This window comes from Aquarana catesbeiana, linkage group LG04, assembly GCF_042186555.1.
Source record: "Aquarana catesbeiana isolate 2022-GZ linkage group LG04, ASM4218655v1, whole genome shotgun sequence".
In the NCBI taxonomy this organism is placed as follows: domain Eukaryota; kingdom Metazoa; phylum Chordata; class Amphibia; order Anura; family Ranidae; genus Aquarana; species Aquarana catesbeiana.
In genome coordinates this window covers 74,367,839-74,512,017 of record NC_133327.1, presented here as the reverse complement: position 1 = coordinate 74,512,017, position 144,179 = coordinate 74,367,839, and the positions used below count along the sequence as shown (strand labels likewise).

At 41.4% G+C, this 144,179-nt stretch overlaps 1 protein-coding gene across 1 annotated transcript; it reads right to left on the bottom strand.

Moving 5' to 3' along the window:
- Positions 1-40,924: 40,924 nt before the first annotated feature.
- On the bottom strand, positions 40,925-92,669 carry APOB (apolipoprotein B). Its single transcript, XM_073625331.1, has 29 exons — positions 92,514-92,669; positions 86,975-87,013; positions 82,078-82,193; positions 81,837-81,982; positions 80,269-80,413; positions 79,784-79,933; positions 78,152-78,276; positions 76,052-76,134; positions 75,527-75,743; positions 73,298-73,525; positions 72,246-72,363; positions 71,971-72,114; positions 71,652-71,860; positions 69,318-69,564; positions 67,543-67,719; positions 66,124-66,315; positions 65,644-65,805; positions 63,129-63,340; positions 62,400-62,582; positions 61,355-61,476; positions 61,024-61,234; positions 57,597-57,772; positions 56,850-57,037; positions 55,910-56,049; positions 54,724-55,094; positions 46,239-53,675; positions 45,868-45,982; positions 43,448-43,631; positions 40,925-42,911 (listed from the first exon to the last, which is right to left on the bottom strand). Exons 1-29 carry the CDS (start codon positions 92,569-92,571, stop codon positions 41,097-41,099), a joined length of 13,710 nt encoding a protein of 4,569 aa, XP_073481432.1. The 5' UTR covers positions 92,572-92,669; the 3' UTR covers positions 40,925-41,096.
- Positions 92,670-144,179: the final 51,510 nt, after the last annotated feature.

The window sequence follows — 144,179 nt, the reverse complement described above, 5'->3', positions numbered from 1 at the left end:
GGCAAACATGCTGGAGGTGATTGGACAGAGCACACTGGAGGGGCGGGACTCGGGAGAAGTGTGTAGCTGATGTGTCATCATGATCCCAGAGCGGACAGGGGGATTGCTGGACACACATCAGAGCGGAGAGCTCCCTGCTGGGGGGGTGGGGAGGCTGGGTGGTTGCTGGACACATGATGTCAGATCGGAGAGCGGAGAGCTGCACGGGGGGGCAGGGCGCTGCTGCACACATGTCAGAGCGCTGCCTGGTGGATACTTGCAACTTGCAAGCTCTTTGAACAGTGCGGGAGTAGAAAAAACAGCGGGCAGGCGCCCTAGGCAGCAGTGCGCCCTAGGCGGTTGCCTAGTCCGCCTAGTGGTAGCACCGACCCTGCATATTGTTATATCACCCTTGTAAGAGATATTTTGTTCATCCAATGTATTTACCCCCTTTGGCTGCCTTAGTCATTGAGGAGTATTGTATTGTATGTTATGTCATTGTTACATCTACATTGCAAAAATTCAATAAAAATATTGAACCAGAAAAAAAGAAAAATATTATTCTGGAGATCGCTAGAAAAAATATAATAATAATTAAGTTTGTCAGAACTGGTGAATATCACCAGCAAAGCAGCTTCATTATTATACCATTATAAAGTAGAAGAGGATGCGCTGCATTGAGAGATTTCATAATGTGCCGCGTCACGAATGTGATATCTCCATTACGAACGCTAGTTTTACAAGACAGAGCACTTCCGGCTCGTCCTTGCTTCCGAGCATGCGTGTTTGTACTTTGGACTTTTGTCCGACGGACTTGTGTAAACATGATCGAAAAATCCAACAACACACATTTGTTGGCGGAAAATTTGAAGACATGCTAGCCAAAATTTGATGGCGGAAAGTCCAACAACAATTGTCCGATGGAGCATACACACGATTGAATTTTCCACCAACAGCCTGACATCCAACATTTGCCATCGGAAAATCCGATCGTGTGTACAGGGCTTATGTTGTGCACTCCACAAATCTGGCCTTTATGGAAGAGTGGCAAGAAGAAAGCCATTGTTGAAAGAAAACCAAAAGAAGTCCAATTTGCAGTTTGTGAGAAGCCATGTGGGGGACACAGGAAGGAGGTTCACCATCCAGCAGGACAACGAACCTAAATATACAGCTAGAGCTACAATGGAATGGTTTAGATTAAAGCATATTCATGTGTTAGAATGGCCATGTCAAAGTCCAGACCTAAATCCAAATGAGAAGACTTAAAAATTGTTGTTCACAGACGCTCTCCATCCAATCTGACTTGAGCAATTTTGCAAAGAAGAATGGGCAAAAATGTCACTCTCTAGATGTGCAGAGCTGGTAGAGACATCCCCAAAAAGACTTGCAGCTGTAATTGCAGTGAAAGGTGGTGCTACAAAGTATTAACTCGGGGGGCTGAATACAAATGCACGTCACACTTTTCAGATATTTATTTGTATAAAATTTTGAAAACCATTTATCATTTTCCTTCCACTTTACAATTATGTGCCACTTTTTGTTGGTCTATCACATAAAATCCCCATAAAATACATTTACGTTTTTGGTTGTAACATGAGAAAATGTGGAAAATTTCAAGAGGTATGACAAATTTTTCAAGGCACCGTATATGTGAACCGGGGCTTATAGACTTCTCAGTGAGTCCCCCTCACCCTCCCTGTGTTTAAAACATTACTAAGTCCGGGCACTGCCCATATATACACCTCACACAGATCCTATACACTTATGAGCCAGTTTTACCAGTGAAACCAGTCAGGCGGTCCCCCATCACCATCCAGGGTTTCTGCAAAATAACAAGAGCACAGAAGTGTAGAGGAGCCGTATTTCAGCCCCCATGATTGTGCAGCTCTTGGAAGGAGCAGCCAGGCCTGAAATTAAACATGTGTAGGACAAACAAATGTGTTTTATTTTGTTTTGTTTATTTTTGATTCGTTATTTAAATAAATTTGTTTCTTAAATTCATTACATTCATTTCATTCATTTTCGGAATACGTTTTGTATTCGAATTTGAAAAACTCAACCGAATTCAAAAAATTTGACCGCATTTGAAAAAAATCGGAAAAAAAATATCTAATTGGTTTTCGAATTCGAAAACGCATTCGAATTAGATTTTTTTTTCCATTTTAAATGCAGCTGCTGCATTAGGCTATTGATACTGACTGTCTGACAATTCGAAAATTAGAACAAAATAGAATAAAATAGAAAAAATTGAGAAACAGAATGAATATGAATTTGAATAGAAAAGATTAGAATAGAATAGAAAATAATAGAAAAGAATAGAATAGAAAATAAAAGAATACAATAGAATATAAAACAATAGAATAGAAAAACAATAGAAAAGAATAGAATAAAATAGAAAGAATATAATATATAACCATCTACCGAAATTTCAATTTCGAATAGAATGAATTTGAATTCAAATACAAAAGAATAGAATAGAAAATAATAAAAAATATTAGAATAGAAAAAAAATAGAATAGAAAAGAATAGACTAGAAAAACAATTGAACAGAATAGAATAAAGCAGAAAGAATATATAACCATCTTCCAAAATTAGAATTTTGAATAGAATGAATTTGAATTGAAAAGATTGGAATAGAATGGAAAAGAATAGAAAATAATTTGAAAGGAATAGAATAGAAATTAAGAGAATAGAATAAAATAAAATAGAAAGCATATAACGGTTATATTGTTCCTTTTTTTGCTATTCTATATTAATTGTTTTTCTATTATTTTCTATTCTATTTTCTTATTTTCTATTCTATTATTTTCTATTATTTCCTATTCTAATCTTTTCTATTCAAATTCATTTTATTCAAAATTTGAATTTCTAAAGATGGTTAGGTTATATTCTTTCTATTTTATTCTATTCTATTGCTTTTATATTATATTATTTTCTATTCTCTTATTTTCTATTTAATTATTTTGGATTCCATTGTTTTGGATTATATTCTGCATTGTGACAGATGTAGATGGGGCACTGGTACACTGTGACAGATGTTTATGAGACACTGGTGCACTGTGACAGATGTGCATAGGACACTGGTGGTTCCCTGTGACAGATGTTGATGGGACAATGGTACACTGCGACAGGTGTTGATGGGGCACCGGTGCACTGTGACAGATGTGCATGGGGCACAGGTGGTACCCTGTGACAGATGTCGATGGGACAATGTGACTGTAAACTGTGGGCCTAACTGTTATATTCCTTCTATTTTTTCTATTGCTTTTCAATTCTATTCTTTTGAATTATTTTCTATTATATTCTTTTATTTTCAATTCTATTCTAATCGTTTCTATTCAAATTAATTCTATTCAAAATTCGAATTTCGGAAGATAGTTATATATACTATAACTACATATAACCATCTTAAGAAATTCAAATTTTGAATACAATGAATTTGAATTTGCATAGAAGAGATTATAATAGAAAATGATAAAAAACAATAGATTAGAATAGAAAATAGAATAGAAAAACAATAAAATAGAAAAACATAGAATTGAATAGATATAATATATTATATATCCATCTACCAAAATTTGAAAAGAATGAATTTGAATAGAAAAGATTAGAATAGAAAATAATAGAATAGAAAATAATAGAATAGAATAGACTAGAAAAGAATATGAATAGAAAAACAATAGAACAGAATAAAATGGAAAATAAGATAATAGAATAGAAAATCAACTGAATAGAAAAGTATAGAATAGAAAATAAGAGAATACAATAGAAAATCAATAGTATAGAATAAAATAAAATATAAAGAACATAACGGTTATATTCTCTCTATTTTAGTCCATTCTATATGAATTGTTTTTCTATTCTTTTCTATTCTCTTATTGTCTATTCTATTATTTTCTATTCTAATCTTTTCTATTCAAGTTCATTCTATTCAAAATTCGAATTTCTGAAGATGGTTATATTCTTTCTATTTTATTCTATTCTATTGTTATTCTATTCTATTCTCTTATTTTCTATACTATTACTTTCTATTATTTTGGATTCCATTGTTTTGGATTCGATTCCAATTTATTCTATTCGAATTTCGGAAGGCGGTAATATTCTATTTTATATTTTATTTTATTGTATTCTTTTTTTGAAAATCGATTTCTAATTTTTTCAAATTCGATTTAAATTTGTTTTCGAATTTGAATCGAATTTCGTCCGAATTTCGGTTCATTATATTGGATTTATTTACATTTGTTACTATTGTAATTCAGTAATTCGGATACATCCGAATATCCAAATAACGTAAAATTTGTCCGAATTTAGATTTGGAACGAAGTGAACCACACATGTCTAGTTAGAACCCTTTTAGGTTTTTACTGCAATCTGGGGCTTCGTTAGAAAGATTCAACTTTATTTCTGGTTCTGCTGAAAATGTTTTACCAGACAGAAAGTTAGGGAAACTCTCCAACCTCAACACAGGTAGAAATAACGGAAAATTTATATCAAATACTTACCGTAATTTTCCTTTCCTGATAGGCTCCATGGCAGCATACGTGTGGGTAGGCTCCGCCTCCATAACTACCCAATAGGACCCCTCTCCCATAAATCTTTGCTCTAGGCTGCTATCCATGTTCCGTAACTAGCCTACTCCAGAAATTTGGGAGGGACTCCTGCTGCCATGGAGCCTATCAGGAAAGGAAAATTATGGTAAGTATTTGATATAAATTTTCCGTTTTCCTGACAGACTCCATGGCAGCATACGTGTGGGAAATAACTCGCCCAAAATACACACGGGTGGGCAAAAATGTTTGAGCAAAGAAACCAAATTTATTTTACATTGTCAACTGACAATACTTGTAAACCAAAATTAATGGATGACAGAGCAGCAGGCTCAACACAGTAGTGAGAAACAAATGTGTTAATAGAAGACCAGGAAGCCGCTTTACAAATGATTTCAGGCGCGACATGCCAAGAAGCTGCCCACGAGGTCGAGATACTCCTGGTCGAATGAGCTGTCACTGCCTCTGGAGGAGCCAAGCCCTTTGCCTTGTATGCCCTCTGAATGGTCTGCACAATCCAAGAAGAAATTGATCTGACCGAAGCTCGCATTCCCTTGTTTTTACCATGGAGAAGAATGAAAAGGAATTCCGTTTGTCTGAATGGAGCCGTGACCTCCAGATATTGTTTTAGAGTGTGGCCTACGTCAAGTGGATGAACATCCTGATTATCCGTTGTTCTGAAAGTAGGAAGTACAATTTCTTGGTTTTCATGAAAAACTGAGGTCACTTAAGGGTTTGACCCAAGCATGGGAATCAACATTACACTGTCTAGAAAGAAGGTCAGGAAAGGTTCTTCTGAGCCTAGATTTCTTGATCTCTGACACTCTTTTAGCCGATGTCACGGCTACTAGGAAGGTGGTCTTGAGCGTGAGGTCTCTCATGGAAAGAGGTTTGTCAGGATCTGATCCGAGATTGGAGAGAAAATTTAAGACAATAGGAAGGTCCCATTTGGGAAACCTAGGTCTTCTTTGAGGTTTAAGCCTGATAGCTCCTTTAAAGAATTGACGGACTAATGTGTGATTTGCCCAAGATATTCCTGTGAAGGCCGAGATGGCTGAGACTTGAACTCTTAGTGAGCTGACTGCTAAGGATAGGTCCAGCCCTGATTGGAGAAAACTCAGTATGTCCTGTACTGCTGGAGAGTTACAAGGATTCGACCTGGAAGACATATGATCAGTGAATCTAGACCATATCCGCTCGTATACCCTATTAGTACTTCCCCTCCTGGCACTGAGAAGAGTTGTAATAGCTTCTTCAGGACAGCCTAGAGATTCAAGCCTTTCCCTCTCAAGAACCACACCCTAAGGTGTAGGCAAGATGGGCACGGGTGTAACGTCGTGCCTTGAGACAGTAGATCCGGCCTGAGAGGAAGGGGATCTGGGTCTTGATAACTCAGGAGCGATAACAGAGGAAACCACGGCCTGTTGGGCCAGAAAGGAATCACTGCAATGATCTCCACCTTCTCTGTTCTGAGCCTCCGGAGAAATTGAAGAATCACTGGTACCGGAGGGAAGGCATAAGCCTTCTGAAACTTCCATTGATCTGAGAGAGCATCTATTCCATATGCCTGAGGGTCTCTGAACCTTGAATAATATCTGGGCATTTTGTGATTGCATGGGAAAGCACACAGATCGACCTCTGGAAGTACTCCCAGGGTCAGAAGCCACTCGAACACCTCTCTGTGGAGAGACCACTCGTTGTTGTCCATTTGAACCCGCGAGAGGAAGTCCGCCTGTACATTCTGAATCCCCGGAATGTAAACTGCTGAGATGTTGGACAAATATTTCTGAGCCCAGCTCATTATTGGCTCCACTTCCTGTAACAGAGACCAGCTGCGAGTTCCACCTTGCTTCTTTATGTAAGCCTCCGCGGTTGTATTGTCCAACCTTAGCATTACTGGTGACCCTTCTATTAGATGGCGAAAGGACCGAAGCGCCTGAAAGGCAGCTCTCAGCTCCAGAATGTTGGAGACAATCCCTCGAGCAGGGAAAATCCATCGGCCTTGAGCCACATCTGAAAGGCAGTGAGCGCCCCAACCCCGATTGCTGACATCTGATGTTAATGTGACCCATGAGATGGGAATGATTGAATGGTGATTGCGCAGATTTTTCCCTTGAAGCCACCAAAGGAGAGACGTTCTCATGGATGGAGTAAGTTTTATGCGCTGGACTTGGCTGGAAGAATCCCATTGTTGAAGGAATCCTTTCTGGAAGGGTCGTGTATGCCATTGGGCCCACTTCCCCATAGGAATGGTGGCTGTCATCGTGCCAATGACTTTCAAGCATTGGAAAGCGGAGAGATGAGATGACGCAAGGGCTGCGTGTATTCTGTCTCGAATCACTCCAATCTTCTCCTCTGGAAGGGAGATGGTTCCTTCCAATGTGTTGAAGTGAGCCCCTAGAAACACCAGAGATTGTGTTGGCTCTAGATGGCTCTTTTCTAGATTCAGAAGCCACCCGAACTCCTGCAGGGTGGAGATGACTACATTCTTCTGCTCTAAAAGTTGATCTTACTGAGCTAGGAGAAGTAGGTTGTCTAAATAGTGGTGAAGACAAGCCCCATTGATCCGAAGTAGAGCCACAACAGACAACAGGACCTTGAAGAAGATCCGAGGTGACGTTGTTAGGCCGAAGGGTAGACATGTGAACTGCAGATGCTGATTGCCTACCGCAAAGCGGAGGAATTGTTGAAACTCTGATGCCACTGGCACGTGAAAGTATGCATCTTTTAGATCGATTGAAATCATCCAGTCTCCAAGATGTACTGATTGTTGGATCGTAAGTAAAGACTCCATTTTGAACTTTTCCTTTCGGATAAAGGAATTGAGATATGTTAAATCTATTACTGGCCTCCATGTACCGTTTTTCTTCTGTATCATGAACAGAGGAGAATACATGCCTTTGCCTCGTTCGTTCTCTGGAACGGGGACGGCTGCGCCTTGATCCAATAAACAACTCACGTAGGTTAATAGGACCTGCTTTTTCTCTTCTGAACCTGGAAGAGATGTGGGAACAAATCTGAGTCTTGGAGTATTGTTGAAGACCCACTTGTGACCGGAGGAGACCGTCTTGATGGTCCAGTAATCTCGCCCAGACATGCCCGAAGTGACGAAGACGAGCCCCCACCTGGCATGCCTGAGCGGGCCCAATCTCAAAAGGACTTCGTGGAGTCCTGGTTGCCAGAGGAACCCCCTTTTGCGGGTTTCTTAAAAGAGGACTGCCTGGATTTCCAGGATCTTGAGAACTCCCGACCAGGTCTGTAGCTGCGCGCATCCCTAGCGCGATCAGAGTTTTGTCTTCTAGGAAAACTGCGTTTCTGATTTTGTAGACGTCTGTCTTGAGGGAGGAAACCAGACTTCCCACCTGTGGCCCGGGATATGGCACTATCAAGCTTATTGCCGAACAAAGAAGAACCTTCAAACGGAATTCGGCACCAAGCTTGCTTGGAAGCTGGATCCGCCAACCACGGACGGAGCCATAAGGCACGACGAGCTGAAACAGCCGCCAACATAACCCGGGACATCAGGCGGATGACATCAATAGATGCCTCCCCAAGAAAAGCTGATGCCAGCCTGATCTCCTGGATAGGAGAATCTTTCGCTGTTTCGGTAGAGATACCTCTTAGGAATTCATCCACATTATCAGACCAAGATTCCAAAGCTTTGGAGACTGTAGTACTGGCTTACATGCCATTCCTGACGTCAGGTAGATCCTTTTTAAATCTGAATCAATTCGCCTCTCCAAAGGATCTTTAAAAGATACAGTATCTTCTAAGGGAAGTGTTACATATCATGCTAGTCTCATCAGTGCTGCATCCACTAAAGGAGCTGATTCAAGGTGCTTTACTTCCTCTTCCTTAAAAGGATATAGTTTCAAGACCTTTGACTGCATGGAACTTTTCTTGTCCATCTTGCTCCATTCCTCAGAAATGACATTGCCCAGCTCAGAGAGAAAAGGAAAATACTGTCGCTCCTTATTGAGCTGCTTGAAAAACTTTCTCTGTTTTGGGGGGGAAGTAACCAGATCTTCCCACTTCAGGGCCTCTTTACTGCCTTCACCAAAGAAGGAACTAGAGCATACTCAAACCCCACGCCAGGATCTTCCAGATCCGATTCGCTATCTGAAACAGGAGCAGAAGGGTGACTTGGCTGGGAAGACTCCCATGTCTCATGCACAGAACCTTCTCCCACTGGAGGGCATAATGGGTCTGATGGGGAATCACGGGGCTGATGAGCCTCTCTTTCCTGTAGAGATTCTTTCACAACCCGCCTCACCATAGATTCCAAACGCTGGTCTGCACCATCCCTCTCATCTGCAGCTTTAGAGAAGCAGTGATCACAGAGAGATTTGTCTGTTGGAACAGGCATCCTGCATTCCCAGCATGATTTTCCTGATCTCTCTCTAGAGTGAGATGAAGGGGGGGTGAGAAGGATTTTTATTGCGCTGTTCAGATCTAGAAGGAGATCTATGATGGCTAGACCTGGAGGAAGATTGCCGGTGGTGTGATTTTGATGATCCACTTCCTTTATGGGAACTACGGTGTGGATCAGACCTAGGAAGGCTGTGAGGAAAGAAACACAGAGAAGATAGAGAAAGAAATCAGCTAGTGTCCTAAAATCCTACTCTCAATCCTTGTACAGGCAGAAAAGCATAACTGCAAACATACCTGCTACAAGCGGGCTGGCCACTAGGGGGTAGTGAGGAGTCCATGGTGTCAACCCAATAGGAAGCTGCAGAGACAGATTCACACAATCAGCTGGCAGACAACAGACCTCCATCCCCAGACAATAGAGATTGTCTTACCTTGAATCGCCAAGATAGTTGCCCCGGGAAGTCGCAGTATCCCCCACGATCATTCCCGGGGCTCTGTAAGCTTTCTTAAGCTTTTAAAAGTGGCACCCGTGACGTCATCGCCGACATCAGACGCGAGACGCTCGCGCGCATGCGCGAACCAAGCCTCAACTTCGTATCGGGTCCGCGCATGCGCAAAGCGCACGCCGGTACCCGAAAGTAACAGAGAGAGCGGCTGCTGGAACGCATGGAGCGACAGTGCCGATTAGGACACCAGTAAGCAGGGGAACAAACAGAGGTAAACAACACATAAACACTGCTGCCATAAGCAAATGAATAAGAACTTACCCCTCCACCTACGATCACCTGGGCCGAGGGACCGTCATCCATCCACACACACACACCGGACTTGGCAGCAGATAATGGTCGCCTGAAACATTAGGCAAACAGACCGTGCGCACATAGATGGACCGATCCAATCTTCAGCGCTACTCTGCTATACACTCCATACCCTGCTTAACAGTCAGGGCCTATCGGAGGAATCTTTGGCACTCGGCTTGAATCGATCGTAGGGAGGATTATCTTCAGGTAGGAGAACCAACACCTGGTCCTACGGAGGAGGACAAAAAAGGAACATGGATAGCAGCCTAGAGCAAAGATTTATGGGAGAGGGGTCCTATTGGGTAGTTATGGAGGCGGAGCCTACCCACACGTATGCTGCCATGGAGCCTGTCAGGAAATATATATTTTTTTGTACAGTAGGGGGAAACTGGAACCACATTTAAAATATTATTTTCTTAGTGCTGCTAATCTCCTGTAGTCTCTTTGCAGGCACTCCCTGTGTACATGCATATACTCCAGCAATGATGACAAATGTGGATAATGGCTGCATAGTGAGTATATAAATGGCCATTTTCAGGTCCCCATTGGAAGCTCAAGCATCAGGGTGAAAATGCAAGAGAACAAATGGGAGACAGGGACAGTGCATTGTCACCATATAGCAGGAAGGACCTGAAGAAGGATCTTTGTTGAAGGATCATCAGGTAATATTTCACTGAAAGCTGCAGATTTAAAAAATATTAATATATAATATAAAAATCTAATATAACATTTTACAAAACATTTTAGTGATTGGGATCAGATCTACTTTTAAGTGTTATGTTACCCCAACATTTCATATTCCTGATATGTGTATGAGTCGCTGTGTACTTGTATTAAAAACTATCTTGTTCCCTTTGTGTGAAATACCTAGTGCTCCTGCCAGTCCACCAGCACACCTATTTCAAATTGACCAGGCCAAGGCATGGAAGCACACCCATCCCAGGGTGATCAGTTTTCTTCTTGACATTCTGCTTTGGAGCACAGCCTGTCTGAAATCCAATGGTCAGATTCCTGCTGACCCCCCCTTTCCCCTGCATGGCTCCTTACTGGGAAAATCTGTGTATTGCCGTTTCTCTACCTCCTGCTGACACCCCCACCCCCACACACACAGCTAATCACAGGGATGATCAGTGCATTGTTGTTTCTCTGCCTCCTGCTGACAATCCCCCCCATCCCATTACAGCTACAGTAATTACTGGGAAGATCAGTGCATTGCTGTTTCTCTACCTCCTCCTCACACTCCCCCACACACAAACACACTGCTAATTACAGGGAACATCAGTGTATAGTTGTTTCTCTGCCTTCTGCTGGCAACCCCCTCCCCCTATCCCAGCACAGATAATTACTAAGAAGATCAGTGGACTGCTGTTTCTGTGCCTCTTGCTGCCAACCCCCTCCCCCCACACCCCTTCTCAGCAAATTACTGGGAAGATCCATGTACTGTTGTTTCTCTGCCTTTTGCTGACCACGCCCCTGCATCCCTGCACAGTTTTTTTACTGGGAAGATCAGTGTACTGCTGTTTCCTCGCCTCCTGCTGACGCTCCTCCCTGCAGGCTCCACCCTCACCTCTCTAAGTCTATTATGCAGCTGAGCACAATATAAAACAAGAAAAAATGTATTTATAATGTTTTCTCATACATATACACATATGTTTACCTTGCATTTCTATATTACACTGAATGGGTAAGGGAATGGGTAAGGGTTTACTTATACTTTAACTTATAATGTTGAAAGTCTGATGTCAAATAATGTGCTAAAATTTTGCCATTCCAGTGTCCCTAAATTTAGCTCCCAGTGCAGACCAAAGCAGAGCTGCGTGCAGCTTGATGCCGTCCCACCAGCTGCTCGCTCTCACCAGATGGGCCCTCGGTGCGGACAGCATTAGCCTAGATCAGCCCAGGACTTCTGCAATCCACAGATGTAACTGCGTCACATGAGACTTAAATTAACAGATCTATGGCTCAGGGAAAACATCTGTACTGGGCTGGGAGGGAAGGAGAACATACAGTAATATGTTTTAATTTAGACATTTCATGTTAAATAAGTTATAACAGACATCACTGGATCTAGTGTTCAGACCGTGTTATGTCGACTTTTGCACTGACTGCCTTTAAAAAGAAATGGTGATTTTCTTCTAGGTTTTTAGATGCATACAGTGTGTAACTGGGAGACATAAATTATATGAATAATAAAAAAAGCATTAATGTTTAAACCCAAATTTTAGGCAGATATACGAAACACAAATACAGCTCCGTGATCATTAATATATCATTATAATTATGCAAGAAGAGTTATGCCCCGTACACACGGTCGGACATTGATCGGACATTCCGACAACAAAATCCTAGGATTCTTTCCGACGGATGATGGCTCAAACTTGTCTTGCATACACACGGTCACACAAATAATAGGTTAAAAGTCCGCGCTCAGGAGATGGAGGGTTGCGGCCTCCCCCTAATTAGTTCCCACTGGGAGCTATTGACGTGTATAAAGAAAAAATGGGGAAATTGGCGCTACCCTGTCATACAGTGTTTAAATTACAATAGAAGAATCAAAAAAACAAAAAAAACAAAAAATGGACCTGATAAAGATATAAATAGTGCAACTCCAGTGCAGTTGACAAATATTAAGATAAGTACCATATACATGCATAGAAGTGAATTAAGCATACAGTATACACACTTATTATAAAAAACCATACATTTGTAACAGTGTATCACCCCTAAGGGGCAGACAACAGTGATAAAAAATTAAAGTGTATCATCAGTGTGTATATTAAATCCAATATTTACTGTTTCTAATGAGATGAGCAATGAATTCCGGAAAAAACGTAAATATGTGTAATCATATAATTGGGCCCCACTATGACTCATGTGATGTATAGACAAGATATGTATATAAAAAATCCAGACCAAATGTGTATACGGTGAAGTGATTATTAGTAACCTCTTATAAGCTGTATGTGACAAAGTAAATGTGAAAAAACAAAAGTCTCTGTGAAAAACAAACAAACAACCAGAGCCTCTGTGAAAAAAAGTTTTCTGTAAAAAGCCGGAACCGGGATCTCACCATATGCAATCCAAAAGACAATAAAGATAAAAAACGGTGACTTCTGTGCTCGTACAGACTGGTGACTCCAAGTGCTCCCCCAATGTTCCCCCACTCACCAGAAGCAGTCACCCCTGCAGGGGTAATGGGCATAGAGTGGGTGTCTTGGGATGGATGTCTCTGTAGATGTCTCGCTTGTGCTCCGCTCCTCCGTAGGTTTGCACCAGCAATCTGATTCAAGATTCCCGACAGACGTTCCAGAGCTGGGCTCCTCCGTAACTCAGCACCACCAGGCTGTCTTTTCCTCCACATATAAAGAAAGAGACAGGGGGCTTCCGTAGTGAAGTATGTCCAGTTTATTTAAAAAATATAGATTCCATAAAACAATAAACAGCATGGAGTCAACGCTTCACGCTCCACACTTAATATAGGCCTGCGGACTCCATGGGACCTCCCCTAATTGCATTGACTAGGGGGGTTATGGAAATGAAAGCGCCGCTAGCCTATATGTAAAAGTAAAAGCAGGATGTGGATCCTTGATACATAATATCCTTTATGCATTGTACAGTTTACATTTACCCATCATACTTCTCCTTTCATGTAATCTTTTCATGAGAATGAGAACACCATATTACTATTCTACTGCACCTCACTGTAGATGGTCTCATGCTAGATCTTAACAGAAAACAAAAACAAAAACAAAAACAAAAAGCAAAAAAGGTCTTAATTCAGCTTCCATTAGGTGTGGGTATGTGGGTGTGTTACATGTTAATTCTTAATTCCACATTCTCGTCCTAAACAACCTACTTGTTTTTGTTTTTGTTTTCTGTTAAGATCTAGCATGAGACCATCTACAGTGAGGTGCAGTAGAATAGTCCATCTATGGCCCCTTTTTTTCAGTCTTGGGACTAAGGTGCATAGATCTGGATTGAACACCATCCCTTTGGGGGATAGGAACACTCCACCTTAACTACCACAGGGCCTACGATAATAGGCCCTCACTTAATTAGACCTGTCCTCATTCAAAAATAGTAGGGCTATATCAAAAAGCCAATTTTTTTGATTAAATACACCATATTTATGGACCTTATTTGATCCTGTCAGTCAAAGTGACAGCCAGTTTACACTTAGTCTGCCTGTATGCAGGTGTGCAGGTGTGCATACAGGGGTAGGCAGGATACCAGACATATTGCGATACAGGATTTTTGTCAGGGTGAACTCTGGCATTATATGGCACCTTGTATATTATTATTATTATTTTTATTTGTATTATGATTTCTATCCCATATTTCTATCATATATTACATATTGGGGAATCCATAGGCCCCTATGCAGGCTTAATATGTAGCCTTTTGCCTCTATGGGGTATCAAGTGTTGCATGTATTCATACCTATACCCTTCGTGCTAGACTATAATTTTGGTCTCCGCTATTTCATAGGTTAGATATTTATATAACATAATTTTAATGGGGTATGGCCTATTTGTATGATAGGTATTACTAATCCTATTTAAATACCTCCTCGTATGTTTGCAGTCCCAATTCCTATCATCACTATTTTTATCTCATTTATTATAATATTTTATTCTTTATAAACTTACAAAGATTGTTTAAGAATATAATTTTTTATTTACTACTAAATCTACTTATTATTCCCCCTTTTTTACTATCCCCCTTTTTTGTCATCCCCTTTTTATTTTTATTTTTATTTTTATCTTTACTTTTATTTTTATTTTTATTTTATTTTTATTTTTATTTTTATTTTATTTTTAATTTAATTTTTATTTTCCCTTTTTCTATCGTTTTCTATGGGATACCCATCATAATAACTCTATTAATTCTGTTTCTACTTATGCTGTTTACAAGTGGAAATATAGTGCATCGGTTAATGTACATTAGTAGTATGGTGTTATCATTCTCATGAAAAGATTACATGAAAGGAGTAGTATGATGGGTAAATGTAAACTGTACAATGCATAAAGTATATAATGTATCAAGGATCCACATCCTGCTTTTACTTTTACATATAGACTAGCGGCTCTGTCATTTCCATAACCCCCCTAGCGGCGTCAATGCAATTAGGGGAGGTCCCATGGAGTCCGCAAGCCTATATTAAGTGTGGAGCGTGAAGCGTCGACACCGTCTTTGAAAACGTCCTATGACAAAACGCGTAAGGCGGAGTCATGCTCACACGTCATACCCGGAAGCTCCGGCTGGAACGCAAGCTGGGACACATGTTAGGACTAGCTTCCTGGTCTCATCCTTGTCTATAGCCGTGCTGTTACTGGGTTTATTGTTTTATGGAATCTATATTTTTTAAATAAACTGGACATACTTCACTATGGAAGCCCCCTGTCTCTTTCTTTATATGTGGAGGAAAAGACAGCCTGGTGGTGCTGAGTTACGGAGGAGCCCAGCTCTGGAACGTCTGTCGGGAATCTTGAATCAGATTGCTGGTGCAAACCTACGGAGGAGCGGAGCACAAGCGAGACATCTACAGAGACATCCATCCCAAGACACCCACTCTATGCCCATTACCCCTGCAGGGGTGACTGCTTCTGGTGAGTGGGGGAACATTGGGGGAGCACTTGGAGTCACCAGTCTGTACGAGCACAGAAGTCACCGTTTTTTATCTTTATTATCTTTTGGATTGCATATGGTGGGATCCCGGTTCCGGCTTTTTACAGAAAACTTTTTTTCACAGAGACTCTGGTTGTTTGTTTTTCACAGAGACTTTTGTTTTTTCACATTTACTTTGTCACATACAGCTTATAAGAGGTTACTAATAATCACTTCACCGTATACACATTTGGTCTGGATTTTTTATATACAGATCTTGTCTATACATCACATGAGTCATAGTGGGGCCCAATTATATGATTACACATATTTACAATTTTTCCGGAATTCATTCATAACAGTAAATATTGGATTTAATATATACACTGATGATACACTTTAATTTTTTATCACTGTTGTCTGCCCCTTAGGGGTGATACACTGTTACAAATGTATGTTTTTTTTATAATTAGTGTATATACTGTATGCTTAATTCACTTCTATGCATGTATATGGTACTTATCTTAATATTTGTCAACTGCACTGGAGTTGCACTATTTATATCTTTATCAGGTCCATTTTTTTTTTCTATTGTAATTTAAACACTGTGTTATAACAGGGTAGTGCCAATTTCCCCATTTTTTCTTTATACACGGTCACACAAAGTTGTCGGAAATTCCGATCATTCTGAACGCGGTGACATAAAACATGTATGTTGGGAATATAAATGGGGCAGTAGCCAATAGCTTTCATTTCTTTATTTATTCTGAGCATGCGTGGCACTTTGTGCGTCGGATTTGTGTACACATGATCAGAAATTCCGACAACGGATTTTGTTGTCGGAAAATTTTATAGCCTGCTCTCAAACTTTGTGTGTCGGAAAATCCGATGGAAAATGTGTGATGGAGCCTACACACAGTCGGAATTTCCGACAACAAGGTCCTATCACATATTTTCCGTCGGAAAATCCGACCGCGTGTAAAGGGGCATAAGTACCTAAATTTTCCCTTGTATCAGTCCCTGTATAACAGAGTTGGGAGGGAGTAGCAGCACCAGGAGCCAATCAGTTTGTCTACTGAGAAGAAGCATGCTGATCGTAGGTGACAGAGAGATGAGCTCATCACTATGCTGCTTCTTCTCTCACCATCCAATCACAGTCTGGGAAGTGGGACAATGAGGGCTTAGAGGAAGTGGGTTGGATAATGGTAGTCATCAGACCAAGGGCATCTAGTGGCAGAAAAAAAATACTACAGGGGAAATCTCTGGATTGAAGGTGAATATTACAGTAAAAGCTGATTTTGTTATTTTATCTTGCTGGGCTATTTGATTTATTTTGTTATTGCTAGCTGAAGTACTGCTTAAAAAAACCTATATGGCAATCAGGTTTCCACTGCTTTCACTGGTCCCCTATGTCACTATAGGACACAGTAGAGATGTAGGGATTGGCAGGAGGAATCCCTGAAAAAAATGAGGAATCACCACTCCCAGAAATGTTGGTTTGTGTAGGAATTTTAGCTGAGCATGTTACTTTAATGAAGTGGTGTTCAGCTGTACAGGTTGCAGAAGAGGTATGTACAGTTGTGCTCAAAAATTTGCATACTATGGTAGCAATTGTGACATTTTGGCATTCGTATTGAAAATATGACCATCATGCAAACAAAACTCTCTTTTGTTTAACCGGTTCAATACAGGGCATTTTCACCCCCTTCCTTCCCAGGCCAATTTTTAGTTTTCAGTGCTGTCGCATTTTAAACGTCAATTGCGCGGTCGTGCGACGTTGTACCCAAAAAAAATTGCCGTCCTTTTTTCACCACAAATAGAGCTTTCTTTTGGTGGTATTTGATCACCTCTGCGGTTTTTATTTTTTGCGCTATAAACAAAAGAAGAGCGACAATTTTGAAAAAAACACAATATTTTTTACTTTTTGCTATAATAAATATCCCAATTTAAAAAAAAAAAACAAATTTTTTCCTCAGTTTCGGCCGATACGTATTCTTCTACATATTTTTGGTAAAAAAAAATGGTTTGCGCAAAAGTTATAGCGTCTACAAAATACGGGATAGATTTATGGCATTTTTTAAAAAAAAATATTTATTTATTTTTTTAGCGCCGATCGCAATTTTTTTCGTGACTGCGACATTATTGCGGACACATCGGACACTTTTGACACATTTTTAGACCATTCACATTTATACAGCGATCAATGCTATAAAATTGCATTGATTACTGTGTAAATGTGACAGGCAGTGAAGGGGTTAACCACTAGGGGGCGGGGAGGGGTTAAGTATGTTTCCTAGGGAATGATTCTAACTGAAGAGTGGGGGGGACGCACAAGGGGAGGAGACCGATCAGTGTTCCTCCATTCTGGGAACACAGATCGCTCTCCTCAGAGCTGACAGGCTGTGGATCTGTGTTTTTACACATGCAGATCCACATGCCGGCCCGGTTAACAGGCAATCGTGGGTGCCCGGCGGACATCGCGGCCGCCGGGCACACGCACCGGGTCCGAGCAACGCGGCGGGCGTGCGCGCGCGCTCCCGGTGGCGCGCGCGCGCGCCCCCTAGACGGCCAGGAGATCCCATCTGTGGACGTCATATGACTATAGGCGGGTATTGAAGTGGTTAAGGATAGTGATCAAATGCAGCCATCTACTATCACATAGTTGTTTGGTTCTTTTGTTAAATCATATTGGTAACAGAAATCACCCAAATGGCCCTGATCAAAAATTGACATAATCCAGAATGTTTGGCCTTGGTACAGTCACACAAGGTGACACACACAGGTTAAAATGGCAATTGAAAATGTATTTCCCACATCTGTGTCTTTTTAAATTGCAATTAGTGTCTTTGTATAAATTGTCAATGAGTTTGTTAGCTCTCATATGAATGCACTGAGCAGACTAGATACTGAGTCATGGGGAGCAGAAAAAGAACTGTCAAAAGACCTGCATAACAAAGTAATGGAACTTTATAAAGAATAGGATATAAAAATATATCCAATGCCTTAAATTTGCCAGTAAGCGCTGTTCAATCACTTATTAAAGCGGAGTTCTACCTATTTAAATGTCAGCAGCTACAAAAAATGTAGCTGCTGACTTTAAATAAACAGACACTCACCTGTCCCACGGTCCACCGATGCGGCCGCCCAAAGCCTCGCTTCTCTCCCCTTCCTCTCTGCAGTGCCGACATTCCAACGTTTTTTTCAATGATTTTTATCTATATTGCCGGGATCCAGCAATACATTACAACCGCAAGCAGTTTTAAATGAAATTTTTTCCTTTAGAAATGTAATTTTGCTGTGGCACAGTAAAGCACATCAGAAAGATGTGCTACTTTACAGGCAGACTAAGGGGACCCCCAGGCACGATATTTTAAGGAATATTTTATTTTTATTGTTTCACTTTAGGCATTATTAAAATCACTGCTCCTGAAAAAAAAATAGTTTTTAAAAGTTTTTTTTTGCATTGATACATGTCCCCTGGGGCAGTACCCGGGTCCCCATACACTTTTTGTGGCAATAGCTTGCATATAAGCCTTTAAAATTAGCACTTTTGATTTTTCATGTTCGTGCCCTATAGAGTTTAACAGTGTACGCGTGTTTGCACAAATTTTTTTCCTGTCACTGTACTAACGACACAAGGGTTAAATGTGTCCCTAGGGAGTGCTTCCTATCTATGTGGTGGGTGCTTGTACTGTGGGAAGGCAGAGATTGGTGTTTCTGCTTAGCAGAAACACAGGATCACTGACTTCCCTTGTCACAGAATGGCGATCTGCCTTGCTTACATAGGCAGATCGCCATTCTGCCTGTGCCTCAAATGATCAACGGGTCTCGGCGGACATTGCGTCCAGCAGACCCACTGATTAGAGCGGCGCACGTGTGTGTCCCAGACCCAGAAGTGCAGAATCACGTACCTGTGATGTGATTCTGTTCAGAGGAGCTGCCGCCACGCAGTAAATGTACGTGGGGCGGTCAGCAAGAGGTTAAGGCGCACAATACAACGATGATTGAACAAAAATGATCTGCATGGTCTAGTTGCCAGAGAGAAGCATGTACTGCACCAATGCCACAGGTATTGTTGTATTGTGCTCCTTAAAAACAACCATGCCATCTTTTTCCAGAGCAGCCTGTATTTCTCCTGAGGTTACCTGTGGGTTTTTCTTTGTATCCTGAACAATTCCTGTGGCAGTTGTGGCTACAATCTTTCTTGGTCTACCTGACCTTGGCTTGGTATCAAGAGATCCTCAAATTTTCCACTTCGTAATAAATGATTAAACAGTACTTACTGGCAAACTTAAGGCTTTGCATATCTTTTTATATCCTTTTCCATCTTTATAAAGTTCCATTTTCTTGTTACGCAGGTCTTTTTACAGTTCTTTCCTGCTCCCCATGGCTCAGTATCCAGCCTGCTCAGTGCATCCATGTGAGCATTAAGGTGGCCATATACTCGATGAAAAATCATTAAAAAATTGGTCATGTAGACAGTTTGTTTGTTGATCGTCCAGTTAATGGGCACAAATCAAAAATCGGTTGTGACGTTTTTGAGCTGAAAAATCTAAGGTAAAGTTTGGAAAACTTTGTCCGTATGGACGATGAATTGAAAGGTTAATGTGTTTCTCGCCTGAACAGTTTGCACTAGGCATATGTGACAACACAAACAAAAAACAAAATTTTGGCCACCCCTGTCCCACCGCTCTCCCGCGCCCTCCGTCTACGGTTGCCTCATCATCCATTTAATCCAGGACACATATTAATTACACAGGTTCTGAGGCTGATTTAATGCAGATAAGGCACCAAGTGAGTTTAACCCTTTCATGACTAAGCCTATTTTTGAAATTTGGTGTTTACAAGTTAAAATCCGTATTTTTTGCTAGAAAATTACTTAGAACCCCCAAACATTATATATATTTTTTTAGCAGAGAATCTAGAGAATAAAATGGAGATTGTTGCAATATTTTATATCACACGGTATTTGTGCAGCGGTGTTTTAAACGCAAATTTTTGGAAAAGGGACACTTTCATGAATTTTAAAAAATCCAAACAGTAAAGTTATCCCAAATTTTTTGTATAATGTGAAAGATGATGTTACGCCGAGTAAATAGATACCAAACATGTCACGCTTTATAATTGCACGCACTCGTGGAATGGCGACAAACTACGGTACCTATGAATTTCCATAGGTGACGCTTTAAATTTTTTTTACAGTTACCAGGTTAGAGTTACAGAGGAGGTGTGGGGCTAGAATTATTGCTCTCACTCTGACGATCACGGCGATACCTCACATGTGTGATTTGAACACTGTTTACATATGCGGGCGCGACTTCCGTATGCGTTTTCTTCACTGCGCGAGCTCGCAGGGATGGGGGCGCTTTAAAAAAAAAAAAATTTAATTTATTTTATTTATTTATATATATATATATATATATATATATATATATATATATATATATATATATATATATATATATATATATATATATATATATATATATATATATATATATATATATATATATATATATATATTTTTATATTATAAAAAATTTGACTTTTATTGCTGTCGCAAGGAATGTAAACATCCCTTGTGACAGTAATAGGTGGTGACAGGTACTCTTTATGGAGGGATCCTTTGCACTTCACAGTATTCAGATCACCGAAAACAGCGATTCTGAATACTTTGTATTTCTTTAAAACCGGCGCCATTGGCAGCCGAGTAAACGGGAAGTGACGTCATGATGCGTTTACAATAAGAAGGCTGGAACGAAGCCGCCCACAGCTTTTTTCCAGCCCGCCCCCAGCCGCCGAAGGCAGCCGATTGGACACCGGGCCTCCCAATTGCACGGGAGGCCCGGTAAGAGTGGCGGGAAGCGGCGGGAGGGGGGGCGTCCCCTCCCGCTCCTCCGGTATAACAGCCAAGCGGCTTTTAGCCGCATCGGTTGTTATACTCGGATAGCCGATCGCCGGCTCTAAACATTGGTACCGGGATGATGCCTGCAACTGCGGGCATCATCCCGGTATAACCCTGGAAAGCCAAGTACGCACATCTGCGTATGGTCGGCGGGAAGGGGTTAATTACCACCTTAAACAGCCACAGAACCTGTGCAATTAGTGTGTGTCCTGGATTAAAGGGATGATGTGGCAACCCTACCTCTGCCGCTTACCGGAGCCGTTGGCAGCGGCGGAGGAGATCGGGACCTGTCCTTGGCTGGGTATGGAGACGAGTGAGGGGAAGATGGCCCCCACCCGTCTCCATACTATAGCAGGGCGGAAGCGATGTCAAAATGTCACTTCCGCCCATACGTCTTAAAGGGCCATTTTTCTGTTGTCATTTTTTCAAATGACAATTTTTTTTTTTTTAATTGCATTTAAGTCCAAATATGAGATCTGAGGTCTTTTTGACCCCAGATCTCATATTTAAGAGGAACTGTCATGCTTTTTTTCTTTTACAAGGGATGTTTACATTCCTTGTAATAGGAATAAAAGTGACCCATTTTTTTTTTTTTAAAACAGTGAAAAAATAAATAAAATCAAGTAAAATACATAGGAAAAAATTTTTTTTTAAAGCGACTCGTCCCGACGAGCTTGCGCGCAGAAACGCATACGTGAGTTGCGCCCACATTTGAAAACAATGGTCAAACGACACATGTGAGGTGTCGCCACAATTGTTATGCCCCGTACACACGGTCGGATTTTCCGACGGAAAATGTGTGATAAGACCTTGTTGTCGGAAATTCCAACCGTGTGTAGGCTCCATCACACATTTTCCATCGGATTTTCCGACACACAAGGTTTGAGAGCAGGCTATAAAATTTTCCGACAACAAAATCCGTTGTCGGAATTTCCGATCGTGTGTACACAAATCCGAAGCACAAAGTGCCACACATGCTCAGAATAAAAAAAGAGATGAAAGCTATTGGCTCTTCCCCCGTTTATAGTCCCGACGTACGTGTTTTACGTCACCGCGTTCAGAATGATCGGAATTTCCGACAACTTTGTGTGACCGTGTGTATGCAAGACAAGTTTGAGCCAACATCCGTCGGAAAAAATCCTAGGATTAGAGTGAGAGCAATAATTCTAGCCCTAGACCTCCTCTGTAACTCAAAACATACAACCTGTAGAATTTTTTAAACGTTGCTCATGGAAATTTTTAAGGGTAAAAGTTTCAAGCCATTTCACGAGCAGGCGCAATTTTGAAGTGTGACATGTTGGGTATCAATTTACTCGGCGTAACATTATCTTTCACAATATAAAAAAAATTAGGCTAACTTTACTGTTGTCTTATTTTTTTTATTCATAAAAGTGAATTTTTTCCCAAAAAAAGTGCGCTTGTAAGACCGCTGAGCAAATACGGTGTTACAAAAAGTATTGCAATGACCGCCATTTTATTCTCTAGGGTGTTAGAAAAAAAATGTATAATGTTTGGGGGTTCTAAGTAATTTTCTAGCAAAAAAACCTTGTTTTTAACTTGTAAACACCGAGTCTGAAAAAGAGGCCTGGTCTTTAAGTGGTTAAAGGGACCAAATTTATTAAAACTTTAAAGTCACTTTAAAGTAAACTTGTATATACAGTGTGATACAGATAATAAATAATACTGAAGTGTATCTACTCTCCCCCTTTTCCGAAATGAATATATTGTTAGCCTTTGGAAGTAGTGGTTGCATTAAGTTTCCTTTTTCATTTTTTTTTCTACCTGTCCTAGGATGGTAATGCTAATTCACATCACTGTATCTATGGTGAAGCGATGCTATCATCCTGTGAAAAGGCTACAGAACATCTCCTACTCTCTTCATCTCCATTATATAGAGGGGTTTTGTTTAATTGTTCACAAAAGATAGCCGGGCAAGCTGATTACATTGTTTGAGAATTCATCTACAAAAATTTAAAAGATTTACACAAGATCAACTGTTTTTTTTTCTGTACTTTTGTGTTCTTAGCCTGAAAAAAAAAGAGTGCAGCCATCACATCTAGGGACTGGTGATCTGCAGTTATTACAGTTTTGTTATTGGGTTTTGATATCAAAAGTGAGATATGGAGTATGTCATCGCTGACCTTTTGAAAGTCGTCTGGCTGTTGACAGATTTTATTTTTAAATCCGATTTTTTTATTATTATGTTACTTCTATGAACTATTAAAAATTTTGTAGAATAATGCAGTTTCATTCTTTTGAAAACATGTTCCATGAATTTTTTTTTCAGCATTCCTTATGTGTGTTTGGATATCACAGCATTTAACCTGTTGCTGTCCATGTATCATACATGCGCAGCAACAAAATGGTGCAACACATATGTGTCACTAGGCGGCTGATGTTTGTGTGCTGGGAGTGCGCTCAGTGCAGGCTTCCAGCACAAGGGCCAAGTTGACAACTCTAGGCCCCCACTAATGATCGTTAGTGGTTAAAACCAGCTCCCGATCATGTGACCACTGTGACAGCCAATCACAGTGAATGTGCATATTTCTAATTGCATTTTGATCTATTTATTTTAACTTTTCAACACATGAAATTATCTTGTTTATTATTAATGATGAAATTGATTAAATATAATATCTGGATAGTTAACTTGCTAAGGGTTTTGGAATCCTGTGCTATGATCTAGCCAACATTGACAGGCTTTATAAGTAGGTCTGTGACTTCCTTGCAGACTGCGTTGCATTTCAGGAATATAGAATGCTTCATAGCACGTATTATTTCATCAACCCAAAATTATGTTACCCAAGCACACACATCTTAGAAGGCTTTGCTTTGCAGTATACCAAGGGCTTGAGTCAGCTAATAAAAAAAAAACACATTTATAGTTTGTATACAGTTGTTTCTACATTGCTAAGTAACCTGCAAACACATTTTATTTGTCTAGGAACATAGCAGCCTGATGGAACATTGCAGCATATGCCACAGTTTTAGTGAATAATAGCTTGTTTTTCGGGGTTGAACGATGATTTCACCAACCAAAGAATACTATTTAACATCTAAAGATACGGAGACCTCATTGTTAATACAAGTATATTTGTGAATACATTTTGGTTGATTTTTCTCTTTATGAAATAGAGTTTTAATGTCTGCCCAAGTTCATATTTAAAGTTTATCTCCAAGTTCATCATATTTTCCCCATTGTGCCAAAAATGCAACTTAATTTTTTTTTTAAAGCTAGGACATTCATAAAAATTAAGAACACAATATCCTCTGTTATGTTGTTCTCTCAGGCTTCCGGTGACCTTATTGCTGAGGCTGTCTTCCATTGTGGTGGTCTCATGTATCGTAAAAAGTGACATTAACAGATGATTAAGCACAACTGTTTTGCGATAGAATCGCTGCTCTATATAAACAGGAAGAAAAGTCAACGTGACAACTTAATCTGCAATGAAATTATACTTTGATCTCTAGGTATTAAACACCTGTTGGTAGAATAAGGCAGAATTTTGGAGTTTCTATAGGATATCTCTATACTGATCAGCTGGCAGATGGAAATGTGTTGTAAAGTCTATGTCTTAATGGAAACTTCAATGTTCATTCCGTTTTATTTCTCCTATAAACTATTATGAGATTTGGGGGTTTAGACAGAATCAGTCCACTCTGCAGAGCCTGTTTTAGGGCTATTGTCCACCTTAAGTTACCCACAGTTACTTAACCACTTGCTTACTGCGCGCTTAAACCCCCCTCCTGCCCAGACCAATTTTCAGCTTTTAGAGCTGTCACTCTTTGAACAACAACTGCTCGGTCATACAACACTGTACCCAAATGAAATTTTTATCATTTTTTTCCCCACAAATAGAGCTTTCTTTTGGTGGTATTTGATTACCTCTGGGTTTTTTATTTTTTGTTAAAAGATATTAAAAAAGACAGAATTAAAAAAATAATACAAAACTGTTTTATATTTTGTTATTAAATTTTGTAAAAAGGTAATTTTTCTCCTTCATTGATGTACGCTGATGAGGCTGCACTGATGGGCACTGATAGGCTGCACTGATGGGCACCGATAGGCTGCATTTATGGGCACTGATAAGGCAGCACTGGTAGGCACTGATGAGATGGCACTGGTGGGCACTGATAGGTGGCACTGATGGGTGGCACAGATGGGTGGCACTGAAGGACATTGATAGGTGGCACTGAAGGACACTAATAGGTGGCACTGATAGCTAGCACTGATGGGCACTGATAGGTGGCAGTGATGGGCACTGATGGATGGCAGTGATGGGCACTGATCGTCACTGGTAGGTGACAGTGATAGGCAGCACTGCTAGGTGGCACTGGTGAGGCACTGATTGGCACCACTGGTGGTCATTGATAGGTGGCACTTGTAGGCATTGATAGGTGGCACTGATTGCTGGCACTGTTATGCACTGGTGGGCACTGAATCGTGGCACTGGGGGCACTGGTAGGTGGCACTGATAGGCGGCACTGGTGGGCACAGATGAGATGGCTGTGCATCTTCCTCTTCGGGACTGATGTCCCTTCCACAGAAGCCAGTTATCGGCTTTATTTCTCCTCACGCTATCAGCGTGAGGAGAAAAAAATGATTACTAATATTCTGTTTACATCATGTGATCAGCTGTCATTGGCTGACAGCTGATCACGTGGTAAGGGGCCGCAGGGGAGTGTGCAGGGAGCGTGTAAAGGGGAGGACGTCTATTGATGGCTTCCCGGGAAAGTAGGTCCCCACTGTAGCCGTCATTCAGCTATTGCGTGGATCTGAAGGGGTTAACAAAAGTGTTACCCTTAAAAGCATGTTTTCAGCATCACATGGATGCAAATTATATTCAACCACCTGGCTCTTGGGTCTGCTTAGATCCAAGACCCTTACACACGCAGTGGTGCTGCAGCAATCTGTTTCCTGAAGAGGAGCACTGGCTAGCTGGAGCTACTCCCTTTGGAGGGCAACACCAACCTTACATCCGTACAACTGTGAAATAATTCTTTCTCATAGATCACAACAGAGACTGTGAAGTCCAGTTCTAGTCAATTTCTAACAGTGTACAAACACCTGCTGTATGTTTACAGTAGAGGTCCGGCAGGGTGCCAAGATTCTACATTCATAGAAAAAGGAAAGGATCTGAGATTTCAGTGCCTCTGTATTGAGATTTGAAGATTCATTTCTCCAAATTGCCTACTACTACATAGGTGAGTAAGTGCTTGCTTTAAAGTGACTTTACTGCCTGTTCAGAATATGTAAATACTATGTTATGCATTGTATACCCTGATCTGTGAGGCTGAACTATATACCCTGATATGTGAGGCTGAGCTATATACCCTGATCTGTAATGCTGAGATATATATTCTGATCTGTAATGCTGAGCTGTATACCCTGATCTGTGAGGTTGAGATATATACCCTGATCTGTAATGCTGAGCTATATACCCTGATCTGTATTGCTGAGCTATATACCTTGCTCTGTAATGCTGAGCTATATACCCTGATCTGTATTGCTGAGCTATATACCCTGATCTGTAATGCTGAGCTATATACCCTGATCTGTAATGCTGAGCTATATACCCTGATCTGTGAGGCTGAGCTATATACCCTGATCTGTGAGGCTGAGCTATATACTCTGATCTGTGGAGCTGAGCTATATACCCTGATCTGTAATGCTGAGCTATATACCCTGATCTGTGAGGCTGAGCTGTATATCCTGATCTGTGAGGCTGAGCTATATACCCTGATCTGTGAGGCTGAGCTGTATACCCTAATCTGTGAGGCTGAGCTATATACCCTGATCTGTGAGGCTGAGCTATATACTCTGTCCTGTGATGCTGAGCTGTGTACTCTGTCCTGTGATTCTGGGCCTGTATACTCTGTCCTGTGATGCTGAGCTGTATACTTCTGACACCATAGGTGGAAGCAAGTGGAATAAAGGGGACGGAGTGGGTGGATTCTATAAGGGGTGGGCCTATGAGAAGTGGGAGGGGTCAAAAAGGAAGTGGGGGTCTGGCAACCCTCCATCTTAAAACTTCCCCAGCCGCCACTGTTATGCATAATCTGTGCACAAGTTCACTTTAGCTAGTAATGTCTTTGCCCAATAAAGATCTCTTTTAAAACTACTGGGTGTTTGTTGTTCTTACTTTATTTGGTCAGCAGTGCGGGTTGTATTTGCCTGTCAGTCATAATGCTGCATAAACTTGCAGCGAGGCAGAGAATTTTTATTAATGTAGACCATCTCCAAAAGTTTTTTGTTTTGGACAGAGTGAGTAATAACTGGAACCCCTTTCAGATTTTTATTTGATATACCCTGATCTGTGAGGCTGAACGATATACCCTGATCTGTGAGGCTGAGCTTTATACTCTGATCTGTGAGGCTGAGCTATATACTCTGATCTGTAATGCTGAGCTATGTACCCTGATCTGTGAGGCTGAGCTGTATACCCTGATCTGTGAGACTGAGCTATATACCCTGATCTGTGAGGCTGAGCTGTATACCCTGATCTGTGAGGCTGAGCTATATACCCTGATCTGTGAGGCTGAGCTATCTACTCTGTCCTGTGATGCTGAGCTGTGCACTCTGTCCTGTGATTCTGGGGCTGTATATTCTGTCCTGTGATGCTGAGCTGTATACTCCTGACACCACAGGTGGAAGGAAGCAAGTGGAATACAGGGGACGATGTGGGTGGATTCTATAAGGGGTGGGCCTATGAGAAGTGGGAGGGGTCAAAAAGGAAGGGGGGGGTCTGGCAACACCCCATCCTAAAACTTCACCAGCCGCCACTGTTATGCATAATCTGTACACAGGTTCACTTTAACTAGTAATGTCTATGCCCAATAAAGATCTCTTTTAAAACTACTAGGTATTTGTTGTTCTTACTTTATTTGGTCAGCAGTGCGGGTTGTATTTGCCTGTCAGTCATAATGCTGCATAAACTTGCAGCGAGGCAGAGAATTTTTATTAATGTAGACCATCTCCAAAAGTTTTTTGTTTTGGACAGAGTGAGTAATAACTGGAACCCCTTTCAGATTTTTATTTGATATACCCTGATCTGTGAGGCTGAGCGATATACCCTGATCTGTGAGGCTGAGCTTTATACTCTGATCTGTGAGGCTGAGCTATATACTCTGATCTGTAATGCTGAGCTATGTACCCTGATCTGTGAGGCTGAGCTGTATACCCTGATCTGTGAGACTGAGCTATATTCCCTGATCTGTGAGGCTGAGCTGTATACCCTGATCTGTGAGGCTGAGCTATATACCCTGATCTGTGAGGCTGAGCTATCTACTCTGTCCTGTGATGCTGAGCTGTGTACTCTGTCCTGTGATTCTGGGGCTGTATATTCTGTCCTGTGATGCTGAGCTGTATACTCCTGACACCATAGGTGGAAGCAAGTGGAATACAGGGGACGATGTGGGTGGATTCTATAAGGGGTGGGCCTATGAGAAGTGGGAGGGGTCAAAAAGGAAGGGGGGGGGGTCTGGCAACACCCCATCCTAAAACTTCACCAGCCGCCACTGTTATGCATAATCTGTACAGAGGTTCACTTTAACTAGTAATGTCTATGCCCAATAAAGATCTCTTTTAAAACTACTAGGTATTTGTTGTTCTTACTTTATTTGGTCAGCAGTGCATGTTTTATTTGCCTTTCAGTCATAATGCTGCATAAACTTGCAGCGAGGCAGAGAATTTTTAATAATGTAGACCATCTCCAAAAGTTTTTTTGTTTTGGACAGACTGAGTAATAACTGCAACCCCTTTCAGATTTTTATTTGATATACCCTGATCTGTGAGGCTGAACTATATACCCTGATCTGTGAGGCTGAGCTATATACTCTGATCTGTGAGGCTGAGCTATATACCCTGATCTGTAATGCTGAGCTTTATACCCTGATCTGTGAGGCTGAGCTGTATACCTGTCAGGGCTGGGCTCAGCCCTTCCTTCTCTAGGCTGGCTGCTCAGCTGCCGGCTAATTGCCAGCTCCTATCTCTCCACAGTTACTCAGCTGTTGATGATATCCTGCTCGTCAGTTCTGCCTACTTAAGCCATCCAGTCCTGAGGTTCTCTGCCTTCGCCTTGGTCAACATCACAGAAACATTCTCCTGCGATCTTGTTCAAGACTTGCTTTTCTGACATCCCTTCTGTCTCAACGTCCTACCTCTGAGAGTGCTATGCATCCTTGTGGCTACTTTTCCAAGAAATTGTCACCTGCGGAGTGCAATTATGAGATTGGTGACAGATAGCTCTGAAAGAATGGAGACATCTCCTCCAAGGTACCACTGTGCCGGTTCTCATTCTTACTGACCATAAGAATCTCACATTCCTGTCTGAGGCTAAATGCCTGTCTCCCAGAAGGGCTTGATGGGCTCTTTCCTTGTCAAGTTTCACTTACATTGTCTCATTCTTACCCGGTACTAAGAATGTAAGGGCTGATGCCTTGTCATAACAATTTTCCTCCACTTCCAAGTTGGAGTTGGTTCTGGTTCCTGCGATTAATCCTGATTGTATTCTGGCTACGGTTCGCACCAGTCTCACTTCTCCTTTGGGTGACAAAAATCTTGCTGCTCAGGTCCATACTCCCCCTAAGAAACCTTGTGACCACTGCTTTGTCCCAGAGAGTCTCTGTACTGCCGTGCTCCAGATTTACCATTCTCCCAAGGCTGATGGCCACCTTGGGAGGAATCAACTCTTTTGGGCCACTTCCCAACAATTCTGGTGGCCTAGTCTACGTGCTGATGTAACTGCCTTCGTAGCTACCTGTTCCGTGTGTGCTCAGAGTAAGACTCCACGACACCTTCCAGTGGGCCTCCTACAACCCATACCCAATGGAGAGAGGCCCTGGACCCACCTGTCTATGGATTTTATTGTGGAGTTACCCAACTCCTGGGGCAACATAGTTATCCTTATGGTGGTTGACCGGTTCTCAAAGATGTGTCATTGTATTCCACTTAAGAAGTTGCCCACTTCACTTCTAAGGAACTGGCTTCCATTTTTGCTGAGAGATCTTTCACTTACATGGGCTACCCAAGGTGATTGTCTCGGATAGGGGTAGTCAGTTTGTGTCCCGTTTCTGGCGAGCCTTTTGTGCACAGTTGGGAATCCAGCTTGCTTTCTCCTCTGCATATTACCCTCATTTTAATGGGGCCACAGAACAAGACAATCAGTCCTTGGAGCAATTCTTACGTTTCTATATTTCTGACCATCATAACAACTGGTCAGACCTATTACCGTGGGCAGAGTTTGCTCACAACAGTGCCTTAAATTCTGCTTCCTAATTGTCCCTGTTTATGGCGAATTATGGTTTCCAACCTTTCATGTGGCCTGAGTGGTTTGTTCCGCAGGGTATTCCTGCATTAGAGGAGCATCTCAGTGTTCTTCGTTCCACTTGGGCACAAGATCAGGAGGCTTTGCGAAATGCTAATTAATGATAGGTACAGACTCCATGCTGACCACAGACGCCTTCCTGCGCCTTCCTATCAGGTTGGGGACAGGGTCTGGCTGTCAACTCGCAACCTCCAACTTCGTGTTTCTTCACTGAAGTTCGCAACTCAGTTTATTGGGCCTTTCCGTATTCTTCGCAGGATTAACCCAGTGGCTTATGCATCAGCCCTTCCTTCTAATATGCATATTTCAAATGTATTTCATGTCTCCTTATTAAAGCCTTTGGTCTGCAACCGCTTTACCACCTTGGTGCCACATCCTCACCCTGTACAGGTTAAGAACCATGAGGAGTATGAAGTACCTGGTGCATTGAAAAGGGTATGGTCAGGAGGACGCTCTTGGGTCTCATACTCAGATGTACATTCCCCTAGCCTCCTCTGTGATTTCCATAGACATTTTCCCCTCAAGCCTGGTAGTCCTCTGAGAGGGAGGGGTCATTGAGGAGGGGGTACCATCAGGGCTGGGACCAGCCCCTCCTTCTCTGAGCTGGCCGCTCAGCTGTCGGCTAATTGCCAGCTCCTATCTCTCCACAGTTACTCAGCTTTTGATGATATCCTGCTCGTCAGTCCTGCCTACGTAAGCCGTCCAGTCCAGAGGTTCTCTGCCTTCGCCTTGATCAACATCACAGAAACATTCTCCTGTGATCCTGTTCAAGGCTTGCTTTGCTGACATCCCTTCTGGCTCCAGATCCTGTTTGCTGTTCCACTACATTGATCCCTGACTTCTGGATTGGCTGACTATCCGTTCTAGTTACTGAACTTTGGCTATGTTTTGACTATGTTTCTTCTTTTTACTTTTGTTATTAAACAAGTGTGATTTAACTGTACTTCTGTCTCAGCCTGATTTCATGGTTTCTGACAATACCCAGTTCTGTAATGCTGAGCTATATACCCTGATCTGTGAGGCTGAGCTGTATACCCCGATCTGTAATGCTGAGCTGTATACCATGATCTTTGAGGCTGAGCTGTATACCCTGATCTGTAATGCTGAGCTATATACCCTGATCTGTGAGGCTGAGCTATATACCTTGATCTTTGAGGCTGAGCTATAACCCTGATCTATGAGGCTAAGCTATATACCCTGATCTGTGAGGCTGAGCTATATACCCTGATATGTAATGCTGAGCTATATAACCTAATCTGTAATGCTGGGCTATATACCCCAATCTGTGAGGCTAAGCTATATACCCTGATCTGCGAGGCTGAGCTATAAACCCTGATCTGTGAGGCTGAGCTATAAACCCTCATCTGTGAGGCTGAGCTACATACCCTGATCTGTGATGCTGAGCTATATATCCTGATCTGTGATGCTAAGATATATACCCTGATCTGTAATGCTGAGCTATATACCCTGATCTGTGATGCTGAGCTGTATACCCTGATCTGTGAGGCTGAGCTACATACCCTGATCTGTAATGCTGAGCTATATGCCCTGATCTGTGAGTCTGAGCTATATATCCTGATCTGTGAGGCTGAGCTATATACTCTGTCCTGTGATTCTGGGGCTGCGTACTCTGTTATGTGATGCTGAGCTGTATACTGCTGACACCATGGGTGGAAGCAAGTGGAATACAGGGGACAGAGTGGGTGGATTATATAAGGGGTGGGGCTTATGATAAGTGGGAGGGGTCAAAAAGGAAGGACGGGGTCTGCCACCCCCATTCTAAAACTTCACCAGCCTCCACTGTTGTGCATAGTCTGGGCACAGGTTCACTTTAACTAGTAATGTCTATGCCCAATGACTATCTGTTTTAAAACGACAGGGTATTTGTTCTTCTTACTTTATTTGGTCAGCAGTGCAGGTTTTATTTTATTTAGCGCCTATGCAGCCATAATGCTGCATAAACTTTCAGCGAGGCATACTTCCCCTTACTTTCTGTCAGCACAGAACACTTTTATTAAAAAAGGAAGGATTAGAACCTCCGTCAGGCTATGATTACTGCATGTGTCTTCTTCTCCTGGTGGCAACTGAATGAATAAATTACTTGTATAGCGCTGCAAATGCGAACTGAATCGACTCAAGGCGCTTGGTCCCTCCTGTGGGTGCAGCTTGTTAGAAGAGGTAGGTCTTGAGTTTCTTCCTGAAGGCCTGATGGTTTTCTTCCATACGGATGTTGATCGGTAGAGTGTTCCATAGCCGTGGTCCTTGGACTGCGAATCATCATTCTCCCTTTGATTTGTAGCGGGATTTGGGAACATGGAGGAGGTTTTGGTGGGTTGATCGAAGACTGCGATTAGGTACGTAGCGTTTTATATTCTCGCATAGGTATTGAGGCACGTTTCCATGTAGGCATTTGTGGGTGAGGCAGAGGGTCTTGAATGTCATCTGATCCTTTATGGTTAGCCAATGTAGGCTCCTCAGACTCCTCAGACTGTTATCAGTCTTGCTGCAGTGTTTTGGATGAGTTGTAGGCGTGCAATCTGGTATTTAGATAGTCGGGAGTTTGCGTAATCGAGTCGGGAGTTAATGATGGTTCCAGCTACTGCCGCTTTGTCCTCTTTAGGAAAGAAGGGGATGAGTCTGCGTAGCAGGCGAAAAAGGTGGTAAGATCCGGTGACTACTGATCCAATTTGTGCATCCATTGACATTTCTGAGTCAAAAAATGACTCCAAGACTTTGATGCTTGGGGCGATGTTCTGTCCAAAGACGGTGGGCGGAGTCCAAGGGTTCTTGTTTTTTGAGTTTTGGTTTGCATGTAGTAGGAGAAGCTCTGTTTTGGATCCGTTGAGTTTGAGGTAGCTAGTGGTCAACCAGTTGTCTATCAATGTGAGGCATTCTTATAGTTGTTGATAGTGGTCTTTTTGTCCGGTGATCCAAAAGTAGCGTGTCGTCAGCGTACGAGTGGTAGCGGAGGTCCGAATTTCTGATGATTTGGAGGAGCGGACGGATATAGATTTTGAAGAGGACTGGTGATAAAAGTGACCCTTGAGGGACTCTATACGATATTGCCCGGGTTTCAGAGGTGAAGGCTCCTAGTTTCACTGTCTGAGAGCGATTTTCCAGGAACGATGTGAACCATTGTAGCTCTGAATCTGTGAGTAGGGTGTTGTGGTCCACTGTATCGAATGCTGCACTGAGGTCCAGCAGTACCAGGAGACTTGATTCTCTGTCATCTGCAGCTTCAAGGGCGTCGTCCCATACTTTGAGGAGTGCCGTTTCTGTGCCGTGGCCTCGGCGGAAGCCTGATTGCAGGGGGTCCAAGAGACTGTGTGTGGTCCAGGTGGAGTTGTAGCTGTTGTACGACTGCTTTCTCCATGACCTTGGAGATGGTGTTGAGACTTGTTATCGGTCTGCGGTAGTTAGGGTCTTTAGGGTAGAGGTTGGGATTCTTTAGAAGAGGTTTGATGATGCCTTGCTTGAGGGCAATCGGGACAGTCCCTTCTTTGAATGACTGATTTATGAGATGTGTTATAGTGGGAGCGAGGATGTCGGAACATTCTTTCAGAAGTTTTGTGGGTATAATGTCGTTTGGTGAAGTGCTGTTTCTGAGGCTTCTGATGATGTTTTTGGTGCTGTCAGTGGTGCTTGGGATTAGTGAGAATTTCGGTCCTTGTGTGATGTTTGTATCGATTTCCTCTTTTTGCTTTCGTTGACTGAGGTTGGTAGTTTTTTTCTGTTGAATTGTTTTCCAGATGTTATCGATTTTGTCGATGAAGAAGTCCGATAGCTTATTGCAAAATTCTTGAGTTTTATTTGCTGGGGGCTCTAGGCAGGTTGGGTTCATAGTCTGGGCGACTATTTTGAACAGTTCCCGAAGGCGGTTTAAGGCTCTTGAGATGGTGTTCGAGAAATGTTCTTTTTTTGCTTTGAAGATTGCTTTGTGATATTTCTCGGTGAGAGCTTTGTGGTTTGAGTGGTTTTCCTTAGTAGAGTTTCTTCTCCAGGCTCTTTCAGCTCTTATGCGTTCGCGCTTCAGTAGAGTAAGGGTGCCAGTAAACCATCCCGAGTTTTTTGCTCTACTTAAGTTCTTCTATCCAGTCTTTCCAAAAGAGACAAAAAGGTTATGGATGGAGTTGGGATTTAATAAAAGGACAGTTCTGTTCCTTCATCCTGGCTGTGTTGTTCTAATGGCCCATTGCTTAAACTTAATATAACTGGATACTAACATTTATAGTTAAAGTTCATCCAGGGAATATCTGATTGCCTCTCGGAGGATCAGGAAGGATTTTTTTTCCCCTGCTGGAGCAAATTGGATCATGCTTTGCTGGGGTTTTTGACTTCCTCTGGATCAACTGAGGGTATAGGATTGTGTATATGGGATTGTTAATTTTTCCCCCCTTTTTATAGGTTTAATTAGATGGACTTGTGTCTTTTTTTAACCTGACTAACTATGTAACTATGTAACTTAATCAGTGACTAGGATAAATCCATTATCTGTACTAAATGACTAATGCTAGCCATACACGCACAAAATTTTGTCCGAAAATTGGTAGTTTTCGGAAAGATCATTCAACAATCGTGCCGTTAGTGGACCCAACTTGGGGCCTGGCTAATGTCGATGGATCTGAAATGAAAACTTTTACCATTTCAACTAAAGTGTGTATGTGTATGTTGTATGTTGTAATCGAAATGATAAGAATATTCTGTCTTGTATAATTTATATATGTTTTTATTGTTATCCAACAGTCTCTACGATCATGGAAACGATCATGTAAATGGGTTTATTCTGTCAGTTAGTGGCCAATTCGCTTTCGACCGACGAATAATCATTTAGTCTCCAAACGGCCAAAATTCTGTGCGTGTATGGCCAGCATAATGTTCAGGTTTTTCAGTGTCAGCTTTCTGATACTACAGAACAATCAAAACCTTCAATTTCTTCTGGGATTTGGCATTGACATTTTCGGGAAAGATGATTGTGGTAGTGTGGGTGGGGGGTTATTTTATTATGGAGTATGGTAATTCAAAGAATGGTATTCAAAGAACCTGAGTAACACATACGTTTTGTATATGGATAATGTAATGAAGAATATATTTTACATTAAAGTGTATGTCAGCCTTTACAATTAACTTTTTTTTTGTTCTTCAAAGCATTTTATTATATTTGTTCAATAAGTGAAAAAAAAAACTGTTGATCATGTCAGCAATTCAGAACTGTCCTGTGTCCTAACACACTTCCAGAGTTATCGCAAGGGGTCTGATTAACTCATCAAGTTCTTATCTGGGACTACAGAACAATTCCATTCTATGTTGTGAAAATTAGGATTGGGGTGGTTTAGTCATTTAGCAAAATACAACAGGGCAGGGCTCAAACCATTTAATGTAAATCCAAGTCCACAAAATGTTTCATGTTTTCAGCCCACAACCTCAAATTAGGAGTGCATTTCTGGTGGGTCAACAAATTTTTCACATTTTGTCATGTTACAACCAAAAATGTACATGTATTTTATTGGGATTTTATGTGATAGACCAGTGTTTCTCAACTCCAATCCTCAAGGCACCCCAACAGGTCATGTTTTCGGGATTTCCCTCAGATGAAACGGCTGTGGTAATCACTAAGGCGGTGAAACTGATTAAATCACCTGTGCAAAATAATAGAAATCCTGAAAACATGACTGTTGGGGCGGTTTGAGGACCTCTGTGATAGATCAACACAAAGTGGCACATAATTGTGAAGTGGAAAATGGTTTTCAAAATTTTTCATAAATAAATATCTGAAAAGTGTGGCGTGCATTTGTATTTAGCCCCCTGAGCCAATATTTTGTAGAACCACCTTCCACTGCAATTACAGCTGCAAGGCTTTTTGGGGATGTCTCTACCCGATTTGCACATCTAGAAAGTGACATTTTTGCCCATTCTTCTTTGCAAAATAACTCAAGCTTTGTCAGATTGGATGAACAGCGTCTGTGAACAGCAATTTTCAAGTCTTGCCACAGATTCTCAATCGGATTTAGATCTGGACTTTGACTGGGCCATTCTAACACATAAATATTCTTTGATCTAAACCATTCCATTGCAGCTCTGGCTGTATGTTTAGGGTTGTTGTCCTGCTGGAAGGTGAACCTCTACCCCAGTCTCAAGTCTTTTGCAGACTCTAATGCCGCATACACACGGTCGGACTTTCTAGAAAGCTAGGTCCGACGTACTTGCCGCCAGACTTCCGGCGGACTACCGCCGGACTTTCTGAACGGCCGGACTTGCCTACACACGGCCGGACTTTCCGGAATCCGGTCTTCCCGCCGGACTTTCAGAATGAACGGACTTTCCCACACACGGACAAGTCCGTTCATTTTGAACGTGACTTGGGTACGACGGGACTAGAAAATGAATTCAATCTCGCTGCTTTTTTTGGCGAGATTGAAACCTTGCGAGCCCCGTCGCAGGCCCTTAGGTCTGGTATGGAACTTTAAGGGGAACCCCCTACGCCGAAAAACCGGCGTGGGGGTCCCCCCAAAATCCATACCAGACCCCGATCCAAGCACGCAGCCCGGCCGGTCAGGAAAGGGGGTGGGGACGAACGAGCCCCCCCCCCTCCTGAACCGTACCAGGCCGCATGCCCTCAACATGGGGGGGTACTTTGGGGGAGGGGGCGCCTTGCGGTGCCCCCCCACCACAAAGCACCTTGTCCCCATGTTGATGAGGACAAGGGCCTCTTCCCGACAACCCTGGCCGTTGGTTGTCGGGGTCTGCGGGCGGGGGGCTTATCGGAATCCGGGAGCCCCCTATAATAAGAGGGCCCCCAGATCCCGGCCCCCCCCACCCTATGTGAATGAGTATGGGGTACATGGTACCCCTACCCATTCACCTAGGTAAAAAGTGTCAATAATAAAACACAACACAGGTTTTTAAAATAATTTATTAAATAGCTCCGGGGGGGTCTTCTTCCGTCTTCGGGGGTCCCTCTGGTTCATCTTCTCCCGGCGTCCGGTTGGTTCTTCTCCGCTCTCCGGCCTCTTCTCCCGGTGTCCCAGGTCTTCGGCCGGCCCCTCCGCTGTCTTCAGGTAGCTCTATTGCCAGCGGAGGTCCGGACTTCTTGGCTTCTTGGCTTCTTGTGTTCTCTTCTCTTCTCTTCCCCCAGATGTTGACACGACGCTCTCTCCGGCTGGACTGGTCTCTGAGGGCTGCGTTGTGACTTATATAGGCGGAGACCCCGCCCCCATATGATGTCACAGTCCCTGGGCATGCTGGGACTGTGACGTTTTAGGGGGCGTGGTCGACCACGCCCCCTAAAACGTCACAGTCCCAGCATGCCCAGGGACTGTGACATCATATGGGGGCGGGGTCTCCGCCTATATAAGTCACAACGCAGCCCTCAGAGACCAGTCCAGCCGGAGAGAGCGTCGTGTCAACATCTGGGGGAAGAGAAGAGAAGAGAACACAAGAAGCCAAGAAGCCAAGAAGTCCGGACCTCCGCTGGCAATAGAGCTACCTGAAGACAGCGGAGGGGCCGGCCGAAGACCTGGGACACCGGGAGAAGAGGCCGGAGAGCGGAGAAGAACCAACCGGACGCCGGGAGAAGATGAACCAGAGGGACCCCCGAAGACGGAAGAAGACCCCCCCCGGAGCTGTTTAATAAATTATTTTAAAAACCTGTGTTGTGTTTTATTATTGACACTTTTTACCTAGGTGAATAGGTAGGGGTACCATGTACCCCATACTCATTCACATAGGGTGGGGGGGCCGGGATCTGGGGGCCCTCTTATTATAGGGGGCTCCCGGATTCCGATAAGCCCCCCGCCCGCAGACCCCGACAACCAACGGCCAGGGTTGTCGGGAAGAGGCCCTTGTCCTCATCAACATGGGGACAAGGTGCTTTGTGGTGGGGGGGCACCGCAAGGCGCCCCCTCCCCCAAAGCACCCCCCCATGTTGAGGGCATGTGGCCTGGTACGGTTCAGGAGGGGGGGGGCGCTCGTTCCTCCCCACCCCCTTTCCTGACCGGCCGGGCTGCGTGCTCGGATCGGGGTCTGGTATGGATTTTGGGGGGACCCCCACGCCAGTTTTTCGGCGTAGGGGGTTCCCCTTAAAGTTCCATACCAGACCTAAGGGCCTGGGATGCCCCCCGCGCTCGCCGCAATGGGAAAATTAGTTTTTCCTATTGCAGCGAGCGCGAGATGCAGTAACCTGCTCCTCCGTCGTATCTGGTCCTTCGTACTAGCATACAGACGAACGGGCTTTCCGTCAGGAACTGAGTCCGGCGGAGGTACGACGTAAAGATTTGAAGCAGGCTTCAAATCTAAAGTACGTCGGATTTCCGGCCGAAACGGTCCGTCGGAAGTCCGATGGAGACCACACATGGTCGGATTGTCCGCCGGACTCGGTCCGGCGGCGTCCGTCGGACTTTTGCAGGTGAAAAGTCCGACCGTGTGTACGCGGCATAACAGGTTTCTTTCTAAGATTGCCCTGTATTTGGCTCCATCCATCTTCCCATCAACTCTGACCAGCTTCCCTGTCCCTGGTGAAGAAAAGCATTCCCACAGCATGATGCTGCCACCACAATGTTTCACAGTGGGGATGGTGTGTTCAGGGTGATGTACAGTGTTAGTTTTCCATCACACATAATATTTTGCTTTCAGGCCAAAAAGTTCAATTTTGGTCTCATCTGACCAGAGCACCTTCTTCCCCATGTTTGCTGTGTCCCCCACATGGCTTTCTTTCAACAACGGCTTTCTTCTTGCCACTCTTCCATAAAGGCCAAATTTGTGGAGTGCATGACTAATAGTTGTCCTGTGGACAGATTCCCCCACCTGAGCTGTGGATCTCTGCAGCTCCTCCAGAGTTACCATGGGCCTCTTGGCTGCTTCTCTGTTTAATGCTCTCCTTGCCTGGTCTGTCAGCTTAAGTGGATGGCCATGTATTAGTAGCTTTGCAGTTGTGCCATACTTTTCCATTTTCGGATGATGGACTGAACAGTGCTCCGTGAAATGTTCAACGTTTCGGATATTTTTTATAACCTAACCCTGCGTTAAACTTCTCCAAAACTTTATCCCTGACCTGTCTGGTGTGTTCCCTGGCTTTCAGGATGCTGTTTGTTCACTGAGGTTCTGTAACAAACCTCTGAGGGCTTCACAGAACAGCTGTATTTATACTGAGATTAAATTACACACAGGTGGACTCTATTTACTAATTAGGTGACTTCTAAAGGCAATAGGTTCCACTCCATTTTAGTTAGGGGTATCAGAGAAAAGGGGGCTGAATACAAATGCACGCCACACAGATATTTATTTGTAAAAAAAAATGAAAACCATTTATCATTTTCCTTCCATTTGACAATTATGTACCATGTACCACACAATTATGTGTTGGTCTATCACATAAAATCCCAATAAAATACATTTACCTATTTGGATGTACAGTAACATGACAAAATGTGGAAAATTGCAAGGGGTATGAATACTTTTTCAAGGCACCGTATATGTGTTCTTTAATTTTGTCCTGACATACACTGTAATAATAAGATCTGCTATAAAATTATTGGTATACCAATATTGCTCGTTGCTTTCTTTCTTCATGACTCTAAATAATAACCTTTTTTTGGCAAATTTCATGTTCCAGGCCTTCCTAATGTAAGTTGTAAAACATATTCTACACCACTTTCTAAACCAGCATGATTACTGTATACAGAATCGGAGTTGCTATTAGGCAAATTAGGCCCATGGACAGCAAAGCTTTTCACTGTTTTGGTCACGGGGGAATTTCTTTGAGCTCCAAAAGGTTGTATACCCGTAGGCTCCATTAAGGAAAATCTGTCCCTGGCTGCATATCAATAAATTGTTAAAGTGTATCTAAATCAAAAGACAAAAATGTAAGAGATGCAGTGGCTTCATTTCTTTTCTTTTTTTGTCAGGCTTTTTCTTTCCTTTATTTTCACCTGGTAATCCTTCAAATAACATATTTCATGTCCCTAGGTGCCCATGCTTATTTCTTCATTGTATCTATGGAGAGAGCCATGATTGTCATATAGGCTGGACTTCAAAAATGGCTGGTTATCACTATTATAGAACTAGTTATAGAACACTATTATAGAACTAGTAGTTTACACATTAAAGGTAATGTTTATGATTTCAGCTCAGCTCACAGCCACATCCAAGGACTGGTAAGATGCAATAAATTACATTTTTGTTTTTAGGTTTAGATATGTGTTAACAGAAATTACTTAAAGTGATATAAAGATAGCAGTATTATACTACTTCTCTTGAAATCTGTCAACAAAAATCACAACTGTTTCACTTTAAAGAAAAGTCATTGAAGGCAAATGTTAGGATGCATTTTAATGTTGATTATATATAATGTAAAGAGAGAGAGAGAGAGAGAGAGAAAATAGTTAAAATGCCAGCTTATAACAAAGGTAGTTTATTAGTTCAACTTTTAGAAATAACAACAATTTATTTTTTATTTTTTTCAATAAAAGAAACAACAATAGCTTTAAAATGTAATATAAACTGACTGTTGTTATTGTTTTCACAATAAAAACCTTAATGTTCAGCTACTACAGTACATAATATCTGTTCAGTTTTTCTTCCAGTTAGAAATATTTTCAATAATCTGCTGTGCACTGAGTTTTCCATCTTCAAGTTGTTTTTTGATAAAGAGTTGTACTTCTTCCCATTTCTTTGAGCTTTTGTCAATGCCTTCAAGGACCATTGAACGTGCAATTTCCATCCTCTTAGCTATGATGTCATTTCTCACCTGAGGAACTTCATCAAATGATTTCCAGTCAAAGGGATGGGGTACATCCACTTTAATTTCTCCTTTACGTGTGGAAAAGTATGTTTTCATTCCCTCACTGGCTGAATTCTGCAAATTTTGCAACATCTGTGTGATGAACTCTATAAAGTCATTGTACTTTTGGATGACTTGATCAATAAGTTTATTGGCTTCAGTGAGGAATTTTTCGTAAGAACTCAAAAATTGATTGTATGCTTCCTTGAGTTTGGCATTGAGGAGTTGTGAATGTTCCACAGCGGCTTTTCTGGCGGTGTTTGACCACTCACTAATTTTCTCCTCTGCCTTTAATGCAAATTCCCTGACCTGCCTCTGCCCTTTGTTTTCTGCATTGGTTGCTAGTATCATGGCTTGCTCATAGTATTCCTTCAAAAATTCTTTCATTTTGTCTGCATATTCTGAGACATCCACTCCATATTTTGATGGAAGTTCTTTCAGTGAATCCATGATGAATTTAAAGAACTGAACGACTTTCTCTTCCAGCTCATAATATTTCACTGACCACCCCACAATATTTGGATCTAAATACTCTTCTCGCAAGGCCCTGGCATAGATTAGAAGCTGCTTCGTTTTCTCTGAAAGTTCTTCATATAGATCCTGGCAAACTTTTACCAAATGACTGGTGCTCTTTATGATTCTATCAGCAAGGTCACTAGCATACTGTGCATAGTTGGAGTTCACTGCATCATTGTACATCTGTTGAGTTTGGTGTTTCATATCTTGGTAGTTTCTAGACCTAAGGGCTTCAATTAGTTTTTCAGATTTTTGTGACATCTCTTGAATCAAATGTTTAAGATGCTGCAGATATTTCTCAAGGCTGACGTTTTGGAGATCAATGAAAATCTTTTTAGTAATCTGCTGGAGTTCTTTCAGAAAGTCTTTTACAGCAATGACGACTTGTCTGCCCTCAATAACTGTGTCTGTGCCAGGGATTTTGAAGTTAGTGTTATTAATTGATTGAATTAGGTTATCAAGAAGCTGCTGGATCTTCTCAATGCATGCTTCAATCGTTGAAGTTGCCCATTTCATCCCCATAGAGAACTGCTCTTCCCCAGAGTATTTTTGGGTCTGGCCTGGTAACTGAAATCTGGTGCTCTTTAAAAACTCAACAGAAGCATCAATTATATCTCTCACTGTAGTTTGGTAACTTCTTATCACGGTAATTGATTTATCATAAAGCTGAGCTCCCAGCTCACCATCACTCATGAGGTATGACATGTCTGGTGGCTGCTGGTACAACCGTTGTGCTTTGTACACAACATCTGCATATTTACCGCTAGCATCTCTGGCAGCTGACCGAAGCTGATATTCCATCTTGTCAATTTGATTGGCTGCAGATTGGTATGTTGCGGAAACCTTGGACTGAAGATGTTCCTTCATAAGTAGGCTAGCATCTTTCATGTCCATTCCCAAGTGTTCCTTGTGGTATTTGTTGATGCATCTGTAGACAGCATCAGACATCTTGGGCAGTCTCTCCTTCAGACCATTGAGAACATCTTGAGCAGCTTCTTCTCTCCAATTCAGTTTGTTCTGAATCCTATCTGGGTTTTTTAGGGATATCTCATTTTTCAGAATTAAGGTGTCCTTTCCAGAAGATGCCTGTAGGACATGAAAAGCATTAACAATAAGCCGTGCAGAACTTGTAAGATCAAATGTACCATAATAATCAACACTTTTGTTATAGTGTGTACTAAGCTGTTAGCCTAATTTTCCCAAGCATTATGTTGTACATAGAGTTAAACTTTAAATAAAGGCAATTTTCTTTTTAGCTTTGCATAGAGTGGAGAGGGATTAGAATACATGACAGGTTTTTTATTGCTGTCTGTGCCCCTGTTAGGGAGACTCAACCTCTCTTTTTATCCTGTTTACCATGATCACTGACAGTAAAAGAAAATGCCAAATTTTAGGTTAGCACCAGACCAGGAACAGAAGTTGAATCTCCCAATGAAGCCGCTAGTTCTAGTGACCCTGATAACAGCCAGGCTCTCTAGCAAAGCCCCAGATAGCAGTAAAAACCTGGCAGATGATCAAACTTTTCCACACCACAAAAGTAAAAAAAAAAAGTTTAGGCCGGACCTACATATGTTGTATATACTACATTTTCTTTTAGAAGGACTAACAGCAAAGATACTTACCAAAGAACGGCTGTAGAGCCTAATTTTGATAGTCTTTGAGTCCCTTTCCAGTTGAAGCCCCAGAGTTCCACAAGATGGAGAATATATGGATGAGGAAACGCCATTTTCATCATGTAGGCATTTTATTTGTACATTGGTGAATGTCGGGCTAGTTATGTCTATTTGAAGATTGTGGCCTTGCATCCTAAATAGAAATGTAAAATAGGAAATTACAAAAAAAACTTGTGCTGTTGACTATCAATGCATGATAAAAACAATATAGACTCTATGCAAAAGCAGAACATTTACAGGGTGATTTTTGTAGCAAGCAGAACCTTCCCAGGAGTCATTTCCTGTGACCAAATGAGGGGAAAACTGAAAGACCCCGAGCTGTGATAATATCTTCTAGTTTGGTTTTGAACTGCCGAATAAGAGGTATAGATTTTAGGGCTTGATTGGTCAACCTAATGGACTATTTTCCTAACCAACTCTACAAAAAGACAATGAGGGTTATTTACTAAAGGCAAATCCACTTTGCACTACAAGTGCACTCCAAGTGCACTTGAAAGTGCACTAAAAGTACAGTTGGAAGTGCAGTCGCTGTAGATCTGAGGGGAAGATCTGAAATTAGGGGAAGCTCTGCTGATTTTATCATCCAATCATGTGCAAACTAAAATGCTGTTTTTTATGTTCCTTGCATGTCCCCCTCAGATCTACAGTGACTGCACTTCCAAGTGCACTTTCAGTACACTTTCAAGTGCACTTGTAGTGCATAGTGGATTTGCCTTTAGTAAATAACCCCCAATATATACAGTATCTTACAAAAGTGAGTACACCCCTCACATTTTTGTAAATATTTTATTATATCTTTTTTATGTGACAACACTGAAAAAAATTACACTTTGCTACAATGTAAAGTAATCAGTGTACAGCTTGTATTACAGTGTAAATTTGCTGTCCCCTCAAAATAACTCAACACAGCCATTAATGTCTAAACCGCTGACAACAAAAGTGAGGAGACCCCTAAGTGAAAATGTCCAAATTGGGCACAATTATCCATTTTCTCTCCCCGGTGTCATGTAACTTGTTAGTGTTACAAGGTCTCAGGTCTGAATGGTGAGCAGGTGTGTTAAATTTGGTGTTATCGCTCTCACTCTATCATACTGGTCACTGGAAGTTCAACATGGCACCTCATGGCAAAGAACTCTCTGAGGATCTGAATTGTTGCTCTACATAAAGATGGCCTAGGCTATAAGAAGATTGCCAAGACACTTAAACTGAGCTGCAGCATGGTGGCCAAGACCATACAGTGGTTTAACAGGACAGGGTCCACTCAGAACAGTGCACATGCTCAGCGTCAAATACAAAAGTTGTCTTTGGGAAATTGAAGTATGAGTGCTGCCAGCATTGCTGCAGAGGTTGAAGGGGTGGGGGGGCAGCCTGCCAGTGCTCAGACCATACGTCGCACACTGCATCAAATTGGTCTGTATGGCTGTCGTTCCAGAAGGAAGCCTCTTCTAAAGATGATGCACAAGAAAGCCTGCAAACAGTTTGCTGAAGACAAGCAGACTAAGGACATGAATTACTGGAACTGTGTCCTGTGGTCTGATGAGACCAAGATAAACTTATTTGGTTCAGATGGTGTCAAGCATGTGTGGCGGTAACCAGGTGAGGAGTACAAAGACAAGTGTGTCTTGCCTACAGTCAAGCATGGTGGTGGGAGTGTCATCGTCTGGGGCTGCATGTGTGCTACCAGCACTGGGGAGCTACAGTTCATTGAGGGAACCATGAATGCCATGTACTGTGACATACTAAAGCAGAGCATGATCCCCTCCCTTCGGAGACTGGGCCGCTGGGCAGTATTCCAACATGATAACGACTCCAATCACAACTCCAAAATGACCACTGCCTTGCTAAAGAAGCTGAGGGTGAAGGTGTTGGACTGGCCAAGTATGTCTCCAGACCTAAATCCTATTGAGCATCTGTGGAGCATCCTCAAATGGAAGGTGGAGGAGCGCAAGGTCTCTAACATCCACCAGCTCCGTGATGTCATCATGGAGGAGTGGAAGAGGACTCCAGTGGCAACCTGTGAAGCTCTGGTGAACTCCATGCCCAAGAGGGCTAAGGCAGTGCTGGAAAATAATGCTGGCCACACAAAATATTGACACTTTGGGCGCAATATAGAAATTTTCACTTAGGTGTGTACTCACTTTTGTTGCCAGTGGTTTAGACATTAATGGCTGTGTGTTGAGTTATTTTGAGGGGACAGCAAATTTACACTGTTATACAAGCTGTACACTCACTACATTGTAGCAAAGTGTCATTTCTTCAGTGTTGTCACATGAAAAGATATAATAAAATATTTACAAAAATGTGAGAGGTGTATTCACTTTTGTGAGATACTGTATGAATGTATGAACAAGTGAAGAGGTTTTGGTTACCTTAATCCATTGAAAGATGTTTGCTCCTTCCAAACAGCACTCAGGTCCACGTGTGCAAGACTTCCCTGTCCAATGATATTCAGAGATCTTCCATTTAAAGAACTAGCCAATGAAGCTAAAAGGAGGTAATGAATAAATTAAATTCTTAGTCCACAGTTTCTAATTACAATAACAACTGTCACAAGATCTGGTAATTGACCTTTTTTGCATTATGGAATAGCATAGTGAACATTGAGCTATTTTACTTGACCTTACCTGTTTTATGGTAAAGCATGCACATTGTGCTCACTTGCATTTTATCATTCATACTAATTTTCTTCCACTTCATATAACCATTTGAGGATTTTATACTGAGGTATAAAGAAACTTACCATCTAGGTCAAACTCCAGGAATCTTAGTGTTGAACTGCTGGTAGCATCAATGGAACCAACAAGACCTTCTGGGTTGTTTTCCACTTTGTTTGTCCAAGTGAGATTGTATATCGGGGTCGTAAACTGGATGGATCCAGACAAGGCTCCAAAAGCTGGGATGTAAATTCCAGCGGGCATTCTCATACTTGCTGGTGGGATCACAACTTTCTGCTCTGGGATTTCAATTGTTGGTAGGTCAATGTCTGCTATCTTGTTGAACAAACTGTTGAAATCTAAGTTGTAGAAAGTTTTGGGAAGGGTATATTTGGGCAGAGTTACTTGATATTGTGGTACAGAAAGCTCAACAAAAGATATTTTAGAATCTTCTCCTGCAGTGTATAGCACATTTATGGGGACTTTAGGGAACTGGACTTCTGGAAGTGAGGAAGGAAGATGGGCATCTTTTGGGAAACTAAATCCTGGGAATGTCATTGTATAGCCATCGCCTAGCTTCTCAGATGAAAGAGGGTAGAAAAATCCATTCTTGCTTTTTGTGTAAACTAGTGATGTAGAAGCATTTAAGTACTGTTTCTTGTCAGGGCTTGTTGTAATATCAAGCCTTAGGACATCCCACAAACTTCTATCATACACTGGAAGTATGATTAACTTTAGGAAATCTACATAACCTTGCAAGGATCCACCAACCATAATCCTAGCTTCTGACTGGTCATTGGATAGCTTCAGGTCATGAGCAGCAATAAGGTTCTCTATAATGCCATGACCTTTCACACTAAATTCTTGCTTCTCTGTATTAAGGGTTAATGAAATTCCTTGGTTTAATGATGCAGCTTCAATGAATGAGTTGGGTTGGTTAATCTGGAATTGAAGGTCTGCCAGCAAACTCCAAAGAGCCAACTCTAGTGTTGCCTTGCTGCTTTGCTGTCCCTTTGATGTAAAAAGTGGAGTGATCCTGAAATAGTTTTCTCCTTTATGTTCCCAAAGGGCAAATACACGGCTGATAGATGCTTCAACAGCCAGACTCTCTTCCAATTCCATGTTTCCAATGCTGTCTGCTTTAGATCTGGACACAAGACTCACAGATGACCTGAGGCCATTGGAATTCAGGTAGGCATTTGCATCAGTGCTAAACCATCCATTAAACATCTGTTTAGACAAAAGTGTTCCACTTATATCTGCCCTTACATGAGTTTCCCCTGAAAAGTAAGATGTAAGACCTTCAAGATTTAAAGTGTGAATAAGATTTCCTTTAGCTGTGTTTCCAAATAATGCATCATTAAGGTCATACATGAGGGACATTTTAGATACAACAGTAGGCTTTGTCTTTGTGTTGCCATTAAGTTCTTGTTTGAAGGTGCTCTTTATCAGACTTGTGTCCATTTGTGCATTTGTGATGACAGATGCTTCCATGTTTTTCTTTCCAAATGATATAGAACTTTCATGTTTTCCCTCAGCAAAGACTGATTTCAGAGCTAGCCCTGTCGCCAGTTTTAGCCCTCTCTTCCTGGTAAGAGAAGTAGTTGCATCTATATTAAATTGAAGGCTGTCAATAACAGAGGTAGAGGCTATGCTTACCCGGGCAGAGATGTCAGACTGATTATATATCCCAGCACTTGTGGTTAGTGAAATCACATTGGATTTAAAGAAGAAATCATAAGTGAGGTTACCCAAAGCTGGAATTAAAATACTGTTCTGTCCAGGTGGTAACTTTAGTTTGGGAAGGGACAGTCTGCGTAAGGAATTTGGAACATGAAGAACAGGCAGTTCAAGTGAGGGTAGAACTAATTTGTAGGTTGGGATGGAAAATCCAATCACTGGAACTACAAAGCTTGGGGTGCTTATTTCTTTAGGGACTACATATCCAAAAGCTGGAAGCTCAGCAGAGAAAGAGGAAACCTCAATGTTGACTAATGGGATGGTGTAGCCTGGAATCCTAAAGGTTCTTGGAATTCTGCTGACCTGATTGTCTACTTTATATTTGTCAAATTTTGTCTTAGCCTGGTTATAGGAATCCACCAAAAAATTCAATGTTTTGTCTCGCCCAATTTCAAATTTTTTGCTAAGGGTCTTCATGTTTGTATTTATAGAATCAAAAAGTGTGTCTAATGGCAGAGGAATTGCATGTGTGTCTTTATTCTTTTGGTATTGAAGCTTTATATTCAGATCAATGTTCTGTCTGGTTGATGTCAACAAATTTTTCAGTCCAGTTCTTTCCCACAAAGAAAATTCTCGGACTGGTGTTGTTTTAAGTGATGTATATGGGATGGTAATTTCTGGAATAGAGACTGGAATTGTCAGAAAGTCAAGAACAGCTTCCCCGTTCATTTCCAAAACAGCTGCAATATTTTCTTCATTATTTCCTAGTGAAATCGTGTGAGCAATCTTATATTGGTTGAACCTTCCATTAGCCTGCCATGACACTTGCTGAATGTTAGGATTCAGTGTAAACTCATAGTTGTTCATGAAGTCAATCTTGCCAGTGAGCTTAAGGGGGAAACTGACTTTGAGATTTCCATTGTTAGCAGTAGACAGTTTTATTTCAAATGCCTTTGCCAAAAAGGCAAAATTGTTGTTTATTGTGCCAGTTGCTCGTCCTGCTAACTCTGAGTTATGATTTGCCTCTAGTTCTATTTTCATCTCACTAACTTGTGCCCTTCCTTTAGCTGTCACAATGCTGTTTCCGATGTTAGGTGCATCTGCCTTTGACATCATTTCAAGTGTCACATAATTTAAGAACACTGAGTCAAACTTGAGGTTTTGATCTAATTTTAGATATTTGTCATTGATCTTGTTGGTTCCCAAAATTTCAATGTTGCCACCTTTCAGGTTGAACTTTAGGTCTGCTTGATGGGTACCTTCATCTGAGAAATACGGGCAAGCCCATTTCCAGCCTCCTTTACCAGAAGATATAAGAGTTATGCGTCCAATGTCCACAGTTGTGTCAATATCATTTTGAAGGTCGAGCTGGCTGGTGAAGTCCAGTTGTGGAATATTGAGTCTGTGGGAATATTTTGTTGTAACATCTGCTGTTATTCTCTTTTGTATTTTCACAATAATTGAATTCTGCAACTCAGCTGAATTCTTCTCAGTTCTTAGATTAGCATTGGTTTGGATCTGTGTCTGAATGTGACTTGACAAGAAAGTGATCTCACTAAAGTGATCCAATTTCACATTGCGGTGAGCCAATGACACAGTTTCTTTGAAGATTAACTGTTCCAGCAAGGGAGCAGAAATGCGAGCGTCAGCACCAAAAGTAAAAGCCAATGCCTCGATCATAGATGTGGCTTCTGTTGTGAGGGATGCAACGATTTCCGGTGACTTCTCAGATACAGTAGTATTCTTGACCTCAGCTAAAGTTGCCATATTGAAAAATGGTGAGCTCACTTTGAATGAGCCAGAAAGCTTGCCAAACGTTGGAATAGAGACAGTGTGTGGAATCTTTGGAAGTTGGAATTCAGGAATCTGTATTTCAGGAAATTTGAAATTTTCTAGATTTAATTTAGGGATTTTGTATTCAGGAAGTTGCATATTAGGAATATAGATTTCTGGAATAGAAAATTCAGGAAGCCCCATGTCACTCATTTTTAGATCTCTCAATAAAACATCTGGAGGTGGCCACTTATAGTCACTTGAAATGATCTGGTCAATTACTCGTACAATTTTCAGTTTAATTTCATTCAGATCAATAACATATGATGGTACTTTATAGGTATTCAAAATAGTGAACTCTGGAGTAACATATCTTGTTGGAATTTCCATATCTTTTAGCTTTCTAAAATTAATCTCCATAGACTGGATTTCCAGATCAGTGAATGGCACAGTAAAGAATGGTGTTCTGAATGTCGCCTCCCTAAGAGCCCGGAGGCTAACTTCAAATGCAGGAATGTGGATAAATCCTATATTAATTTGTGGTACAACAAATCCTTCCTCTACAAAAACTTTAACTTTGTCAGACCATTCTTTAATATTGTTCTCTTCTGCAAAACTTGTAATCTTGATAGCTGCAAGGTTCCACTGCTCTGTTACAAACATCAAGAAGCGCCTGTAAGCCTGGCTCAATTGTTGAAGATATTTCTTACATTCTTCTTGTATGTTCATTGAAGAAATTTGGTCTCTGTAATCTTCAAGATGGTCAATTACCCTGGTCTTCCACTCATTTAGTACTGTGGAGGTCATGATATCGTCATACCACTGCATGATGGCAGCAAGTCTGGTGTCTCTTACTTGTTGAAGATATTCTGTTACCACTGCTCTTACATTACTTAAATACTGTCTTAAGGCTTCAACCTTCTGAGGCAGTTCCAAGGCTTTCATTTTATCATTTAGCTTTTCGGTTGTGTCCTTTATCCACATGTTGATATTATCCACAAACTTGTCATAATCAAAAGACCGCATCTTCTTAATTACAATATCAAGGTAGTAATTGATGTGCTCAATGAGCTTCTTAAAGTCATAGTCTCTCAGTTGCTTGACTGTGGAATCAACAAAAGTGAGAACTTTTTTATAATATTGTCTGATATCAATGTTATTGAGCATATCTGCTATTTTTTTCACGGTCTCCTTGACTTTCTGTTGGTTGAGGAACTCAACAAACTTTTCTAGAATAACTTCCACTTTTTTATCAAGTTCATAGTCGGCCACAAAGTCTTGTAGTTTGTCAACAACAACATTTATTTTCTCACCAATTTCAAATTCCTCCATCTGTGTGGTGATAAAATTTTTTATGTGTTCTATAACAACACTGAGCTTCTCAACTGGCAAAGAGTTTCTTATCTTTTCTACATATTGGGATATATCAATGCTTTGCAGTGCTGCTTTTATGCTTTGTGATATTTGGTCAAGATCAACTCTGTGAACATACACTTGAATTTGTTGTAAGAGTCTTTGCAGCCCAGCTTTTATTTGATATTGATCATCTACATTCTGAATCCAGGCAGCCACGCTTTGTCCTAAATCATTGATATTAAATTCTTCCAGCTGCACACGTATGTTCTGAACCAATTCAAAGATCTTCTCCCGAACTCTGTATTCAGAATCTAAAGCCTTCAGTTTGTCAACACATCTTTGTATAAACATCTCAACAGCCCTCTTAAGCTGCTCAAAGTCATAATTATCTCTTATGTATCTGTCCATTTCATTCACATAGACCTGTAGACGGTACTGAACTGCTGCAAAGTACTCCTCAACTACAGACTGCAGTTCCCCTGCAGTAACTTTATATTCTTTGGCTAATGTGTATATTTTATCCTTTGCTGCTCTAACTTTTTCGTCTACATTCAAATTTTCCACATAGTCTATTACTTTCTGCACAGCGGGGTCCACTGCCCTTCTGTATCTCTGTACATATTGATCAATATTCACTTCATTCAATGAATTCTGCAGTGCTTGTAGGGCATTAATCAATACAGTTCTTATTTTCTCAAAATACAAGGATATGTTCTCGATAAAAGGCAAACTGATGACATGCATGTCTTTATTCTTGTCATACTTTATGTGTCCAAAAATGCTGAACTCTTGGGGACTGTTTACAGTGTCTCTTAAGTTTAATGCATCAATTGGATTGAACCGAGCAAATGGTAGATGGATCTCTTTGTCCAAGATTAAGAGGTCTGCCAAGGCCTGGCTATTAATCTCAACTCCAATACCATCAGCGTTGTTGTATGCACTAAAGTCTTGGTTGTATGTGTTTTGGTCCAGGCTGCTCTTCAGCTTCAAAGAACTTAGCTGCTCTGCTGGTGTGAACAACAGGTTGATTTTGTAGTCTAGAAGGGTCTCGTGTGTATTGCCTGTACCTAATGAATGTCTGGTGGATCCTCGGTAATTATGGACTAAGTTGAAAGAAAGGGGCTCAGCTTTTAGGATGAATTTACTGTAAAGCTGTCCTGATTGTTCCCCAAAGATCAGCAGTCTCCCATCTCCATTGGTCTGAGAGTCAATGGTAATGGTGAATGGTTCCACAACAGAACGGATCATGTTGCTGAAGCGCATATATTTTGATTCACAGTTTGTGTTGCTGCTAAGTGAGGCTGAGAGGCCAGCAATATCAAGGGTAAATCTATGTGTGTGGACTGTTCCTTGTATATTCGCAACAGTGTCTGTGTTCAGATTTGCAGCCAGGTTTCCAACTGAGAATCCATAGGAATGCTTTATTTCATCTTTGTTAAATGCACCTCTGATATTGCCATTGATATTTAACTTGAATAATTCAAGTTGAAGCTGGCCTCTGTTGGTTAATTCCAAAGAACCATATTGTAGTTCGTTATTCAGCAAAGATGTCATAGTGTAAGGTTGCATCTGGAATTCAAATCTGTGCTTGTGGAACTTGTCAGAGCTTAAGGAATTTTCAAATTTAGAGGTAAACTGTAATGTCGTTCCCACAATGCTTAAATCATTGCTGTTTTCAAGTTTCACTTGATCATATGAGCCCATTAGGTTGTTTGAGAATTTAAGTCCTTCTCGGCTAATCCTGAAGTTGAACAGATTCTTACTGTCTAAACCAAGAATTGTAGCTTGATAGACACTACCCAAAGACAGTTCCATCATGGCAACTTTTCCGTCAACAGAAATCTTGGCACTGTGCTCTCGGTATCGTCCATTTGCCATCATTTTCATCACTGCTCCCGAACTTCCAATTCCAGCATTAAACTCATTTTCTAGCATTAAGGGATTAAAGTTGACACTGGTTGTTGCACTGCTAGACAGGCCATCTTGGCTAAGCTTTAAAGTAGCTTTGTGAGCAGCTCGACTTTGCTGATTATTGAGGGTCAGGTCAGCATTTAGTTCTAGACCAAGAGAATTCAGGGAGCCAGTTAGGAGAGTGTAGAATCTGTTACGCTTGTAGTTTGCCTGGCATTCAGAGCGTACAGCAGCCATCTGTTTTGAAATGGTGAACTCAAGCTTGTTTAACCCAACCAGATTGTAGTAATTTCCATTTGTATCTGACTTCAGGGTGAGCTGTTTATTCCTGTAATCTAAAGACATAGTGTTAACAAGAGCTCCATCAAGCAGTTCAGTGGTTGAAGACATTGTCACAGCTTCTGTCAAGAACATTCCAGACATCTTGTTGGTGGCTTTCAAGAAAGAGGAATCAAACTGAAAGTTGGAATCAGCTTTAGCCTGGAAATTTTCAGTGTTGAATGTGGTGACAAGCCTAAAGTCACTGTTGGCAAACAATGATGCTAAAGCGAAACGCTCATTAGTCTCAACCTCTGTTGTCAGTATGTTATTTGCTATTGATGACTTGGATGAAAGTGCTCCAGTGGTATCTAATCCCAGAACACTTCTGGCCTGATATGCATATGATCCTTTAAAGATCTGGTTACTCCTGAAGTTGTACTGCTCACTGAATCTCATGCTTGATTCAAGTAAGGTATGGCTTAAAGATCCCTCATAGGACAGGCTTAATGCTTTCATTGGATCATATGTTGCCACCCCGGAACCTGCAAAATAAAAAATAAAATAAAATAAATGTATGCACAATATTCCCTTCCAAATAACAAAATTATTTTGTGTGCATTTACAGAATTTGTCAGTGTTTTGCCTGTAACCATATTTGATAAAAACTCTAGATCACAAGTGAAATTAGTTAGTGAAGAAATAATTCTAGCCAGGAAACACTGCGTGTCAGAAAGCATACATTTCCTAATTTGTATTCTATGTAATCCACTGAAGCATGTCAAAAATCCCTGGTTGATGAAACTGCTTCCTATATCTGCAGGGTGTAACTTTCTGCCCCTCTGCTTGATGTATTACTAATAAGATTCAAATGTTTCATTGGAAGCTAAAAAAAGTGTTGTCCAGCTATATAGACAAATCTTTTATAAAAGATTTCCAAATTAGGAAAACAACTATTTGACTACTTATAACCTTCCCTACCATGCTCTTATCAGAGGAGTCCTAGCTTCACAAATAGCATGGTGATACCAGGAGCTGCAACCTTTCACTTGATAGTGAATTAGCTATCATAGAACAGTCATAAATATTAAATGGTATACAACAAGAGCTACTGTTAATCTTCAGTCTAGTAAGCATTGTACAAAACACCACGAAGAGTCTTGCTTATATATTGACCATAAATTATACTATACATACAGTATGTTAAAATTAAAATCTCTGCAGCCCAAAACTATTTTAGCTTGAGTATTCAAACCAATTATCCCAGATGTGTTTTTAGCCGAGTGCAAGAAATACAGCACACTCAATTATCAATCTGTGCCAGCCCTTGGGATCATACACTATCCATATTATACTGCTGACTTCAGGGAATTCCACTTCTCTGTTGTAGCACAATCTCAAATGGCTTTATCAGGAAAGTGCTGGAGTTCTCAAGTTAGGGTTATGGGAATTTACTATAAGAAGTTGTTTTCACATGTTTATATTGGGTTCTTCTTCAGGACAGTTTTGTATAGAAACATGTATACATAGTGGAACTGTGAACACACAAATACCTAAGCAAAAAGCTGCAAGTTCCTTAGAAAAAGGACCTACCATCAATGGAATATGACAAAACTTCCAAAATAGCATCTGCCTTCATTTGGTATCTAGAAGTGAACCGATAGATGTCACTAGTAGCATTGCCTCCAGAATAGGATGCTGACCAGTTGTAGTAGTTGCTATTTAAGTTAGATGAGACATCCAGAAGGCCAATTAGGGGCACTCTAAGTTGGTAATACTCAGGGATAGTGAAAGCTGGAACCCTGAACTCTTGAGATGGGACACTTATTCCCGCTGACTTCAGCTCCAGGGCTGGGGACCTTACTGCCCATGGCACCACTTGGTGGGATGGCTTTCCACCATAGGGCAACGGGATATTGATGGTAATACTATCCTTGTTAAAACGATAGGCAATTCTTCCATCACTGCAAAAAAAAAAAAAAAAAGTTGATAAGCAAATAATTTCTAAACAAGATATGTTCAAGCATAGAACCAAGATGTGGGTTGTACTCCTCCAAAGAAAAAAGTCTTCAAGCTGTTAGAATGGCTAGTGCATTAGCCCTGGTTCACATTGGTGCGTTTTGACATGCGATTTGACATGTCAAATCGGCGGCAATTGCCGGCAATAGCACCGTCCTCACTGCATTTGTGGCGCCACACCAATTTCAAAAAGTATTTCTGTACTACTTTTTGCGATTTCAGGGGTGTGATTTGCATTGACATATGTGCAGAGACCAGCACAGATGTCTGTGAAATTGCTGCCGAAATCGGGACTGACGTGCGATTTCAGTGTGAACCTGGGCTGAGCTGAACTGTTTCCATGCAGGCAGTCTTGGATTCAGTAAGTTTCTTCATGCTATTCTTCTGATATATACTGAAGACAACTTTCTGATACTGAAATTACTTTTCTGCAAAGTCTCAGACCTAACTCCTAATCATCCTTCAACTTTGCTTAAATACTCCCCACCCAACACCAGTGCAGAAATCATCATCCTGTCATAGCTGCATATCAATAGACATTCCCACTATCACCCTGACCTTAAATTCCACCAGGTGTGTGTACAGGGTGCTGTGAATTTAAATTAAAGAAGGATTTATGGCTACTACACTTAACACAGTTTGAAAATCGCACATAACGGTGAATACATGCATGAGCTCAAGGGACATATGCATGAAGTTCTTCTTTTTGTATTCGTATAACTCTATTCACTTATAGAAACAACTCCAGGTCATTCCTTACCTTTTCAAAAATAGATCATCTGGGAACGGTGGAATGCCCAGTTGTTGCAGATCCATTTCTTTCAATGCAGTCAATTTATTGGCAAGTGTTTGTGCATACGGACTTTCCTTTGATGCCTTCTGCAACCAATTGTCAGCTGCCTAAAAATACAAAAGCAACACAAAGGATATTCCTTATTCTTTTCACACATCAGTTACAGATGCGTAATTTATGAGATCCTTCATGTCAGGTTTTTTATTTGTTTAAAAAGAAGGTAATTCAGATTTAGATGGGTATTCTGATTTGGTGCAACAACTTATTTCTCAAAGACACCCTCCAGGGTTGGACAGACTCCAACAGGCTTTCTAAAGAAAAGTGGCAGGGTTGGTAGAACAGAGAATGCCAAATGTATAGCCAACAGTACAGAAAAAGTGTATTAGTTGCAGTATGCGGGATTTGCTGAAAAATCACTTTACAAAGAGTACACAATCATGTGCAAGGCAAATAATAATAATAAAAAAAAACAATATTTTAGATATATTTTAGTAAAAGTCCCATACAAATTCCCTTGCATAGTCTATTTGCCTTCAGTATTGCTTCTGGACTGTTGACTATGTTTTGACTTTCTCTCTCTTCTTTTTACTTTTTTTTTTTTTTTTAAGCCTGTGTCTAATTTCAGAATTAAAATTCAGTTTAAGTACTGTAAACTGAAGCAACTGCTCTACCCTTTTTAGTAAATTAATGCATCACTCATACCTTGCTTGTAGTATCACATACTAACTAAATTGCTGGACATTGCAAGTACTATCAACCTGGGGAATGTGAGAACTGAGCGTCATGTTATCTCAAAATTGCATTTCAAGCAGTTCACAGTTTAGATACCTCCTTTTGCAATATTAAGCCCAGGGTATCATCCATATTCTTATATTTGATATGTTATGGATAGTTGACTATAACTTACCACCAGTGACTGTGACACAATATGGCGGAGGGTCATGTCGGTCTGAGCAACCTTCTGGTCCAGCACATCATTGGCATAAGTCTTTATAGTCTCTGGGTAAGAGAATTTAAATTCTGGTAGTTTGGAAAGGATCTTCTTAACGTTGGTGTTACTGCCAGTGTTCCACTGTAGCTCAATCTTCTCATTGTCTGAAGAAGAGAACAGGTAGAATTTAAAGTGATTGTCAAGTCAAAACCTTTTTTTTTAATAAAGTGGGGAAGGGTTAGACCTTCTGTCAAGTTCTTATTGCTGTCTATGTCCCCACTGGGGAAATTTGGCCCTCTATCTGTACTGTTGATCACTGCTAAAGAGAAAGAAAATTATGGGAAATCCAAATGTTTAGAGTTGTCCCCAAAACAAGAGATAAAGGGAAATTGCCCAATGGGACACCTATTCCGGGGGCAACTAAAATGGTATTTGCCCCTCACTTTAAGACATTTTCCTCTAACATCCTGTTGCGTCATCAGGACAGGAAGTTAAAGGAAATTTTCAAATCCAGTTAGTTAGAAAACTTGTTTCCAAGTCAAATTACGCAGTTACAAGATTTGGTTATAATTGAAGAATTTAACCCCTCTGTTACTGTATTTTTCTAAAGACTTTGTAATTTATCAGGCATATTCAGAAAAGGCAAATTGTCAATAATTTATCAGAATTCCCATTTTCAAATTTGTAATTGTTTATACTTTCACTCGTTTAGAATAGACGCACCATATGTGAACACAAGGTCCTGAGATCCGGTCAATGCACAGATCTTAGCAGAGGACTGTATCTGAAGCTTGTGGTTTCCAGAAACACTCATAACATTGGCATCTGTCCTGGCTTCCATGTGCAATTTGGGGATGCTAAGGGTCCCACTCACTGCAGCTTGTGACCTGTAATCATGGCTGTGAAACAGAAAGAAAAATTGCTTTAAATTACACACCTAAAGTTTTTTGCAGCTCTGGAAACGATTGCTCACCCATGAATCTAGCTAAAGTATATGTTAGCAATAGGAAATCCAATGTCATAATCATCTAAAATGTGTATTGTTCGCATAACCAAAAAGATGCACAAATCAACCTACCCAAAGTTTATTTCGGTTTTTGGTAGAACCAGGCTTGTTAAGTCATTTTTTTTATATTTACACTGGATTTTGATTTAAAGGCTTGTGTTGCTTAATTCTCAGCCACTTATGGGAATCATTTCTTGAGGAGAAGATCATACATGTAGGAGGTTTATCCTCCTTATTCACAATCAAAGTAATATGAGTTCTAGGTGGACTGGCACATTAGGCTGTCATTGAAGATTTGCTGTCAAAATGTCCTGGCTGTTATAGAAAGGGTACACTGAGGTAATTTGCAAATGCTGGTAAGGGGTCATAAGGAAATCTAATACAAAGAGTCCAACAATGGAAGTTTTTTTTTGTTCATTTGACCATTACTTGTGTTATAATGTTTTGTTTAAAGCGTAACTTCACTTTTGTTGAGAAAAAAACATTCCCCTCTGGGTGATCTATGTACATTGCAAGGGTTGTAACAACCTTTGTTGAAGATTGCTATTTTTTGTTATTCTGAAGAAATCCCTGTATGTTCCTCTGTGTCTCTGTGCTGAGTAGGTCTAATGGGAGTGGTTTCATAATTATCTATCAGCTGTGCACCTGCACAGCACTAATGAGGAAATCTGCTGGGCCTGCATCCCTTTAGACGTGTTCCTACAGGGAGTATCTCACCAAAAATGATATTTTTGTTGCAGGGGATGTCTGAAACTTGACTTGTATCTTAGGCAGACTTCTGGGAAAATTGGTAAGCCAATCACACAAGCATGAAATTATGTTTCTGGGGAGTGGTCAGTACACATTCTGTGTACAGATCAATTCCAGTTAGCCATATTGCATTGCATTTACGGAAAATTACAGTGGCTGCAGATTGAAAAGGAGAAGTAATTTTTAATAACATTCAATTACAATATGACGATACTTGCCAACAGTCCAGATTTTCCCGGGATAATCCCAATTTTAGGACCCTCGTCCCAATCGGAGCTCGCCCTGATAAAATTCCCAGGATTTTGTCTTTGTACCGGAAAAGTGGGAATGTTTTTGGCAAAAACGGATGGCGGGCTACAAAAAAGATGGCCGCCACCTCCGCCTGGAGGACTATTTCCCCTGTGTTCAGTGGAGAGGGGAGGGGCAGCCAATCGGCTTCTCTCTCCAGTGTACAAGTGGACCATTCTCTTGTACACTGAAGCCGATTGGTTGCACGGTTCGGAGGCCCCTCACCTCTCCACTGAACACACGGAGAAACCTGGGAACTGTAGCTGCCGCCAGCCCTCCGTCCCGAGGGGACAGACACATATACAGAGGGCTCCGCTGATAGGGACAGATATGTAAGGAGGGCTTCGCTGATGGGGACAGACATGTAAGGAGGGCTCCGCTGATGGGGACAGACACATGTAAGGAAGACTCCACTGATGGGGATAGACACATGTAAGGAGGGCTCCGCTGATGGTGACAGACATGGAGGACACTGATGTAAGGAGGGCTTCGCTGATGGGGACACTCATGTAGGGAGGGCTCCGCTGATGGGGACACTGATGTAGGAAGGGACTCCGCCGATGGGGACACTGATGTAAGGAGGGCTCCGCTGATGGGGACACTGATGTAAGGAGGGCTCCACTGATGGGGACGCTGATGTAAGGAGGGCTCCACTGATGGGGACACTGATGTAAGGAGGGCTCCACTGATGGGGACACTGATGTAAGGAGGGATATGCTCATGGGAGCACTGATGTAAGGAGGGACTCTGCTGGGGGCACCTGATATAGGGGAGGGACTCTGCTGGGGCACCTGATGTAAGGACAGACTCTGCTGGGGGCACCTGATGTAAGGACGGACTCTGCTGGGGGCACCTGATGTAAGGACAGACTCTGCTGAGGGCACCTGATGTAAGGATGGACTCTGCTGGGGGCACCTGATGAAAGGAGGGACTCCGCTGGGGGCACCTGATGGCATCTGGTGGCAGGCGACGTGGCAGGTGACACGCTCAGGGCACCCACTGATGGGGGCACCTAATGTAAGGACGGCCTCGGCTGAGGGCACCTGATGTAAGGACGGACTCTGCTGGGGGCACCTGATGTAAGGATGGACTCTGCTGGGGGCACCTGATGAAAAGAGGGACTGCGCTGGGGGCACCTGATGGCATCTGGTGGCAGGCGACGTGGCCAGTGACACGCTCAGGGCTCCCACTGATTCTGCATTATGGTGAGTTGAATGGTTTAATTTTATATTATAATGTAATAATAGATATAATGAACTTCAATCATCCTGACACCATAACAACCATGGTGTCGGGATGATTGAAGTGCTAACACCAAGTGTTTGGAGTATCTTTATCTGCTGATTGTTTACTTTCAGGAATATACATGTTCCTATTGTGGTGTAGGATCTGGGCCTGCTGTCCCTCCATCCCTCTTTCTTTCCTTCCTTTCTCTCTCCTTCCCTCCCTCCCTATCTTTCTTTCTCTCCCTCTCTCCCTCCCTCTTTCTCCCTCCATCCCTTGTTCATCTCAGACTCTAATCACACCCCATTTAAGCCACGCCCAATATTCCACTTAAACCACGCCCATTTTTTGTGTGGCACATTCCCCCCCGCTATGCCACGCCTACAAATGAATGCCCCTCCCCCTAATTATAAAACGACTCTGCCTACAGGCAAAAACGTGTCCCTATAATTTTTTTTACAAGGTTGGCAACTATGTATGACTTGTGTAGCAAGTGTATACGCTATATTATTTTTTCTTTATTTGCTAATTTTTTTCCCCACGAAAATGGAGTTACCCTTTAACTATTTTCTTATCTGTTTTTTTTTTTTTTCTTTCTGGGGAAGAAAAGAAGCTAAAATGAAGAGGTTAATTAGCAGATCATACTTGACATAAAAATAGGCCCATGGAAGGTAAAAAGAGCTTTCAAAACTCTTCAGGAACCATTTAAAGCCCATTGCACCCTTAGAAACCAGCTTCATTTTACCTTCTTATTGACTCCAACGCATTTAATCAAAATGGCGACATTTTGAAAACAGATTTTCACTAAAATTTCATTGCAATGAATACTCAATTTTGCTCATCCCTATTTACAAACAGTTAAAAATATGTCAGAATGCTTACTTTAGCCTGCCAGTCAGAGTAACTTCTGAGATCTGTTGATTGACAAGTTCAGCAGTAAGTGTGTATGAATTCATGTTAGGATTAGAGTCATCACTTAATTTCAGTCTGGTGCCAAGATTAATATTGGCGCTGGGAATCTCCAAATCACTAGTCCAGAGCATTTTGGCACGGTTGTATTTAAAGGTCAGCAGCGCCTCAGATGACTTAACCCCTGTAAAACAGATATTTTTACAGATCTAACAAGATTTAGAAATTAAAAAAAAGATCAAAGCAGATGTTGCAATGAGAATTACAATGCAGAATTAGGAACAAGAAGTTCAAAATAACACACCTTCAGCTTGAGCCGACACTTCCAGGAAGTTCACCAAGTCTGTTCCTTCTTTGTTAGACCCATAAAGTGTTGCCAAAGAATATTCCTGCACCTCTCCTGTTGGCTGGATCTCCACCTCAAATCTTACAAAAATGGTTAAGATATGTTATTTAAATGTAAACATTTGGAATGTGACAATGAATTTTAGATTAATTTTTTTCCTAAACCGAGCTGCAAAATTCTCCTACTCTAAGCTACGTGTTGAGAAGAATTCAAATCTTTTCATTACAACTGTTTCCATAGTTCAGCTGACTGAGAGTTTTTGTCCCCTAACTGTTTTTGATTAGCTGCCTTGGTTAACAGACAGTTTAGGAGCCCAGCTGCAAGAGAAATTCTTTCCTCTGTGCCACTAAAGCAGTTTATATGTTTCCAGAAACAACTTTAATAGAAACGAATTAAACTTGCATCTCAGAAAGCTGTATTTTTATGCTTAAGACAAGGGATATCATTAGCCATCACTCATCTCCATTTTGAAGCACAATTAGCAAACCTCTGTCCCTTTATCTTTCTTTATTTTGCAATTTGATGGAAATATGTAACAGTGGGGTTGATTTACTAATACTGGAGAGTGAAAAATCTGGTGCAGCTCTGTATAGAAACCAACCAGCAAAGCTTATTTCAACAAGCTGAAGTTAGAAGCTGATTGGCTACCATTCACAGCTGCACTAGATTTTGCCCTCTCCAGTTTTAGTAAATCAACCCCAATGTCACCAGAACTAGACAAAAGTATATCTGCCAATACATTTTACAGATGATTTCAATGTAAATGGCATCATTGTATACACAGCAATATACAACATTCACTTGCTTTGTTATATTGGCATCCATATTACAAGACTTGTTGCCAGTCCAGATGACTTAAAAACTTAACCAGTCGTTCACTATTTCAACTTAAAACTTGCACCATACATTTATGCTATAATGAATTGCAGAAAGACAAGCATATGTACATATATAAATGTAAAGAAGCCCATTTCAGTGTCACTAGTTTGAAAAGCATACACACCTGGTTTCTCCAGTAAGTGGGAAGTAGGGGGCTCCATCTATTGAGCTGGCATTGGAATACCCAATGCTGGTACAGTATAACAGCCCTGTAATCAGAGGCTTGCAAGATGACTGCTCCTCGCGGTTTTGGACAATGGAGGTCATGACTTCAGTCTTTGATGCAAAGACCAAGTTAACCTTGTTGCTGATTAAAGGCAAAAAAAATGTTATTATAGTTCAGTAGAACCGATCTATCAATCAATCAATCTGTAACTATCATGTGTTATTCTGTATTATTTCAGGTTTCTCTCTATTTGCATTCTATCTATCTATCTATCTATCTATCTATCTATCTATCTATCTATCTATCTATCTATCTATCTATCTATCTACCTCTCTATCTATCTACCTCTCAATTTATTTCTTTATAACTAGATCGGACAAGGGGATATCTGCGATGGTTAGGTGGAGTCTACAGAAAAATGGTTATATTGGGAGAACAATCTATAATAACTATATGTAGGAATTTACTCTCTGTCAAAGGTGTTGATTCGATAGATAGATAGATAGATAGATAGATAGATAGATAGATAGATAGATAGATAGATAGATAGATAGATAGACAGACAGACATACTATATATATATATATATATATATATATATATATATATATATATATATATTGACATTGACTAGATAATTAGATACCTAGGCAGGCAATGAGATCTGCTTTCTTGTCTGTTACTCACTTAATACTGAAGAGTTTTACTGGAGTGGTGGGTGCCGGGACTGAGAATTTGAACTGTCCATTATTCACAGATACGCGAGCCTGAATTCCGGATTCATGGTAGATGTTGGTGTTCATTAAGACCGCATGTTTGGAAAATTCGGGAATCTGGACTCCTAACTGAGTAACAAATTCCACAGCCACTGCTGGTTTCAGAGTCAGTTCAGCCTTTTTCTGCAAAGGGCAAAATCACATAATAATATCCAGTATACAAATTCAGATGATTGAAAATGAATAGGCTACTGCCATTTTACTGATTTCATTGTGGAAGAACGTTTCCATATTTCATCCTTTTAAATGTTCGTAGCCATTTTTAGCTGAGAATAGGTGACTAAAGTTTTTGACAGTAAGACTACGGGCAGGAATATAAGGGTGATTTAAAAGCAATCTGATGCTTTTCTATAACAATATCAGCTTACATTGGATTAAATTGCTGAAATTTTTTTTTTTCAAACCACTTTTCATTTTAATAAAATACCTTGTGAACCTGTCACTTTCATCTACTGCCTTGCTGGGCATGGCAACACTCTGCCTATTTAGCTCTCCAGCATTGTTGGCCCTGCAACTCATACTATTTTCCATTGTAATAAAGGCATGTCTTCATACTAAATATAACAAATAATTCCGCGCTGCCCAAAAAGGATAAGCAGCTAACACGGCCAGTAGGACATGTGCATGAAAAGAAAACCAAAAAAAGTGTAGCGCTAATATGAACCGTGAAATGGCCACATGATATGTACAATGAAGACCATTACATCATAACATTGGCAAACAATACCAAAAAACTGAAAATAACATCAAAAGTGAAAAAATATAGTCCTCTATAAGTATACTCGTGAAATCTTGAAATAAGAAGAATTCCACCACCAACAATAGGGAGGCTTACCGGAACGTTTGAACCCAAAGAAACGTACGTTCAGTTGGGTCAAACAAGCTCGTGTGATAAACAGCCGATAGTGTTCTGTAGAAGTTAAGACACTTTTTTTGGTTTTCTTTGCATGTCTTCATACTGTTTGCACTTCCTATCCTCTATGGAGCACTTTTGGTCACAGGGTGCATAGCAAATGCAAGGAAAGGTTAATGGCAAATGACTGACAGCAGCTCCAGACCCATTTCAAGTCTCTCCCCACCTTCAAACAGCTGATAGTAATCACATTAGTATTAATGAACCTTATAAAAAAAGTATTTTTCGGCATATTGCCAGTTGAAAAAAAGTGTTGATAAGGTGCCGATAATAGAGCATGCACAGTAGCGGTGGCTGCCCATTGCAGGGTGTCATCCTGGCGGCTCAAGGTCTTTTCCTCCCCTCTCCTCCTCCCCTCTCTCCTCCTCTCCTCCCTCCTCCTCACTTCTCCTCTCCTTGCAGAGCGGCGATCTCCCTGTGTCAGGGAGCTGAATTTTCTGGACGGCCATAGTAACAATGTCCCGTCTCATGTGATAGAAGGCACACTGAGCAAATGCCGGGACATTGGATCAGTGTGACCTGATCACAGGGGGCGGGACATTGTTACTGCAGCCTGGGCAATTAAAATCCAGCTCCGTGACACAGCGGGAGATCGCCGCTCTGATCCGGGCACAGGTAGGCTGCATCCACAGGCACTGGTGATGCTGCATCTTATGGGCACAGGCAGGCTGCATCCACAGGCACTGGTAAGGCTGCATCCACAGGCACTGGCGAGGCTGCATCTGACGGGCACAGGCAGGCTGCATCCCACAGGCACTGGCAAGGCTGCATCCCACAGGCACTGGCAAGGCTGCATCTCACATGCACTGGCAAGGCTGCATCTCAAATGCACTGGCAAGGCTGCATCTGACAGGCACTGGTAGCTGTATCTGACATGCACTGCAAGGCTGCATCCCACAGGCACAGGTAGGCTGCATCTGACAGGCACTGGCAAGGCTGCACCTGACATGAACTGGTAGGCTGCATTGATCTCTTGTATCATGTCTGCTAGAGGTGCACTGAAAAGAAATTTTGCGAATATTATTAGCAGTGTGTTTAGGTTTAAGTAAGAGATTGCAGACATGATACAAGAGATGGTTAGAGACTGTGGACATGATACAAGAGATGGTTAGAGACTGTGGACAATTATAAAAGAGAAGGTTAGAGACTGTGGATCCTGCATTTTTGGTTTTGGTTTCGGTTTCGGCACCAACATTTCCATTCGGTGCACCACTAGTATTTTTTCCATATAATTTTAAAGCAACTATGTCTTCTGAGCTTTTCTGCTCCCTACCCACTGTGGTTCCATCCTCTGAACCCGACTTCACTACAAGACGAGCAATGATATAGGGACCTGAGTATGGAACCGCATTACTGTGCAGGGAACACAGGCATCCCAAACTCCCAAAGGTGTTGAATGTTAATAAATCTAATGGAGGAGTGGTGAGTATAATATCTCTTTTTTACAGAGAATGGATTTGGGCAATTTTTGACACAATAGCATTTCATTTCAGCTGCTGTTATGAATACTTACATTTTTGGATGTAAATCCAAACTTGGCTCCTGGAGTAATTATTCCAGACAGGGACACTTGGAGCTGAAGGCCGGATCCAGTTGGCAGGTAGAACTGATTGTCCATGAAGATGTAGTGGACAAACATATCACTCTCACCACCAGCTGAAAATAACTGTGCAATCTAAAAATAGCAAAAATTCAATTTAATAAGTTAAACTTTATACAATTCATCAACTTAAAAATGTAACCCAATTTTTTTATAATTCCCTTCTTTCACTTTCCTTTCAAATTAGTTAAATGTAAGACTGTGATTCTTTCCAAAGGTCCTCCTAACCTTGTTACAGGCTTGTATACAACTCTAAATATGCAACAGCTGCAGCAGGAGCTGGACCTGGGATGTTTCCCATGTATTGATGTTGCTGTTAGGGTATACTTTTACCAAACTGTCAGTCTAGGCCTAACTTGCATTAGTTATACAAAGAATACAAATTTGAAATACCTTTGTTGGGAGATTATGGATGGAGTGGAAGTTCTTCAGCAGCATATCTCCCAAGATCTTGAAATCACTCAGTTTAATATAGCCCAGTTCTTTACCAAGAATTTCCAAATAGGCGTTGGCTTCTGGTGCATTGTTTGCTCTGATTTGTTTGATCAGCTTCTCAGCATTAAAGAGGATAGCCTTTTTAAGATCCTAGAATACAATCAACCAGAACATGATCAATTAAAAATCATGATGGCCAAACAATATACAGATATACAAATATCTTAATGGTGACTCCAGCATTGGAAGGAAACTATTCAGTCTCAGGTCACTCAAGAAGACAAGCGGCCACTCCGAGAAGTTAGATTTTAACCTTAACCTGTGTTTTTAACTTTTATTCCCTGTACACACGGTAAGATTTTCCGACTGAAAATGTGTGACAGGACCTTGTTGTCCGAAATTCCGACTGTATGTGGGCTCCATCACACATTTTCCATCGGAATTTTCGACACACAAAGTTTGAGAGCTTGCTATAAAATTTTCCGACAACAAAATCCATTGTCGGAAATTCCGATCGTGTGTACACAAATTCGACGCGCAAAGTGCCACACATGCTCAGAATAAATTAAGAGAAGAAAGCTATTGGCTACTGCCCCATTTATAGTCCCGACGTACGTGTTTTACGTCACCGCGTTTAGAACGGTCGGATTTTCCGACAACTTTGTGTGACTATGTGTATGCAAGACAAGTTTGAGCCAACATCCGTCGGAAAAAATCCATAGATTTTGTTGTTGGAATGTCCGATCAATGTCCGACCGTGTGTACGGGGCATTAGAGTGGTAAGGATGTGAAATTCCCTTCCACAATCGGTGGTTTCAGCGGGTAATGTTGCTAATTAAAAAAATTCTTAGATGGGCATCTTACACAATATACAGGGATATGGGAAGTGGTAGAGACATAATACACACACCCACACAGGTTGAACTGGATGAACTGGTGTATATAGTCAACCTTACCAACTACTATGAAAATGACCTTTTTAGATCTCAAGTTTGAGAAAAATGATGGTCTAAATATTAACTCACATATTTAATGTGGGCTGCATACTAGCAAGATTAGCTTCTTTGTTTTTTGAAGGCCCCTTTGAAGAGGGACAAAGGGATTTGGTTTCCGAAAACGGACAGTCCCTCCAAAGTAAGGGCAGTTGGGAACTATTGGTATCATGCAAATTAATGCTAAAACCTTTTACAGGGTGTACTGTATGTATGAATGTATTTACATTCTGTTTACTCTAACCTTAAAACATTATGGACGTGATTTACAGCATAAGGCTTAATTAAACCTTAATTTATATATTATATTTGCTCTACAAGGAGTAAAAAATATTCAAATAAACCAACCAATGCAATAAATGATGAACACAAACTGTAATTATACCTCAGATTGTCTGTCCTCTCTGGAGACACCAAACCACTTGTAGAGAACTTCGCTGACTTTGTCAGGGACTTTGCCATCTGCCCAGTACAGAGCTTTTGTAGCACAGTCAGGGAAAAAGCCTTCTTTTCCAAACAGAGCATCCAGAGTTGGTTCAAAACCATTGCCTTCAATGCCGATCTATATTGGGGAAAAAATGAAGGATTGAATAAACATGGTTTCAAGAATACATCATAGTGTTCTAACACTCCGTATACGTACATAGTATACATACAAGGCTAGAATGACTGACGCACACAGCATCCAGGTAGATTATTCCTTATTCTTAAACATACAGTGGAAAAATAGTTTGATTCTTTTCATATATGGTTAAACCCCCAGGAGATTTTATCTCTATAGGAAACATGTACCTGAAATGTGTCTTTGTAGACCTTTCCTTCTGAAAATACTAGTGGTTTGGCTCCAATGCTGAGTCAATGGTTCAAGTGCATTGCTAGAAATTAGTTTTTATTTTGACCAACCCTGCTGCACACTTTTTACAGGTCAGTGACTCAAAGTATTACAGTCATAGAAAGTCAGAAAGCTATCATTTTTATACAGAGGTTAGCAATGGTGTCCTGCACTACAAGCTTACTTTAAGGGATATTTTCCACTTCTTCGCCCATGAACTGCTCACAAAGCACATATAGAGTTATGGGCTATTGGTATCTACAGTACAGTTAACACCCATGTAGGTAATGTAGGCTGCAATTGCTTCTCCCCCATTCTGAAAATGCAAAATCCCCAGCTTTCATAATGATAATTATTTTTTAATGCTATGAGTCACTGGCTTGCAACTTCCTTTTCTCTGAGACTGATCTATGCTTGTTCCAGGTCTGTGATTCAGAAGTAGAAAAAGACAGCTGGAAATCTAGCACTTTGTATAAAGTGCTCAAAGACAAAAGCCCTATATTTTTGCATTGTATATGTGTTGTAATGCATAGGGCTACATCTTTCTTCCCTCTGATAAAAGACTACTGAAAATGCATTTAAAATGCCTCAAAATAGATGCAAATTATATTTTTTTATATTTTTATTTTTGGAAAAAAAGCACTTGCTAAAAGGAAATAATGACATACAAACTTTCAGATTATATATAACAACCAATCATATTTCACCTTCAATCAGATTAACATATTTTGGTCACTGTTAGTTACAGTATTTAATAGATTGTTTAGTGCAATCACATTTTTCATGTAGCTTAAAGTGTTACTAAACCCAGTAATATGAAAATAGTTGTGTCTATTTACCTACAAACCAAACTTTGAAAATGTTTTTTTTATATCTACGTTGTTTCCTACACTTTTTAAAGCCAGCATAAAAAATACAAAAACATTTTGGTGCCCTAGAAACCCCTTAGTTTTTGCTATTAACCTTTTCATATTCAATTTATGGGATGTGGCACTGTATATAATCAGATTGGACTCTATCTTTTCATGACTACTCAAAATTCATTAAAAATGCCTCAAAATAGATGCAAAATATATTTTTTATATTTTTAGTATTGTAAAAAAAGTACTTTTAGGGCACTAAAAGGAAATAATGATATGCAAACTTTCAGTTATATATAACAACCAATCATATTTCACCTTCAATCATATTAACATTTTTTGGTCACTGTTGGTTACTATATTTAATAGATTGTTAACGCAATCTCATTTTTTCATGTAGCTCAAGATTGTCACAAAGGTAATAATAGAAACAAGGAAGGAGGGTATATTAATTAAAAAAGCAAGTACCTCAAACATGTCCAGAGACTGTCCAAATACATTCAGCGTCTCCTTCAGCATGACTTCACGAGGCATGTAACCGGTAGAATCATAGATTATGTTTCCTTCTACCTTAGCGGCTACATTGTCACTGTCAGCCATTCCAGGAATATGTAGACTCTTGGAGTATTGGTAGTTGCGTGAGGATTTTGCAAAATCAGTGACAATAGGTGGTGCTCCGTTTGATTTCATGGACTCTTCCAGTTGGGTTTTGAGCCTGTAAAGTGATACGCAACATTATCATTTACATACAGTGATAGTTGTCAGTAAAATTACAATTAGTATACAGTAGCCATAGCAGAAATAGACTTATTTCAATTGATTTTTGAACTGCATTATACTGATATGTATTGTGAAAAGGCAAATGTTAAATGATCAGGCTCCATAACCTTAGCTAATGCATTTCCATCCCTCTAAGACTCCTCTGTTGCTCCCTACATCCAGGCAATGGCGCACCTTGCATGGTCAAATGACCCTGAGAGCTATACAAGTGGTGGTATAGCTGTTACAGGGCCACCAATGCCAGAAAGGTCTTTGGCATTAACCCAAAGAAAAGAGCAATCATGGTCCTTCTCATTTGGCAAAGGCATGGGGTCAGCAACCATCTTTTAAAAAAATATATGTTTTTGCAAAAGCTACAGAGAAGGCCAACACCCTTTAGGGGCTATAGTGCCATAAATTATGATAGTAAGTAAATAAGTATGTGTTACTTATCTACAAACAATGAAATAATTACTTAGCCAACTTTGCTCACTTTGTTGTTACATTGCATTAGGGGAGCTGGCTGAATTGGCTTGAATTATGCCCAGTGATTGGCAGTTATGCAGTGCAATACAAAGTCTAATTAGGGTACATTACTGCGAACAAAGTTTTAGGGTCAAAACATTTCTTTTTACTTTTGAAATGAGTTAGGGAAGTGTTTAAACCCATGTCAAGTTTTTATTACTAGAGGTACAGAAAAAAACAGGGGTGCCAGACAAAATCCAAACTTTTTCCAGAAATTTTAGGCCCTGGTGAAGGGGGCCCATTAGGATCCTGAAAAACGTTGGATCGTTCTTTTGACAACTTATGTACTTTTATATCCGTTCAGTCGTATCGGACTCTGCAAACCTTGGCAAATTTTTTACAAGGTAGGTATTTCCTCAACACTGAACCCCCAGCCCTGATTGCTCAGCTTGGGAGTGGAATGTAGAATGTGATAATAAATGTGCATAAGCCAATATTAATAGGCGTCAATTAACCTACCAACATGTCTTTGGAGCGTGGAAGGAAACTGGAGGAAATCCTTACTGAGGATACACACAGCTGTGGAGGTTGCCTGCTGTGTTTCATTACTCTTATACGCAAGATATTCACCATACTCAGCCTACACTCTTTATGGACTAACGAGGTCTCTAGGGTTACATCACTACACCCAAGGCATGCCTGCTCTCCGTTTGGCCCCTGGTGGGGTCCCATCTGACTCCGCCCCCTCAGCTCCCTGGTAAGGCACCTGCTGCCGCTGTCTTGGAGCCACACACCTGTAGCCATGGTCAAGCTCAGTGGTACATTGTTACACACATCCACCCCTGAAAAGCGAGCTGGATCTCGCAAAACTAGTCAGGTAGTATGATGCCCGTGTACTATGACTGCTATTACATCCATGTACTGTACCAATATTTCTTGTTTATATATCCTTTTTTTGATTGGCAACTGTTGGTGTTATCTATGCATGTAAACAATTTTACTTGAATAAACCATATACTGTATTTACTACTGTTATGTTTACTGGCGGAAACGGTACCCACTTCATTCAAAGTCCCAGGGTGAATTCTTTATTTTACTATATGTTAAAGGGGTGGAAGTGTGTTACTGGGGACACCAGACCTTTCCCCTTTCTTTACATCTTGACTCTGAGATCGAGCTTTATTTGTATTCATTGCCCCCTATGTCCATTTCTGACAAGCTTGTATTGCTGTCTCCTTCCCCATTGAGGATATTTTAGCCTCACGTCCTACTGATGTTTGTTAGGGCACGACAGGGTGTCCCCAGGACATGAAGCACAAGTAAAAATAGAAAGCATTATAGTGTAACTGACTGTTACTATGATTATTTAGCTGCATAGATGCACTCAGCCCATAATTAAAGTATTCTTAACAACATTTAATTTGATTCACTATACTTTCAGTGCGAGCTTGAACAAAGTATAATACATGTTCAGTTTGGAATCTCCAAATTAACTCAACATTATAAGAGCAAAGTTTTCCATGTGAACTTGACCAAGATATACATGTTCAACTTGCAACTTGCAATGATTACACTTACTCTTGGGTTTCTGGAGCTTCAGAATTTAGAATGTTAACAATGTGTGAGGCAACAAAGTTCCTCACTTCACTGTCATCCTTGCTAAGCACTCGAAGAACTTTGCGGAGGTCAGACTGTGAAGGGTTCTTCATCACGGTGAGGTAAGCTGCCAGTCTCTTTTGGACAGGAGAGTTATTGTCCTGGAAAACTTGGACAAGTGAATTCCGAACCTAGATAAAAAAGAAAAAGTATTGGAGATTAAGCAGTGAAGGAAACAATAACTATGGCCAAATGTGTAGACCAGTCATGAACTTTCCTATCTGTCGTTAAGTTAACTTACTTCATCTGTGACTGTCATTTTCCGTAGCGCTTGAATAGCTGCCTTCTGGACATCAGGGGATGGAGCCTGACTAACACATTTCAGAACAGAGGACCTGATTTGTGGATTGGCTTCTTCTAAGACGCTTCCCATAATGCCAATAGCCTGAGGAAGAAGAGCAAACAGACATACAGACATGAGACAATGCTGAGGAAGACAGAGATTGTATAAAGAAAAGGATGAGTCCAAATAGTTTTTTTCAGATTCCATTAAATACAACTCAAAGTCTGGTGTACCTTGAGGGTCAGGAAGGTCTTATCTTGGTCTCCATTGCACTCGTTCCCAATCAGAGATGACATGAAGTCAGCCACATCCCTAAGCTCAGAAGTGATGGTAAATGTGTCTTTGTAGAAGCTGAAAACATAAACATGTAAAAGATTACACAAATGCAGTTTATAAATCATTATAAAGCTCTATATGCAATCTTGTTGTGAGTTAGATGTATGCTCCATCAGGGGACTCTATACATGTTCTACTTAGGATCTTTACACTCCATTACACTCTACTTGGGCACTTTATACACAGAACATGGGGTGGGCACCCACAGCACTCCAGCTGTATTTAAGCTAAACATCCCTGAGTCTTGCAATTCCTCATGGGACTTTTCGTTTTAAAACAGCTAGTGTGCCTAAGTTAGCGCAACTTGAGATCTGACTTGTGAGACCCCAAGTCGCATGACATGTGAAATCCAATGTTATTCAATGAGAGCTGTCTTAATTAGCACTACTGAAGTTGCTCCTACCTCAGTATTTCCTCCTCTGTTTCAACTTCAGTACAAAAGGTTCCTGCACTACTGGATAGTTGACTTCTATCTGACTTGTGCCCATGGACTTTAATGGAAGTCGTCTCCAAGTCAAATCCTCATCTATATTGATGTGATTTGGATCTACAGGAAGATTACCCAGGCAGTGCAATGGCATTTTCATGTATGCTGTTATCTCTGCATAACTACCCAAAACAAAGTTGCTTCAAATTTGCATCAAGTCGCTTCAAAGTAGTACTCAAGTCACCAGGAAGTCGCCTGGCAAAGTTGCACCGTAAGTCGCACGATTTTCAGGTCACAGTAGTGTGAACCGAGCCTCAATATACATTATATATATTTTACATGTCAACTCAGATTGTTAAATATATTCCACCTGGGAGCACTATATAGACTCGAAGCAGGGACACAATCCACCAGAAAACTCTATATAAACTACACTTCATTTACAGACTTTATATGCATTCAGATTGGAAGCTGTATATCTTTTATACTTTTTTTTTTTCATGTTGCATGTAATGAACTTACTTGTTTACTGTGTGGCTCAGGGCATAGAATGAGGCTCTACTTTGCTGGTACTGTGCCATGTTCAGAAGTTCACGCACGCGCTTAGTGCACGGTGATGGCAGGAGGCCAAGCGCATAGGTAACAGTATCAGTCAGTACTGGAGACATCTGCCCTGTCCGCAGTATCTGCAGTAGACCTCCGAAGCATTCTGGAGTACCACATTGGGTCAGAGCTTGCAGTGTGATGGGGCTGGAATGGGAAATACAAATATATAATGAACAATTTAATAAATAAATACTTTAAAACGATATATATATATATATATATATATATATATATATATATATATATATATATATATATATAGCTATATATCTATGTATATAGTTATTTTTTATTATTGATATTATCGTTTTACTTTTCTAGACTCCAATAAAACATTTTCATAGAGAAATACTACAATACTGACATCTAGTGGCAGTATGTGGTACTGATATCCCAGCTTCTTCAATAAATATGCAAAGTGCATTAACCCACAGAATCCTATCTGATTTCCACTTATTGCAGCCAAATGTACTAGGACACGCCCACTGTTATGGTTTACATCATTATCAGGCTGATTTATTCTATAAGACCGATGGCTGAAAAATACTGAATAAAGCAACCATTGCTACAGCAGTTTGTACACTAAATAGCATTTGATTTTAAATACCAGTTAGAACAAAACCTTTGCTCTACATTAACCCTATTGAATTACGTTTTTACATTCTGAGCACTCTACGGTAATTGGAGTTGCACAGCTCCATTGATTGATGCTACTTGAAGTTGTAATGCTGCTTGTAATATGTTTATTCTGTTAACAGCTATTTATATTATTATTATTATTATTATTATACAGAAGTTATATAGCGCCAGCAGTTTGTGCAGCGCTTTGCAATCTAAAGGGAGATAGTACAGTTACAATACAATTCAAGGGTTAGATGGGGTCCGCACCTGAGAGCTTACAATCTAATATGGAGGGACAAGTGGTATAAAAGTTAATAACTGTGAGGGATGATCGGATGGGAGAATTAAAAGTTCATTTGTGGGATAACCTGAAAGGATGATTATTCAGAAATTGCCTAAGGCCCCTTTTACACTCACTAGTGTGACTTACCCTGCCACTTGGGACTTCAAAGTCACATGACAAGTCGCACCCCATGATTTCCAGTGAGCACCATTCACATCTGTGCGACTTCAAGTTGCAGTGACTTCAAAGTAGTCCCTGCACTACTTTAGTCCGACTTTGATGCAACTTGAGATCCATAGACACAAGCATTGCTTCAAGTTGCGTCAAAATCGCAGCAAAGTCACGGCAAAAAAATTGCATGGCTTTCAGGTTGCACAAATGTGAAAGAGGCCTAAAAGTGGACAGAGTAGGAGATAGCTGGACATATTGGGGTAGAGAGTTCCAGAGGAAGAGAGAGGCTCTGGAGAAGTCCTGTAGATAAGCATGGGAGAAGGAGACATGGGAGCTAGAGAGCAAGAGGTCTTAGGAGGAGAGAAAAGGACTGTTTGGGTTATATATTGAGACAAGGTTAGTGATGTAGCTAAGGGCAGAGAAATAAATGGCATTGTATTATAATTTTATTAGCATGTATAGGGCAACTTAGACCATGGTAAATTCAATGAAAGGAAATTTTCAGTTTAAACTGCAAACTGCTATTTTCTTGGAAGAAATCTCTGCAGTCTTCACCTTGTAACCAATGGCTGACCTCTATCTTACGTTTGCTTATTGTTCTTGGTAACTTTTCAGATCCGCACAGAGTCATTGGGGTTGATTTACTAAAGTTAAATAGACTTTTCATTTTGCAAAGGGATTTTCCCCAGAGCTTAGTGAATGAGCTAAAGGTCTGCTTAGTTCCATTATCCAATCACGTGCAAGCAAAAATGCTGTTTTTTATTTTGTTTGAACGTGATTAGGTAATCTTCACAATGTGAAACTTCACCTCATTCACTCGGCTCTGGGACAAAGTCCCTTGCAAAATGAACAACCTATTGCATTTTATTAAATCAACCCTATTACCTTGGTGTGGTCATTAGGTGATAAAAGGTTTCACCAGCAGGTGGCAATCAAGGAGTGGAAATGTTGGACTTTACAATAATAGAGGAGTCATATGTTAATAAAGAATTTACATTTTAGTTGAAAATCCACTCTGAAGGATAGGGTCACCGAAATATCCAACCGGTTTATTACTATGCAGAACGTACCTTGACAGCTCCATAAGTCTTGGCACGAGTGGGCCCAGAGTCTCATTGTTGAGGGATCTTAGCGCAGTCACCAGTTTGTGGAAGTGGTTTGCTCTCTGCTGGTTCTGCTCACTAGTAGACATTTTCTGCAGCACCATGAGGTTATCTATAACTGCATCTTCATTACTGGACTGGTAGTGTGAAGCCTCCAGGGCTAAGCCTTTGATGTATGCTGAGTCTGAAATCACAACACATACAGTAGTTATTACTTTTATTCAAAACCAAATAGAATCAGTTATGTTTCGAATGTTTGCTTTGCAGTGTTTCGGTCATGAAGACGTAAAACCCCATTTACGTAGATGCAGAGCTAAAAACGTGAATTCTAGACACATTGGTCACTCTCTTTGACCTGATACCCAGAGGATGAGGATATCAGAGGGCTAAAGGGATAGGCCAATCTGACAAACACGCCATCCATTCGGTGGATACTGCAGGCTGTACCGCCTAACATTCGTCACAAAATGGGTGTAAAATGACGATTCTCACCTGAAAATTCTCTGTTGTTGGTTTTTGACACATCTTCCAGTTTTAATGTTTGTGTCACTTTAGCCATCATGCCATATTGTTTTCTGTAATACATAAAGAGACGTGTTGAAGCCTATGTCCAGGGAAAAGAAAGTGCTCCTCCTACATTACAAGGGTTCAAAGCTGGTTCAGGTATGGGGGCTGCAAAAAGCCGTTTTACATACCTGATCTCTGATACAGCCTGACAGTGCTGTACACATGACAGGGCAGCGGCAATTTTCACTCAAACTGACTCAGGCGAAACTGCCTGTCAAACTCGCCTATTGAGTTCAATAGCACACCGCAACCACAAGGCACACACTTGGCTCATGGTTGCAGCATTATTTTTCCCTACAAAATCCCCCTTGGGATTAAAAAAAAAAAAAAAGCAGATGTCCAGGAGGGGGCAGGATCACCTCCTGAACGCCCGCCAACCCTCTGACCTACATCTTTATTCTCTATTACTTAATGCAGCCAGAATTGATAGAGTCTGCTATGGCTTAACTGGGAGTGTACATTCTAAAGCCTGTGCTGTGTAACTTCAGTAACCTCCCACTTTTTTTTGCTTTCTGTATCACCAATCCCCTTAAAACTTCCAAGGAAGGAAAGAATCTGATAACTGTGGGAAACAATATTTTTTTGCACAAGTATTTAAGTTAGTAAGAGACAGGAGCAGTAGGCATCTTTGTGAACTCCTATTCCTCACCACACTCAAGCATTACCATGCTACCAACCAGGCCCGGCCTGGCCACTGGGCACACTGGGCATTTGCCCTGGATAGTAGGGGCGCATATAGAGGAACTGATCCATCAATTCCTCTCCTGCCGCTTCTGAATCACCGCTTCCCCTCCTCTCCCTCCTGCAGGCATTCAGTGGCAGCAGGAGCAAAATGGATGGATCGGTTCCACTATATGTCGCCCCACCGCCCCTCCAATACATCTTCTTTTTGCTGCCCCTGTCCTCTCTTCTGGCCCCCTGTCCTCCCTGGGGGTCTGTCAGGATGGAAAGCGGGAAAGGGGCCAATAAATATATGTCATTTATTGGCCCCTTCCTTGTCTGAATGGACAGTCAGTAATCGGTACCAATCATTGGCTTTGTCAATTCATAACTGAGTCATAGTAAACTGTGTTTACTAAGTTTATGAATAAACAGAGAGAGCTATTCCTGTCTATTCATTCTGTGCAGCCGAGGCTGCAGAGATGGAGATTGTCCTCAATCTCCTTTTTCTCTCTAAAGGAGATGTCAGGGATTTCTTCAGACCCCTGATATCTCACCAAAGCCCCCCAATGGCGCTCCTAAAAAAATAAATAAATAAATAAACTGTAAAAAATAAATTAAACAAAATAAAATGGTAAAAACAATTTAAAAAAATATAAAAATAAAAAACTACTGACACCAGTGGTGGAACTACCAGGGTCGCAAAGGTCACATTCGCGCCCTGGCATTCTGTCACCAGGCTCCAAAAGTAAGGCCCCCGGGCTCGGGGGCTACTCAGTCTAAAATGCTCGGGCCTATTTTTGTTCCAGTCCAGGCCTGCTACCTACGATGGACTGGTGTGTTCTAGTGGGCTAGAGCAATTCCTGTGTGAAAAAAGGAAGCATTAAGCAAGTAGGCTGTGCTCCCTGTGTGATTTTAAACATCCAGATGTTAGTTGTGACTGGAGTATACTTTTAAGCCTGGAAGAGAAGCGGTTTAACCTTAAGATGCGTAGGGGGTCTTTCACTATCAGGGCAATAAGGATGTGGCACTCTCTTCCACAGTTGGTGGTGTCAGCGAGGAGTATTGAAAGTTTTAAAAGACTCTTGGACTTGCATCTTAGCGAACACAACATACAAGGATATGGAAAATGATTATCAACATTCAGACACATACACCTACACAGGCTGAACTGGATTGAGAAGCGTCTTTATTCAACCTTACCAGCTATGAAACTATAAGCCTTTCCCCAGTTCCACTAAACCCTGATTCCACCAACCAAACCTCACCCTAGTCCATCCAACTGCATCCATGCTTGGACAATCCATGTCCCGTTTATTTAAATATTAATGCAAGCAGACGTAAAATATTCAGTATAACACTAACTTGTGAGAAAACGGAAGGAACAGGTGAGTCTCCACACAGGATGCGTCTGAAATGCACTTTCGTCTGGGGTCCATGCTGTACTGGCATGACTGGCTGCTACTGAGCAGGGTGGACAATGGAGCATTCTGGGAAGAGAAATTGGTAAACCAATTATGTAGGCTCTTATAAAAAAAAATACAAGTATCCATAACCCACAGCAAGCAATCAGGTAAAAAAATTATGAAACTGGCACAGTTAAGAACAACTGCTATGGTCACAAATCCACTAACCAGATCCAAACTAGCAATAAAATAACTGCTGGAAAATAAAAGATTAAACTGAATTGGTAGCTGCAGGCCAATAAAGACAGTTGTTAGCCTGACACCTGTAGAAGTTTAGATTCAGGGTGTCAATGGCTATCATGGTACAACACCCTGCTGCCAGCTTGACACAAGGAATTCGTTGCAAATGATCATTTGTAGTCATTTTGAATCTCCACTCTTTTAGTGCTCATTAAACACTAAAAAATGGTCATATACCAAATGTGCTATAGTCATTGCATAAAAGAAAACCCAACACTTTACAGTTTAATCCTCCTCCAGTGGCTTAGGTGTCAATTATCTGTCTTGACCTCAGACAGAACTTTTCTGCTCTGACGGGGAAAGAATACAACAAAACAACAGTACACACAGCTACCCCTGTGGTAAGGAGGTAAGGAGGTAAGGATGCATTATAACAACAGATTTAGATACTGAATAGTTTAATAAAATTGAATAAGCCTAGGACATTTAGCTACTTACTGTATACAGTATATTGCCCTGTACACACGATCGGACATTGATCGGACATTCCGACAACAAAATCCATGGATTTTTTCCGACGGATGTTGGCTCAAACTTGTCTTGCATACACATGGTCCCACAAAGTTGTCGGAAAATCCGATCATTCTGAACACGGTGACGTAAAACACGTACGTCTGGACTATAAACAGGGCAGTAGCCAATAGCTTTCGTCTCTTAATTTATTCTGACATGCGTGGCACTTTGTGCGTCGGAATTGTCCACACACGGTCGGAATTTACGCAAACGGATTTTGTTGTTGGAAAATTTTATAGGCTGCTCTCAAACTTTGTGTGTCGGAAATTCCGATGGAAAAAGTCAGATGGAGCCCACACATGGTCGGAGTTTCTGACAACAAGCTCCGATCGCACATATTCCATCGGAAAGTCCGACCGTGTGTACAGGGCATTAGACTCTTGGCCGGTTCTTTTTAATTTTAGATGTCACTGGTAATCAAAAAATTATCAGACTTGTCCCAACTAAGGGTAGCCATTCATGGTTCAATTTCCTCTTGTTCAGCACGTGGGCTGATTGGGTGAAAAGCAATTGATTACCCCATCCACCCTAACAGTGTGGATGGAGGAACTTCCACTAATGCCTATTGTATGCAGGCAACTACAGCACCTACGGCTGCTTGAGTACCATGGAACTGCCAGACAGTGACTGCATCCGAAAGCATGCAGTGAATGGCTGATAATTCTTCAACCCGGTTTAGTGAATTTTCCAGTCAAGCCTGGTGGTGTTTGAAGGGCCTTCCATGGTTTGAATTCAGCCGTTTCAGCAGGGACCTTAAGAGAAAAGTCACACAACTTACCAGTCCTTTGAAGAGAGCGATGGGGCTGACGTAGTCTCTAAATGGTGTGAACTGGTCACATGTCCTCAGATTCCTGGTCACTTTAACATCTGTGTCTCCTTTCTTCCCAGACACACTGACCTCACTGGTGCATTTACCATACACAGTATCCTGAAAACACAAAAAACAAAGGCAAAAAAGTATAAAAAATACTGAGCTCCATGAAGATTATACAATTATTCCTTCTGTAGATAAAACTGAGCTACAATAATCGGTAATGGGCTGAGGTATAAAAGTGCTACCAGCAATACTGAGAATCATTGATCTATGCTGACAATGCAGTGATTCTCAGTATTGCTAGTAGTCATCACTTTAATTCTACAAATAATATGGCACCCATGCCAGGCTGCTTTAAGGCTTTAGTGGCCCTTATCCAAAGGTTTATTATGGGCATTTTACCACCAACACATCAATCAATGTAGTAAAGAAAGATCAAGCAGTCTTACCACGGTACCGGTCTCCTGTCTCTCATCTGGAACAAGGAGTGATGAGATAATGCCTCTCTTCATGTTTAATATATTAACAGGCTCATCATTTTGTGTATATAAGATGACCTGCTTCCCATCCACAATACTGAAACTCACTTCATACCTGTAAGCAGTAACATTAAGTCAATAAAATGCATCTCCATAAGTGGCTGATATCTTATCTCAATAGGTGTTAATAGAGAGAGTAATTGCGCTTATCCACTAAGAACTCCCTCTAGTGGCTGTTCTACAGATCGCTATATTAATACAATATCCAGGATAAGAAAAAAATATAAAAATGTGAAAGTCACAAATTACTTTAAAGTCGAGCTAAAGGCAAAACTTTTTTTAATTTTGGATAGTGTACGAAAAGAAATACAGCCCCTGCCAGGTTTGGTTTTTTCCATATGTGTCCCACTGGAGAGATTTCCCTTCACTTCCTGTCCAATAACCAAAACAGGAAGTGGGAGGAAATCTCTTTAAAGTGTTGCCAGCTTTAGTGTCCCCATTGCAGGACCTCCCATCTCTTATTATTTTGGGGACAAACTAATGACAATAGTAACTAAGCTACATAGACATATACAGCATGAAACTTCTTAATAGGGGCAAAGACAGTAATAAAAACTGCTCTAATCCCTCAACACAACAAAACTAAAAAAAAAAAGTTTTGCTTTTAGTTATACAATATGGTCATACTACAATAAATTAAAGTGTATTTCGAGGAAAACCCTTTTATACATTTTAGATGGGGTGGGAAAAAGTTAGACCCTCTTTTAAGTTTTTATTGCGGTCTGTGTGCTCATTGGTGAGATTCACCACTCTGGTTGTCCTAATTGTCCAAAAGTTTTGAGTTGTCCCCAGAACAAGAGGTAAGGCAAAATTGTCCAATATGGACACCTGTCTAAGGGGTGAAATACCCTCATTTTGGGAGATTTCCTTTAACATCCAGTTGCGCCACTAAGGCAAGAAATGGAGGGACATTTTCCAAATGGTATACTTACAGTAACAATTAGGCTGGCAGGGCTTTTAACCCTTCCCTATTCTAACCAAAATCTATTTTGGCTATACATACACATAAAAATATGCCCAGATTAAAATACACTACACTTTATCTTTATAGGAATTCTTGACTTTAAAATATTGTGATTGTCCAGTTTAGCCCACTTTATATATTTCTCAAAAGCAAACATGAGCCCCCTTTTCCCTATTATTTACAATGTCCATATACTGTAGTTCAACTATTGAAAGAACTGCGCTTAGGAAGTGCCCTGATATATCTAAAAGGTCAAGTTGCAATGTTAATTGTCACCAGCAGAGTGCACTAGGTGTCCTGGAATAAGAAGGAAGTTGGCTGGGTTTGGAGACCTTGATGCCTTTCACAAAGGCGTCCAGACTTTCTTCCTACTAATGATGTTTTAACCATAAGTCTAGTGAACATTAATGATGATGTCTCTACTTTTTGAAGACGTTATAAGCTACATTTAAAAAAAACTGGTACATGAATCTAAATGGATGAGAAGTTCACTTGAAATATCCAACCTACTTACTTGGACATAGCATTGGAGAAGTCCTCAGAGTTCTTGGACTTCTTGTAGATTGCTTTGCCCTCTGAGTTTACTCCGTACACCTCTCGCAGGGTGCACTGTTTTATCCTCAAGATGAAGTTGCATGGCTGGGGGACTTCCAGTTCCACCTATAACAAGCAACAAACAGGTTCACACTCCAACCTGTACTCTAAATGTGAATTTATACATATATATGAGTGATCATCTAGTCCTGCTAACTTACTTTGCAGTTGAATTTGGATCCACTTTGTGAGTCAGCTGTACCCGTCACTCCACTGGAGGTTTCTGCCTCATAATTATATGTGTATTTCCTAAGATGTTTGAATTTTGTTGAATCTCCTGGAATGAAAAGCTAAGTATTAGGTGGATAAGCAGCATTTATCAAACTACAGACCTACTAAAGACTAATGCCCCGTACACACGGTCGGACTTTGTTCGGACATTCCGACAACAAAATCCTAGGATTTTTTCCGACAGATGTTGGCTTAAACTTGTCTTGCATACACACGGTCACACGAAGTTTTTGGAAAATCCAATTGTTCTGAACGCGGTCACGTAAAACATGTACGTCGGGACTATAAACGGGGCAGTGGCCAATAGCTTTCATCTCTTTATTTATTCTGAGCATGCGTGGCACTTTGTCCGTCGGATTTGTGTACACACGAACGTAATTTCCGACAACGGATTTTGTTGTCGGAAAATTTTATCTCCTGCTCTCCAACTTTGTGTGTCGGAAAATCCGATGGAAAATGTCCGATGGAGCCCACACACGGTCGGAATTTCCGACAACACGCTCCGATTGGACATTTTCCATCGGAAAATCCGACCGTGTGTACGGGGCATAAAAACATTCATACGTATTGCCTGGGGACTAACCATGCAATAGGGTTGATTTACTAAAACTGGAGAGTGCAAAATCTGTACATGGTAGCCAATCAGCTTTTGACTTCAGTTTGTTCAATTAAGCTTTGCCCAAAACAAAAAAAACAAACCTGGAAGCTGATTGGCTACCATGCACAGCTGCACTAGATTTTGCACTCTCTGGTTTTAGTAAATCAACCCCAATGCCTTTGTACTCCCAGTGGACTTAGGTAATAATGCTATTTAATGTTAGGGTTAAACTCTTCAACTATAGATAATTGGTGATATTGTAGGGAATGTTTGGATTAAAAAGCAGGGCAAAGAATTAAAAAAAAAAGCCTCTGTAAGAAGACATACCCTAGTTTATAAAGTACACTTTCTTTCAAAGCTGCTTCTTGCATAAGGCAGATTTATGCACCCAAGTTACCACTTTTATCACATTACCCCATATGTCATTGTGGGTGCATTTTTAATTTTTATACATACATACATACATACACATATATATATATATATATATATATATATATATATATATATATATATATATATAAATATATATATGAAAATATATATAAAAAAAAACATTCAGAAGCAATAAATCACATGGGTAAAAAACCTGGTGCCCAAGGCTATGGTCCTGTGTAGTCAGCATTTAAATGTTTGACCTGAGGTCAGCAGCTGGATTTTTATTTTAATCAGGTTTTGAATTAGGTTCTGAAAATAAATGATTGCATGGTACAAAAGCAACCTTATGTAACCAGTCACATAAAGCTGCATTCGGTTGGCTTTTTCTGTTCCCTGCCAAAACTCTGCGGATAATTATTGTCCAGGGAGAATTTAGTAAATCATAACTTTAACCTCGAGGCCAAAAGACTAGTTGAAAATCTGTTAACCACTTGGCACTCTGGAAGATTTACCCCCTTTCATGACCAGGCCATTTATTGCGATTTACTGACAATTGCGCGGTCGTGCAATGCTGTACCCAAATAAAATGTTTGTCCTTATTTTTCCCACAAAGAGAGCTTTCTTTTAGTGGTATGTGATTTATTTTTCGTGCTATAAACGGACAAAGACCAATAATTTTGAAAAAAAAAGATATTTTTTTACTTTCTGCTATAAAACATATCCAATAGAAAAATGTAAAAAAAAATAATTTCTTCATCAATTTAGGCCAATAAGTGTTCTGCTACATATTTTTTGGTAAAAAAAAATCCCAATAAGCGTATATATTGAGTGGTTTGCGCAAAAGTTATAGCGTCCACAAATTGTGGGATATTTTTATTTATTTATTATTTTTTTTACTAGTAATGGCAGTGATCAGCAACTTATAGTGGGACTGCGATATTGCGATGGACAAATCAGACACTAACTGACATTTTTTACACTTTTTGGGGATCAGTGACACTAATACAGTGATCAGTACTAAAAAATATGCACTGTTACTGTACTAATGACACTGACAGGGAAGGGGCTAACATCAGGGGCAATAAAAGGGTTAAATGTGTTCCTAGCCAGTGCTTGTGTACTGTGGGGGGTTGTTTAACAAAGGGAAGGCATAGATCCATGTCCCTGTTTGCAAGAACACAGGATCATTGCCTTACCTCCTAAAAGAACGGCAATCTGCCTTGTTTAAATAGGCAGATCGCTGTTCCTCCTGTGTATTGAATAATCGGCAGGTGCCGGCGGACATCGAGTTCACCGCTGGGCTCCCGCTGTGTGTGATCACAGTGAAAGCAGGTCGGTGGTGGCGCGCGTGCGTGGCCAGACCCAGAAGTGTCAGATCACGTACTAGGTACGTGATCTGGCACAGAGCGGCCACCCTGCCGCAGTATCTCTGTGGTGGGCCGTCCGCAAGTGGTTAAACTCATCATACACATTACAATCTGATTGTAGAATCTTTTTTGGATATACCATCAACTATGAAGTCAAGGGCCTGTCTGACTGGATATAAATTGATTGGGTAGTTTCGGAAGGTCCTTATATTAAACCATTTTATTCAATCTAAAGGCGATTGCACAATGATTGCACAGTCAGATTGTAATGTGTACACTGAGCTTTACTTTGTCTAATTAGTGAATAGCTGCATGTCCAGGAACATTGGCACAGCAATAGCCGTAGCAGCCCACGTGGCTACTATTGGGACCCGGGGTCGTCCCATTAGGGAGAATGTTGAGGAACACCAAACTCAGTCACAGATCGCCCTCAGTGCAGGAGGAAGGATTTGCTTAGTTGTCCTAACATTGTAGAATATTGCCCTCTGCTATATTCTGAAATTAACCCTGTACACCTATTGTAGTCATAAGTCCCAGCTTTTGTCCTCAGTTAAAAACTTTATAGGGCAGCTGATACCATTATAATTATTATCACTATTATTACTGCTACAACTTTTATCCACAGCACTGCTCTCTATTAGAATACTGACTATGCTGACAGCTCTTAGTTTACATTCATGTTAAGATTAATGACACATTGGGGTTGATTTACCAATACTGGAAAGTGCAAAATCTGGTGTAGTTGAGCATGATAGCCAATCAGCCAATCAGCTTCTAACTTCAGCTTGTTTAATTAACCACATCTGGACCGCCCACCGCACATATACTGCGCCCTGTATGCCTGTACAGCGTACCTGTACGTCATTTTATGCATTAGATACTGTGGGCGCACGTGCGGGGGGGGGAGCGTGTGGGTGGGTCCAGCGGACTTGATGTCTGCCAGCAACCCGCGATCACTCCACATGTAATGTTATGTAAATAAGGCGGTTCCCCGTTCTGACAGGGAACAACACTGAGATCAGCTGTTCCTAGTGATCAGGAACAGCGATCTCAGTGTGGTCCCAGTGAGTCCATCCTCCCACACAGTTAGAACACATACTGAGGGAACACAGTTAACCCTTTGAAAGCCCCTTGTGTTAACCCCTTCCCTGCCAGTGTCATTTATACATTGAGCAGTGCATTTTTTTTTAGTACTGATCACTGTATGGGTGTCACTGGTCCCCAAAAAGTGTCACTTGGGGTCACTTAGGGTCAGATTTGCCTGCCGCAATGTCGCAGTCCCACTAAAAATGGCAGATTGCCCCCATTACCAGTAAAAACAATAGAAAAAATTCAATAGAAAAAAAAGTTCCTAAATCTATCCCCTATTTTGTAGACCCTATAACTTTTGCGCAAACCAATCAATATACGCTTATTGGGATTTTTTTTTTACCAAAAATATGTAACAGAATACATATTGGCCTAAACTGATGAATAAATTAGTTTTTTTTTTTTAATATCTATTATAGCAGAAAGTAAAAAAATGTTTTTTTTTTTTTCAAATTTAACGCTTTTTTTTTTTTATCACAGCGCAAAAAATAAAAACCGCAGAGGTGATCAAATACCACCAAAAGAAAGCTCTTTTTGTGGGAAAAAAAGGACATTAATTTTGTTTGGGTAAAGTGCCGCATGACCGCGCAATTGTCAGTTAAAGCGACGCAGTGCCGTATCGCAAAAAATGGACTGGTCATTAAGGGGGTAAATCCTTCCGAGCCTGAAGGGGTTAAGCAAAAATAAAATCTGGAAGCTGCTTGGTTTCTCTGCAGAGCTGCACCAGATTTTGCACTCTCCAGTTTTAGTAAATTGACCCAATATTGTCTTGGCACTGCAAGCTGCTATAGAGAGAGTTCACGGGGGGGGGCATTCAAATTTTGCTATTGGCTCCGGGATTCATTGTAATGGGCAAATTTTTAACTCAAGAATAAAAAGCTTTCTTTTCAGTCAGAAGGCTAATTTTTAAAACATCAGCTTTGTGAATTAAACCTTTTATTCCCTTTAAATATGTTGTGTTTGCTGCATGGACACTAGAGGGCGGTGTTGCCTCATTTTAGACAGCTTGAACATTGGTCATCTTAGAATAAGCAATAGTTTTTTTCCTATCATGTGCTGTACAGAACAGCATGTATCCTCTGTTCCAGGGAGCAAGGGTGGCCTCCAGCCTTCATTACAAAGGTTAAACACACAGTACACATTTCATGATCAGTAAAGATTAGCGGCAATAAATAATTATCCACACTGATAGGACCAATATGAAGTCAGCGTTCACATCTGATGTTTACCTCTACTAAAAACATTAAGCAATTCTGTATGTCGCAACCCTGGAAATCACCCTGATCCCTTGTAATCCTTTTAGTACAGAAGAGCAGAGGATGAATTTACCCCCATAGTACAATTGGGCATTTCCACTTTGATAAAAAAACATAACATGTAGCATAATGGTCTTACTTGAACAGCTTGGGCTCTGGCTGTCTGACCCATCATCTTCTGCAAAAAAAAAAAACAATGGAAAAGGATTTCAAATTTATCAAAATTTATACAATACATAGGATATATATATACGATTATAGAAAAGATATGAAATAAATAAATAAATAAATAATAATAAAAAAAAAAAAAAAATATATATATATATATATATATATATATATATATATATATATATATATATATATATATATATACACTTGTCGTGTATTCTATTCTGGCTTTGATATATATTGCAATGGGGTTGATTTACTAAAACTGCAGAGTGCAAAATCTGGTGCAGTTGTGCACTGTAGCCAATCAGCTTCTAATTTCAGATTGTTCAATTAAGATTTGAGAAAAAAAAACCCTGGAAGCTGATTGGCAACCATGCACAGCTGAACCAGATTTTGCACACTCCAGTTTTCGTAAATCAACCCCAATGTGTCTTTTCCTCTTTCCCCTGAGATCATGCACCCTCTAGTCCTCCAAACAAAAATGAAATCAGGAATATAAGGAACAATAAAAACAAACAATCAATGGAACATGACTGTAGATTTAACATTAGACTTAATAAAGACGCAGACCTAACATTAGACCTAAGAAAGACGTATTCCCCGTACACACGATCGGACTTTCCGACAACAAAACTGTGGATTTTTGTTCGAAGGTTGTTGGCTCCAACTTGTCTTGCATACACACGGTCACACAAATGTTGGCCAACAATTACGAACGTAGTGACGTACAAGACGTATGTGATATCTCCATTATGAACGCTAGTTTTACAAGATCGAGCGCTTCCGGCTCGTACTTGATTCCGAGCATGCGTGAACTTTTGTGCGACGGACATGTGTACACACAATCAGAAAGTCCGACAACAAAGTTTTCTTGGCGGAAAATTTGAGAACCTGCTAGCCAACATTTGTTGGCGGAGAGTCCGACAACAAATGTTCAATGGAGCATACACACGGTTGGACTTTCCGCCAACAAGCTCACATCCAACATTTGTTGTCAGAAAATCCAATTGTGTGTACGGGGCATCAGACTTAAAATTAGACCTAATAAAGAGTTAGATATACATTAGACTTAATAAAGCATTAAGCAGACCAACTACAAGTAGAGATGGAGCTCACATAATCCACCACCCGCAGAAAAGTTGGTTCTTTTGTTGCTTAAAGTACTGTATATTTTGCTAGAGCAAGGAAGGAAAAGTGTACAGCCTCTGGAAGCCATGAGTTAAGTAAAATGGGAAGGAAGTATACCATCATCCAATATATGAGAAATGGAGAGCAAGGGAGGTCGGTCCCCAACTGACCCCCCAAAAAAACAAGGAAAAATGGACTATTGCGGTACTGGTTTGATTGATATAAATTCAAATTATATAATAGGCAAATAAATAATTATATTAATACAAAATTAATACAAAATTGATATAAAAAAAAATTATACATGAACAAATACATATTAAAATGCATGATGAACAGTATATATATCGCGCTGGTGATATATATTGACTGTTCATCATGCATTTTAATATGTATTTGTTCATGTATATTTTTTATTTGATATTAATTTTGTATTAAAAAAAATTATTTACCTATTATATAATTTGAATTTATATCAATCAAACCAGTACTATTCCATTTTTCTTTGTTTTTTGAGGGCTTGGTTGGGGACCGACCTCCCTTACGTTCCATTTTAGAGCAAGGAAGGGTTTAACGTGTATGTAAATCCAAATGGCTTAATGCATTGTGGTTGATTTTCTAGAGAAGTAGAAGCTGTTCATATATGCAGAAGATGTGTTCACTTTGAATACCCAATCATGTAGAGAGGATTTTTTAAATTCCATTCTCTAAACTGAACAGTCTTTAGTAAATCAACCCTATTAATTAATTAACCCAGATTTGTATGCACATTAACGTTGACTTTTTTCCAAATCTCCTGAACTGCACTTTCTGATTTGGTCAGAATTTACTAAAACCATTAGGTCAGTATAACATCCAGACAAGAAAAAGACAATTCCATAGCTCAACTCACCAACCAATCTGCTGACCAACCAAATTAACCTGTCTAACCGTATGTTAAAAGCAGGGGTTTAGTTAGCACACATTTGCAAACGCATGTGAAAGCTGCAAGGCCTCGTCAAGGCACCCTGTATTACTTGCAGTCCTAACACTACAAATTTATAAGTGTCTCCACAGTGGAAGCACATGCATTGAATGGATAGGTGTGAGGTTAATTTGGTTGGTCAGCAGACTGGTTGGTGAGTTGAGCTATGGAATTGTCTTTTTCTTGTATGTATATGCCCTCCATGTGCTCCTTACTGTGAAGGCCAGTTATGGGTGTGGGCGGTGGCCATTATTTTGTTACTGTTAGTATATGTGGGTCGGGACACACTGGACACCTTTGCTGCCATTGTGCTCTTGCTGGGTGTCCAGTGTGCTCCTGTCCCTTTAAGGGGGCTAGGGCGGCCTCCTGGCTCACCTGTCTCACACCTATCCATTCAATGCATGTGCTTCCACTGTGGAGACACTTATAAATTTGTAGTGTTAGGACTGCAAGTAATACAGGGTGCCTTGACGAGGCCTTGCAGCTTTCACATGCGTTTGCAAATGTGTGCTAACTAAACCCCTGCTTTTAACATACGGTTAGACAGGTTAATTTGGTTGGTCAGCAGACTGGTTGGTGAGTTGAGCTATGGAATTGTCTTTTTCTTGTATGTATATGCCCTCCATGTGCTCCTTACTGTGAAGGCCAGTTATGGGTGTGGGCGGTGGCCATTATTTTGTTACTGTTAGTATAACATCCAGGTAAGCAGCATTGCTCTCAAGACATATTTACTTTAAGGACTTATTCAACACAACAGTGCAGTGTGCAATGACATTGTGCAAAGTAAAGTAGCCCTTCAGAATGTGTTGGCAGATCTGTCAAAGAGACAAATGCTTTTTGGCTGCTGTGGGTTACTGCACCTTACATCCAAAGACTGGACTGGACACTAAGATGATGCATGGTGGTATATTCTTTAAGTCTTATACAGCATATACCACTCAATGTGATGACTGAAGCCCTGAAAACAGATGGTTAATGATGATTTTTCAGGTTGTTACAGTATTTTGCACATAGTTATATCGCTTTGCACTGCCTTCTTCCATAACACCACATAAATATTTAATCTGTGGTGCATTTCTCAAATGTCCCCTTATTCAGCAAACCTCAAAATTTGAACCATTAGCTCAAAGTCATATAATATCTATGTGAACATTAACCATTTTCCAAACAGGTTTTTTGATAGCAGAATCAGAATCTCTATGTACACAAACACACATATAATACATGTTTTCCATTAGATGATCTTCAAACATCTTTTAGGTTTTTATTAGATACATGCATGCACTTTGTATCTATGTTTCATGTGGTCATTTTAATTGAAGAGATCATATCACTACAGTCCTCAGAGAAAATAGGTGATGGTTCAAGTCACCAGAATCAACCAAACTGAAAAATCAGTTTGGGATCAACTAACTTTTAAAGCAGCTATTCTCAACCAGGGTCCATGGAACCTTAGGGTTCCTTCAGTGGTTGCTGGGGGTTCTTGGGTTGTGGCTGACTGGCTTTTCATCTGATGGTGCCTACACAGTTTTGGGTCTAACACCACTTTACAAAGCCAGCAGCATTACACCCATGATTTTTTTTGCTGCCTCTAAGGGTGCCATTTTGGCCACCACTTTAGGAGGATATTCTGCCCACTGACCACTACTGTAAGGGGGTAATTCCCCCAATAAACCATAATGTAAGAGACATTCTTTCCACTGACCATCACTGTAAGGGGAATTCTTTCCACCGACCACCAATGTCAAGGGGGCATTCTACCCATTGATTACCAATGTCAAGGGGGCATTCTACCCATTGATTACCAATGTAAAGGGGGCATTCTTCTCACTAGCCACCAATATAAAGAACAGTACAATCTTCTTAGAAAGACAGACAGTACCTCCCTGAGAATTTAACTAACATAAATTTCACCAAATTTGCCAAACTCCTTTCTAAAGGTAAACTATGTTTGGGCATGCTGAGAGTTGGAATTCTTTAGTAACTGGAAGATCCCAGGTTGGCATGGGTGAGAAACAGACTGGAAGGTAATAAACCTAACAACATTATTAAAACAGAGATTTGTACTTCTGTTACATGAGTACCTAAATGTTAAATAATCAGCAGTGTATCACATAATCTGTTTCTAAAATGAAAAAAAAAAATGTCCTTATAGAGCAAGATACATGACAGCATGTAGCATCAAGTACCTACTATACTACCACAACTATGGACAACTGCTGTCCTAATGTCAGCTTTGGCTGTCAACAACAGTGTTCCCAAAATGTGAGCAAATTGTGGGCGAGAAAAAGTGCCCAGATAGTTTTGGCTAATGTAGACATTAAAAGAACATATATATAGATATATCTATCTATAGATAGATATATCTATCTATAGATATATCTATATATATTACATACAGTATACGTGTAAGTGTATATGTATAAAAGTAAGACATATGAACTGTATATAAACTATCAGGGCCGAAAGTGCCTAATTTAAATACAATAAAAATGTTTTAATATGCTGTCTGATTTGTAATATTATTATCATTATTGTAACATCTGTTATATTGTAGATTCATTTCTGACATTTTTTTATCTTTATTTTATTTTAATTATTTTAAATTAAACTTTACTTTTCAGTTACAACTATTGCCATTAGATGAAGTCCTATAATCAACCAGCAATTAGCATCTTCACTACCAATAATATAAACAGTAGTGATATAATGTACAATCCATTACAAACATTTGCAACAAAGAATGAACTTCCTATGGCACTCATTGCCAATAATAACTATTGCATTCCCTTTAACAATGTAAAATAACCCAACATTTTATAATCCTAGCTGTAAACAAATCCAGTTGTAACAGAAAGTTCAATGTTACAGCAAACTGGAACATTTGATGCATTAAAGGGCCAACAAACCTAAAATATTTGCATAGGTAATAACCAAATCAAACCTGAAGATATCAGAGATAAAGTTTGGAGTTATAACATAAAGAAGAGGGCTTGCTGTTTACTATTCCTGGGGTAAAAAATTAGCCTTTTTCCAGCCTAAAATGACTGAATCACTAGGAAAGATAGACACAACACATGTTGATAACAAAAACAATATCAAGCTCTCTAAAATCCTTAGAAATGCCTAAATAATTTTTGTATTTTAAGACTAGTAGCCCTGAAAGAAAACTTTTTTTAATAATAAATAATAATAATAATAATAATTAGAAAAAAAAAAAAAAATATATATATATATATATATATATATATATATATATATATATATATATAATATAATATATAATATATATATATATAAGCATAATGAAAACCAGTGGGTTCACAGGTGGCATTCATATGATTGCCAGCATCCTCAAATATATGTAGATTTGATAGTAAACACATTCGTGGTACAATAATCCACTACTTACGGGCAAACGTGCAGCTGCTGGTGAACAGCACAAGGAATAAGAGTGTCCTAGTGCCCATGGTGAGCTGTGGAAGCTCTCAGGCACCCCTTAACTCCTTATCACCAATCCTGGCTGCTGTTCTTGTGTCCCAGAGAGAGAATAAGACTTTTGCTTTGGACCTGAATTTATATAGGCAGGGAAACCAGCTGAGGTATTGTGTTTAGAAGTTCAGAGCACATTGCAAAAGGTCCAAAGGGTAAAGTTTTGCTTCGCAGATTAGTGTGACGACCTGGGCCTAGGTCTGGGAAAACAGCACAATAGCAGTGATAGCCCAGGCATCTCAAGAGAGAATTACCATGTATTCAATAAATTCTATCACAACTGGATTACATTTTAATATCTTACATTGCAAAGTGATTTTTTATTATATCATGTATCGTATCATATGTACATGATTTTCACAGAATTGCAGAGACAGACACGCATTTTAAAAGTTTGTAAATTGACTAGTCCAAGAATCTTTTTTTTTCCACATTATAAATTATCAGATTAGTTTAATGTGGAGGCTTAAACAAAAATAAATTGCGCAGCAGCATTTAAAATTTAAAAATAACTGTGTTTTGGATTAAAAGCTAAAGCTAAATTATAAAAGGTTACCATTCAATTCAGGTTTGCATTCATTTAAAAAAATAATTAACTGCACTGGCAGAGCTTGAGGGGTCCCAGGGGTCGCAATGGCCCATGCTGCCTCCCTGTCACATTAGGTTTTCCACGGCAGCATTTACTGGAAAGAATCCCCTATATTTTCCTCCTGCAGTTGCTGAAAACCTGCCCCTCCTCCTCTCCCAGCAGGGGATCGGTTCCAGTAAATGCCACCCCTGCCATCCATAGGCGTGCGCAAGGGGTGTGCCAGGTATGCCTGGGCACACCCTAATCCTGGAGTTGGCAACCCATCAATTGTGGGCAGGTGACAGGTAAGCCGCGATCCTTACTTGCCGACCCCCAGAACCTGGACCAATCTGTATTTTCTTCTGCAGCAGCTGAAAGTAGGCTTCTCCTCCTCTTCCTCTCGCCAAAATTCAGCTGCCACGGGAGGAAAATACAGAGGATTGGTACCAATGTATGCCACCTCTCTTGTCCCAGTTCCTTTTCTTTCTGCTGCCCAGGTCCCCATGTGTGCTCACCTGCTCCCCCCCATTGTTTTAGGATGACGAGTGGGGAAGAGGCCGGTTAATATATCACAAAGGCATATGTGTTGGAGCTTTGAGGTGCACACCCTAATACAATAGGCTGCGCACACCTGTGCTGCCATCCTTCCTGTCCAGGTTCCTTTTCTTTTGTCCTGTCCTCCCCTTCTTCTGTCCCCTGTGTGCTCCCCTGGTCCTCTTTCCCCCTACAGTGCTTCCAGCTTCTCCTCCTCTCCTCTCCTGGCGGCTGCTGCAGGGGATAGTTTCAAGATGGAGAGCATGGAAGGGGCCGGTAAATATGTAATTTACCGGCCCCTTCCTTTTCCTAATAAACTCAATAAATGATCGGTACCAATCACTCACTGTGTTCATTCACAACTGAAGCACAGTAAACTGTGTGAGTCCTCAATTTTTTGTTTCCTTAACCGATTCAGCCCCGGAAGATTTGGCTGCTCAATGACCAGGCCATTTTTTGCGATTCGGCACTGCTTCGCTTTAACTGACAATTGCGCGGTCGTGCGACGTTGTACCCAAACAAAATTGACATCCTTTTTTTCCAACAAATAGAGCTTTCTTTTGGTAGTATTTGATTGCCTCTGCCGTTTTTATTTCATGCGCTTTAAACAAAAGAAGAGCGTCAATTATGAAAAAAACACAATGGGGGTTATTTATGAAAGGCAAATCCACTTTGCACTACAAGTGCAAAGTGCACTTGAAATTGCACTGAAAGTACACTTGAAAGTGCAGTCGCTGTAAATCTGAGGGGTAGATCTGAAATGAGGGGAAGCTCTGCTGATTTTATTATTCAATCATGTGTGAGCATGTCCCCCTTGGAACTACAGCGACTGCACTTTCAAGTGCACTTTGCATAAAATCTTTTACTTTTTGCTATAATAAATATCCTACATTTTTTATCACAAAAACTAATTTTTTCCTCAGTTTAGGCCGATATGTATTCTTCTACATATTTTTGGTAAACAAATTGCAAAAAGTGTATATCGATTGGTTTGAGCAAAAGTTATAGCATCTACAAAATAGGGTATAGATTTATGGCATTTTCATTATTATTATTTTTTTTACTAGTAATGGTGGCGATCTGCGATTTTGCAACATTATGGCGGACACATCAGACACTTTTGACACATTTTTTAAACCATTGACAATTATACAGCTATCCGTGCTATAAAAAATGCACTGATTACTGTGTAAATGTCACTGGCAGAGAGGGGGTTAACACTAGGGGGTGATCAAGGGGTTAATTGTGTCCCCTAGTGTATGTTCTAACTGTAGGGGGGATGGGACTGACTAGGAGGAGACAGAGATCGGTGTTCATACATAGTATGAACACACAATCTGTCTCCTCTCCCCTGAAAGAACCAGGATCTGTGTGTTTACACACACAGATCCCGGTTCTCGCTCTGTCACAAGCGATCGTGGGAGCCCGGCGGTCATCACACCCACCGTGCACTCGCACCTGGGTCGGGCACACGCTGAAGGCGTGCCCCTGGTGCATAGCTGCCAACTGTCCCGGATTTCCCGGGACATTCCCGGGACTTGGACTTCATTCCCGGATTTGTGGTGTCCCGGGAAATGTCCCGAAAAATCCGGTTCCCGTTTTTGAAACCGCCGCCGCCGCTAGAGGTCGGCGGCCGGCGGAGACATTGTCTCTGCCGGCCGCCATTTTGTAGAAGTTCAGGAAGACGGCTGGGGGGGGGCTAGACGAAGCTTCTGCGTCACCGCCCACCCCCTGCCCCGCTCCGCCTCGGCCCGCCCCGCTCCGCCTCGCCCCGCTCCGCCTCGGCCCGCCTATCCCCCGCCCCGCTGCCAGTCTGATATGGAAAGGGGCGGGGGTTCTAGGTGGGGGGGAGCGCGCGCACCGCTGTGGGACACCTGATGTGAGTGGGGGGGGCACTGGGGACACCTGATGTGAGTGGGGGGGCACTGGGGACACCTGATGTGAGTGGGGGGGGCACTGGGGACACCTGATGTGAGTGGGGGGGGGCACTGGGGACACCTGATGTGAGGGGGGGCACTGGGGACACCTGATGTGAGTGGGGGGGGGCACTGGGGACACCTGATGTGAGTGGGGGGGGCACTGGGGAATCCTGATGTGAGTGGGGGGGGCACTGGGGACACCTGATGTGAGGGGGGAGCACTGGGGACACCTGATGTGAGGGGGGGCACTGGGGACACCTGATGTGAGGGGGGGCACTGGGGACTCCTAATGTGAGGGGGAGCTCCGCTGGGGACTCCTGATGTGAGGGGGAGCTCCGCCGGGGACTCCTGATTGTGAGGGGGGGCTCCGCCGGGGACTCCTGATTGTGAGGGGGGGCTCCGCCGGGGACTCCTGATGTGAGGGGGAGCTCCGCCGGGGACTCCTGATGTGAGGGGGGGCTCCGCCGGGGACTCCTGGTGTGAGGGGGGGCTCCGCCGGGGACTCCTGGTGTGAGGGGGGCTCCGCCGGGGACTCCTGGTGTGAGGGGGGCTCCGCCGGGGACTCCTGGTGTGAGGGGGGCTCCGCCGGGGACTCCTGGTGTGAGGGGGGGCTCGGCCGGGGACTCCTGGTGTGAGGGGGGGCTCCGCTGGGGACATCTGATGCAAGGACGGACTCTGCTCGGACATCTGAAGCAAGGACGGACGGCTGGTGGCAGGCGACGTGGCTGGTGACACGCTCAGGGATCCCACTGATTCTGCATTATGGTGAGTTGAATGATTTCATTTTATATTACAATATAATAATAGAAATAATGCGCTTCAATCATCCTGACACCATAACAACCATGGTGCCGGGATGATTGAAGTGCTAACACCAGGTGTTTGGAGTATCTTTATCTGCTGATTGTTAAACTTTCTAGAATACACATATTTCTATTGTGTAGGATCTGGGGCTGCTGTCCCGTCATTTCCCTCTCTCTCCCCCTCTCTCCCCCTCTCCATCCCTCATTCATTTCAGACTCTAACCACACCCTCTAGAGCCATGCCCATTTAAGCCACGCCCACTATTTCGCGTAAACCACGCCCATTTTTCGCGCCGCACTTGTCTATTTTTGCTAGGCCACGCCTGCTGACGAATGCCCCGCCCCCTAATTATTGCACAGCTCTGCCTACAGCCACAAAAGTGTCCCACATTTTTTTTTTACAATGTTGGCAACTATGCTGGTGGCCAAAAGGCGAAGCAACGTAACACAACGTCGTTCGCCCAGCCGTGCTATTCTGCTGCAGTAAAACTGCGGCGGCTGATCGGCAAGCAGTTAAAGAAAGAAGTACACATTCTACAAAAAAACTGTACTATCTATTTAAGAAGAAACAATCAAACAAAAAAATGGCGTTAGCCCCCTTAAAATCCCTAAATCCATAGCAGGCCTTTGTCCAGGCAAGCATCCTGGCTTGACATGAAAGATTGGAGAGCAAGAGTGTGTTCCTATATTTCTTCATGAGCAGACCAACAAGCCCTCAACATTGGGAGTGTGTCTTGCAAAGGGGGCAAGGAAGGGGGGCAGAAAAAAACACTTTAAAGTGGTGTTACGGCCTCCCCCTCCAAAAATGAAAAGTCAGCAGCTACACATACTGTAGCTGCTGACTTTTAATATTAGAAAACTTACCTGTCCTGGAATCCAGTGATGTCGGCACCCCAGCCGATGTCCGGTTCTGCCGCACGTCGTTGCCGGTAAGGGAACCTGGCAGTGAAGCCTTCACAGCCGGGTCCCTACTGCACAAGCATGAAGCGCGGTGAACTCTCTTACTGGCCTGGAAGCAGGGGAAGGAGGAGGGGGCCAGACTTCTGACGTACATTGTCACGGCGAGGTCCGACGGAAGTGGGGACAGGGTACCTGTCAAAAACAGGAGAGGGGAGGAATCAAATAGGGGGAAGTTCCACTTTTGGGTGGACCTCCACTTTAATAAGGACAAGGGCCTTGTCCCCACATTCCTAAGTCGTCCCCATATTGGGGATCTGTGTGGGGGGACTTATCAGAATCTGGAATCCCCCTTTAAAAAAAGAGGGTCCCCAGATACCCAGACCTTCCTTCTACGTGAATGACCCCTTGTTACTCATTCACAAAAAGAAAGAATTAAAAAGTGAATAAAACGAACCGCAAATCCAATTTCAATCAACTCATTCAGCAATGTAGATCCAACATGAATGGTGATGAGTGAGTCGCCGACACAACAGTGCTCTCCTACTTATATTTCAGTCGCAAATAACAGTACCCTTGCGCAGCTAGAATGTAAACAACAGTACTGACCACATTTGGCCAATGACATCACCTGGGATTACCATCGGCTTCTTTACAATTTAAAACAAGCCAGCGGGAATCTATCAGACACAGTAGTGATATCTCTGTTAAGGGATTGACCTCCTGCTGTGGGTGGGGGAGTACAATCTGGTCAGGCTGTTCACCCAATCTGAGAACAGGCTGAGTTCGGGCCGAACTAACTCATGGTTAACCCAAATCCAAAACAAATTCCTACAACTGATCTCCTACAGTCACTTCCTGTCTACATACATGAGCACTACTATATATGTGCACCATCTTTTAGCGCAGGTATCCTGATGGTGAGAACAGCAAACCATGTGGCAGCACAATTGGAAGACAAGGACAAAATGTTGTCACACCAAAACAGGAATTGCCTAATCAAGGACTTATTTGGCACAATCAACAAGTATTAGTTTAATGCAAGCCCTAGATTTAAAAATATTGAGAATTACTTCTGAAATTACATTAACATGTTAAGGCGTATGTAGCGCCCTCTAGTGTGCTAGAAGTGATAGTGGGGTTTTTTTGGTAGAATAGGTACATTTCCAGGCTTGGGTGGCAGCCAAGCCTGGGTGTGCTTTGATCTGGTTTGAGAGTAACTCAGAGCAGAGCTGGTGACTCACAGGCAGCATCACCAAAACCTCTCACTTTTTTTAGAATATTCTGGTATCTTCTGGAAAGGAAGGAGAGGAGAGGTGGAGCTCCCTGGGGTATTCTGGGGAGCCCTGACCAATCCCCAACTTGGATTGGCAGGGGGCAGGCTTGTTTAAATATCCAGGGTCAACCCAACTGGGGAGGAGTTGTTTGGGTGGAAGCTGGAGATAAAGTGCTAGGCTGTCGTGGTCTTCCATTGAGCTCCCCAGTCTGGGGGGGGTGACCTTGGGTCTGGGGCTCGGGTGCGGACAGGACCCTTCTCACCTCACACAGAGGTGTCCTGGACAGATGGCACAGGAGCAAGAGAGCCAGCAGGAGAGAACTGCCAGGCAAAGACTCCAGGAGAGGAACAACAGGTCACAGCCAAGAGGGTTGGTGAGTGACACACAGCCAGGAGAGGACTGGGGAGGCACGCCTGAGAGAACTAGGAGATTTCAGTCTAGGATGGGTGTAGACCCAGTGGAGTGGACTGTAGTGGTACAGGCAGTGGAGAGGGGAAGGTGCAGCCATGAGAGCTGGCAGTGCCTGAAAAGGTAGTACTGGGAGCAGTAGCCACGAGGACAGCTAGCACTGGGACTTTCTACATTTTTGCTACACCAAAGAGGCCGCGGTCCCTGCCTGCAAAGGACATTCAATTTAGGCCTGGCTGAGCCAGTGTCAGGCCTGCAAATCAGTGCCAGCTGGTCCTGGAAGTGCAAGCAAGTGATGTGCTGGAAGTGTTAAGGAGAGATAGTCTGCAAGCAAGAGTTGTGCTGGAGCTGAAGTGTGAAGGTGTATATACAGAGAGTGTATATAGGTGTAATCCCGCGTACACTGTGCTCCATAAGTGGGCACTCCATATTCCCCTACCCCATCCAAGTTTAATACCCCTCAATAAAATAAAAAAACAAAGTTCAAGGCCTGGTTTTCTGCCTGAGGATGAATGTGAACTGTGTGCCTTGCTGGACAGGGTGAGAGACGGACCACAATTCTCAGTAGCCCTCAAGAGGGTACATCTACACTTATGTGAGATTTTTAGTAACTGGGTGTACATATACTTTAATGTGGAGCAGAACTCTGAACCAGCTAGTATTCTACCAAAAACTCATTTCCTTTTTTTACTAGGATTTATTAGCACTGTCTGCTGTACCTTTGCATCACAGTGTACTATCCTGTCAAATACAGTTGTGCTCATAAGTTTACATACCCTGGCAGAATGTATGATTTCTTTGCAATTTTTCAGAGAATATGAATGATAACACAAAAACTTTTCTTTCACTCATGGTAAGTGTTTGGCTGAAGCCATTTATTATCAATCAACTGTGTTTACTCTTTTTAAATCATAATGACAACAGAAAGTACCCAAATGACCCTGATCAAAAGTTTACATACCCCAGTTCTTCATACCGTGTATTGTCCCCTTTAACATCAGTGACATCTTGAAGTCTTTTGTGGTATTTGTGGATGAGGCTCTTTATCTTCTCAGATGGTAAAACTGCCCATTCCTCTTGGCAAAAAGCCTCCAGTTCCTCTAAATTCTTGGTCTGTCTTGCATGAACTTCACGTTTGAGATCTCCCCAGAGTGGCTCAATGATATTGAGGTCAGGAGACTGAGATGGCCAGTCCAGAACCTTCACTCACCATACAGTCGTATGGGGAGTGGCAAAGATCTGCTTGCAATCTTTGCAGTATATCAGTAAGTCTTGGAAAAACAACAATTTGGAGTCTTGGAGAAACAACAGGTAACCAGATCAGCAGCAGAATCTGATGAAAGAGGGTGCCTGCAGCTGGAACAATGCACTGCAGTGTGAGAAGGTCTTCAGTCTCCGATCTAAGACCCACAGAGCAGATTAGCCGAGGTGTCTCTGCCCTGTCCCTCCTCACCAGGAACCTGTCCCTATCTTTGCACACTGTCCCTAACCAGCAGGAGCTCTATTCCTCCGCTGCCCACTTCCCAAAATGTGCACCAACTTCAGTGGGTCTATTTCTAAACACTGCCCTCACTAAAGATGGCCGCAGGGGTCATGCAAAGTTGTGTTAAATTGGCAGCTGCTCCCCTGATGACACTGACAGAAGCTCCAGAGAGGCAACATTCCTCTTAGCTTCCATTCCTCCCTTCTGTACAGTGACTGCAAAACAGCGCCACCTACTGGCAGGAGGTCACACTGTACCTGCTTTCAACAAGATTTTGGGAGCTGATTTCTCTGAATTCCAGTGGCGTTTGGCAGTGAGAGCAGGAGAAGAGGTAAATATTTACAGCCATTTTGCAGGGACAGCTTTTGCGTTACTTTAGCGACAGAGTTGAAGAAAGAATATTTGAATGGGTTTATGAAGGGTCATTCCTGCCAGACCAATCTTTTAACATTCTACGAGGAAGTAAGCTGCCATCTAGATAGGGGGAGACCTGTGGATGTGGTGTATCTGGATTTTGCAAAAGCATTCGATACAGTTCCCCATAAATGCTTAATCTACAAGCTGATATTTGCAGGGCATGAACCATAAGGTTTTTTCTTGGATAGAAAACTAGTTACAGGGGGGGCAGGAGGCGGAGCCTAGCAGAGCAGACATGCATTGTTAGAGCTCCACACCGCTGAGGAGAGAAGAGAAGGACAAAGCGGAGCCTGCAGGCTCAAAAGGTATCCATTTGAACCTTTTTGCCCCAGGGAACAAACTGTGATTTTTTGGGAAGGAAATATGGTACTGGGAGGAAACCGTGGCAGAAATAAAAATCACCTCACAAAGAGCTCACAGGCACTCACTGCAGCTGAAGCAGCTCCAGTCACCTCACAATATACAGCATCAGGGCGCTCTCACAGACAGAAAATGTCACAGCAAGACTCTCCATTTGAGTCAGATACAGAACAAATCCTCTCACAAACTTCTCCACAAGCCTCCTCAGTATCCCCAGTAATATTATTACAATTTGAAAAGATGCTTCATAAGGCTTTAAAACAAACCTCAGACCAAATAACAAAAAGCCTAACCAAAGAAATAAGAGAGCTGGGAAACCGCACCGCAGCCTTAGAAATAAAAATGGATGAAATTGAAATTACAACCCAAGAAAATATAACAGAATTGGAAAAATTAAAAAAAGAGAATTTAATACTTCAAACTAAGCTCGAAGATTACGAAAATAGAGCCAGACGTTCAAACTTGCGCATAAGGGGAATACCTGAAACTGTGACAGACCTGCAATCTACTATTACTGCTCTATTACAAGAACTAAAGCCAGATATCCCTATTGAACGTTTAGAACTGGACAGAGTACACAGAGCCCTCACAGCCAAAAAGAAAGATGGACCCCCACGTGATATAATCACAAAATTTCATTATTACAGAACGAAAGAACAAATACTAATTGCTGCAAGAGAAAAAAAGGAACTTAATTTTCAAGGACACAATTATCAAATTTTTGCTGACCTATCCCAACTTACTATTACTAAAAGACGATCCATGAAACCCCAACTAATGGAACTGCAACGCGACAACATTATGTATCAATGGGGCTTCCCCTTTTCAGTCAGATTTAACTACCAAGGTACAATTTACAGAAGCAGATCAGCAGATGAACTACAACAAACCCTTTTAAAATTAAATCTGACAGAACCCACAAGCAGCAACACTCCCACACGCAGAAGAATGGCATCATCTTCACCTTCAGGCAGCACTCAGAAAATTTCAGAACAAAATGGGAATCATCATTCTCACAAAAGAGGCCGTTATGCCACATCATCCATGGACCAAGAAGATTCAATGGACTGACATCCTAATTCCTGATATCTCTTCATTTATTATACTAAGAGATGGTTCTCTATAAAAAACCTATATTTATAACTGAATGTAACTGCATTCTGATAGTCACACACTGTGTGGGATCATGTTACATTCCAGTTATATTTCTTATTACTTCTGATTCATACAGCCTTAGAATATATAAGTGAAATAAGGAAATTCTTGTTCAGTTATATATTATCAGGTAATAACAATAGATTTATTACTTTTTAGGACAAATATGTTCAATAATCCAGAAGTAATGGAAGCTTTTTCTTTCTTTTCTTAAAACAAATATATTATTACCTAACTAGTTCCTAGAATTATGTTTTTGTTTATTCTAATCTGAAGCAATACAACCTCAATTTTATATATTTTACATATCTAAACAGTTTCATATGAATAAAATATGTAATTGTTTACTCTAAAAGGGTTAAAATCCCAAAATAATTCAAACTATCTTCATCAATACCAAAGTTATTAACAGTACCTTTCTAACTGAATTATTTAGCCTAGGGCAAGACTAACCATATACAACCACCCTGGAATAAATAATTTCAACAAAAACTATATTCTGCACTCCAATTAATGAAACATCATTTTGATGTCTTTTGACATAGCACTTCTCTCCTGTAAGCGGAAGATCCGTTTACCCCCATTAGCCCTCCTCATTCTCCCAACCATATTATGTGGGAGTGTGACGAAGGCACTTATTCCCCTGAGAGAGATATTTATTCTCTTTCACTGGTAAATTGTGATTACTTGCAAAAAATAATTTATACAATGTATCATCTAATCTCATATGTTTTTTGTTTACTCTTTACTCCAGAATTCACTGGTTTCTTTTCTATCTATTCATCTCTTCAGTCCACACAGGTTGATCTGCGCAGTCAGCTCTGCATAACAAAAAGTAAGTCAAAACTATTTGATCTATTGCCATGGCACCACTGAATATACTTTCCCTGAATGTTCAGGGAATAAATGTCCCTCAAAAAAGGACCAAAGCCTTCCGTACTTTCCATAACAAGAAGGCTCACATAGTATGCCTCCAAGAAACACACTTCACCAAAGATTCTACTCCAAAATATATTTCTCCTTTTTATCAACAAATTTACACGGCTTCTGCCTGTACCAAGCAAAGGGGAACTCTAATTGCATTTCACCGATCCACACCATTCACCTTATCATCAGAAATTAAAGACCCAGAAGGTAGATACCTGATACTCATGGGTTATATAATGGATACAGCAATCACGGTGATTTCCTACTACGCTCCTAACAAACAACCTACACCATTCCTCTCACATATATTACAAGTGATTAATACACACAAAATAGGAACAGTGATAATGTGTGGGGATTCGAACCAGGTCCTCCTCCCATTTCTAGATAAATCACCTTTTACACCATCCAAAATAACCTCTAGATTACCTTTTTCTCAACTTCTTTCCAAATACAATCTGGTAGATTCATGGAGAGAAAGTAACCCAATGAAAAAGAAATTCACTTATTTCTCGCACCCTCATCAAACCTTCACCAGAATAGATCATATTTTTCTAACAATAGGAATGATACCAGAAATTATTGCATCAGATATAATTCCGATTCCGTGGTCTGACCATAATGCAGTATACACTACTATAGCCTCAGCCATACCAAAAGCGCATGACCCAACGTGGTACTTACCGGACATAATGCTCAAACACCCACTACATCAGATGGCCATTGAACAAGCTTTAAAGGAATACATATCAATTAATAATACAACAGACATCTCCCCAATAACACTGTGGGAAGCTCATAAGCCTGTCTTGCGTGGTACAATACAAAGACAAATGGCACTATTTAAACGGGAACGCAAAAATCTAGCAAAAAAACTAGAACTCAATTTTATTGCAGCCTACATATCATTTTAAGATAATCCATCTCAGAGTACAAAATCTCATCTGGAAAAATCTAGATTGGAATATGATCTATTTCTCACTGAGTCAGTTGATAAATCCCTCAAACGCTCCAAACACAATTTCTACATGAATACAAACAAACCAAGTACATATTTGGCTCGGGCATTAAATTCAACTAACAAATCTTTCAAACCAATACGTTTGAAATTATCAAAAAATGTTTACACTTGTAATCCAGTTAAAATAGTCCATAAATTTCACTCACATCTCGCAACTTTATACAAGACAAACAATGAATTTAATCCTACAGAAGCTGAATCCTTCTTCTCAAAAATAACCTTACCTGAGTTATCTCAGAATCAAAAAAGCAGTTTGGATGAGCCTATAACTATAGATGAAGTTGCTAACGCCATAAAAGACCTAAAACTTAACAAAAGACCAGGCCCAGATGGCTACTCGGCTTTATACTATAAAACATTCTCAGAAATACTCTCTCCCATTCTCACTGAAACTTTTAACAAACTTCTAGATGGACATTCTTTTCGGCAAGAAACACTAATGGCAATTGTTTGTATGATCCCAAAACCCCTTTCTGATGATACTTCCTGTGTGAATTATCGGCCTATCTCTCTGTTAAACCTCGATATTAAATTATTAGCAAAAATAATAGCAAAACGCCTCAATAGCATTATAGGAAAATTAATACATAGAGATCAAGTAGGCTTCATGCCAAATAGACAGGCAGGCGATAATATACGCAGGGCAGTGTTATTGGCACATATTGCTAAAAAACGGAAAATCCCTTTATGTTTTCTATCTCTCGATATTAAGAGGGCATTTGACACAGTATCCTGGCAATATATGCAATATTCATTACAAAAATGGGGTTTTGGACCCCACTTTTTAACATGGATCAAAGCATTATATAATAAACCCAAAGCCTATATAAAATATGCTGGATACAAATCTGAAGCCTTTAATATCGAAAGAGGTACCCGACAGGGTTGCCCATTATCTCCCTTATTATTTGCCCTTATACTCGAACCCATGGCCCAATACATCAGAACAAACCAAACTATAACTGGCATTGAAGTAGGAGGTATTACACACAAATTATGTATATTTGCAGACGATATATTACTTTTTCTATCATCACCACAGGTCTCTGGTCCTAACTTAATACCAGCTCTTGATGGATTTGCAGCCCTATCCGGCCTTATGATTAATCCTAAGAAATGCCTAGTGCTTAATATTTCACTCACAAACATGGAATTGATCCCGGCTAGGGCTGCACTCCCATTCACATGGGCAGAAAAATCAATCTCATATCTTGGAATTAATTTAACAGCATCTCATTCTGACTTATTCTCAACCAATTATCCTCCTGTATTAAGACAGATCACAAATCTAATAAAACAATGGTCGCAACTTCCTTTATCCTGGATAGGGAAGATTAATGCAATCAAAATGACTATTCTACCCAAATTGCTTTATCTATTCAGAGTCCTCCCTATTCCAATTCCTTCCTATTTTTTGAGAATAGTACAAAAAAGAGCAACTTCGTTTATATGGGGCTCTTCTAAACCACGTATACCTATACACACACTACATCTTCCCAAAAATAAAGGAGGCCTGGGATACCCTAATTTTACTAACTACTACAGAGCAGCACATTTGGCCAGTCTGTCCAAATACCATGCAAAACAGGAAATCCCATTATGGGTATTTATAGAAGCTTCAGAAAATGACCCTCTATTAATATCAAATTTATTATGGCTTGATCCTAAAGACCGCTTTAAAATTCATAATCCCATAACTAAACACTTCTTATCTCTCTGGGATAAACTAAAAACCAAATATCAGTTACAATCTCCACACAATCCTCTCCTTTCTTTTATCAGAAATCCGGCCTTTTATCCGGCATGGATCTACCCAAATTCTTTTAAAGCTTGGACAACATCAGGCATTCAGACACTAAATGACTTCATTGCATCTAAATCATTCCTTTCATTCCTATCGCTTAGAGAAAAATATGATCTACCAAACTCTGAGATATTTAGATATCTCCAAATCAAAAATTTCTATACACCATTCCTAAAGGGGGATACACCATTATCCCAATTATCCATTTTTGAATCAATCTGTACAAAAGATCCATTTGCTAAAGGTACAATTTCATCACTTTATAATCAATTATATGGAGTAGCAAATCTTAATAGACCCTCTTACGTTCAGAGGTGGGAGGAGGACCTGGGACGAACTTTAGAAGACACGGACTGGTCTAATATATGGCTCACATCTAAGTCATCTTCACCCAACATCTTGGCACTGGAGACAAATTATAAAGTCCTAACTCGCTGGTACCTTGTACCCGCTAGAGTGGCAAAATATTCACCTAATACCTCAACTCTTTGTTTTCGAGGATGCCCAGAAATAGGCACATATTTACACATATGGTGGACGTGCCCAGTAATCCAAACCTTCTGGAAGGAAGTCTTCGTGATTGCATCTAAAATATTTAAAAAAATAATACAACCAGATCCATATTTAACTTTACTTAATCTAAAACCGGAATGGTTAACACACTCTCAATTCAAACTTATGATCCAACTAATAACGGCTGCAAAACAAACAGTGGCCAAGGCATGGAAATCTCCTACATTGGTACTAGCAGAAACAATTCACAGAATGAATAATACAATGTCCCATGCTAAGATGGTAGCCATCGATCAAAATCAAATTCCAAAATTTGAAAAACTTTGGCATCCTTGGATAAAACAACAGTTCCTGTCAAATTTCAATGACTCTGTCCTGTTGCCATGGTAACAGATTAAATGACTTACAGAGACACCCATTCTAAGGCTTCAAAGAGAACTAAAAAGAATAATAAACTGACGAGCGGGACAACCTTGTGGACCATACCTCTACCTTTCAACCCTTTTTCTTCTTTCTCTTTCCTTTTTCTCCACCTTACGATTAAAGCTCATTATCAGAATTTATTTGACCTATATACACTCTACTTGTAAACAATATGTATAGTAGGTATAAATCATTTAAATACCTACAAAAGTAACTAAGGAAATTATATATATCTTTAATTTAGGTTTACGTGAACCCAATGTTTAATATTTGAAATTTCATGATATTTACCTATATAAACCCTACTGTAAAACAATGAGCTTACTTTATAGATCCTTGTAAACTTACTTTATGTATCTTTATGTATCTTTATAACATTGTATACTCAATAAACTTCTTTTGACAAGGAAAACTAGTTACAGAGCGTGTCCAAAGGGCGGTGATAAATACCGTGTACTAAGACTGGTCAGAAGTGGTAAGTGGGATATCCCAAGGCTCGGTCTTCAGACCAATTCTGTTTAATTTATTCATAAATGATATAGAAGATAGGATAAATAGCCCAATCACAGTTTTTGCGGACGACACAAAAATAGCAATACCTTCACATCAGTATATAGAAATTTTACAGAAATACCTGAACAAAATAATGGGGTGGGCAACTACATGGCAAATGAGGTTTAATGTGGAATTTTTTTTTTTAGTAATGCACTTGGGGCAAAAAACATAAACGCAAACTACTCACTAGGGGGAAAACTTCTGGTGGAATCAAGGATGGAGAAAGATCTGGGGGTCCTAGTAGATGACAGATTGAGCAAAAACATGCAATGTTAAGCTGCAACTACCAAAGCTGGCAGAATTTTAGCATACATAAAAAAGGGGATATACTCCAAAGATAAAACTATAATTCTGACACTTTATAAAACTCTGGTTAGGCCACATCTGGAGTATTCTGTCCAGTTCTGGTCACCAGTCATCAGAAGGGATGTGCTGGAGCTGGAGAGAGTCCAAAGAAGGGCAACGAAATTTAAAAGGGAACTGGAGGACCTCAATTATGAGGACTGACTACAAGCACTTCTCTGGAGAAGCGACGATTGAGAGGGGATATAATAGCGATTTACAAATACCTCAATGGTGATCCCAGCATAGGAAAAAACTATTCAGCCTCAGGGAGTGTAAGAGGACATGAAGCCACACAATGAGATTGGAGGAGAAGCAGTTTAACCTTAAACTGCGCAGATGGTTTTTCACTGTCAGGGCAATAAGGATGTGGAACTCTCTTCACTGTCAGGGCAATAAGGATGTGGAACTCTCTTCCACAATTGGTGGTGGCAGCGGGCAGTATGGACATTTATAAAAGACTCTTGGACGTGCATCTTAAAGAATACAATATACAGGGAAATAATTATACACACTGACACACGTACACCTACACAGGTGGAACTGGATAGACTAGAATGGACTATTGTCTTTATTCAACCTTACCAACTATGTAACTATGTAACTATATATAAATCTATTGTGGCAGGAGAATAAAACAAAGGTCCTGGTGTCTGTGGCTTAGTTTCCTGTCTCATACACTGCATGTTGGTAATAAGAATAGTGTACTTTCTAGATCTGCCTGCAACTAGATCATTTGATCTATTGTGAAATCCTATTGCAATGCTGAGACAATTGGATAAAGGCTTTTACTTCTATATTGCAGTCACTGGAGAAGGGCCGGTGATACCACTAGGCAAACTAGGCAGTCGCCTAGGGCGCACTGCTGCCCAGGGCGCAGCCACGGCCGGGGGGACTCTGGGAACCCTAATGTAAGGGGGGACTTTGGGATTCTAATGTAAGGGAAGACTTTGGGGATTCTAATGAAAGTGGGGTCTCTGTTGTAAGGGTGAACTCTGGGAACCCTGATGTAAGGGGGGGGACTCTGAGGACCCTAATTTAAGGAGAGGGGACTCTTCTTGGGACCGTGATGTAAGGGGGGCAACTTTGTGGACTCTAATGAAAGGGGTAAACTCTGATGTAAGGGGGTCAGGCCCGGGGGGGCCCAGGCCCAAAGCTCTGAAAGGGGCCCCAAAATAGCCTAGAGTGCAAAATAGTCTAGCACCTGCCCTACACTGGAGTATCTGATCTTTGATAATAGAGAGTTCTTCGGTTATGTCTGGTGGGATCTGAATTTCAGGGTGTTTTGTAAATGCTGGGATGAATTGAAGAAGATTAAGATTACAACAGCTATAAACAAATTACTATGAACCAAAGAAGAATATTCTTTAAAGAAGAGTTCCATTGCCATTCTTTTTTGTTCTCCACTAGCTTCTTGGTGCAATGCTGAGTGGAGTGCATGTTCTCAATGAATGCAAAGCATTTTCTGATTGGATGAGGTGGAGAGGGTGACATCACCACCCCGCCTCACCATCCTATCAAATCAGAGAAGGCTTTGCATTGATTGTCAAAATGAAAAGTGATTTCTGAATATTGCCCATGCCTAGCAAGTGACCTCCTGTATTCCAATGCAGCAAGACAGCTACTCAGCACAGGACTCGGAAGCAAGTGGAGATCACTGGAGTAGTGGTGTCTACTTCAATGATTTCCGGCTTCTAGAGGGATCCCACAAGTGTGATAAATACATAGTTACATTGGTTCAATCTAGATCAATGTAACTATGTAAAAATATCCAAATCTGGAATTTATTTTTAAATATGAATTTGCTATATCTATGTAGCACCCTCTAGTGTGTGCTACTAGAGTTGAGAGTAGGTAAAACATATTTCTGGCCAGGAATAACCTGAGTCACTGAATTGGGTGAGGGTTACTCATCCTGGCAGCTCTCTGGTGCCTCCCCCTGGTGTCTGGAAGGTTGGAGAACCTTTTAGAACTAGAGGGCGGGGTTAGGAGAGGCTGCCATGAATATTTATGGAGCCTCAGTCAATCCTCAAAAGTGGGCTGGCAGGGGACTGAGACAACCCCATAAATAGACATGGGCCATTCCAGCAGGGGAGTTGGGTGGAAGATGGAGAAGCTGTGCTGAGGGAGGCTGTCAGTGGCCTTTGAGGGACCCCTTACTGGGGGGTTCTACCTCGGGCTGGGTGCTCAGGAAAGCTGGCCTGGTAGGATCCAAACAAAGGAGACAGTGGAAGGATTAATGCCAGAGAGGCAGCGGAAAGGAGCAAGGAGAGACAGTGAGTAGATCAGCACGGTGCAGGGACAGACAAGGGGAGAGACTGCCATCTGTAGCAGGCGTCTCTTGAAGACCACGTATTGCTAAGTCTTCTTCTAACCTTGCCCTGGGAGGTGTCCATGTGTGTGAGCTAGTCGGGCAGGACTGGGGCGGAAAGTCAGTCAGGAGGATTGGAAGGAAGATCAGCCAGGCATGGCTGGTGGCAGCCAAGTAGGCGAGCATTTTCTGCAAGCAAATGGAGCTGGGATCAATGACCCCAGGGAAGCAGAAGGAGGAATGTCATGTTCACTCACATTGCACTACTTTGTCAAGGGACTGGGAGTTCCTACCTGCAATGGGCCTCTGCTGAACTAGGAACATCCTGCTACTAGCAGGTGCTGTGCATTGGAAACCAAGTTTGTGCAGGAGAAAGGAAGAAGAGGACTTTTTGTAAATAGGGAGGAATCTGCCCCCTTGTTCATAGTTCTGGACATTTTTCAAGTTGGGCATCCCGTAAATCCCTACCCCATCCAAGTTATCAACCCCTAATAAAACATAAAAAACAAGGCAAGGACTATTTTTTGCGTTGGAGTGTATGAAGGAAATGCTATGTGACTGGCAGTGCAGCAGTGGAGACCCGGGATATTAGCGACACCTACGGGGGTAGTGCTACATCTGTTATATAGTATATACTGTATAACAGATAAAAAACATCAGTCAAAATGTATCAACTTGAACTTATGAAAAAAATACAATTGACCCAAAGCCATTCTAATTTCTCTTATTGAAATGCTGTAGATGTAGACCACAACAATGGCAACATGCTTCTCATTCTTCAGACTGCTGAAGCTAGCTATTGAAATTCCTTTGCCAGTGTCAGTAATTCCTAGTATAATAAGCAATAATAAATTTCAGAATTGAAGAAAGAAGTATGTTCTAAGCGTGTTTACAATGTCTATGCTGCTTTTAACCCTTCAATTTTCACGTACACATTTATCGTCCCTGAATAAAAAAGAAGTTCTCTAAATCATTTCTTTAGATTTGTCTAATATTGCTGTCTTCCCTCGATTTTTCTGGCTGTCTCCTATCTTATAGGTTTTTACCTTACATAAATGTATTCTTTGATGCATCTGTATAATGCTCTTAGACAGTGTTGGACCGAGTACAGACCATGGCCCTGGCTTTTAAAGCAAGTCTTTTGCTTCCTATGAAAAATGTCAACATGTATATAAAAAAAAAAAAGGGAAGCTAGCCAGACTCCCCTGCCACCAACGCTGCAGCTTCCAGCCATGCCTTCAACATTTAATACTTTTGGGAGTTTTGAATGCACCCCTGCTTTGTGCTGTGGTTCCCTCCCTGGCCACTATGTCATTACTGATTCCTGTAGTAACGTAAGGATTGGAAGTAGTAGGACAAGTGCAGAAAACACACAGTAGGTCTACACAGTGATTAAAGCAAAATCAGTGAGATGCCTGCACAAAAACTTCTCAGGTACACTTTCCACTCGAGAAAACAAAACAGTCAGCTTGACAGTAGTGACATCAAATCTCACAAGACTAGCAGTAGGAGGCAACAATGCCTAATGGAGCATACACACGGGCGTTTTTTTGACCGGACTAGTCCGACGGTCTATCCGTATCTAACGTACGACCGGACTAAAATAAGAAAGTTCATAGCCAGTAGCCAATAGCTGCCGTAGCGTCGGTTTTTGTCCGTCGGACTAGCATACAGACGAGCGGACTTTTCGACTGAACTCAAGTCCGTCGGAAAGATTTGAAACATGTTTCAAATCTAAAGTCCGTCAGATTTTTGACCGAAAAAGTCCGCTGCAGGTTTGATGGAGCCCACACACGGTATGATTGTCCGCCGGATTCGGTCCATCGGACCAGTCCAGTCGAAAAGTCCGCCCGTGTGTACGCGGCTTTAGATGATCTAACAATACAGATGTACAGCTATGAGGCTGAGGACACTGCTAGTTTTCATTAGGAATTTTGGATGAATAGGTAAAATTTTTAATTAGACACATGTAGCGCTTACTCCCAAAGGAGCCACTGGAAATGTGCTCAGGTTCTTCCCCAGTGGATTGCCCCTCAGCCAGGCACACAAGTTCAACCACACTTTTCTTCATTAACCCGTCTAGGAGTTTTGTTTTTGTTGTTTTTATTTTTTGGGGGAATTGAGTAGGATACTCCAAAACCAAAAACTATGTGCAAATTGAAGACAATAATCTCCTTTCTGAAAAGCTGAAGCAGAAGTCCTTGCTTTTAGCAAACTGTGGACTTGGCTTTGTAGTGGAAATGGTTCAATGCAAACAACTCCTTTCTTTAGAGCCATAAGAGTAGATTCCCTTCACATAGTATAAGATAGACTAAGCTCTTCAGGACACCAGCCGATGTCTTCTTTAGACAAACACACATCTGACTCTTTAGCACATGAGGGTTGGCAGCAGCCCAAAAGTCTCTAAGATCGCTCACAGCTGTCTGTACACAAAAAATGTACTGGGACAGTTGGTTGCCTCCTTCCAATTTCTAAACTACACCTTTCTCCAGTGATACCAGACTAGATCTTCAGCAGACATCCCCTCAGTCAGCCCTCTATAGCTTCAGCATCCAGGCCCTAAGGTCCTCCACCTGAGGCTTCATGAACAGCGAGCACATGGCAACACTGCCCTGGAGGGCAGCAGCCCTCCAGGCTGGACTGATCCTCTGCAGGAAAAGAACCAGAAGCTTATGCTGGCCATACACTATACGAAAAGTCGGCCGAAAAATCGTTCGTATAGACATTCGTTCGTTTTTCGGCAAGTTAATGGGCACAAATCGATAATCGTTTGTGACGTTTTTGTGGGAAAAAAACGAAGGAGAAGTTTGGAAAATTTCTGCCGAACGTACGATAAATTGCAAGGTTAATCTGTTTCCCGTCCGAACTGTCTGCACTAGGTATATGTAAAAAAACGAACAAAAAATTATTTATTCATGTCCACTGAACAATTTATCGGTCATTACATGATGGCACGATCAATTGCGGTCACAGTCGAACGTTCATTTTTCTAAAATGTGTTTGGCCGATTTTCTGTATAGTGTATGGCCAGCATTAGTGTCTCAGAGAATTTTTGCAGTCTCCCAGCAGCCTTCAAGGCCCTGCTCCCTGGGATTGGCCAGGGCTGCATAAATATTCATACTGCTATCTGCATAGCTCCCCACCTATGTTCCAGAGAATTTTCACAGCTCTATGGAAAGCGGAAGGAGTAAACAGACTAGCAGCATCTGAGAACACTGAACTGACCTAATTAATGAGCAGCACTGGTTACAGTGAGCCAAGTTAGATTTGCCTAACACACTAATTACAGCCACACTGGTTACAGTGAGGCAAGCTAAATTTACCTAGCAAATAAAATTACAGCTCTACTAAACACAATGAGCCAGCACTAAATCTAACTAATCTCAGTACCTCTCTAGGAGGGTACTACACTATTTAATATAGAAAACACTTCATCATGAGTAAAGCACTTTCTATTTTCTCCTTCTTCTTGATCCTGCCCATCTCATTGCCCAGTGCTTGGTCCCAGGTATAGGACAATACAGGCTCTTCCCTCATTGTAAGACCATCACCCTGGAAAAAGAGGCTTGTCTGTCCCACATGGCCATATCACATCCGGCAAAGTCCCTCAACTGGGTAATTGACTGTTAACACCATATCAGCTTTCTAACAAGGCAAGAGTTTATATCAAAGACAATATGCAGATGGTAATTTTCAGCCCCAGCTCTTGCCCAGCTTATTAAAGGAGACTGAGGTCACATTACCAGAGAATGAAGAAAAAAAAATCACAGAAAAAATATACTTATCGCGGAGGTGCTCAACCTGTGAGCCCACTGATGTGGCCCGCAGCCTAAAACCAGGGAAGCACATGCTGATGGTCTGGAATGGTGGGTCGGCAAGCCCAAATCCCATTCGAAAGGTTGCCGACCTGCCATCCCAGAGCATCAGAGTGCATGGAGCCGGTGCTGACAAAGAAGGAAGCAAGCAGCCGTGGAGACAGCAGGAGACACATAAGCTGATGCTTCCTCTGTAGCGCAAACTCCTGTCCCAGGTGGAGTAATATCAAGTGCACCTTGCCTGGGACCTTTCTAGCAGCCTGAAGAGCGATGCCGACTGAAGCTAGAAGAGGAAGAGTTCAGTGTATTAAACATCACATACACTGCACGTTTGCACTGGGCATATTAGCACTTATAAAAAAGGGTTATTAGGGTGTTTTCACACTGATGCACAGGTTTCAGCGCAGTGCACCATCAGCTTTTCTGCGAGTTAGCTGCACTTTGCCATTGACTTCAATTGTATCCTGCAGGTTTGATACACTTTTAGAAAGTGCATCACAACCACAAGAGTACAGTAGTGAGATCATCAAATCTCACCAGACTCGCAGTCAAAGGCAGCAGTGCCTTAGATCTCTCACTGCAAACATACAGCTATGAGGCTGTAGATACAAGCACACTCACATACCAGGAAGTGCACTGCTATTTTACAGGAGGAATTGAAGACAAAAGGTACAATTTAAGGTACTGCTTAGGCACAATTAACATTTATAAATGTTATCGATACCCTAGCAAATATTCACTCTTTGAGTTTAGGTCAACTTCAACCTGGTTCCATAGTGCTCTGCTTCTGGGTCATGGGAACCAATGCTGGCTTTATGGAGCCACCATTAGCACACTGTCAATTCACATTAAGAGGACCTTTACCCTGTAAAAAAATAAATAATTAAAATAAATACTGTAGCTGTTGACCTTTAATAAATAGACACTTACCGCTCCAGGGTTCCAGAGCTGTCCTCACCCAGGTTGGTTCTTGGTCGGTCTTTGGATCCCCAGTGCCACCATATTTGCTGTGGGAAGTTGGCTGTGCATCCCTGTGGCCAGTTCCCCACTGCACATGCATGAGCCATGCTGCGCTCTGTGAATTGACTCCCAGTCTCAGGGGACCTGTGACTTGACCTAAGCGGTTGCAGGTGGGGGGCATTTCTAGCAGAAGTTGTAACGGCTACCTGCCAGAAATAGGTACTTGCTCCCTAAAAAAAAGTAAAAAAAAAGCAAAACAAAAATGCTAAAAGTAGAAGGGGGAGGAGCAGGATCAGTGGAACTTCCCCTTTAAGGTGAAGTTCCGTTTTAAGTGAAACTTTGCTGATGATGTTGTCGTCCCAGTGCTCTTGCACTGCTATAGTTTCAAATCATGTGATCCAGAAAAAGCGCAGAAGAGTTTCTCTAGAGTAGCTCTATAGCTAAACTAAAGATCCAAATATTAACCCCTGCAAATAAGAAATGTAATACTCAGTTCTTCCACTGCCTGTCCAGCTGATCTTCACTGTATTGCACTGACACTACCACCCGAAGAGTCTTCAGAATTGGACATTTCTAGAAATGGTCTCTTGCTGCAATCTGTTTTTCCTCCTGCTGGCCCCATGTCACAGGGCATATGACCCCCATGCACATAGTGTTTTAGGTAGGGATTAAATCAAGGACCCAAACACGCTGAGACAAGAAAGCTTTCCAGTTAGCCTCTCTACTAACGCTCTTTTTCAGCACTTCAGCCCGCAAGGCTGAAAAATCTTTATTTCAACATTGACTTACTATATTTAAACTTCTTTTTGTTAGGACTTTTAAGGTTCTCTGAACAGTCAGATTAACTTAATGTTGTATCATTTGAATTTTCTAGATATTCTGGCTGATATGCTTTATGGTGCATACTTTTTCTTTGTTTCTTATCCTTTCAAAGCTAAGCACTAACCAGGGACTATTAGATGATCTCAGTTCAAGGAATTCAAGTTTGTATTTTTAATGTAATAATACACCAGTTATCGTGTATACCTTTCAGTCGCGTTTGTGTTCACAGTTTGTCAAAGAAAAGCAGCTTTTTTTCTAATCCAAAAAATGTGTTGCTTTGGTCAGGCTGAAGCAGAGGGTTATACCATAGTAGCCACTGGTCACAACACAACATATGAACTTCTCATTGACCCTTTACTGGCTCCCTTAAAGCCTAATTCCATTTTTGGGATGCCTTTATTTTTAACTGCCCCAGGTCAGCTAAAATAAAATATGATGCTTCTCTGCAATGCTCACCTTCTTCCTGATGCTGTCCCTCACAGACATTGTGGGGTTGATTTACTTAAAACTGGAGTGCAAAAGCTGGTGCAGCTGTGCATGGCAGCCAATCAGCTCCTAACTTCAGCTTGTTCAATTAAGCTTTGACAAAAAACCTGGAAGCTGAATGGTTTCTTTGCAGAGCTGCACAGCAGACTTTATTCAGGGTTGGATAATGCCCATTGTCATTCAACCTACTTCCTGTGATCGATGTTGTCATGGACAGAACCCTCGGCTGTTTGTCATGGATCTAGCCTGGGCTCACAGAAAAATGTTGCAGAGCTCACTTCAAAAGTTGAATGCACTTTTATGCAGTATTCAGGACTGTCCGTCATTGGAGGAAGAAGAAGTTGGAAGAAAAGGAATGGGACCAGCCAGAAGATGTCTAAAATGTAAGTATGTATTGAAAATGTAAAAAAAAAAAAAAAAACACATATGGCGCAGGGACTGGAGAAGGTTGAGCTTCAAGTTTTTAAATCTCTAAGCTTCTGGAACACATTAGGTTTCTTTGTTAGGTCTAGACCCATGTTTTTGACCAATGCTGTCCTTTTGCATGGTTCCATATTGAACTTCAGTTAGCATTTTCATGAATTCATGAAGAGTCCCTTCTGGGACTGAGAGATACCTTAAACAAACCAAGTAACCCAAGTTAAGTGAATTAACGTAATGCAATGCTCAAGTAATTCAGTGATTCAGCAATACTGAAAAACAACAAACAACAATAAATTGCAGAATGTGATGAGTGTATAGATGATAAAGCCCTATCTGCTGCATTTATCAAAGTCATTAAGTGCAGTATCATCGCTGTGTACTTTTAGTACAATATCTATTAGTGTTTCTGGACACGTTATTTCATACCAGTGGAGATGACTCTTGTTTTTCAATTGAGGCAAAATATACTCAAATAACAAATATCACATTTTCAGAGTTTTATAACTGAATTTCAAGTCTATTGTATAGGCTGTAAATGCGATGTGGAATGGATTTGCTTATTTTAAAGGATTCTATAGTAGTATGTTAAAGGTACAGTAATGCCAGAGTCTTAAAGATATTCTATAAAAACATTTGTATATTTACATGGAAGCAGCCATAGTTGCCCCTTAATGTTTGTGTTTTACAGCTCTCTATCACAATGCCTCACAATCTATAGGTCTAATTTCAGTAGAGGTTCCTCATGTTGTATGGCTCCCCTGTTTTTTTCCCACCAGCAATTCCATTGTAAAAAAATAAAATAAAAAAAAAGGCCATGAAGAGATGATGAACACTACTTTATATGCTCATACGTTTGTGACCATCTGACCATGACACCAGCTTTATGGCCAAAGTGGACACCTCTCCAAATTATTCAGTTAAAGGGTCTCCAGTGAAGGCCAGTGTTACATACAGCATACATAGAAAATTTAGCATTTCCAACTATGTGCAGGAGAGATGGGCGAAGATCAGCAAGAGGAACCATGGATAATGGTGTCCCCCACAGTGTTGGTTTCTCATAAGACTTAGGGGAACCATTTCTTCCAAATGTATCCATAAGTATTTCTTCAGTTATTTCCAGGTACTGTATGTGTTTGCTTGATATAGTTTATGTATGTGACATAATGGTTGAAAGATTGCTGTAGGTGCTACACAAAACTTACCTCTGAAGTGGACATGCCATGTCACTCTCTTTCTATGCATAGACATGCTCCCACCTCTTGGTACAGCAAAACACCACATAGACAGTTTATGTTTTCTTACGTCTTTAGTGGATTGGAATTCTCAATTTTTATATATTCTGGAGGTCTAGGATTGTAAGGATGTAAATATATATTATACCAGGAGATGGATATTTTAATGTCAGAAAATAAATTATATCGTTTGGAACGATATCTGGACTATGTGTTTGAGTGTTCATTTATCATCATCATTTAGATTTCCCACATTTCAACAACTTTTTATGAATGATCTACACAATGGAATTGGGTATTCTTTGCAAATGTTTAATTGCTGTGTTAACTATATCAATATTTTAATGTCACCTGCATGATTTTAATGGGACATTAATGTAATGAATTTATATATATACAGTTACAATAAAAAGTATGTGAACCCTTTTGGAATGATATGGATTTCTGCACAAATTGGTCATAAAATGTGATCTGATCTTCATCTAAGTCACAACAATAGACAATCACAGTCTGCTTAAACTAATAACACACAAAGAATTAAATGTTACCATGTTTTTATTGAACACACCATGTAAACATTCACAGTGCAGGTGGAAAAAGTATGTGAACCCCTAGACTAATAAGATCTCCAAGAGCTAATTGGAGTAAGGTGTCAGCCAACTGGAGTCCAATCAATGAGATGAGATTGGAGGTGTTGGTTACAGCTGTCCTGCCCTATAAAAAAACACACACACCAGTTCTGGGTTTTCTTTTTACAAGTAGTATTGCCTGATGTGAATGATGCCTCGCACAAAAGAGCTCTCAGAAGACCCACGATTAAGAAAGCTGGAAAGGGTTATAAAAGTATCTCCAAAAGCCTTGCTGTTCATCAGTCCACGGTAAGACAAATTGTCTATAAATGGAGAAAGTTCAGCACTGCTGCTACTCTCCCTAGGAGTGGGCGTCCTGTAAAGATGACTGCAAGAGCACAGCGCAGACTGCTCAATGAAGTGAAGAAGTATCCTACAGTGTCAGCTAAAGACTTACAAAAGTCTCTGGCATATGCTAACATCCCTGTTAGCAAATCTACAATAAGTAAAACACTAAACAAGAATGGATTTCATGGGAGGATACCACAGAGGAAGCCACCGCTGTCCAAAAAAAACATTGCTGCACGTTTCCAGTTTACACAAGAGCACCTGGATGTTCCACAGCAGTACTGGCAAAATATTCTGCGGACAGATGAAACCAAAGTTGAGTTGTTTGGAAGAAACACGCAACACTATGTGTGGAGAAAAAAAGGCACAGCCACACCGCTGGGCTCCCGCAATCACTCGGGGCACACAGAGAACCGGGATCTGTGTGTGTAAACACACAGTTTTCGGCTCTCTGAGGGGAGAAGTGACAGATTGTCTGTTCATCGATCTACCAACATCAAAACCTCATCCCAACTGTGAATTATGGTGGTGGGGGCATCATGGTTTGGGGCTGCTTTGCTGCATCAGGGCCTGGATGGATTGCTATCATCGAAGGAAAAATGAATTCCCAAGTTTATCAAGACATTTTGCAGGAGAACTTAAGGCCATGTGTCCACCAGCTGAAGCTTAACAGAAGATTGGTGTTGCAACAGGACAATGACCCAAAGCATAGAAGTAAGTCAACAATAGAATGGCTTAAACAGAAGAAAATGCGCCTTCTGGAGTGGCCCAGTCAGAGTCCTGACTCAACCCGATTGAGATGCTGTGGCATGACCTCAAGAAAGCGATTCACACCAGACATCCCAAGAATATTGCTGAACTGAAACGGTTCTGTAAAGAGGAATGGTCAAGAATTACTCCTGACCGTTGTGCACGTCTGATCTGCATTACAGGAAACGTTTAGTTGAAGTTATTGCTGCCAAAGGAGGTTCAACCAGTTATTAAATCCAAGGGTTCACATACTTTTTCCACCTGTACTGTGAATGTTTACATGGTGTGTTCAATAAAAACATGGTAACATTTAATTCTTTGTGTGTTATTAGTTTAAGCAGACTGTGATAGTCTATTGTTGTGACTTAGATGAAGATCAGATCACATTTTATGACCAATTTGTGCAGAAATCCATATCATTCCAAAAGGGTTCACATACTTTTTATTGCAACTGTACATTTTTATGATAGTCATGGTATACAGTAAAACCTTGGTTTGAGAGTAACTTGGTTTGAGAGCTTATTGCAAGACAAGCAAAATTTTTAAATACATTTTGACTTGATATACAAGCGATGTCTTGATATACAAGTAGCGTCACAACTGAGTATAAAAGAGAAGAGAGATGCCTCTAAGTGTAGCAATATGGTTACATTTAACCACTTGCCTAACAGCCGCTGCAGTTGTACTGCGACAACATGGCTCAGCTGCGCGAATCACCGTCATGTTTCGTCGGTTCCGCTTTTATTCCCCCGCTCGCCCACGATCACCGCTGGGCTCCCGCGATCACTCGGGGCACACAGAGAACCAGGATCTGTGTGTGTAAACGCACAGTTTTCGGCTCTCTGAGGGGAGAAGTGACAGATTGTCTGTTCATCGATCTATCTCTTCACCTACACAGTCCCCTCCCCCCTTTAGTTAGAACACACATTAGGGAACACATTAACCCCTTGATCGCCCCCTAATGTTAACCCCTTCCCTGCCAGTGACATTTTTACAGAAATCAATGCATTTTTATAGCACTGATCGCTGTATAAATGCCAGTGGTCCCAAAAATGTATCAAAATTGTCCGACGTGTCCGCCATAATGTCGCAGTCCCGATAAAAATCACAGATCCCCGCCATTACTAGTAAAAAAAAAATTAATAATAAAAATGCCATAAAACTATCCCCTATTTTGTAGATGCTATAACTTTTGCGCAAACCAATCAATATACGCTTATTGCGATTTTTTTTTTTTGTACCAAAAATATGTAGAAGAATACATATCGGCCTAAACTGAGGAAAAAAATAGTTTTTTATATATTTTTGGAGGATATTTATTATAGCAAATGTGTTTTTTTTTTAAATTGGCGCAAAAAATAAAAACTGCAGAGGTGATCAAATACCACCAAAAGAAAACTCTATTTGTGGGGAAAAAACAACGTCAATTTTGTTTGGGTGCAACGTCACACGACCACGCATTTGTCAGTTAAAGCGACGCAGTTCCCGAATCGCAAAAAGTGCTCAGGTCTGCAAGGGGGTAAAATCTTCCGGGGCTGAAGCGGTTAATGAAGTTACAACATTTAGAAACTCACATGGTTGATGATTAAAAGAAGCACATCTAAGTATGCAGCCATCAGGGGTAAAGCTGTCCACATAGACCATCCCTCACACCGCCATCAACTTCGTCCCTTCCACGCTGCACTCCACAAGCGGTTCAAGCCTCGCTTTCAGATCGCTCTACTGCAGGGTACTCTTCCTGGTAATGATTGCAGACTGACAGCGGTGAGAGACGGCGGTGCGGGGGATGGTCTACGTGGACAGCTTTACCCCAGATGGCTGCATACATAGATGTGCCTCTTTTAATCATCAACCATGTGAGTTGCTAAATGTTGTACCTTCATTAAATGTAACCATATTACTACACTTAGAGGCGCCTCTTTTCTCTTTTATACTCTGTAGCTCTTGCTGGATTTTGCTTTTAATCCCCTTGTGGAGGCTTCCATTTGTGGATGGACAGTTTATGGTTACACAACCACATTGCTGTAATCTTTTTATATGGACTATAGACTTATGAATAAGTGGTTGTGGAATGAATCATTTGATTTTCCTTTATTTCTTATGGGGAAATTCGCTTTGATATACAATTGCTTTGGATTACAAGCATGTTTCCGGAACAAATTATGCTCGCAATCCAAGGTTTTATTGTAATTCCTAATATGGATCTTAAGAGAGACAAAGATTGTACTTATTTCTGTCTTTCATTGAGAAGTGCAATAAAGTGTCCATAATACCAGAAGGTATGATGAGTAGCTGCCTTTTGTTACTGTTACTGTGCATTTATTAGTTAGATTTTTAGGATAATAAACACCCAAGCACCCACAGATACTTAACCTTTTCATTTTTCAGCTATGGATCTATTGAGTCAACAATAACGTGTATATTACATGGTAAAAAAACCTTGAGCATGAGGCATTGTTTTGGTGGCCCTGTCTTCCAGTAATTACTTAATTATTTATAAATGTTAAAGCCACATTTACGTGAGCAAGAAAAAAATCCCCAAAATATGCTATTTCTTGTTTGACCATTGATAATAATGTATATGCTATGTACAAATGTTACTCTATAATTATTTGTTCAATTTATCACAGGTCTAACAAAATGTTTCTGGCTCAAAGCATGGTGGAAAAATTTACAAATGAAATAACATTTTAAATTAGTTTAAAAGACAGTGAATGGGAAACCAGTTAAAGAAGAACTCCAACAAAAAATAATAAGTCAGCAGCTACAAATAAAGTATCTGCTGACTTTTAAAAAACTGACACTCACCAGCCTTCTTGGCTGTGGGAACAAGCTGTGACTTCCTGGTGTTTCACAGCTGGCTCCCCACTGCCCAGATCACGCTGCACTGTCAGATTGATTCCGCAACCTCCTTGGATGTGTGATGTGTGGTGTATACCAGGAGGCTGGGGGTGGGTGGGCCAAGCTTATGTAAATTTCTCCTAGGCAAAGACTGTAGAAGTGGGAGCAGGTACCTCTCAAAAAAAGCTACCCACCCTCCCCCCCTAAAAAAAAACCCCCACAAATATGTTGGTGGAGGGAACAGTGGATTAGCAGTACTTTCACTTTTAAATGAAGGTCCACTTTAATTAGTGTAGCACAGTGTGTATTTTTAAGCTTTGGGATATTCCAAAATTGGGATCACAAGATATTCAGAGGACTCTATCTCTCTCTCTTCAGGGGCATACCCCCCTTATTCTCTTAAGGGGGGCCCTTACAGAGAATAAAGGCACAAGCACTTTAGGACTGCCAGCAGGGCAAATCTTACTTTGGCAGCACCAGCACAGTCACACAGGGGGTTAAACTGCAAACATTTAGCAGGATCCCACTTCCAGGCTTCTACTCTCTGTGACCCCCAGATACTTGGATCGATCCTGTGCAGCATTGGCTAAACACTGTACCATGAATATCATGGCTGAATCCTCAATGCACACCCTTACTTGGCTCTGAACAGCTTCTAGAAACATAAGCCTCCCAGCTTTAGCATAGCTTGGACCTTGGTGGATTGTCAGCAGGCTTCCAGCTGACTTTCCCAGAAGGGTAGCAGCCCTCCCAGGCTGGGATCTCTCCCTGCAGGATAAGAACCCTGTTGCTCCAGGCCTCAGATTATTTAAGGTCTCTCTCTCCACCTTTTGGGCACACCTCCCCAGGGATTGACTAGAGTCCCATAAATATTCAAGCTCAGGGTCTGCCTCTTCCAGCCCAATACATTCTAGATCCTACTAGAAGGCAAGGAGAAGTAGTGGAGCCTGTAGGCTGTAAGACCCAAAACAATCACACTCTGCTCCACTGGCTACAGAGGAGCCATAAAAGACTAAATTCACTTCAACTGCACTATCAACCTAACCTAGGCGGGTGCTACATTAGGGATTTCTAATCACATTATATCGTTTGGACTAATATATGCACTATGTGTTTGAATGTCCATTTATCATCATCATTTGGATTTCCTGTATTTCAACAACTTTTTTGAATGATGTCTGCATACATACATAAGGTACATACATTCATATGTAACATCATCTGTTATGGGCTATATTATCAAGTATGTGGACGATGTTACTACACCTAGAACAATTACTGTCTAACCCTACCAGGAACCCTACTGAATGCTTGTTATTCTGTGTTCAGATCTGGCGACACAAGTGAACTCAGAGCAGCAAAAATAAGCCTTATTATGTGAAGGCCCAAGGACAACTATGCTCTTAAAATTAAGAGCCCCTTTTCCACCAATGACACACAGAGCATATGTAGGGGCATTAAGAGCATCATAGATTACAACAGCAGTAATGTAGAATGTCCAAGGGATCCTTCTCTTTCTAATTCTCTAAACACCATTTATGCTTGTTTTGAGGATTTTTTTCGATACGTTTTTATTAAGTCTAAAGGCAAATACAAAAATAAACTGCCAACGGCGAATACAAGGAGGTGCAAAAGTATAGCGTAGGCTAAGGAAGCACACAAAGATAAGAAAACGTACCTGCTAAGTGGCTATGGGCCACTAAAGATGAACATTGACATAACATATGAGTTGTCATCAGAAAATTACAAAGGCACTGGTACAGTAATTATCCTTTTTTTAGTCCAAGGGGACCAAGGTTCCCACATTTTATCTAAAGTGATTACAGAGCCTTTTCACAATGCAAGCATTTTCCTAATATGAGAAATGCATATTGACTAGTGCATGTTTTGAGGATTTTAACACTTCCCCTGGCTCACTCCTCTACCAGAGCTGCTCCTCAGGGTGACCATAGCAAAGGCGAGGAGGTCCCTGTTGAAGGGTAACCCCCAAAACGCTGCAGACCTGGACAATATTCCACTACAATTGTCCCTGTCCCAAAGATAAAAACAGTGTTATGTCTACATGACTCAAGAGCACAAACCCCAATAACTATGAAGTGCTTCAAAAGGCTGATCAAAGCATATATAAAAAGGACCACCGACTTCAATGCAGACCCCCATCAGTATGCATCCAGACTGAACCAATCCACTGCAGATGCTGTCGTAGTTACATAGTTACATAGTTACATAGTAGGTGAGGTTGAAAAAAGACACAAGTCCATCAAGTCCAACCTATGTGTGTGATTATGTGTCAGTATTACATTATATATCCCTGTATGTTGCCATCATTCAGGTGCTTATCTAATAGTTTCTTGAAGCTATCAATGCTCCCCGCTGAGACCACCACCTGTGGAAGGGAATTCCACATCCTTGCCGCTCTTACAGTAAAGAACCCTCTACGTAGTTTAAGGTTAAACCTCTTTTCTTCTAATTTTAATGAGTGGCCGCGAGCCTTGTTAAACTCTCTTCTGCGAAAAAGTTTTACTTCTATTGTAGGGTCACCAGTATGGTGTTTGTATATTGAAATCATATCCCCTCTCAAGCGTCTCTTCTCCAGAGAGAATAAGTTCAGTGCTCCCAACCTTTCCTCATAACTAAGATCCTCCAGACCCTTTATTAGCTTTGTTGCCCTTCTTTGTACTCGCTCAATTTCCAGCACATGCTTCCTGAGGACAGGTTCCCAGAACTGGACAGCATACTCCAGGTGTGGCTGGACCAGAGTCTTGTAGAGTGGGAGAATTATCGTTTTATCTCTAGAGTTGATCCCTTTTTAATGCATGCCAATATTCTATTTGCTTTGTTAGCAGCAGCTTGGCATTGCATGCCATTGCTGAACCTATCATCTACTGGGACCCCCAGGTCCTTTTCCATCCTAGATTCTCCCAGAGGTTCTCCCCCTAGTGTATAGATTGCATTCATATTTTTGCCACCCAAATGCATTATTTTACATTTTTCTACCTCATTTGCCATGTAGTTGCCCACCCCATTAATTTGTTCAGATCTTTTTGCAAGGTTTCCACGTCCTGCGGAGTAGTTATTGCCCTGCTTAGCTTAGTATCATCTGCAAATACAGAGATTGAACTGCTTATCCCATCCTCCAGGTCGTTTATGAACAAATTAAATAGGATTGGTCCCAGTACAGAACCCTGGGGAACCCCACTACCCACCCCTGACCATTCCGAGTACTCCCCATTTACCACCCTCTGAACTTGCCCTTGTAGCCAGTTTTCAATCCATGTACTCACCCTATGGTCCATGCCAACGGACCTTATTTTGTACAGTAAACGTTTATGGGGAACTGTGTCAAATGCTTTTGCAAAATCCAGATACACCACGTCTATGGGCCTTCCTTTATCTAGATGGCAACTCACCTCCTCATAGAAGGTTAATAGATTGGTTTGGCAAGAACGATTCTTCATGAATCCATGCTGATTAATGCTAATATTACCGTTCTTATTACTAAAATCTTGTATATAGTCCCTTATCATCCCCTCCAAGAGTTTGCATACTATTGATGTTAGGCTAACTGGTCTGTAATTCCCAGGGATGTATTTTGCTACATTGGCTTTTCTCCAATCAGCTGGTACCATTCCAGTCAGTAGACTGTCTGTAAAAATTAGGAACAACAGTCTGGCAATCACTTGACTGAGTTCCCTAAGTACCCTCGGATGCAAGCCATCTGGTCCCGGTTCAAGGGCTCTTACTTACTAATCCTTGTAGAATAAAGATTCCTATGTTAGGCTGCTTTTTTTGGATTTAATTTCTATCCGAAATGCAAATATTCCATAAGCCTTGACACTTCTTATTTCAGGCTCTTTTTCCTTTGTGTTCACCTGATGATCCTGCCAGTAACGCACTTCCTGTCCTATGGTGACAACACTCACTTACTGCACTGTGTCTATGGAGGACGAGTATTGACACCGTAAGAGAGGAGGTGTGTTAGGACTGGAAAACATCTCCTTCTCTCCATTATATAGGAGGAGATGCTCTGTAGTTCACAATGATACCAGTACAGCATTGTCAGCTAACAAGATTTCTAGCAAGAGGAACAAGTATTTTGTGCAACAAATATAACAAAACACTAAACAATATATTTAACAGACCAAAAGATCAAAGGAAGTTTATTGTTAGGGTATACATATACTTTGACCAAATCATTCACAAGAGTTCAATGACCAAGCTCAGGAGATTGTAATCAGTAGGACAGAGAGATGACAGAGTGTTTTGTACCTACTGGCTATGCTTGGAGTTTCTTCAGATTTACTAAAGGCAAATAGGCTGTTTATTTTGTAAAGAAAGTTGTCCCTTGCAAGGGTTTTTTTTCCAAAACAAAGTGAATGAGGTGAAGTTTCACTGTGCAAAGAATTACCAATCACGTGCAAGGAAATGTAAAAAAATTAATTTTGATTGCACGTGATTGAATAATGAAAGTCAGTAGAGCTTCACCTCTTCACTAAGCTATAGGGCAAAGCCCCTTGCAAACTAAACAGCCTATTTGCATTTAATAAATCAAACCTCTTGTGTGTCACAGTGGGACAGAGCAGATAATGATAGTTCCTTTTCCCAGCAGGGGCACAAGTATTTCAAACTGTCCTCAGTCTATTCAGAATATCCATAAATGCTATATCTTTATAGATGCTGAGAAGGAAAACTTTACCTTAAAAAAAAAAAAAAAAAAAAATATGAAAGCTATTCTAGTCTAGGATAGTGACTGCAGATTTTTAAATAATTTATAGTGATTTTCTTACAAGCAATTCTAATTTGATAATATACAGTATGAGTGCAAATCTACAATTTTATTACATGGGGGCATTTAAATCTAAACTAAATATGTATTAGAATAGAATCATTAGGATTTTCAGTAGTGATATTTTATAAAGATTCTACAGCTTAAAGTACAGTGAGGGGAAAATGTATTTTATCCCCTGCTGATTTTGTACGTTTGCCCACTGACAAAAAAAAGTATCAGTCTATAATTTTAATTGTAGATTTATTTTAACAGTGAGAGACAGAATAACAACAAAAATATCCAGAAATACGCATTTCAAAAAAGTTATATTGATTTGCATTTTAATGAGTGAAATAGGTATTTGATCCCCAATCAATCAGCAAGATTTCTGGCTCTTAAAGGGAGTGCTCCTAATCTCAGCTTGTTACCTGTATAAAAGACACCTGTCCACAGAAGCAATCAATCAATCAGATTACAATCTCTCCACCATGGCCAAGACCAAAGAGCTGTCCAAAGATGTCGCGGACAAGATTGTAGACCTACACAAGGCTGGAATGGGCTACAAGACCATCGCCAAGCATCTTGGTGAGAGGGTGACAACAGTTGCTGTGATTATTTGCAAATGAAAGGAACACAAAATAACTGTCACTCTCCCTTGGTCTGGGGCTTCATGCAAGATCTCACCTTGTGGAGTTTCAATGATCATGAGAAAGGTGAGCCCAGAATTAGCCCAGAACTACACGGACAAATGTTGTCAATGATCTCAAGGCAGCCTGGACCATGGTCACCAAGAAAACAATTGGTGACACAATTAAAATTCAAAAAGTGCAGTGCTAAATATAAACCATGATAAATGTGCAAAACAAATATATTAATGATATCATATAATCACCCAGAGGGGAGAGTAAACATGCTTACCAGAATCCGTGGACTCTACTGCCAGCGGCAAAGAGTCAAACGAGTATAAGGATGGAAACAGTAGAATGATGATCAACGAAGCAGTCACTGGAGATCTGTCACCATGATATTCCATTACGTCCAGCCCCTTAGTTAGATCTTGAACTCCACAATTCATAAAAAACAAAAGGTATCAAAAAAAAAACAAAACCATCTCTCACAAATTGTATTAAAAGGTAGAAAACTTACATCCAGTCTGAAGTTATAAGCATATCAAATGAAGCATCATAAGAAGCGTGATTTCGTGCACACAGACATCATCTGGGGCAATTATATTATGATATTAGCGCAGTCATTTTTTATAGTATCTCAATTGGTAACACACTACGCCATGAAAGACTGAAATCCTGCAGTGCCCGTAAGGTCCCCCTGCTCAAGAAAGCACATGTGCAGGTCCATCTGAAGTTTGCTAATGAACGTCTGGATGATTCAGAGGAGAACTGGGTGAAAGCTCTGGCATCAACTCAACTCACCATGTTTGGAGGAGGAGGAATGCTGCCTATAACTCCAAGAACACCATCTCCACTGTCAAACATGGAAGTGGAAACATTATGCTTTAGGGGTGTTTGTCTGCTAAGGGGACAGGACAACTTCACCGCATCAAAGAGACGATGGACGAGGCCATGTACTGTCAAATCTTGGGTGAGAACCTCCTTCCCTCAGCCAGGGCATTGAAAATGGGTCATGGATGGGTATTCCAGCATGATAATGACCCACAACACATGGCCAAAACAACAAAGCAGTGGCTCAAGAAAAAGTACCTTAAGGTCCCGGAGTGGCCTAGCCTTGACCTTAATCCTATAGAAAATATGTGGAGGGAGCTAAATTTTTCGAGGTACCAAACGTCAGTCTCAAATCCTTAATCACTTGGAGAAGATCTGCAAAAAGGAGTGGGACAAAATCCCTCCTGAGATGTGTGCAAACCTGGTTGCCAACTACAAGAAACGTCTGACCTCTGTTATTACCAACAAGGGTTTTGCCACCAAGTACTAAGTCATGTTTTGCAAAGGGGTCAAATAATGATTTCACTCATTAAAATGCAAATCAATTTATAACTTTTTTGAAATAGGTTTTTCTGGATTTTTTTGTTATTATTGTCTCTCAATGTTAAAATAAACCTACCATTAAAATGATAGACTGATCATTTCTTTGTCACTAGGCAAATGTACAAAATCAGGAGGGAATCAAATAATTTTTTCCCTCACTGTATTGCTCTAAGCATAAGCAACTCTGTGAAATTAGTTTTGGAAACATATTTTCAAACTGAAAAATGCACTTAGTTTAGTGAATGAGGTGAAGCTTTGCTGACCTTACCTTATACTGCGGCGAGGTGGCACTGCTGCCCTGCATAACATACCTAGTATGTGTTTCAACACTTCCGGGTCTCGGGCACACATGAGCGCCGCCAGCGACCTGCTCCCGCTGTGATTATACACAGTGGAAGCTGATCTGCAGTACCACAAACTCGATGTCGATCTCCATTACTAGTAAAGAATAAAACATGAAAAAAATCATTTTTTTACTATAAATATGTAGCAGAATACATATTGGCCTAAATTTATGAAGAAATTAGATTTTTTTTCAATTCTTTTATTGGATGTGTTCTATAGCAGAAAGTAAAAAATTGGTTTTTTTTTTTCAAAATTGTTGGTCTTTTTTAGTTTATAGTGCAAAAAATAAAAACCACATAGGTGATAAAATACCACCAAAAGAAAGCTCCATTTGTGGGGAAAAAAATGTATAGAAATTTTATTTGGGTACAGTGTCACACGACCACATAATTGTCAGTTAAAGTAATGCACTGCCGTATCCCAAAAAATGGACTGGTCATTGAAGGGGGTAAATCTTCCGAAGGTCAAGTGGTTAAAATGGTCCTAAAAGTAAAACGTTTTTTAATTTAATACATTCTCTGAATTAAGGTAAAAAATATTTCGCCACTTGCTGTTCCCTCCCCCCTCCCTAAATACCTACCTGAATTCTATATCAATCTAGCGCTGTGCCCATCTGTTGTTTTTTTTCCCCTCACTCCTGCTCTTATGAGCTTGGCTGAGGGCAGAAAGAGCCATTGGCTCCTACTGTCAGTCGAATCCTGTGAGCAGAGAATAGAGGGCAGGGCTGAGCCATGCTGTGTGTGTCAATGGACACACAAAGCCTGGCTCGGGATTGAGCCCATACATCTGCCCCCATAGCAAGCACTTGCTATGGGGGCAGACACAGAAGAGGAGAAGCCTATAATGTCAGCAGGGAACCCCAAAAGAGGAGGTTTGGGGCTGCTCTGTGCAATACCTTTGCTCAGAGCTGGTGAGTATAACATGTTTATTATTTCAATTACAAAAAAAATTCCTTTAAAAATGCTTTAAACATCCCAATCATGTGTAAGAAAAAATCCTTGTTTTGTTAATTTTCACTTAGCTTCATCTCATTCAATAAGATAGGTAAAAATTCCCTATGTCTGGCAGAAAAAAAAAACAGCCGTGATATCACTTTTCAAAAGAACTCCTCCTTTTATAATCAAAAGCAGTCGATAAGCTCTCCTCCAGGGACTTTGCATAGGAAGAGATGATGCCATGTGTCTATTGCGGGCAGGGGGGAGATTTTCCTGTGTCTTCTTTCTCTCAGTAATCGGACTATATAATGTAACTTTGCAGCAAGTCACAAGGTTAGAGGCTACAGCTGGGTTTGATCTGTGTCAGACAATTGTGACCACAGCCAAGAACTGCACAGGCAATAGGATTTAGATAATTGTATCATCTCTGAGCCAGAATCTAAATCCAAACTAGATGCTAACCATAAATGATACATAAAGAAGGATGGTGCTAAAAAAAATCAGATGATTGTCAGGTGGCACACTGTGATCTCTGTGATCTAATATGCATGCACTTAACATAAAGAACTAAATCTGTCAATTGTATTTTCATTATATCCATATATGGCCTTATTTAGTTCATCCAATCCTCGCTTAGCACAGTTGACAAACATAACACTGCTACTTACCAATCCAAAATGCATTGATGAGCTTGCTTCCACCCCAACGAATGATGACTCATCCCAACGGATAGCTACCAGTTTGAAAATATACTCGCCTTCAAATAATTCTCCACTGGTATAACATTCCCTTATGTCTACCTATATCTGTGGACCTGTCTTCCAGTGTAATGGCAGTTTGTAAGGGTAAATGGCACAATGGGGGTTATTTACGAAAGGCAAATCCACTTTGCACTACAACTTGGAAGTGCAGTTGCTGTAAATCTGAGGGGTAGAGCTGAAATGAGGGGAAGCTCTGCTGATTTTATCATCCTATCATGTGCAAGCTAAAATGCTGCTTTTTATTTTCCTTGCATGTCCCCCTCAAGATTTACAGCGACTGCACTGCCAAGTGCACTTGCAGTGCACTTGTAGTGCAAAGTGGATTTGCCTTTCGTAAATAACCCCCAATGGTTACTGAAAAGGTGACTGCTATATTAAATGTTACTTATAATAGCTATTTGAAAATCCGCCTACCCCATGTGATCTATTGCAGGCCACAGGGCTTTGATGCCTCACTTTTGACAACCTAATCCTACTCCTCATCTAAAACTGGCCATACACATAGATTTTTTTTTTTTTTCATTCAGCCAGCACTCCTTCCAGCTATTGCATTCTGGTGGAGCTGGCTTTAAGAATATCCAAACAGTGCCTAGCTATCTGATTAGATGCAGGTGCTGTTTGGCCAACAGTTTTCCACCATTGTTCAATTGACTTTGGTTGAGTTGAGTGATGTTAACAGGGCACCTACAGCTCAAACTTTGACAAACTTTGACTAGTTCAGTCTGAAGTGGCTGAAATTTGAACCGTGTATGGCAGCTACTAGATAAAGAGTTTTGCACCCGTCCCTCCCTCTCAAGCCCCCCTTCATTTTTCCTCTTTTCCTCTTTCTCTCTCTTCCCTTTTCTTGCTTTTGCTTCACCTATCTCTTCTCCCTTCACACCCTGTAACATTCTACTCCTTTCCTTGTCCTACCTATCCTCCAAGTTTCCTTCTTCCCCTTTCACATCGCCCACCCTACCGGTAAAACAAAGCCTTGGTGAGTCTTCTATATATTCTGTTTTAAATGACCAAACTTCATCTCCATTGAGAATTTTTATATTCAAATGTTTACGATCAACATGTTATTACTTTGAATTACCTTTGTACCTTTGCTATACCTATTGTATTTACAATTTGCATACACACGCTAATCTCTTTCCAAGGTCTTAAAAAGTACTTGTTCTGTAACCTTAAATGTACATGCAATGTTTACAGTACTTGTTATTTTGTTAGCCCATCCTACCCATACTATGCTATACCCTGCCCCCTTATTTCAAATAAAAACTGATTTTGTAAAATAATAATTTACCTAATACTACTTTAACTTTTTGCAAACAATCTTCTTTATTTTTATTTTATAAATGTAGCGCTACCTCAGCAGTGGCCATTGGTAATAGCTGGGTCTTCCCTAATAGTACAGAGGCTGCCCACCACCGCAAGCACCAGTCCGTTTACACTGGTTCCACAATCTAGGGGATGTCTTTTTAAGATTTATTGCTTGAAGAAACCGGAAAGAGGAGAGGCGTTACATATTCTTCTCCTTGAGTAAAAGTGAATGTTGGACAGTCTAAACCCCCACAAATAAAGACCAGGAGGTCATTCTCTGAACATGCTAAGACCTCACAGCTGGAGACCATGAGGCAAGTTTTTGAGCATTCTAATGCCGCGTACACACGGTCGGACTTTCCGGCATACTTGGTCCGGCGGACCAGAGTGTGCCGGACAATCCGCCCGTGTGTAGGCGCCGGCGGACTTTTCCGGCGGACTTTTTCCCAAAAGCCCGCCGGACCTAGATTTGAAGAAAGTTTTAAATCTTTCCGCCGGACTCAGTTTCGGGCGGAAAGTCCGCTCGTGTGTGTGCTGGTCCGACGGAAAGCCCGCTCGTGTGTATGCTGGTCCGACGGACCAGATACGACACGAGGGCAGGGTATTGCATCTCGCGCTCGCTGCAATAGGAAAAACACATTTTCTATTGCGGCGAGCGCGGGGCATACCAGGCCCTTAGGTCTGGTATGGATTATAAAGGGAACCCCCTACGCCGAAAAAACGGCGTGGGGTCCCCCCTAAAATCCATACCAGACCCCGATCCGAGCACGCAGCCTGGCCGGTCAGGAAAGGGGGTGGGGACGAGCGAGCGCCCCCCCCTCCTGAACCGTACCAGGCCGCATGCCCTCAACATGGGGGGTGGGTGCTTTGGGGGAGGGGGGCGCCCTGCGGGGCCCCCCACCCCAAAGCACCTTGTCCCCATGTTGATGAGGACAAGGGCCTCTTCCCGACAACCCTGGCCGTTGGTTGTCGGGGTCTGCGGGCGGGGGCTTATCGGAATCTGGGAGCCCCTTTAATAAGGGGGCCCCCAGATCCCGGCCCCCCACCCTATGTGAATGAGTATGGGGTACATGGTACCCCTACCCATTCACCTAGGGAAAAAAGTGTAAGTAATAAAACACACTACACAGGTTTTTAAAATAGTTTATTAAACAGCTCCGGGGGGGGGATCTTCCTCCGGCTTCGGGGGTCCCTCCGCTTCATCTTCTCCCGGCGTCCGGTTGGTTCTTCTCCCGGTGTTCCAGTTCTTCGGCCGGCTCCTCTGCTGTCTTCAGGTAGCTCTCTTGCCAGCAGAGGTCCGGACTCCTGGGCTTCTGGGCTTCTGGGCTTCTTCTCTTCTCTTCTCCAGATGTTGACACGACGCTCTCTCCGGCTGGACTGCTCTCTGAGGGCTCCGTTGTGACTTATATAGGCGGAGACCCCGCCCCCTTTTGATGTCACAGTCCCTGGGCATGCTGGGACTGTGACGTTTTAGGGGGCGTGGTCACTGGGTGATGTTGACCACGCCCCCTAAAACGTCACAGTCCCAGCATGCCCAGGGACTGTGACATCAAAAGGGGGCGGGGTCTCCGCCTATATAAGTCACAACGCAGCCCTCGGAGAGCAGTCCAGCCGGAGAGAGCGTCGTGTCAACATCTGGAGAAGAGAAGAGAAGAGAAGAAGCCCAGAAGCCCAGAAGCCCAGGAGTCCGGACCTCTGCTGGCAAGAGAGCTACCTGAAGACAGCAGAGGAGCCGGCCGAAGAACTGGAACACCGGGAGAAGAACCAACCGGACGCCGGGAGAAGATGAAGCGGAGGGACCCCCGAAGCCGGAGGAAGATCCCCCCCCCCCGGAGCTGTTTAATAAAATATTTTAAAAACTTGTGTAGTGTGTTTTATTACTTACACTTTTTCCCTAGGTGAATGGGTAGGGGTACCATGTACCCCATACTCATTCACATAGGGTGGGGGGCCGGGATCTGGGGGCCCCCTTATTAAAGGGGCTCCCAGATTCCGATAAGCCCCCGCCCGCAGACCCCGACAACCAACGGCCAGGGTTGTCGGGAAGAGGCCCTTGTCCTCATCAACATGGGGACAAGGTGCTTTGGGGTGGGGGGCCCCGCAGGGCGCCCCCCTCCCCCAAAGCACCCACCCCCCATGTTGAGGGCACGCGGCCTGGTACGGTTCAGGAGGGGGGGGGGGCGCTCGCTCGTCCCCACCCCCTTTCCTGACCGGCCAGGCTGCGTGCTCGGATCGGGTCTGGTATGGATTTTAGGGGGGACCCCACGCCGTTTTTTCGGCGTAGGGGGTTCCCTTTATAATCCATACCAGACCTAAGGGCCTGGTATGCCCCGCGACGGGGCTCGCAAGGTGTCAATCTCGCCGATAAAAGCGGCAAGATTGACATCCTTTTCTAGTCCCGTCGCACCTGAGTCACGTTCAAAATGAACGGACTTGTCCGTGTGTGGGCAAGTCCGTTCATTCTGAAAGTCCGCCGTAACTCCGGCGAAAGTCCGTCGGAAAGACGGGCGGACTTAGCCCGCCGGAAAGTCCGGTCGTGTGTGGGCAAGTCCGTCCGTTTTAAAGTCCGGCGCACCTGGCGGACAAAGTCCGTCGGAAAGTGTGCCGGACCAAGTAGGATAGAAAGTCCGACCTTGTGTACGCGGCATAAGGCTTCATAGCTGAAGACCATGAGGCAAGTTTCTTTGGCATCTGGTTTCCTTGCATCTATGCACAACTACTGGTACCCAATGTGATTTACAGAATACTGCGCAGTCACAATGATCAATTTAGGGTTGAGCTAAAGCTGCCACCTTTCAGCTTTCTCTGGACACGGTCCAGTGAGTCAGTCCTTCACCAGACCAGGTCACCCATGGTGAGGTCTTGCAATCAGCAGATCCATCCAGGCCCTCAGCCGTGAGACTGCTGAGGCCCTTAGGCTCTGGAACCCTTCTGAGGAAATGAAACCCAGCTCTCCAGGGCTTCAAACTATTTATCACCCTTCCAGCCCCCTTCTTGACACTCCTCTCCAGGGATTGGCTGTAGCATGTGTGGACAGGTTAAAATAGTTAGATAGTTCCTATCACAGTCAGGAAGATAAGAGTTAATGCCTTTCCTGGTTCTTTGGGACTTTTGGTTCTGTTCTGGGTCCAGCCCACTTGTCCTGTATCATATAAATTGGGACAGCGGTCAGGTAAGAGTTTGCATTCCACAGAGACAGTTGGGGAGAAGAGAACCCCCAGAGGGTTAGAATAGAGTTTGTGGAGTAGAGTCCAGAGGGTTGAGCCGTAAAACCCTTAAGGGATGGAGACAGACCCGTAGGAGTAGGAGGATGTTGCTCATCATGGCCTGCTCTTAGAGACTCTTAACTTGGGGTTTGCCCTGAAGACACCAATGCTGGAGAATGCCTCTGAAGGACTGTAATTACTGGACTACACTTTTGCAAGTATGCCGGGACAGCACACAAGCCTGTAGCCATAGTTAGGGATTAGGAAAGTATCCTGTGTTGCCTGTTGGACTGTGAAATGTACTTTTGCACTTTTCCTAAGTAAAGTATTGAAATGTTGTCCATGCCTGGTCTGAAGTTACTAAAGAGGTGTATCGTAAGTAACCGCACACACATACAGTAGTTGACAAGTGGGTCTTAACACATTGGGGTATGAATACATCAGCATGGGGTGGAGTAATGTGAAGACACATGTGGTTATCTGGAGTAACTGAAGTGTAACAAGTAGCCTGTCAATAGCGTGCACAGCCTCTAGTTTCGAGGGAGATGTTGTTGCCACACCTTCCGCCAGCAGTCTGTCCCCCATGGCAATGGAAACGGATTGCACTGCAGAGGTTACCTATCCTGTACAGAGGTACAAAAGGCCAAGAATTAAGTGCACGTGGGGCCCAATCTGCTACTTGGGAGTAGAAATGGAAAACACTGAACAGGTAGATGTGGACATTGGCTTAGCGTGTCCCTCCAAAAAGCAAGTTACTGAGAGGGTGTGCACGGGGAACAAAGAGTTAATTGGGGAACAGTTGCAGTGCAGAGGTCCGCCTTAAGGTTGAGTATTCCTCCGTGGCAGCCTCAGCTTTGTCCCAGGGCATTGATGAAGACAGCACAGAATAAAGGTACCCTATGTGTGTGTAATGTGACCTTGTCGCAGTGCCTCGTGTAGCCCAAAAGAACCCACATGGAGTAGACCTTCCATGTAACTCAGCACTTGGCACCCAACAAGTTAATGGGAAAACATATAGGATGTGACAAACAACCACCACCCTGCTATCCCCCTACACATGATAATAACTTAGGCTGGTTATTGAATCCCCCCCCCCCTTTAAGCTATGGAAGCTTCTTCCAGAGGCAGAGGGAAGCAATCAAACTTCCAGTCTGTAAAACCATAAACAGACCAAAACAAACAATTACTGCTCCCCTGATTACAGAAGGAGACAAAAACAAAAGTTACCTAGCATCCTATGCAGGAAAAGTGCTACATCCAGATAAGTTTGAACTCCAGAAAAATATAAAATTCAATAATTATTATTTAAAGTGTTATTAAAACCAGGATCCCCATTCACTATATCTGGTCTCCCACAGTACACAGAACAAGGAAATGCAATAGATTTAGTAAATATAAACTGCTAAATACCCTTTCTCATGAGCAGTTAGAGCAGCCGTGTGACTTGTTTCAATATCTGGTTAAAGCTTGTGGTATGACCTTTCCTTCTCCCTTGATTGTCCTATGAGGCTGTAGGACCCCTGACCCTCTGCTTGGACATTGATGATTGGCACTGTGCTGATCACATGCACTCTCCCAAGAAAAAAAACTGTCTAGCAATACACACCAAACTGAGCATGTTCAGCTTGTCCCCAAGACTCTGTTCTATCAGGAGATAGTTTGGGGGCTGTAGAAGTAGAGGAGGATCAGAGAAGACAGGATCAAACAACCTTTTTACACAATGCAGAGGATTAACCCCTTAGGTTTCACGGTGAGTATAACAAGCATGCTTTACTGCATATACAGGCTGATTTTACTGTTTTACTGTTGTGGGTTTAATAACACTTTAGGCCCCTTTCACATGAAAATTCCAATCGGGTCCATCTGTCCATTTTTCAGGTAGACCTGATCAGAACCTCCACTCTCCTCTATGGAGCAAAGGGTGTAAATGGACATGTGTCCATTTACACTGCCAACATCCAATCTTATCCCATGGCAGTTGAGTGTAAACAGACAGGCTGTCCGTTTACATCTGACCGCCCATAGAGGAGAATGGGCTGTATCCGTGTTCAATTTGCATAAGCAAAGCAGACAGGACCTGTCACCCGCCTGCTCAGCGGGGATCAGCAGACAGATCATCTGCTGAGCAAGCAGATTGCAGCCGGAGTCCGCCGGTGAAAGGGGCCTCAAACATTATTAAATGTTAATTTCAACTCTGCTTGTATAATTGCATTAAACATCTTAATACAGTAAAACCTTGTATTGCGAGCATACTTTGTTCCAGAAACATTCTTGTAATCAAAAGCACTCATATCAAATTTTCCCATAAGAAATAATGAAAACTCAAATGATTCGTTTCACAGCCATTTATTCATAAGTCCTTCAGTTTATAGTCCATATAAGAAAGATTATAGCAATGTGATAGATTGTGTAACCATAAACTGTCCATCCACAAATGGAAGCCTCCACAAGGGGATTAGAAGCAAAATCCAGCAGGAGCTACAGAGTATAAAAGAGAAGAGAGAAGTGTAGCAATATGGTTACATTTAATGAAGGTACAACATTTAGCAAGTCACATGGTTGATGATTAAAACAGGCACATCTAAGTATGCAGGCATCCGGGGTAAAGCTGTCCACATAGACCGTCCTCCGCACCACCGGCTCTCACCGCTGTCAGTCTGCAATCATGAACGGGAAGAATACCCTGCTGTAGAGCAATCTGAAAGCGAGGCTTGAACCGCTCATGGAGCGCAGCGTGGAAGGGATGTCAGTGGCGGTGAGGAGGACGATCTATGTGAACAGCTTTACCCCAGATGCCTGCATACTTAGATGTGCCAGTTTTAATCATCAACCATGTGAGTTGCTAAATGTTGTACCTTCAATAAATGTATCCATATTGCTACACTTAGAGGCGCCTCTCTTTTCTTTTATACTCAGTTGTGACATGATGCTACTTGTATATCAAGACAAAGTTTATTAAAAAATGTTGCTTGTCTTGCAAAACGCTCTGAAACCAAGTTACTCTCAAACCAAGGTTTTACTGTATTATGAATGAATGAACCATTGAACACGGTCCTATTAATATAACACCGGGAACTTGCTTTCAAAACATGAGAGCATAAGGGTTATGCTATTTATTCATTTTAGCTAAAGATGCAGCTTTATTATCACGTATGCAGATTAATTTGTGTAGGATTTGCTGCCCTTTTGGATTCATTCCCTTGTGGGGCCTACAAAGAGCCCAGCTAACACATTCCCTTCTGTCTAGCTTTGTCATTAGTCTGAGTAATTGTTACCATCAACGTAGGTGAGTAGCACAAAAGGTCCCATTACACTAATTAACCACTTTAATTGTAACTGTAACTAGTGTTATATACATAGCACTTTAGAAATAATTATAGGCTTATTTCAGCTTCAAGGATTAAATGAATATTAGGTCATTAAGGCTTTCAATATTATAGGTGGCTAATGTTGGATATACTCATAGCAAAAACAGAGGCAAAAGCCTAATAATTAAATGCCGTATTGTTAGTGAGCCGATACCCTACTGAGCATGTGGAAAGGTGAAATGGTTTAGATGTATTTTTTTTCTTTTTTAACCGTGAATGTACAGATCCCTGGATCATCTGGGCCAATGCCAAAATTCTGGCGGGGCTTTATAGAAAGTGCGTGGGGTCACGGGGTATTCTTGGATAAATCTAAGTGGATTGTGGTTTTAATGACCGCTTAGAAATGGTTGTGTTGCTTTTGTAGTAAAGATATTGATTCTATGATGATGTTATGTATATATATTAACTGGCATCGCCAGCGTAAGCATAGTGAGCTAATGGAGAAAGTAAAAACATAGGGTATTAGTTAAAAGTAGGATAGGCTTCTTTAACCACTTGACCTCTGGAAGGTTTACCCCCCTTCATGACCAGGACATTTTTTGCGATACGGCACTGCGTTACTTTAGCTGGCAATTCCTGTAATGTTGTACCCAAATAAAATTCCCACAAATAGAGCTTTCTTTTGGTGCTATTTGATCACCTCTGCGATTTTTATATTTTGCGCTATAAACAAAAAAAAGACCTACATATTTGACTTTTTTTTACTTTCTGCTAAAAAAGATACCCAACAAAAAAAATGCCAATATGTGTTCTGCTACATATTTTTTGGTAAAAAAATCCCAATAATTTTACATTGATTGGTTTGCACAAAAGTTATAGCGTCTAGAAACCTTGGAATATATTTATTTATTTACTTCTTACATTTTTTTTTTACTAGTAATGGCGGAGATTAGCGACTTATAGCGGGACTGCGATATTGCGGTGGACAAATCGGACACCTAACTGACACTTTTTTGGGGACCAGTGACAGTAATACAGTGATCATTACTAAAAAATATGCACTGTCACTGTACTAATGACACTGGCTGGGAAGGGGTTAACATCAGGGGCGATCAATGGGTTAACTGTGTGATTAGCCTCTGTTTTCTCGCTGTGGGGGAGGAGCTTTGACTAGGAGAAGACATTGATCCATGTTCCTGCTTTGCAGGAACACAGAATCAATACCTTCCCATCTGACAGAACGGCAACCTGCCTTATTTACATAGGCAGATTGTCGTTCTGCCTGTTTATGGTCTAATCGGTGGGTGTCAGCTGACATCAACTGCAGGGTACCCACCGCTAGGGTTCCGCTGTGTGTGATCAAAGCAGGAGCGGGTCACCGGCAGTGCGCGCCCCAGACCCAGAAGTGTCAGATCACATACTAGGTACGTGATCTGGCAGAGAGAGGCTGCCCTGCTGCAGTAAATGTACGGTGGGCGGTCTGCCAGTGGTTAAAGAAAAGGGATTTCAGGGATCGTCTAAAGATGGATAGATTAGGATAGTGTTTCTCAACCTTTTTCCAGTCGGGGTGCCCTTAAAAAGTATTTTCAGTCTTGAGGCACCCCAGTCCAAGGCTTGGTTCACGTTAATGTGTGTTGTGGAACACGCGCAAAATTGTGCTCGTTCCTGACCCACAGACAAATGCTCTGCTCTTTAGGGGTGCCATTAATTCTTAATGGTACCCCACACATTGGAAAATGTGGGGTGCTTTTGGTGCAGTGCATTTTTGTGGGTAGGGAAGCCCACAGGCAGCACGCAGCCACACAGATGTGAACCACAGGCTTGTTCACAGGTTGTCAGGTTGGAGGGGCAGTAAAACCACATGGTTGAGCTGTTTTTACCACCCCCAACTTCTCCCCTTTAGCTGCAGAGAGAGCAGCTAGAGGTGTACACATGCTGTGGCTGCAGCTGGAGTTAGACCCAGGGTGAATGGGGCTGCACTGCAACTACACTACAACTGTGTGCATTGCCCGGTTGCGGTGTAGTGATGCTGCATTAAAACAGGTGGTGAGGAGACAACATAATTCCTCTTTACCACCTTTCAAATACCTCTGAAAAGCGATCTGCACATTGATTGCTTTTCAGAGGAGCATCAGTCTTTGCAGTTCTGATGGTTCAGGAATGGGGGGGTCAAGATTAAAAGTAACATACACACACACACATACAGACACATACAGACACATACACACACGCATACAGACACATACAGACACTTGTGCACACACATACAGCCACATGAGCACACACACATACAGTACAAACACATGCCCACACACATACAAACACATGCACACACATACAGACACATACACACACATACAGACACATACACACACACACACATACAGCCACATGAGCACACACACATACAGTACAAACACATGCCCACACACATACAAACACATACACACACATACAGACACATACACACACACACACATACAGCCACATGAGCACACACACATACAGACACATACCCACACACATACAGACACATACACACACACATACAGCCACATGTACACACATGTGATGAGTGTAACATAAATGAAAAGTACACAGGTGAGTAAGTTCCAAATTGGGAGATGATAAAGATGAAATGTTATGGAGCCCCCTGGGGCATGGATGGTGGAAGGATGGATCACAGTGTCAGAGTGGCAGTCTGTGTGTAGAGACCCTTACCGGAAACGGTGGACCCCCTCCAGCGCAGGGTCATTCGAGCAGGCAGATAACCCTCTGTGGGGGACTGTAGGACCTCCTGATAGGTAGTGTCTCCGGTCTCTGGATCCCTTCAAATGTTAGATGGAGGTGTCACACTGGGATATGGATTAAAACCATGGCTCCCAGAATTCATAGCTATTGTTGAGTGCTCGCTTACAGAGGGGAGTTGGAGTTGTTCGCTCACGTGTCTGGACCTGGATTAAAAAAAAGGTGTAGGTCATTTATATATAAAAAATATATAATAGTAGCCCGCGCAGTGAAAATAACAAAGTGATCTCCAGTGGGTTTTCAGATGAGTTGGAACTGCTGCCCCCCAGAATGCGCTTACCACATAAAGTGGGAAGAGCTAGATTAGGAAATGGGATGTGGGTGTGGCGCTGTTCCTATTTGGTGATCTGAGGTATCTTATTTGAGTGGGTAGTGATAGTATTAGTCAAATCTGTTATCATATAAAATAAACCAAAATTAAGGTAAAAAACACATAAAATGTAGGAGGGGTTCAAACAAATTCGCAACAGTTTGCGGTTAATGTGACCCTATGTAAACATTGGGGGTGCTTATGTGTTATTGTGATACACTTTTAAAATTATTTGAACAATAAAAATGGAAATCTTTCATAAAAAGCGTACATGTGCATATGTAATAAAAAAAAAAAAAACAAAAAAAAAAAAAAAACAAAACGACGTGCAAAGTCCTTAATGTGCCACAATCAAATTCAATGCAATAGACTTTAGTCTTGTTTTCTTGGTAGTGATATTCTTAATTTCATTAGTGCCAGTGCTGTTAGGATCTTGTGCTCTTAATGTGCAAACACTCACCAGCTGTCTTCACCCCTGCTGGGGTATCAGGCAGTCACAGTCTTTGCCACTGTGCGGCAACTCTTGGCAATCTCAGGATCGTGATGGTGTTTCACATAAAAAGAGAAGGGATGCCCATAGCGTGATACCATTTAAAAGAATTTTATTTTAAGAATAAACAGTGGTACTCACATTTAAAACAGTTCATATATGCAAAAAGATAAAATCCAAGTTGTTTGCTAGCAGACCTGTGTTGTTTTGGGAGACGCAGATTAGGCCGCGCCCTACGCGTTTCGTCATTGGACGTCTACGAGACCTATCTAGCGCAGTATTTTTTTTTCCCATTTTTTTAAGTTCTATGTGTTGCTGTGCCAGCCACACCAAATCACGTTAAAAATGATATGCGATAGTTTCTATTATTGTCCAATAGTGTGAGCCAAAATAATAAAGCACTTGTGACAATGTTCTGCATTGAAATTTGTTCTAAAATGTACACTATTACAACAGTGCCTAAAATACTGCAGTGAGGAAGGGTGGACAGCAAGGAACAGCACTGCAGAAGGGGGACAAGAAGTGGATGTGTATGGATTAGAGATGATCATGGGCATACTCTGAACTTATCTCTAACCCCAACTCCAAACGCCTGCTTTTTTGCAATGATGCGGTCCACAGCTCATTTGAGTACAAAAAAACAGGAGTTCAGCATTCGGGTTAGAGATGAGTTCGATGAACATCTGAGCTCATCTCTAGAGTGGAAAGGCAGTGTATCATTATCACTATAAGTTGTTCTAAAGGCGCAAGGTTTTTTAACTTAAAGTGGAACTTCACCCACAAAGGGAAGTTCCACTCGATTACATCCTCCCCCCCCCCTCCACTGCCACATTTGGCACTTTTGGGGGGGTACCTGGCTTGGGTTTACCCCCTTCCTGACCAGGCCATTTTCTGCGATACAGCACAGCGTGGCTTTAACTGACAATTGCACAGTGTGATGCTGTACCCAAATAACATTTATGTCCTTTTTCTCCAAAAAATAGAGCTTTCTTTTGGTGGTATTTGATCATCTCTGCGGTTTTAATTATTTGCGCTATAAACACAAAAAGACTCACAATTTTGAAAAAAACACAATATCTTTTATTTTTTACTATAATAAATATCCCCAAATAAAAAAAAAAAAAAAAACTAATTTCTTCCTCAGTTTAGGCGATATGTATTCTTCTACAAATTTTTGGAAAAAAAATCACAATAAGCGTATATTGATTGGTTTGCGCAAAAGTTATAGCGTCTACAAAATAGGGGATAGATTTATGGCATTTTTATTATTATTATTTTTTTTTAATAGTAATGGCGGCGATTTGTGATTTTTATCGGGACTGCAACATTGCGGTAGACAGATCGGACACTTTTGACACTTTTTTGGGACAATTGACATTTATAC

Excerpts from the sequence above, each read along its gene's own strand:
- APOB (XM_073625331.1), bottom strand. The coding sequence starts at position 92,571 with ATGGGCACTAGGACACTCTTATTCCTTGTGCTGTTCACCAGCAGCTGC. Across the intron at positions 78,277-79,783 it reads TCGCTCTCTTCAAAGGACTG|AATGCTCCATTGTCCACCCT; the intron begins GTAAGTTGTGTG and ends TTCTCTTCCCAG. Across the intron at positions 61,235-61,354 it reads AGTGTCGGCTCAAGCTGAAG|GGGTTAAGTCATCTGAGGCG; the intron begins GTGTGTTATTTT and ends TCTGTTTTACAG.